The sequence below is a fragment of the Streptopelia decaocto genome (genome assembly GCF_964273445.1).
Source record: "Streptopelia decaocto genome assembly, chromosome: 13".
NCBI classification, from domain to species: Eukaryota; Metazoa; Chordata; class Aves; order Columbiformes; family Columbidae; genus Streptopelia; species Streptopelia decaocto.
Window position 1 is genome coordinate 2,700,927 of NC_138668.1, and position 143,787 is coordinate 2,844,713.

Genomic DNA, 143,787 nt, shown 5'->3' on the forward strand with positions numbered 1-143,787 from the left:
TGCGTGAGGGGCTGCTCTGCTCCCCCCGTCCTGGGGGCTGAGTTTAGGCAGCAGGAGATGCTGTTCGGCTTTAGTGCAGTTCGGTGGTGAGGAGTTTCCCCAAGACCCACAATTGGTAAGGGATAGGCTGAGACTGGGGTAAGAACAGCGCAGGATGGAGCCAGGAGCCCAATCCCTCGATTTGGCTGATAGGATCAGGCATAAAACAGATCGAGAGAATTACAAGAAGGTAAAGGTTTCAGTTCACTACTTGATAGGGATGCAGGAGAACGGGCCTGCGATCAGAGAACAGTACAAATGAAGAACTACAGAGAAACCCAAACAGCCTGGGGCAGGGCAGAGAAAGACGAGCCCACGCTGAGCTGCTCCAGCTCCTCATGCGATGCTACCGAAGGCACGTAGGTACGTGCATCTCCCGCAGAGGGATGCCATTGCAGCGGCTGAGCTGTTGGTGTCCACCCTCGTCCCTCCATACCATATTTCCACACTACTTGCACTTCTGCTGGTGAACACGAACTGCTTGCATTCACTGCTGCTCCCATGCAGCATAAGCAAAGCAGCAGAGGGGGCTGGGGGTGTCCCCTGCGAAGGGCGAACATCTCCAAAGCCCAATGGCCACGTCCCCCAGCTGCTCCAGCATCTTCTGCAGCAGCTCCTGTAGCCCCAGAGGCACCAGTACAAGGACGGTCCCACCGCGGCACCCACCCGGGCTCCCCCCCAAACCTCCTCGAGGTACAAGCCGCCTCGTTGTAAAGCAGGATTAGTGCAGCTTCCCCTGGAGGAAACGTCCATATCGATCATTTTTTCTTCAGAGGCTTTTCTGAAGCTGTCCAATTCAATTGTAACAGTCGAGTTTTCAGATTGAATTTGAAATCCCAAAGCCTACAGTTTCTAACAGCAAGCAGATCAGGTTGAGACCCAGAAGCAAAGGAAGAAAGCAGCCCTGCTCATACATGTGCACACACTTCATCTCACATATTAGCACATGTGACACTAATAATTGGGCACTCACATTCCTATTCCTTCCATCCTCTACCAGCTATTAGACTTCAATGCTCTACTGCCCATCCCCACCTCACGGATCTACCACAGAGTATCAAAGGTAATGAAAACTGAGGTAGGCTTGTGGACCAAAAAAGAAAAGAGAAAAGAAGAAACAATGAAGAGGAGCAGTGGTTTTAAATTGTTTATTTTTAAAACATGAAACCCAAGCTGAATAGAAACCACAGAAATTACATTTAGGTTTTTTTGTTTAGTATTTGCAAACCAAAAAGTTACAGTAAAAAATAGCTACATTACAATCAATAGAACTACAGAATTAAAAGTAAAGATACAAAAATGGGCTCAATCCTCTTTAACCCTCACAATTTAAAAACATTTTGGGTAAGTGCAGGAACACTTGAAAGAAACTAGCAGGTCCAAAGTTTTTAAAAAAATTATATATATTTATATATTATATATGTATATAAAGTGGTATGATATACAACCATTATGGTTAAGAAGAAAAAACAGAAAAGTTACAAAAAGGCCAGGTACATGTTCACCATTAGGTTTCTGTGCACAGTGTCCAAGAAAGAAAACTTCCCTCTGAATGATGTGAATAAAACTCATGGGGCCTCCCGTTAGCAAGGGACCTGAGGCACGCGACGCAACGGCTGGGCACCTGGACCCAGTGCAGAGGACGAGCAAAGAAATGGAGCTTTTCTGGGACTTCAGCGGCCTCCTGGGCAGCAGCCGCTGGAGGAGTCTTGGTGTGAGATCAGAGGAGGAAGAGGAAGGAAGGAGGTGGGAATTGCATAGTGAGGAGCAATGTGGTATCAAATATGCAGAGCACCTAAGAGCTTCATGCTACAGTTATCCCTCTTGAGGAAAGGAATTTTTTGAACTTTCTGGTTGTACATCAGTTTATGTTCCACTTTGTTCATACACGCAGCCACAGGGGCTGGGTGGGCACCCAGGAGCTCCAGGCCACCAGTGACCTGTCCCTTCTCTCCCCCAGCTGGGCAACACATTCACCATCCCAGCTCAGCGGGAGAGCCGAAAGCACAGATCACAGGCTATTCCTCTAGGAACTGCTACCAAAACACCCCACGCTTCTGCTGGGCCTCCTGGAATGACTGGGGAGGCCATCTATAGCATGCACACAAACCATTTATAGAAAATGAGAGTAGGCTGTGATGAAAGAAGCCACCCAGTTAAATGTACAGATTAAGTCTTGTTGGGTCTCTTCTCTCAAGGTATTAGGTCTAAACTCCTTAATATCTGCCTGGAGGGCTTTTCTTCTCCCACCCAAGAGATGTTGAGTCGGAGAAGGCTTCGGCTTCTCCTTGGTCCCCAGGTAGGCAGTACTTCAAAGACACCTCCCCTCCCTAGCTAAAGGAAAACCCACCCACCTCATCTACTGGATCAGGTGGGGTGGCTGGAATCAACAAGCCAAGACACCTCTCTTTTCTTCAAAGGGCTCAGCAGGGTACTCCAGTTGCTGCTAGAAAGAAGGTGGGACCAGAAGCGATGGGTTTATCCACACAGGTACCTGTACCTTGCTCTCACGGGTATCCACCCACTCCTGTCTGCTGCCACCCTGCAGCACTCAAAGCTCTCATGAGCGATGGCTAAGCAGCCCCCCTGAGAAATGGTTTACTCTCAGAAAGGCCAAACTTTTCATGTATTTTCAGGGAACTGCTATGGAAATCCTAACTTAGGATCACTTAAAACCCCATGCACTGTGTCCCCCTCAAAGCACTCAAATGAGCATCCTTGCATCTTGGCTGAGATGACTGTACACGGAAAATTAACACCTATCAAATGGAGAAAACTTAAAAAGGACAGGAGGGAAAGGGAGCACTCCATCCTTCACATTTGGATACATGGATGCACGCTAAAAATCTTAGCTTGAACCCTTTTATCAGCACATAAAATGAAATCAGTTTAATAATACATACAGGATACAAACACTACAGTTATAATTCCCAAGACAGCACAAGAAATTCACAGCCAAGTCTCAATTCGATTTCCTTTACAATTACAATGCAGTCTTGAACACTGGACACGAGAGTCCAACATGCTATTTACATTTCACATTGTGGAGATGTTTGTGTGCTTGGAAGAGTTCTCAGTTCCAAAAGAAAGTGTCATTCACACATGATGATGCAGTGGAAATAAACCAAGCCAACCAGACAAGCCAATGACCACATTTGTGCTTCTGAAAAAGTAACATGAAGCGTCTTCACCGATGCAGTCACCTTCAACCAGACAAGCTGCCTTTCATCTGGAGGTGTCCAGAGGCCAACGCATCTCCCCTGAATTCTGGACCCTTTTGCTAGCAACCAGTAAGATGAGGAACGTTCCAATAAGGTCAGCTGGGACACACCAAGTGATATGGCCTTGGCATTTTGTCACATTGAAAACAGAGACACACAGTGGAAGAGAGAGAAGTCTCTACAGCTTTACCTCCTACAGCTTGAAGAGTTTGGACTCCCTCAACCATGAATGTCATCTAGAACAGATGAGTCTTCGCCAGATAGCACCTGCTGTTCACCCGAGAGGGAGGCACGGAGTCTGGGAGATCTTGGCTTTGCAAAGTCCGCTCCTCAGACAAAATGTGACCATATGGATGAGACTGATTATGTCGCAGCCATAAGAATAGGCAAAGGCCATCTGTTCTTCAGCAGATCCATTCAGACCAGCCTGCAGAAATGCCACACTGTTGCTCAAGCTTCCAGTAAAATAAAATTAAAAAAAACCCAAAAGTAATAATAAACCAAAAGAAACCCATTTGTCTGTGTTTCCTATCCAGCGCTCTGCACAGCATGCAGTGGGGCAGCAGAGTTCCAGGATGCTTTACAAAAGTGCAATATCCATGTCAAGTAAAGGAAGTGCTGGCTGGACAAAGGTACACAGCTCACACTGCAGTCACGTTATGCTGGCCTCCAGAGAGCAAAATGTTATCTCCGTAACGTTCTTTCCAGTTATAGTTTGAAGTCACAGACCACATATCTCCACATCTGTGCCTTGCTGCAAGCCCCAAATATTCCCAGAAGTTGTTCTGGGTGTTATGAGTGGCTACGTCAAACCTTGGAAGGAAGCCGGTCAAAGCGGCCACTCCACCAGATGCTGCAAACAAAAAGGCAAAGACTCGCTCCCTCGTTATCCCCGCTGGCACAGACAACACCGCCGCGACAACGCAGATCTGACCCAAAGTGCAGTCACACACACGCTCAGGATGCATTCTGTATACAGAACAGTCAATATACAGAAGAACTTGTTTCCACACACCCTTCAGCCTTCAAAACACTTGCCTTCATTGAGTAGGACCCGGCCACAGATTTTAGGGCAGCTCCCCTGAAATTGGTAGTCTACGTAGCATTCTAAGCACATCCTTGCAAGGAGAGATGGCGACAGAACAACTCAGTCTTAATAAGGATTATATGGCTCTTGCTTCTTCAAAGCGAGGGGGGGAAGGTTCAGTTGCCCCCAGATATCTGTTGCATGCCCTGCAAGCTGATCATGCCCCATGCTTGCACACCCGGGTCTCCTGATAGACTTTAAGACAGGGTGGAAAACCTGGTGCCCTTGAGCCACAATGTCCCTCCATACCACCTGTGACTACGATTCCCTGCCCTTGTTATTTGATAATGCAGAGGTATGTTTTAGTGTGAAGCCCAGACATGTTTGAAAGGGCGTACTCAGACCTGAGCAAGAAAATCCTGCTTCCAGAGATTTACGGTGAAGTTGTGAAGTGTGAAGTTGTCTCCAAAACCTTCTCTTCCCGTTTGCATGGTGGCGCCTCCTCCCTGTCTCCCTCACTCCTTTGAATGGAAAGAGCTGGCCTACAGGTTTCACAGTCCATTAGTGGTTTGTATCTTAAGAGGAGTCTCAGAGCTTGCTCTTCCACAGAGCTGGTACGATTTTTACAGCACATACCATCATCCTAGTTAGCTACCTGCTAGGAGCAATTCCAACCTCACTGCAAGAAGGCAACTGACTTGAGTAAAGGCAGATTGGTAGATTCTGTGCCCCGTACAGCAAACGCGGTTAAACAGACACCAAGTCTGAACATCACTGAGGTGAAGACTAACTGCCTCTGCCAATGGCTCAACTCCACTTTGAGAGACGTTTCCCACTTTTGTTTCTTCTGCCGGTTATTTAATATAATGCTCAGCAGCTACACTAAGATGCCCCTGCTCAGAGGTAAAAAAGACAAAAAGGAATATCATAGTTACCCTATTGAAAGGGCAGTACTGGACAGCACCTCGCAGGAGACAGTCTCCTCTTCCAGTGGGAAGCCATCAGTGCCCCCAGAGCACGGCTCTTCAGTGAAAGTACAGCACCAATGGAGGATGTTGCCTTCTGCAGGCACCCAGCTGCCCCTTCGCAAGCCTTGTTCTGCCTCACCTCTAGAAAAATGCCTTACGTGTGCCTTAATATGGTCAGATAGTGGTTAGCAATGTGCCTTGAGGAACAAAATAGAATAAAATTAAAACCGTGTTCTGACAGTCACAATATTATCCAGATGTCATTTGGGTATCTGACTCCGGAACACAGGAAAAGATACACTGACGATCTTGTGAGCTATAGGACTGAGGCTCCAAAGAACTCCATTAATGTTAGTTCAGCAACCCTGTGCTGTAAATTATGATTTAAAAAAGTCCAGCAGGTCACTCCTGCAGGGAGAGCCTGTATATGCTATAAATCCATTGGTGCTTCCAGTCTCTCTCGCTTTCGCAAGCTGACTGTCCCATAAGATCTAGCATCAGAGAGCTGAAACTAGTGCAAAAATACCCCACATAAAGTCTTACAAGTCTTTTTCTGGAAAAATTTGGCACCAAGTGGGTTGCTGGCTCCTGTTTGATCTGCGTGTCGGCCTCGTAGAGGCAGCACCCAGAACGCCATCTGCAAGTACCAGGGCTTCCCTGGGGGAGCAGAGGTCAGTTCAGAGCCATGGACAGTGTACCTGACTGGTGCTGGGACCCCCTGCTCCTCCTCAAGGATTCACATGCTGGATAGAGTGGGAAACAAAAAGGCATTTTCTTAATGGATTTTTTTTTTTAAAGTTAACCAGGATAGTGGAATGGTTTGCTCTAGAAGAGCCTCAGGCTCCCAAATTACAGTGGATATGCAGTGACACCATGAGGAAGGAGTTTCCCTCCTCCCTCACACGGGGCACCAGACCAGAGGACTCCCCCCCCAAAATGCTGCATCGTGCACTGACTCAGCATTGTACACTAGTCACAGGCACCGAACCTCTGCTGCTTCAGCATTTGACACACCGCTGATCCCACTGCAGATGATCTATCACCACCTTTCACCGAGTCCCTCTGGGGAACAGAAAGGGAAAAAAAGGGGCAGAAGAGATTCACCAACTTTTTCTGATAGGATACTCTAATAAGTCGACCCCCAGGCAGGTGGACCCAGTTTCTTGCCTGGGTGCTCTCGGTTGCTTGCCCACACATGCTTGCGCTCTCTCGCACATCAGGTACAACAAGCTGAAGGCTTAAATTCAAAAGGGGCTTCCACTCCAGTGGGCAGGTACCAGGTTGGAGGGCGGTCTGGACTGGAGAAACAGAAGGAGCCGCACTGGATTTTGGGCAGAACTGCAGGATTGTTCTACGAGGACAGCACAGGGGCACAGCAGTTGGCACATTGTTTAGTCTGACTGCACGTGTGGGTTTTGTGTTTTGTTTGTTTGTTTGTTTTTTGCTTTTGCTTTTTCATTTTAATGCACACTGCCAGCATCTGGACGAGGTTGGTTGGTGGCGAGGTATTTGGCTCTCATGCTGGAGGTGTACTGGAGGAAGACAAGACAAAAGAAAACAAAACAAACAGAAAAGTAAGTCAGAATGACTAATGCAAACACCGAACCACAGATTACGACCACCTCCCAGCATAAAATGGTCTGTATTTACAGCACGTGTATCAAAGAGCTGCTGGCTCTGACAAGGAAAGCTTCACAAGTCACTGCACAGTCCAGTCGGAGTGACACACTGCCAGCCCGCTGCAAGGACGCTGGCCAGGTCACTGCAGATGGGCTAATGGCTTATCCAAGCCCTCTACACAGAAGTCATTGAGTCAAAACATGCCGTACTTCCCTTGGGAGAAGAGAGGGAAATCAAAATGCTTCAGATATAAAAACCCACCTCACATCTTCATCCTCTCTTAGTCATGTTGTTGCTTTCAACCATGCCAGAAAAGGAGGTTGAAAAGAAAATGGGTGTCCACTGCATTTTCACATTGCATTTTACAGCAATGAGGGCATCAGAAGACAGCATGCATCACAGATGGGCCGTTTGAAAGAAACATGTGGAAGAATGGATCTCTGAACAATCCACGCCCAAGAAAGAACAGACTCTGTCAGGTTGGAAACAGGCTGCCATTAAAACAGATGATATTAGCTATAGTTATCAGATGGGCAATAATCTACTGTGGGTTGGGATCCAACCTGGGTACCATGCAGCAGTAGACAGGACTCCAGCTTGGGGGTGAGAAGAGAAAGTCAGAAAGATGAGAGGTTGCTTTGGTTCGAGGGGGTTGGTTTTTCATATCTTCTTTTTTATTCTAAGCAAGGTAATCCAAAACAGCTCCCAGAAGCTACTGAGGTAACACACGCCATTCAGCTTCGAATAACAAGCTGAAAAGCATGTAAATAATAGTCGGCAGTAAGAACAAAAGACTTTGCGTCTTTATGCCTATGTGTTCAATGCCTTCATCATGACCACATTACTGCTTCTGGAATTCTGCTACTATGATACTAACAACCAACCAACAAGAACAGACATTTTTTCCCTCTTTTTATACACCAGCTGGAGCTTGAATAATTCTGTAATACCCACATCTTAATTCCCAAGAGTGCTCTTCAGCATACTGACTTTTTATCACCTCTAAAACTGAACCACATAAAGCAGCCAGTTAAACTGGCAAAGAGATGACCAAAAGGCAGTTCCACACCAGGAGGTATGATTTATCTTGCCCACTGGGAAAGAACATTATGAGGCATCTTGAGGCTCTCAAAAGCTCAGCTATCCAAAGAGGTTTTCAGAGAATTAATAGTATTTTATCAGTTTCCCCTTCAAAGACTGACCCAGGCTGAACCTCTGCACAATAGAAGAGAGAAGCTGCTCCTTTGGCAGAGCTGACCCCATCAGCACAAGATGAAGACACCTGGGGCTTATTTGCACACTCATCTTTTAGTGTCTTCCATAATTGGAAAATTTTCTGCAGAACATGGATCTTAATATAAAACTCTGGCCCAGAAATGGCATTTATATTTAGAAGACAAAAGGTACATCTGTTCTTTCTCTTTTTAAAATGTATTTTTTTGCCAGTGAGAAGGAAAGAGGCAGAAAAATACCAAGCTGGGCCAGTTTAAGGATTATATTCTATACAGTTTATTAAATGGGAATACTGCTTCAGAAATAAACTTTAGGGCATTATTAAAGCATATAGGACTAACCCAATGGGCTCAGAGAGGCTTAGAAGTCAAAGAACTTTCTCATAGAGTAAGTAGGGCACATTTCAGGTAGTGCAATGCTGAAACTACCCACCAAGCAACGTGCCAAGAAGAGGGTCTTAGAAGGAAAAATGCATTTGATTGCTCGTTTTCCGTTTGTATTCTGTATGTAACACGTAATAGGAAATGAGTATGAACAGAGAATGTCCAGGTACTAAGGTTTGGTAAGAAGTATATAGAAAAAAATCTCTGATCATGGAAGGTTATCATGCGTCTTCCTGGACAAGTCATATAGGTTCAGCACACAACATGCAACATCAACATTCTTTAGAGCATTAAAATCCAGAAAGGCCACTTGATGAACGGCATTTCGAGGATGTACAAAGTACGCCCATCACGGAGGGAGAAGTCAAAAAGAATTTACTTCTTCCTCCACCAAGAAAACACTCCACAGTTGATTAAATGTCATTAAAACAAAGTAATCAGGAACATGAGACTTGGACAGTCAAGCAGAGGGCATTTTACATTCAAACCTACCTGCAATCCAACATAAGGAACAAATCAAGACTCAGAGTAGTCAGAGTTAGGGCTGATGTTCTCTCCTTAACTCAGAATTTTTGCGCCTTTGTACCTTTTCCCATTACAGCTTGAACCAGCTACTCCTGTTAAAGCATGTTGTTAATGACCATGATAACTACGATTGAAACCTGAAGTAGAGGGCTAACACTTCACTGTGCACCTCTCATAACCAGCACAGCTCTATCAGCGTGAGCTGGGTCTTCAGTCACTGCAGTAGCCTCCATGTACGACCACTTTGCTCCACATGCTGTTGATCATAGGCCCTCATCCAAATCCTCTGCTGGGAAGCAGGGGAAAGATGCTGTGGAATACACAGATCCAATATCTGGACAGGCGAGCAGATGTAGATGTATCAGCAGACACTTGCCAGCCACATGGATATGAAACCAAACTATATTTTCCATAGTTAAATTAACTAAGTCTTTACCTCCCTTAAAAAGTATTTCTAAAGGCTTAAAGCCTGAGCACAATTCGGAGCTGAGGAGGTCTTGGACTCTACTTGGAGGTAGCTGGGATAGAGCGCCTGACGCAGCTATGAGGTATACAGTTGCATTTAGTTTCCTTAAAAGAGGAGCTTTCATAGAAGGTTAAAGAACACGCACAATGCAGTCATTCTTCCCGTACTCTCACTGGAAGTACCCACGAGCCCATACACCCTTCATCTACCCTTTCAAAACCAGCATAGAGGACAAGTTTCAACCCATACCTCCACCACACCATCAGCTACCCTAAAAAGAGTACCTAAGAGATCTCTTGTGGTCCTTTCTCCTGGCGGCTTGTGCTGTTCACCACAGCACACCTCTCAGCCACTTATTGGTCAGCTGGGACAAACACAGCAGATTGCACACAAGTTGATTTTTTATTCCTCCAAAGGAAAAAAAAGCCCCTTTCCTCACATTCAGCGTTGTTGAGGGTATAAATTTCCATAGGTATGATTTGCCAGCACATACTACTTAGGTGCTTAACATGTATAGCCTGAGTACAAAGGAATCGTTACTTGCAAAAAAAACCCAACAAAATAAAACCCACCCAACTAATGGGAATAATCAGTTAATTCTAGAGATGATAAATTCTACCAAGCCCTGTGCAGATCATGAGTACTTCACAGCTAACTGAGCTATGCTGTAAGATCACTTTCTATATGAAAACATGACTCCAAGTATAAACTATTTACTATTTGTGGTTAGAAAACCCACATGTATCTCTGTTCAGCTACCCTGACTTTGATTTCCTGCCAGAGCTATTCAGGTAATCAAATAGAGACCAAAGCTTCTGGATTGAAGCTCTTAAAGGTTGATCCTCCTCTCAAATAGCTGAGCTGGAGCACAGTAAACACCCAAGGTTTGGTATCGTTATGTACGGGAGGTGCAAGATACAGGGAAACAGCCAGTTCCAGCCAGTGGGTTATGAATTCAAAGGGACTTAAGTTTTCAAAGTCAAAAGAACAGAGCTTCTGTTTGTTTTGAAAGTCTTGGAAAGAATGCAATGCCTTTTTCCTAGCCCTGCAGACAGCCACATTAAGCTCTGGGTGTGAGCTTAGGTAAACAGAAGACAGTGCAGACTGAGATCAGCTCGTGTTTCAGCCCAGGGGAGGTTTCAAGTCCAGAGAAGACACTAGAATTCCGCCCCCCGCTACAAGCAGTATTTTATTTCATGGAACAGACCATTTTATTTCATGGAACGGACCCATCTAACATCACTACAATGCTACCTGCAGGAACCAAAAAGCAGAAAACCAATGATAAGCTGACACCCGGGAGCAGTCTTTGCAAGATTTCAGAAAGCTGTGACCCTCTCAGGGGTGTTAGCACCATGCTTCAAGACAAGTTTGCGTTCATGCACCACAGCAGAGGGCACCGAGACACCCGATGCAGACGGCGCCTTCCCAGCACGTCACAAGGCAGGCAGACAAACGGCAAGAGGCAGCAAGAGTGCAGACCAAGCAGCAACATGACAGAAAGGAATCCAGTGCGAGGCTGACAAGAGTCCCAACAGGAATGGCAGGAAAGAAGGAACAGCAGCTTTATGGGAACAGAATGTCAGGTACGGGTCATTGATTGCATGAGCCAAAAGCAACGGACCCTCTGTTCCAACTGGACCCAACGCCTTCCAGTCACTGAGCGACTGCAGTTCCCTTGAGGGAGCAATGTCCTTCACACCAGGCAGCTCTAAGTATACCCTATATTCAACCAAGCTAAAAACTACAAGGCCTAATGCAGACAACCTACTCTTTCTGTAGGTACGTGGCTTTGTCATGGACCACTGCAAAAGAAACACTGGAAATGGTACTAGGAAGGCCCCGTTCACAGAGCCGGTGGGACATGGATGGGATGATTTGGACACACACAGAACAAACAAAACAGTAAAAAGTTTGGAAACAGAATGAAATAGATCTTAGTGCTCATGTCTGTACCTTTAGGGAAGTATTCTTTAAACTTTCTCCCTTCTGACTTTAAATGTAAGGATAGAAGGAGAAGCTGCACACAGATCTAACAGGCAATGAAGTGACTTTTCAGGACAGGCCACCATTACCAGTCAGGATCTTTCAACAAATGAAGAATCGTGCTGAGGAGCTTAATGCATGTGGCAGGGAAGTAGTTTTGGGCACATGCTGTTATGACCAATCGAGATAAACACAACAGCAGCAAGTCTCAAGGGAAGCCAAAAAGCTGAATTAAGACAAGCAGTCCCGACTGAAAAGCTGCTAGATTAGTTCTCTCTACTTCTAGAAAAGGGCTTCTTGTGATGGGAGAACTTCCATTCTGCATTTGAAGCTCAAGGTTAGTTCTACACCCAAGCATCACTCAGTACTAAGCGTTTGAGCTGTTCTCAAGGGTGGACTCTGAGTTGAAGCTGCTGGGACTTTGCTTTTGTGAGGCATGAGAGCCTAAAACCCTCGCAACGTGCACCAGAAGCCTTTACAAGGTTGATACTGCTCCTTGAGTCTGCACCAGAGCAAAACCTGATTTTAATTTAAACCCTTGGCAGGAGGGAATGGGGTGGGAGGTGCCGAGGGAAGGAATGCGAAGAAATAAAAGGCATTGGCCTGGGATAAACAGTGCAGGGATGAAGGGAGTGGTTGGGAGTGGAGAAGGGGTTGAGCAAGAAGGACCTTTTTTCCAGTACCTGTTCCATTTGCGGGCGCTGTTACCAGTATGTCCGTGCACTGTCCGAGGGCTTAAGCTGCCAGCTCATATGGCTGCTACTGTCCATGGCAGCCAAATACAACTGTGATGACGCAAGAAAGAGAGAGAAAAAGAGAGTGCAGCCTCAACGTGCATGAAAAACACAGTGCAAGCAAGTGAAACGCTGTGGTGTGTGTCAGTGACAAGGTGGGCTCTACAACCCTATGGGAATAGTCCTGTGGCAAGAAGGAGAAAACAGAAGGAATGAGAGAAGGGAAAAAACAAACAAACAAACAAACAAAAAGCCAGGAAAAGTAACGGACAAACAATGCAGCAGGATCATCACATCTTAGTTTACACCATCTGTTCACAGAAAGCTAAATGGAATAGATCAGCTCTGTCCACCCACTGGACGTAACCTACTTGGTTTCACCCTTTCCTCCCTCCCCAAAAAGAGGCAGGGACATGTGCATTGGTATTGCCATTTCATCTTTTTCCTCCCACAGATTATATGCTATGGAGTTACAATTTCTTTCGCCTCAGTATAGTCTCAGTCACCTGCTATGGAGAGCTGCAATTGCAAAAATCCCAGAAAAGCCTCCTTCCCCTCTGCCTGCCAATTGGAGAGTAGACAGTATTTATCTTCTCTCCACTGCCCATCTACTGTGTCCCTCCAGAAAACACATTTGTGCTATAGCCTGGTCCTTGCCTCATCTAGGGAGAAGCTCCCCATGTCTATAGGTGCAGCGCCACACTCTCCTCCTTCCCCAGATCCTGCACTTCCCTATAGGCCATCCTGATGGCTGCCAAGTCAAGTTACTCTGAAAACAAAACAAAACAAAATCCCTCATCTTTATCTACACTCAGAAACCAGCCTAAGGCACCAGGACTCAGATGACCCCTCAGGGTATTAACGCGGACAGCCACTGAAGAACCCAGGAACTTCTTGCATAACTAGAGCCCCTGCAGAAAGGAATGTGCTTTCTCTGAAGCAGAAGAGCTGGAGGGGAAGGGGAAGCAGGACCTTGGCCTCCAGACACTGAAGGAACATGTGCCCTGGCAGCAGCAGAGGGACAGCGTCCTTCCTACAACAGGGAACACCAGTGGGAAAGCATCTGCTGCACTGTTGTGTGCGCAGCACATCAGCTCTTCTTCTGAGGACCATCTCCTTGCTGAGAGCAGATAACGCTACCAGAGCTTGCAAGAGTGCCACCAGGAATCACGAAAACACCCTTTGTGAAGCCTGAAAGACGTCTGGCCAAGTAAACTTGCCGCTTTCTCTACAGCAAGATGAACTGGTCCTTTTGATGTGAAAACACAGAATCATAGAACACCATAGAATCACTTTGGTTGGAAGAGACCAGCCACCACCTAACTAAACCATGTCCCTAAATGGTTTGTGGCAGTAAATGGGTTTTGTACACCTTTAACCTTGGTCCCAGCAAGGCAGCGCTTCCCCTCAGAAGGAATGAGGGGTGAAGCGCCTCACATCTCCCGTTCCCTTTAGAAAGGAGTCTCCTGCAACTTTTGTTTTGTTTTTGCTTTGATTCCTTTCTTTTCTTGCTTTGTAGGAACTGTTTCTGATGGAGGATACACAGTGATCGAGTCACCTCTTACCACCTCCATGTTGTAGTTTGGTTCCGCTGGTCGGTAGGTTCAGTCCAATCCATTTCCAACCAGGAACGGACCAGGCTGGGCAGCAAGGTGCTGGCATTGGCCCCTATTCCTCAAGTCACTGCCTTCCCCATGCAGGGCCTCACAACTATTGAACAAAGGCACCTGCTGGAAGGGTGGTGAACCTATGATCCCCAGCTCAGGAGCCCAGTGCCTTATCCATTAGGCCACTGGGGCTCCAGTGACTGTGCTGTCCTCTCTTCCACCACAACTCCTAATCCTTCATCCTCCCCTTCCCGTGAATTTGAACCACACGTCAGAGTGTATTTTCTTTATACTTATTCCTAAAGACTGGTTGATTATGAAGCATGCTACTACTCATCCTCTGCAATCACACCACCAAGTCAGTGAGCACTGCGATGTCACGTTCTCCAAGTTCTGGTGTAAGTCAGGCTTACAGGATCCAGTGAAGGAGGGCAAGATTCATCTAGTCCTTACACAGACATGAAGGCAAGTCCGTGTTTTGTCCAGCATACAGAAATGGCTATCAGGCCACTCCAAATAACAAAACCTTCCATGAAAGTTTTTTTTCTTCCTCCATAGGAAATTAAATACAAAAATAGATTCTAAAGAAAGTAAAACAGTTGTGAAAGAAAGATTAAACAAAAAAATCTCAACAAAAAAAAGATACAGGTTTCATCCTACCATCTCTTTAGGGCAAATTAAGGAGAGAGGTTCAGCAATAACTCTGAAATTACTGTTTTAACAAGTTTCTTTTTAAACTTGAAGAACCAATGCCACAGATAGCAAGAACACTGCATGCAAGTGAATCATCCTGCTGAAGTCACCCACCAAGATACTCATGCACTTCAGTGGTGGCAGGACTGGGCCCATAGCATTGCAAGTGTTAATAGATGGAGTTTTATTCTTTTTATGTGCAACGTCCAAAGTAGAATAGCAAGGTTTCATCCTCCATGGGAGGTGAGACAGTTTGTCTATTCAAATTGCTGCCATTTATGGGCCAGATCCTGCACTTGGTTGCACAATCAGCTCTCTTGAGAATATACAGGAGTGGTAAACGTGTATTCCCCAAAGTTGCTGAAGCAGAGAGGAGCAGTAAAGAGAGACTTACTGAGGGAGGTGGGGACTCCCGGCCAATGAGCGGGGTATTCTCGCAACGGGGGTTCTGGAAATTTGCATTCTGGCTCCTAGGAAAGGAAGACACACATGATAACAGGGGGTACGTGCCATGCTTCTCTCAGGAAGGTCTCCGATGGTGACATGGGATGGAGCATACGCACCCCCAGAACTACTGTGTCAGGTCAGTCTCCCTCAAAACTTTTCTTACAGGCCAGGTGGATCCCTTTTTTTCAGACAGGGGCACAAAACTAGCATTATTTTCCTCAGATTAAGCTCTATCTTTACACTCAGAAGGGCCCACACTGAATCACGTCAAGTGATTTAAAAATAGGTCCATGCGAAAATCTGCCTCCCTACAGCATCAGAACTGCCAAGCTGCAGAAATAGAGATAAAATGAGGACAAAGTCTAAGGGGAAGAACAAAATTATGTGCCAGCCTAAAAAAGATGGGCCCTGAAGGCAGCACAAGTGTGCTCAGGTTTAGGCACTTCTGGACAAAGCTCTGAAGATCCCACCTGGTAGCTCTGGACTGCAATGGATGTCGGAGCTGACTGCAATTTTGTAGAAGGACGGAGTCTGCAGGCCTTGTCTTGGCTCTCGCTCTCTCAGGAGGCTTAAAAGCTTCTGGCAAGACTGCTCTGTCTGAAGAATTAAGTCTTCTGGTGATCAGAATCAACGTGTAATAAGGAGTCCAGACAATACTTTCCTACTTCTTTTCTCTAGACAGTTTTCTAAATCCTGCAGGGCAAAGCTGTTCACATTTTGGATTGTCCTAATACAACTCCTTCTACTGCAGCACTTTCAAGCTATTCCCTTCTCCCAGTAGATGCCAATCAGAACACCTGCCTTTTGACGCTTTGGACAAAATCTTTCATTGCTTCCTACTGCTCGGTTGAAAGTGCCAGCCTCGCAGCACTTGGTGACAACAGAAATCAGAGTGAAGCAACCTGGACAAGCCACAATACAGCCCTCTTGTCGGGATACTCACATGTACTCTGTGACAGGAGCATTGCTGACAGTGTGTGCTGCTGCTGGAATGCTGGTCTCACTGCCATAACTACTCCCACAGCTATAGAGGCTGGGCATGTGCACTCTGTAAAGATTATCGTGTGTTTGTCTGCTCCCTTGAGCAGCTGATTCTTCTTCCCCATCATCATCTGAGCTTCTGCAAGAAGGAGAAAAAGTTCCTCCTAGAACCCCTACAATTACCCCACATGTGGGGTTTGCAGGAAACCATGGTGATCCTAGGAACCTCCCAACCATCTTCCGCACCTCCACATTGATACCCGTTTGGGATGCCTCGGGTGGCAGTGTCAAACACAGCCTACGCCACAGTGACTCAGACCTCCCACAGACGCCATCTGGACTTTTACACTGCGTGGTGCCCTACAGTCTCCCTGCGGGCTTCTTTCAGGGCTTGGCAGGCAGCACAGCTCTGCAACTGCCCAGTCATACCACCTAAGGATGGACACGCATCCTGAAACACAGAGCACTTAAACAAATTAAAAATAAATAAAAGAAATATTTAAAAAAGAAAGAGGCAGTGGGGACGTAGTGCCATGCACCCCACAGAAAGCATCCTTCAAAACTGTAATCTGTGTCCTTCCATTTCTTGTAGCCACGACCAAAGAGCTTTTAAGGACAAGTCTCCATGGACTTCTCTAGACTCCTGTTCTGGTTACATAGGGTCTGCTTCAGCTTCTAACAACATTTCAGAAGTCTTTGCAGAGACTAAGTTGCAACGTTCATGTCTGAAGGTTTTATTTTCTTAAAAATGCCAGAACTTTAAATCAATTTAATGCAGAGCAGAGCCAATTTGCCAGATGGTTCCTTCCCCCCTTCCCATAGTATTCTCTTGTCTCTACACTACTATTTTCTCTCTCTAATTACGGGATGAAGCAGCAAGATTTGAAATCTATTTTAGCGACACTTGACAAAGCTAGCAAAGCGTTCTCCAGGAAACACTTTGTTGCTGGGGGAGACAGCATGGCTACCGCTGGGACATCCCCAACATCACCCACAGCTTCTGAACCACAAGGTGGCACTGAAGATTTATTCAGGGAATTGCAGCCTGCAGGGCCCCTTCCAAGCAATGAAGTATGGCATGTTCCACCTCCGGTGGAAGGCAGAGGGAAAAACGGTGCTCCAGGGAATGCAAGCGGGAATCCCGCAGTTCACAGCCGCAGCCTGAGCCTGGCTAGGCTGGGCAGGACAGGCGGCAGCCCACAGGAACAGCAGCACAAGACATACCCCTGTGCCAACCTTTTTCCTGCACGCAGGCAGACTGCCGTTCTCCTCTTGGTAGCACCTCTGCATGTGGAAAAGGTAGGGAAATGAGCCATTTTTTTAAAGTGCTATTCTGACGCATTTCCCAAGGTTTCTTCTGTGGGCACTGCAGGCCTAGAGGGCTCTGGCTTCCTGCTATTGTTTAGGATGTTCCATTTTACTTTGAACCTTGAGCCTGGGCTTACACCACAAAAATCATGTTTCGGAACCACAGAAGAGAATTCGTTGCACAGTCTACTGCTCTTCTGCAAGAACGGAAAATTCAAAGCTATTTTAATAGCTGCATGTGGTGCAGCAGTCAGCCAGTGAAGCCCTGCCAAGGTTTGCTCAAGACTTATTGATCAACATGGTTATTACCATCGTTAATACTAGTTCCAGATAACTCTGCTGACAGATGATCGCCACCACCTTGCAAGTATCTCATCTGCTGATGTTATTGCTGGCAAGACAGCTCCAGTTTGTAGCAGCTATGCTAGCCAGTCGCCCCAGTGTGAGCAAAGCCAAGAAAGGCAAGTGTGAACTGCTTCTTGTTCCAGTTCTGTTCCCCATACTAGAACAAATGCCTCAAAGCGATGCAAGAGAATAGGTACTTTACAGAGATGGCACGGAGTTCAAGCGTTACTCCCCTCTACAGCTGTAATCATTCATCTCTGACTTGACCCATAATCCTACAGCGTACCGAATACTCTGCACACACAGTATCCCAGTGCAATAAGGTTCAGATGTAAATATTAACTACAGCCAGAGTAAAAGCCAATTGTTTTTTTTTTTCTGTTGGACCTGCACTTATAAAGCCCCATCCCTCACACTCCTGGGATTATATGGGAAAGAGATCCATATGCTCATGGGCACAAATCCAATAGCCAGTCTTCCTTAGGAAAGAACTCTATAATGCTGCAGGATCTAAAACCTCTCTGTACCTCTTTTGCTGCCAAGTGTGTGGAACGCTGCACACAATGGAACTGAACATGAGGGCTGTGACAAAGGAGAAGAGAACCAGGTAGATGAGGCCTTCCACTCCATCGTAGCAAAAGCCCGTCAAAGCCTGGACGTAATCCTGGAGAGAGAAATGAGCAGAGGTTCCCAATCACTAGGGAGTTAACAAAGAGCTTCGATTCAAAAGCCTTTCCCTGGGATTACATGCTCTGAAACAACTTAAGGGATCGTAGTTTTTTTTTCCAGAGCATATTTCCATTTTAATTTCAGGGACCTCAAGTGTTTTTCATAACTGATCTAACCTTTCTTCCTCCTCACAAAGCCCAGCTTGGATTTAGACGTGGAAAGATTTTCAACCCCACACAATAAGAGTTTAAGAGGGGGGGAAAAAGCCAAAGCAATCTTATCCACCCAACTTAAGATACCACATTTTTCATTAAGCCTCTCAGCTCCTTCACTACGACCCACTGCACAAGCACACAAGCACGGATAATCTGTTTCTCTACCTTTGGACACGCAGCTAGTGCAACCGTTAGGCCAGACTATACTGCAGCTCTTAGGCATTCCATGAGAGAGGCAACATGCTATGAACTACAGAACAAACCCAGAAGGTCCCTGAAACCCTAGGGCTGCAGTTTGCAGATGTATAAAAGCATATTATCTAGTTTCCTATGCCGATCTTTAAACAGAAGGCTAACTTGATCCAAATTCCCATTCTCCTTTCTGCTGAAGTCAATCAGTAAAAGCTGTTAAAACTGTTATGGCACAGCGGAGATTTAAGACTCCAAAATAATCAGTACACTACAGGCTCTACACTCCCTTTGTTCTCTCTTAGCTCAAGCCCAGTTACTGAGTACTCACCAAATGCAGGCTCCGACAGTCTACTAAAGCTGTCAGTTGCTGCAAGTTGATCTCTGTTGAATTTAAAACCTCCTGGATCCGAGTAAGATACTCCTGTAAGCAACAAGCTGGTGATTAGGGCAAGGAAATGGCTCAACAGGAGCTGATCCTGGGCTTTGTGCAAGGGATGTCAGAAGGCACAGAGAGAGCAAACTCGAGGAGAGTTACCTTGGAAGTGGGGTGCTCTCTGCTTGCTGACCTCATGAGTTCCGTAACATCATCCTGCATTTCCACCAAAGCCTTGTGACTTCCTGACAGCTTCTGCTCAACACAAAACATGTGGTGTTTCAGCAGTTCAGGTTATACACACCAACAGAACTCCTGGGAAATAAGACTTAAATCCTGTTCCCAAATATTGAAGCATTATCTTTATGAATGGTACAAGTTAAGGATGTCTAAACTGACATGGGGGCAGCTGTGATAGGGTTAAGTTTGACTTTTACCAACCTGGAAGAAGAACAGACAGAAAGAAGAAGGGAAGGGAAGAATCAAAAGAAAGAAAGAAAAAAAGAAATTAAAGAAAAAGAACCACAAGACATATACAAACACACAAAAACCATACGCACAGCTGGGGCCGGCTCCAGGACAGAGGGGAAGGAGAAAGAAAAGACACAAAGCACTCATGATCTCACCGCAGAGCACAGCTGGATTTTGCTACTAAATCAGATGGCTGAGAAAGACAATGTTAACACTAGAAGTTGTTTGTGTTAGGGTGCAGTCTTCACATCCCATCAGAGCATCCCCGGGAATTTCACATGCAATAGCTTGTTGGAGAGTAGACTGAGCAACCAGAAATGCAACAGATGGCAATGGTGCATCATACCACAGCCTGAAGGGTTCTTACCACACCCTTTAGAACAGAGGAAGACAAGACCAAAAAATCCTAAATATAAATGGTGAAGCAGCTGGTGTCTGCCAAATGGTAGGTGGTGTGGGTTCATTCTGGCCTCTGATACATAAGACACAGTTTGGGATGGGCCCAGGTGCTGTTCCTCAGCCCCCACACAGAAGAATAATGAGTCACATTTATACTTCAGGATACAAACCCTTCAACATCCAAGGGATTTGGGAGGCATATGTGAGAATAACTCCCTCACCCACAGAAGTGGCTGCATTTTGGGAGGATGGTGTTGCCACTGCTTAACCTAAAGAACCTGCGAGAAGAGATTTAAAGCAGGACATAAGTAGTTTCTCACCCTGGCATTAATTGTGGGTGCTCCGTCTCCAAGTTGCTGCTCTTAGGAGAGTGCCACATAAACAGAGGTACCGCAAACAAAGCCATGGTCCCAACCACATCACACACGGGCTGCTCTCAGAGGGCATCCTGGACCTGAAGCTATCCAGGTTGCGATGAAGTTGGAAAAAGCTGCTCACTAATCACAGTGCCACCTCTTGGCACAGCTGGAAAGTAGCTACCAAAGCTTTACCAACAGGTGGAGTGCTCCCTATGACTAAACACCTTGCAATGTGCTGCATGCTGGCATCAAAAGGCTTTCAACATACCCTGCAGGATGCTGGAAAGGGGTGAAGGGAGCCAGGAGGATGCTTGCACTCACCTGCTGGAAAGGGTTGGGGTACCCAGCACTACAGGTCATGTAATAGCGGAGAGTATCTACAAAGGCAAAAGACAAGAAAGTCAGGCTAGACACATTGTTCCAGCTTTGCAGTATTTTAGGACTGCCACAAGGGAGGTGTTAAGTTCAGAAAGCAATACACAAAATGAAAATGCAATATAAATGGAATCACTTCCCTCTCTCCGGGTAGGATTACAGTGCAGGGATGGCAGTAGAGAAAGGGATGTAATCTGCCTTTGGGGAGAAAAGAAAGATTTGGTTGTTTTGGTGGAGTTCTTTTCTGGCCGTTTGTTTTGTTGAACAGTGAAAGGCATGGAGCTGCCTCACTTTATTATATACTTAGGTGAACTATCAAAAAAGTTTTATTCAGAAGTCAAGCACTACCCAGGGTTTAACCATAAGGCAAGACCTTAGCCTACAGGTCATCCAACTGCATGTTACATTTCTGCAGCTTCCAAGTGTCAGAATACCCTTCTACGGTCACTGGAAGCAACCCGAGGTGGAGACTGCTGCCCAGGGCACACAGCAAGAGACAGCTCAGCTTTCAGCCAATTCAGCTCACCAGCCACAAAACATTAGCACAGGAGAGGTGATACAAATAGTGGTGATATAAATACAAGCTGCTATCAAAAATACCTGTGCAAGCACACCATTGGGTCAAAGACACAGCAAATAAATAGCCCTATGCTACTGCGATGTATGGCTAAGTGTACGAGTTCACGTGTTTAATTAAAAAGACCTCTTCTTCTATCACATTCAGGGAGAGACTGGTTTTAGGCAGTGTTCTGTAGCAGAACATAAGAAAGGCCTCTTCCTTCAGGAAAATCATAACTTTCAGTAATATTCTATAAAAACAGTATCACTTTGAAAGCAAGTGAGGAAATAGATGGAAAACAAGTTCTTCTGACATGTATTAGGTATGAACAAGTAAATAGTCTGTTTTCTGATGGATGTCACTTGCACACAATTAGATTTTAATTAGATGCTTTAATTAGACTTTAACTAAAAGAGTGTATGCCATTTGTTTTACATCCTTCTTTTGACTTATGCAAAAAACCATGTTCTTTTTGGTATTAAGCCAATACTGCAGACTTCATCACGAAAGAAAGCTCTTACCATGCATGAGGATACCAGCAACACATTATCTGCTAAATGGATCTCAGATCATTCCTTGGTAACTTCCCAAAAGTTAGTCTTAATACTGAGTAGCCATATGAGTAATCACAGTACAGTGAAGATATAAACTTCTAGATAAGACTACTAAAGTGTTCTGCTCACATCAGCAACATTTCCAGACTTGAAGACACAAGTTCTCCTTATTCCAATGTGTATGAAACCAGCCTGGTGGCCTCATGAGCCCACTATAATACTGCACTAACTGCCACCATGCATAAGTTGTTATACAAATATCAGGTTTTCCCCTGCCATTCTCAATAATGTTATTGAGCGAGGAAGCTCTGAAAGACTTGATCATCCCAATACCTTTGGATTCTTTCTCAAACATTTACTGTTCTTCTTCAGATGAACGGGAGCACATCAGCTCAGCAAAATCAAGGGTGAAGCTGGGTTGCTAAAGATGACAAAAGCCCCAAAACACACATACACTCTGCATTTCCCTCCCCACCGGCATCCTTTTCATCTTCCGTCTGTAACACATATTCCAGCCCGCCAAGCCGTTCTAATCGCTCCCAGCTCCAAAAGCACTAAAACGCAGAGCCACAAGTGAGCAGAGCTGTGAAGGAAGCAGACCTGACTGTATCCTGACTCTGCCGCGATACCCATAAATATTGGATGCACCTTTCGGCAAAGGCAACACGCTGGAGACCAAGTGGTACAACACAGACTGTCAGCTCCTGCACAACGGCAATGCAGCCTGACAGCTGTTATTTATAATTCATTAGCCTACTTTGGGGTGGCTTCCGCCAGCTGCTCCATCTCCCCCCCACCAACTCTTTCTTTGGGATGTCTTACACCCCCCCAGATGAGCCTCTAAACAGCAGTTAGCAAAATCTGAGCCGAAAGGAGGGCAGCAAGAACGGCTTTCTGTGCCTTGCTTTGGGCAGAGCACACAAACGACTGTCCCCAGCTACTGAGCCAAGGAAAGAACTCATAGATCACACTCAATGGCTACAGAAAAATGGATTAAAATCCACCTGTGCTGTGAGAACAGCATCGCAACAGCAATCCACGGCATCACACATGGTGACCTAAAGGAGCTGTGACCTTGTCACCTATTTATTTCAAACCAACAAACCACTAAAGGTTTCTTTTAGGCTTCCACACTGCTACGAAGTTTACATCACCTTTGCAGGTGCATTAAGTTGCATGACCTATTGCTAATACACAGCTCCCCAAACATTTCTTCAGGGCCTTCTGGATCAATCCTGGTGGGCAGATTACAGGTGGGAACTCCTGGTATCATCATAGTTTGCAGCCTGTAAGCCCAGGCTAAAGATTGCTGGTTACAAGTGAAGCGAAAAGCAGTACAGTGCAATAAGTGCTTCCCTTGCCTCACCCTGGAAGGCAGGATCAACAAGGCTTCGCTGCCATAGCACCAGCTTTGCCTGCTGGAGGCTGTCCTGTACACCACCAAATCTCCCATTTCTGTCCAGAAAACAGCTATACTAACCCACCGTTTGCACTCTGCTAACAGCTCCGGGCAACTTCTTTCTGTAATTATTTTTATGATGCATTTTTCTCTCAAGGAAAATTCCTGAAGGTTAGATCTGATATTTGAAGCCAGCCTTTAGGCGCTGTAGTTTATAGGAGAAGGGTTAGGCAGGGTCACATCTGCAGCTGCAGCCATCCTCCTCTTGGTGCACACGCAGTATGGGAACAGAAGGCAAGGAAGGAAACTACCCAAAATGCTTTATTTTTGCAAAGCCTGTTTTTCCTAGAAAGGAAAGCAGAACTGCCTACTAAAGGCAGCTTCAGCTGCTAGAACTCCTTATCACTTCTGCAACCATGGAGACTTACTATTCTCTTCAAAGCTCAGCTGACGTGTGAAAACGGCATTATGCACCTGCCAAAAGGCCGTGAGAAGGTCTGTAGGGTAAAGAGCAACCAGAAAAAAGATCCTCGTTTAAAAAAAATTATCCCCACGCTTAGAACAGATTTTCCCGGCCCTTCTTAATCACTACTTGAGCATTCCCTAAGCAGCTTGCATTTTACATATCCATCCAGACGAGCCTGTCTCTGTGGGTTCAGTCAGAGAAAGCTGAAGTATATTGCCTGTGATGGCAAAGGAAGATGACTCTTTCGGCCAGGTTTTCTTGCCCAGGTAACATGTTTTCCACCAGGAGTTTCATTTCCCTAAGGCAACAGTCTGACAGCAAAGGGAGGTATCTGCATAACATTTATATTTCTCTCATATATGCCACTCTTTACCACTGAAATCAGTCACAGTGAGCCTTCAGCAAAGAGCTCATAGCCTTCCCAAGTGCCCTCCACACAAAGCTTTCTGCTAATCAGGAGTCCATGCAAAACACACAGCAAAACAGCTTTTCAACGCCAACATCAGTTCTTTGGACAAACTCTTTTCTGCGGTGCCCACTGAGCCCAAGCAGTTCCTGTGCAACCACCCCATGCCCTGTGTGAAGTTTTGTCCTGTCCTTACTTCTAGAGAGGAAAGGGAGGTGCTGGGGTGTCAGTCCTCTGGTTCATTCAGCTCTGGGCTTCTAAGATGGGAGTGAATCAGTGAGAGGCCAATTAGGAGGCTGTTCTGCTTCCATCCGAGCAGCCAAGTCTCAGCATCCAGCCCAACCAACCCAGCTGAAACGGAGGTAAAAGGCTCCCTGATCCATCCCCTGAGGTTTGCAGTTCCTTCGGATGAAGCGAATGTCTGTTCACCACTTCTAGTAAGAGAATCTGCAGAAAGCTCTTCCTGTTGTGTAGACAGATTGTGCCTTTTTATTTAATTTTATGCCACTAGTCATCTGATAATAACATAATATCCATGAAAAAGGATGAGACTAGAAGATGGCCTCCTGCTTTGAAAATAAACATCTTGACGGCACCAAGTATTTTTACTAGCAGCAGGAGCCGATTATACAGCCACTGTTCAACTCCATTGGCTTTGTCTCAATTAATGAATACTGGGTGAGTTAGGCACATATATCAGCCTCTTCTGCAAAATGATTTAAGTCTCTCCTTCTCCAGGAAACCTGCATTAAGGCTCTTTGCCCCACATTCCCCCTCCTTTTTTTTTAATGCAGCACATTTTATCTACAAAACAAGGACATCTCCTCTCCAGCTAAAAACATGACAACAATAATAATACACTTAATCAGATTATTCTCAGCTCCATTAATCCTATTTAGATTTGCAAACAGCAATTAATACACAAACAGAAACATTAACACACTAGTTGCCCAGTATCCACAGTTATTTTTCTGTGACAACTACTATCACCACCACCACAGCATTACAAATATGCAAATCTAAATGACTCAGTCCTAGTCTTAAATGCCAGAGCATAGGACTGGGAATATTACAACATATTATATTTAAAAATAACAACTAAAAGCAGTGATTAAAGGCAAAAATTGACTCAACACTGCAAAGCTTCTGAAGATTACTTGTTGGTTCCTACATAATTAAAAAGAAATGGCAGCATCTAGCCCAGCATGGCGCACCCCAGCGCTGGCCACACGCAGACACCCAGGCAAGACTGAAAACACCAGTGGCTTCTTAGCCCAACTTCAGCTCAAGCAACTCCCAAAGTTAACGTGATTACTGCATACATGGTAACTCCCAATGGGTTCTCCTTCCATGGACTCACACCGTCTCAGTCATCTCTTTCCTGAGCTGAAAAATCCCTGGTTGGATACACTATGGTGAAACTAGTTGGACCAGCCTTAAAATGCTTGTGCCTCATCTGTCTGTGCTGCTGTTTATGTTGGAGAGCATCACCCCCAGAGCAGAGGCAGCAAACCGGAGCGTGAAACCTTGTGCTAGAACTGGAAGCCTTCAAACAGGACATCTTCCACCATGGGGACAGCGTGGATGCTGCCCTCCAGCTGTCTGCCACGTCTCCTCGAGCTCATTGCTCTCGTATAAATGGCTCAACCGATCACGAAGCAGCTGCCACAATCTACAGCCAGGGTATTAAGGGATACTGATGCTTATTTCAGATTTTTCAAGATACTTCTGAAGAGCTACTATTGGGATTAAAGTGTGATTGAACAGTTCCACGCTGCAGTCCTCGCATCGTGATTTTCCTTCCTGCTCAGCTGCACGAGACGGTCCCAACATTGGGGACCAAGAGCTATTTCTGTAGCTTCCTGATCATAAACTATGACAGAGCAGTGACAAATCCACATGGGAAGGCAGATCACCTCCCAACCAGCTGCCTCGTGCGACGGCAGGCACAGAAGTTAGACTGATTTCCTTCTGAAAAAAGGAAAAGGCACTCACGAACGCTCCACGGCTGCCTAACAGCAGGGAGCTGACACACCAGCAACCCACGGAAGGGGCCACCCTTCCAACTCAAGCCTGTGATAACACCTGCTCTTCCTCCTCTTCAGAGCTCCGCTTAGACCCATTCACTGTTATTTATGGAGCCTTAACAACTGTTAGAGCTGGCGGTGCTGCTGAACAGAGCCTGATTTCACCCGGGGGAGCCGACTGTCCCTGCCGGGGGAAGCAGGAGGAGGGACAGGAATGTCAGCCCTGCGCTCGCCCTCTGCCTCTAAATGAATGAAGCTGATTAACGAAAAACTGCAGGAGCCAAGCGGGCAAGCACAATTGTAGTGGAGAAGTAGCACAAAGGGGCACTTCTTCAGCTTCCCAGGGTCAATCTAATTGTTCCTAAGCATGCTCCAGAGCTGATTTGGGTTACCAAATTATTACAGCACATAGCTGGCGGTAGCATCAGGTATTTCCCCCTGGCCTCACTGGCCCATTTGCCCCCTTCAACAACTAGGAAACCAGCTTGGCACGTGAAGCCACATCTTTATCACCTTCACAGATGAGAATTTTCATCTTGTGCGGTGTTAAACATTCTTTCTCTTCCCTTATTGCATTTATTTGTTACAAAGAGCTGGCGGGCTCTATCCTCTCCTTCCCAGGAAATCAACAAATAAGGCATTCCAAAAATAAGCAGTAGGGTGGTAATATCAACCTGTATATACTCTTTTATACTACATTGTGCCTCCAGACATAAACATTTCTTATTGCATCCCCAGCCATAACTATATAACCTAAATTCCCTATCAGTTTTTTGCACAGTAAGAGGCAGCATTTGGCTAAGCGCACGGCCATACATTAGATCTTCTGTAGACAAGGCCGAGATTCTCTGTTTCCAGCAAGTAAGAACAAAGGAAAACAAGTGGCTCCTTTTGCAAACCAGTGTCATCGCTTATTGGTGTTTTACCACACACAGAACTATAGAGAGGAACTTTCAGGGGGTGAGAGAAAAGAAAAATTAACTTTGTTAATCAGTACTGAGCCCTGAAAAATATCTTTCCATTTTAACACTTACAGTATCTCTGCCAGCAGGTGCCCAAACACGTTTTTGTTAAGCCACAGTTCTGAAAGCCACTTTTGTCCCCCTAAGATCCAAATTGGAGGCATCTCTCATCTCACCAACCCAGAATCCAACAGTGCTTCAGCTGGATGCCACTGTGATACAGGCACATTGCTTTAAATGGAACAGGGTAACAAAGCAAAATACCGCATTTATAATGGAAAGGGAAATTCATACTTCTCTTTGTAGCTGCTTCCATTTATTTGACCCTTTTAATTAGCTATAAAGAGACTCCTATTTATAGCCAACATTAAGAGAAAAATATATGTATATATTTTGTTGATAACAAATATAAAAATAAGCATTCTAGACAGAGGAATACAGACCCAAGTGTAAGTTTTTAAAATGACAATTCAAACTGCACACTGTTACTGCCACAGTTCTGCCACTTAGAGAGGAGAACAAGACTCAAGACTGCTACATTTAAAGCAAAATAACCCAAGGTCTTCTTGTCTTATCAGTTATTTCCACCTAAGGGTCAACACAGAAATAAGGTTCTCAAGGCTCTTCTGACCAAAAAAAAAGCAAACAAGTGCACTTCTGGTGTATAAATGCTTCTTTGGGAAGGACATTGGTTTTCCAGAGCTCCACACATATGTGCTTTTCCCACTGTATGCAAGCTCCTCTGTTCCCAACGCAGCCTTAAATTCTGAGCCGCTGCCACGCTCCTGTGTGACAGCTGGAGCCGCGGTGCCCCGTGCCAAAGCCATCCCAGCACTTACCAGCACTAAGTACCGCGTTCTCTTCAACCACTTTGGAGACATAAGCATCGGGGTTAATGCAGAAGTCACTGGAGCCCTAGACAGAAGAAAGACAAAAGGGAAAAAAGGAATCTCAAGGAACATCAATAGCAAAGAGCAGTTGAGCCAGGTTAGCATCAGGGAAGCCTCGACTATAGGGGTGTTTCAGATGCTGAAGTCTCATCGTCATGCTCACTAGCGCTGCCTTACACACCCGCTGGAGCGCCAGCACCGAGGAAGCCGGAGCTCCGTACCTTTCATAAATGAAAACTGCTAAGACAGCTACTTAAAACAAGACGCACTATAAAACAAGCAGAATGCAACATTAATCCCCTCTCCAATAAACCTGCAGCAAAGAGTGAAGGGGACTTGGATCAGAGCCACTTACCACAGCGACAGCCAACTCCAGACCCAAGGATCCCCAGCTGACAATCAGGGCAAACACCCCAAGCAAGCAGACCCTGTGGGAGACAGACAGATGGCAGATGTAGAAGCTCTGATTTCAAGCAGATCCTGCCACAAGATGTGTTATTTGGAGTCCAAAGAAATTACCAAAACCAATAAGTTATCAACCACTGTTATCTTCAGATAAACCATCCTATTTTACATGTTGTGGACAGTAGCAACCAGAGAAGTTTATGTCCAGTTTTTGGTTCCCCTGGGTCTGCAGGGGAAGGAAGGAGAAGATGGAAGCAAAGTCTTAACCAGCTTCTAGCAGGGAAACCAAAGGCACAAAGACACAGGGATGGCTGTAGGGGAGGCAGATTAAGAAATAGATAACTACAATCTCATCACTTCCACTATTCCCATTCTGGAGTTTACTTTCCTAGTCCAGAGATATTCAAAGAAAAATTTGCCATATCAAAATAAACACCACAAAAACATACTGATCCAAACAAAATTCAACAAATCCCTCCTGTTTCTACAATAAATGAGGCTGTCAGGTATAAGCACTGCCTGGCTACAGACAGTGGGAGGGAACACTGAGTAGGACACCATCCAAGCTGCATCCAAGCTGCTCTGCCCCAGGAGACGGACAGTCACCTGCAGTCAAACAGCTCGGAGCAACAGTTTAGGCACCTACCACTGCCCTGTGAGTCCATCTCTGCACGGCTTTACAAGTTCTGTTCTGACAGCTGGACCTCATTACCGACAGAAATAGTGGGAAGCGTCTGTTCTCAAGCAGACAGAAGGCGGAGGGGTGACAGAGTGGTGGCCTCGGTGACACTCAGCCAGCACACACCAGCGGAAAAGGCTTTTGCGCTTCTCCAACCAGCACATTAGCTCTTCACCTTTGCTGTCAGTATGAGTGCTAGAGATAAAAAGGCAAAAGTGCTCCTCGGCTCCCTCAGGTATGGGGATGCAGACTAATAAGCTGTTTTATGTATCCGTATCTTCAAAGTAAAGAGATACGGGCTTGCTCTCTCAGGGATGCTTTTTCCTTCAGGCTTTGAAACACAAGTAGGTTCCTCTCAACCACCCCCTGAATAAAACAAAAATCTGTTCATAACCAAGGTATTCTTTATTCAAACTTAGTGCAAAAGCATCTATGTGAGGAAGGGACATATTTTTTTCTGCTACATTTATCTTACTGAAGACTAGAGCTTAAAAACAAAATAAATCCCTCCGTTTACAAATTTATTTTAATTCTGAGTAAAGCCTATGCTGTGAATAGACCTGTGGGTCACCTTGCAGAAGTAATGGAGCTTCAGACTGACCTCTGTGCAGCACTCTGCACTAAGACAGCTAAATACTTTACTATGCTTTTTCCAACTGGATGCAAAAATGATCAGTCATGGATCAGCAAGGTTCTGTGGTTTTATGACATAAGGGCAACACGGCTTGGTGCCTCCAGCTGAGCCTGGTAATCAATTCAATAAGACACGTGTTGTTTTACTTTAAATGAAGATGGCTGGGTCAGTAACTGCTTGCTTGGCTAAAAGATCTAAAGCTGGCATTTCACCATCCTGCTTGGCTGTGGTACACTTGCTTCTTTATGCCACGTGCCCTTTGGGGAATGCCTTAATGCGAACTTCTGGCCAACAGGGAATGAGATTCTAATTTAAACCCTGGGTTTACCATCTGTACAAACACTTGGACTTTTGTCTGTATAACCTGCCAGGTATGGAGTCATCTGGCAAACAATAAATTTGAATACACATTTCAGTTATTAATGGCATCACCATGTACCAGGATAAACTCTTGGCAATGTCAGTTGTCAAACTGTCGCTGTGTTTATGATACCAGTGTCTTTGCCAAATACACCAATCTAAACCAAGCCATAAGATAGGGAAAATAATTATTTTTTGTTTCTTGTAATGGGCATGAGCATGGCAGCATTTGCAGTGCCTTTTAGAAACAGACACATTAATACTGCAGTACCGTGGCAACAAGACTCCTCCTCATAACTGTACAAACCATTGCTTGTTCTCGGTTTAACATCTCTTCAGGTGTGACAGCCAAAGGTAAACAGGAGCAGATCGTGACACAAGATGCACGTTACCAGGTTGTGTAGACACATGCAATGCTTATCACCCGTTAACAAATGCCTTTGCAAATGGGAAGATTATTTTCGAGAGATCTTTTTAAAGCCTGCAGATTTAAGGGAGGGTGCTCACATTGCTCTCTCCCAGCAAACAGAGGCTGCCAGAAGGCAGGTGAGCTCCTTGTCTTTGATGTGAAAGGAATGGACACCATGGACACCAGTACCATCACATTTTATAGTTCAAGAGCCTTCCTGTGAACATCTGGCAACTGACAACAGTCTCGAGGTTTAAAGCAGCAGGCACTTGCCTTCAGCTGACTTCCCTTGTGCATCACCCCTGGGTCAGGACTTACCCCATAAGAATGGCCCTGGAGTTCCTAATGAGCCCAAAGAGCACCAGCAAACAAATCAGGACATTGAACAGGAGCAGGCCCAGGTATCCCAGCCACCTGCAGCAAAGAAAAACACAGTCTGCAAAGGAAAACTGGTGTATAGAAGTCACAGATCAAGAAGGTGATGTGACTTGCAGGAAAAACGTAGCCCTTCTTTTCTTCAAGTAAAAGCCACCACTAATTAATATTCTCCAGAGAGCTCTGGATATTTGCTGTGTCTGGAATCGAGGCAAGTAAAAGCATTTGCACAACATGCCTAGCATACACAGTTGTTGAGAAATGAAATGGCTAATCTAGTTCTAGTGTAAAGTTATATGAAACTGGACAGCACCAGGTGAAGAAGAGGCATTGCAGCTTCTTGAAATTCCTAGGCGTTTGTTAGAAAATGCTTTGGTTGTTTATTTTGTGTGTGTGGATAAAGGCTTTCTTTGTGGAATACAGTTGATGTAATCTTTTATTAAATACGTTTAATACAAAGGAATGTTAGGGTGTGATGTTAAGTTATGGAACTAGTACTGTTTTCTATTCTGTTTAGTTAATGTGTCACACAACTACAATGCACTTATCGGGACAGGAGAGCAGCTATCACTGTGGCTGGTTTTTTCCTCCCCAGAGTGTTAGATTACAAGCTACAGATTTTGTACGATGAGAATAAGTTTCCCTTCAGCTGGCAGTAAACACAGTTAAGAAAAAAAAAGTTGTTGTCATGCATTTTGATTTAAACCGAATGTAACTTTGCTGTAAGAAACAAATCAGCTGGGTGGGCCAACAGCCATCTGCAGTAATATATACAGCCTTTGGCTCAGCCACCCAGAACATGAACATCGTTGTTGTGAAACAGGCCAAAGCAGATGCTACAACCACTACGCCACAGGATGCTACACACCTGTACCAGTCATAGAGGTCAATCTGAATGGCCAGCTCCTCCAGAGACACCTCTTCATTCTTCCAAAAGGGGATCTCAGTTGTTTGCCTGACCAGATCATCCAAGAGACTTTGCAGTTTCTGGACAACATGCAGGTAGTCTGTCTGCTTTGTGAACATCTCCTCCAGGACCAGCAAGTTTGGTTCCACTGTTTGGTTCAGGGCCACTGCAGTATCTAGTACCTGTAGTATAGGAAAGGAAGGAACAAAATAAAAAGGGAGAAGAAAAAATAATGAAACGACAGGAAATCAAGGAAATAAAAGAGGATGCATTCTTACTAGCAAGTCATGGACAGCTTCCAGATTACCAGCCCTCTACTTGAGGAGGCGCAGACTGCTTACCCTTCAAAAGCAACTTATAAGCATCTATAAAGTAGATTGTTTGCACGTAGTCCAGCGATGGCATCTCAGCTGAGCCTTCAGCCATCGGGGTCGTGGTGTGGTATGGTACCATGAAATTAGAGGTTGCACAGGAACAACTGACTGTACTAAAACGATAGATTTTACTAATAGACTTGTATGCTTTGGCCTGCCTCCGCTTCGGGTGTGGAAGAGAGCTGATCAGAGGCTGTTTCTAAACCTCGCAAAGAGAAGATTTCATTTAACAAGGTATGCTTCCTTTGATATTTTTAGAAGAGCTGAAGAAAGCACCACTTCATTAAACAGAAATTTTAGCACATTTCTATAGTCCAAAGACTAACAAAAAAAGAGGACGAGATACAGGCACAGCCAGACTCAAGAGAAGAGGTGCTGAGCAAGCCTGCCCATTACCGCACTCCCCATTTGCTCGCGTGTCTCCCCAGTGCTCACCCGGTCCTGGACACCGGCCACAGTGCGGTTGGCGTGGCGCAGAGAGTACGTCAGCCGGTGGATGCCGTCACTGGTCTCCCCATTCCCGTAGAAGCCAACAGCTATTCCAGCGCTGCAGAGAAAGCGAGCAAGAAAGGGTACACTCAGAGCTAAAAGGCCAGCTATACATGTCCAGCCTACCTCCACTGCACCCTTCCCAGCCACATCAGCGTTTTCTACAGCCGTGTGCCTCCACAAAGCGTAGCTGGGGTAGTCACGCTCCTCAGCGACCACTAAAAATCTCACCTGGAAACATTCGCCTGTTTTTTTCACACAGCCACCAATTCTCTGTATAGCGTCCACGTGACAAACAGCAGAACACCATTCCCTTCTCAGTATGCATTTATGGTACAGTAATGAAAATCTGTTAGAGAACTGTTAGAGAGTTCATATCTAGCCATGGGCAACCAGAAATCCAGGCAGCCAAGCAGCTCTCCAGTGGCTCCTGCAAGAGCTACCATTGCTACATCAGGAGACATGTGCCTGGACACGAAATACAGATTGGTTTATTGTATTTTTTTTTGACAAGCAGGACACAAAGAGCTTGCATTAACTACATGCCTGTGGTTCCACTAGATGCATTACCCATGCCCTCTTCTCTACACAGTGAAATATCTACGAACATTATCTATCTTGATTTATCTTCCCATTAGAAGCATTTGTGTTGCACTGATTTACAGTACTGGGAAGGAAGGCTTACTAACTCACTGGGACAAAAGGCTTATTTATTTTTAAAGCAAGAGAATTTCAAGCTTGCAGACACAATTCAACTCCAGCTGCTTAGCAAATTACCACCCATCAGCTGATTTGCCATAACTGTCCATACGTATCAGTCTGCCCCAATTATAAAGTAAACCATATTAGCTTAAGCCTCACTTAAAGGAGGAAGATGCTGTAGATGAGTTGCAACCTGGAGATTATCTCAGGCAAGTCAGTGATATCTCCTTCTATTAAGACACTGTTGCGGGAACTCACAGCTCTTCCTACCAAACCTATTTCTTTCCAATAACAGAGGAGGAAAAAACTTGTGAAGGGGTCACACAACTAAACTCAGGGCAAACAAACATTACCAAGATATAGATTTCTTATTCTCAATTCATATTTCGCTTCAGAACACCCAGAATCTTTTCTGCGAAGGTTCTCAAGACATCAAGGTTGTGTTTGTGGTAGTGGAAGGGAAGGGGGTGGTTCTGGTGTAAATCTAAAGTTATTCTGGCTGAAACATTTTGTTTCTTCACAACGGCTCTGCATTTTGGTTATAGCGGGTTGGTTTGGAGGAGGAATAAAAGAGGAAGGAAACAAGGCAAACAACAGCTTTCAGAACAAGTAAGCACAGTGCCTTTGTCTAACTGCAAGGGTCACTAGAGGACATTCACCACCATCACCACCCGGCTAGGAAAGGAACCTGAGCAGGCAGGCCAGAGTGGCTTTGTCTAGATAACCCACCCTTGCACAGATTTGCTCTGGCACATACATCAGCCTGTTTCTGCCCTCACTCCTCTGCTGCAGGAAGGTGGGATCCATCCCTCCTTTCCTGGGCTCATCCCCTCCCGAAAGAGGGAGCAGAACAATAGAGTTCACCTGGTTGCACTTCTGCTTTCTCTTCATACATACAAGAAAAGGAAACAAAGATCACGCACTGGAAGCAGATCCACACTGAAAAAATCTGTGTCAGCCTCATGCTTTTTCCAACAGTTGAATCTCCATAAATTATAGAGAGCTTGGCCCATAAAAGCCGCAGCTGAAGAGTCTTCCAGGGACAGAAGGCAGCCTACGTCATCTACAGAAAGAGAGGCACCAGGTATGTACCTCCTAATATTTAGTGTTAACACAGAAAATCAGCCTCTTTCTTCATTAATACCATTCCTCAAACACTTTCCTAATGCAAACAATGCTAATAATTAGAGAAAAGCCCTCTGCACTCCTCCCTGGTTGCAGCTATTATCAGAGCTTGATAACACACGCCTAGGATGCACGGGGGTGGAAGGGATAAAAAAGGCGCACACATGCCTCCCTCCGAACTAGAGAGATTACAGATCCAGAGCCATGCCCAGGATAAGACAGCTCAGCATCCCATTGCAGCTATTACAGACCTTTGGCTTGAATTTCCCCTTGTCTTATCAGAGCAAAGGATTTTAGACAGACCCTTTCACTCTCCTGAGCAGCAGAAAACTTCAGCAGTTGTTTCTACTGTAGACACCAAATAAATTCCAGAACATTCTTGACACTGAAGTGTGCATCTGCCCCCTTTAATTGGTGAGCAATTTTTATTCAGCCTGTTACAGCTACTAGAAGCCTATTCTTTCAGCAAAGGCTTGGTAAAGTGCCCAAACCCTGCTGCTCGGCTCTCAGGATTCCCAGCACAGTAGTGCTGTTTTGGTGGAAAAGGCTCAGAAACAGCACTCTGAAGTAGCAGCAGTCATCTTGTCCTTAAAGATGCAGCACAGCCAGGTGCATTAGCCAGTTTACTCACAGGTACTCTTTATGAAGTGCTAGCAACTACAGGAAAGTGATTTTAAACTTGTTTCCCCGTTCAAGGCCGTCATGCTCATAGGCTCCCGACCCAGCCCTGCGTGACCCACGGCTTCAGCTGCCCTCAACCCTCCAGGCACAGCCAAAGAAATCACTAGAGCGACAGGAATTGGGATAAAAGCCATTTAATTCAAGTAATTCCTTTAGACATGCGTATCACACATTCAATGAAACTGCACATAAAGCATTAATTATTCCATCGCTGCCCAGCAAAAGCCAGCTCCGCATTCACACCCTGTGCTAGCAAGAGCCACTTACGTAGCTGTTCCTCCTTCTCAGAGCAAGCTGTATGGTTTGGTGGAAGTTCCCCCTCCTATTATGTTGGAGAGGGAAGGAAACCATCCCAAAAGCCAGGCTGGGGGCAGTTGCCCGGACCCGCTGTGCCTGTGGAGCTAAAGTGGGGGAACTGCCATGGGGGAAGAGCAGAGAAGCACGGCTGTTTAGTTTTCTGTTTGCATTTGGCTTCGTCTAAATCCAACTGTTGTTTCAAATCCCTGCCTACACACACTGGTATAAGTTGCTATTGTTTAAAGCAGATTTAAGGATTTGCGCTAGTTTTTAACTTTTATTTGGTTAAAGGGAAACAGAGGGGTTCGTTCTATTTAAGTGCGTTCTTTTAAAGTAAAAATAGATCAACTCATCTTAACCCAACAGTGTAAGGTCCTCGAGGTCAGGGCAGATCATATGGCTCCTCGCACAAACCCCGAGAGGCTCTGGAGCAGATCTGCCCCCAGTACAGGGTGACAAATCAGCCCCAGTGGGGACGTCTGCCTTTCCGTCACGCCGTGTGGACACCAGAACGGCACTCCTGAATGACAGCTTTCTTCCACCCTCTGGAAGATACTCCAACGCATTTTCAGCACTTCCATAGGAAAGTCATCTCCACTGCTGCTATTTTTGCTTCTGTCACACTCCCCTGCACACACACACTTTTCTCCTCCCGAATCCACACCGTCCCATCCCCAGTTCTTTCTCCCAAACCCACCTTTGTCAGTCTCCCGTCCCCTCCACTAACCCCACCTCTCCCCACCTTCCTTCTCACTCACATTTTTTGAATAAAAACCTTAAAGAAATTGATCTTCCGAGCTCTTTGGGCCAGGTTTGGTCCCTGCTTCACAAAAAAGTTGTGGACAGGAAAGGGTCCAGAGCAGGGTCACAAAGGTGATCAAAGGACTGGGAAGCCACCGTGCAAGAAAAGGCTGAGACAAGTGGGCTTTCCTGTCTTCAGAAAAGGATGCTGAAGGTAGACCTCAGCACCATGCTCCAGTATCGGAAGGGTGGCTACAGAGAAGATGGAGACTCCCTTTTTACTTGGAAAAAAACAAGTGGTAACGAGTACAAGTTACTCCTGAGGAGATTCCGATTGCACACAAGAGGGAAATTTTTCATTATGAGAACAATCAGCCGCTGGAATTATCTCCCCTGGGAAGTGGTGGATCCCCCAACATTGGACACTTTGAAGATTCAGCCGGACAGGGTGCTGGGCCAGCTTGTCTAAGCTGTGCTTTTGCCAAGAAAGGATGGATCCTTGAGGTCCCTTCCAAGCCGGTATTCTATGATTCCATGATGATGCTATGATTTTAAAAGCTGTTCCTGCTGTTCAATACTGCATTTAAAAAGCCACTTGGGTACACAGTTTTGGAAACCCACTTAAGTCAAGAAAACACTGCACTCCTGAGATTAACACTATCGTCACTGGTGCACACCCACAGAAACACAGTAGAGACAGTACACTATACCAGCTCTTTGAAGAATTATATGAGACAGAAGAGCAGCATGCCATGATTTCTATGTATTCCTACAGGTACAACAGTAGGATTTAAAATACTGCAGGTTGCGTACATACTCTTCAGTATCATTCTTCATCAAGACTCAAGAAGTTCAAGTCTGGAGCACAGCTTTCCTGGTGTGTCTATGCAAGAGTCATGTGGGCTTAGGACATCCCTTGATTAAACAAAAAATCCTCCAAAAAGCAAACAAACAACAACCAAAAAACCACAACAATGACAACAAAACAAACGAACAAACAACAACAACAAAAAACACACCACAAAAAAACCCACACAGAAAAGAAAAAATCAAGTGTAATTCCAAATTATCTTGCAATGTGACCTGCAAAAGAAATGTTTTCTGGATCATACAAGGTATACATGAATAGCAGAGTGTTAATCTGACACAGAGAGCATATACATGTCTTCTGGTGGAGAGATCCTCCTGTTGTAATACCCACACAGACACAGTGAAAACCCCTCTGGGTATCCAGTCACCAGTCTGAAAAGATGAACACTAGCCATTCCCATCACATCCTTAGAAATGAATAATCTAACTACACCGAGTCATCTTTAATTACAGGAACTTCATAAGGAGAGCCCTTTTTAGACTTCGCGTTCTCAGGAGGAATGTTAATTTGTCTGCCTAATTACCACCTTGCACTTTCGCACTAAGGGAAAGTGCTATTACTGGCACTTAAGAAAGCAAGTTTTCACCATCTATTTGTACCCTTTTTTTGCAGGTACCTTCTTCATGAAGCCTCCTACCCACCTTTGGAGCTGAACTCCCTTCTGGGAGAGTCAGGGTCATCTAACTGGTGGATGAAATGATGAGAAAGGACTAGAAATGAACTAAGTATTCAAGGAATAATCTAGGCAAATCACTCCTGCAGCTTTGTGGCTAGAGAGACTGGGAAGACTCATTAGAGAGACATTTTGCTGGAGAGCTCCTGCTAACCCGTTATGCCTTCTGCTGGCTCAGCAGGAAATATCAAGTCATTAGGAAATGGGGACCCATAGCACTCAGCAGGATTCACAGCACAAACAGCCCTCTGCGATTAAGTCTACCTAGATAACCACCTACTAGACACAGCTGGACTTAACCAGAGTCAACTAGTTCCCAGCGAGGAAGACAACAGTCCACTTCATGGTACTCGGACAGACCAGCTGCTGTTTGGAATCTCGCTGCTCCACCACCCAAGCTTTCCCCTGCAGAGAATGGTGCAAACCAGGTCAGCCTGCTGACAAAGACATTCAGAACAGCCCTGTTCTCCATCACTCTGAAACCTAACAGCATCAGTCTGGCACTTCTGTTATGTGTAATGCACAGCCAGGACAGGATAGATCCAGTGGACTAATCTTTAACTGTGGGTATCTAAGTGGGACCTCCTGCTAGCACTGATTAGCTTCCTTGCATTCCAGAAGCCGTGTCTGCATTCCCAGCCAGGTGCTGAGCACAGAGTGCCATGAGGCACCAGTTCGAGCGCACGTTTGTGTCCATCTGCTCCAAGATGGGCCACAAAACTGACCGTGGCTTTGCAGGAGAGTGGGCAGCACTCATCACAATGGTACCGACCTGCTCAAGCATGCCAACTTCAGAGTGCAAATTTAAAACTTAATTTAAAAGGTCAAGACAAATACTCATCCAATACCACTGCAGATTCAGGCAGAATCTTAGTTTTAAGGATACTCCTGCATTTAATATTTGCAAAAACAAATATTACATTAGGGCTGAAAACCAATGGTTCAGACTTTGAGGAAGCCTAAGCAGTTTTCCAGCTTGCAGACTTGACTGGTAGTCACATCAAGTTTTCTGGAGTTCGTATGCTGACCTTCCATCTTTAAATTATTTCATACATGCTGCGGAATATGTGCAGAATACCTCCTTCTCACCCTTTCTACAATTAAAACCAAACACAAGTACCATGCTCTGCAGCAGCTGCCTTGGACACGTATGCTGTGTAACAACAGCCTGTAGCAGCAGCACAACTATAAATAGCACCAGCTAGAGCTTCTGTAAGAAAGGGTTAGGACCACAGCACCTTCAGTGGATTGGAATGGATGCAGCTGAAGCTCTTGAGATCACTAAAAAGAGAGGTGACTGATGCTGAGATTACTTCTTTGCAAGTTGTTTTCTGGTTTGCCTTTCCATTCCTGGCACCTATTTGCATCCAGAAAAGCACGGACGAGCTTCCTGCAAAGACGGCAGCATTTGCTAGTGCACTAGCTCTCCTCAACACTGAGCCCCTGCCTCTACAAGCAAATCCATCCCCAGCTGCTAAACTCACAACATAATGCCTGCTCTGCAGTGTTTGTTCCAGTACTTCAGGGGGTTTCTATTCTCTGAAGTATACATCTCGAAAGAGCAAATACACAAATGCATTAGAAGCACCGTCTAGCCCTTGAACAGCTAAGCCTGGCCTTCAAGGAACACACTGGCCTCTAGAAAGATCACATACCAGATCCACCACCCATCAGCAGGTCAATGCAGAAAGTGAGCCATGAGACACCGCAAAATACAATTGTCTCATCTCCTTTCTGAACAGGGGACTGCTCCAAGACCTGCTGAGGGGCAACAAAGACCACCTGGAGCCTTGGGGAAGAGCAGATGATGCTTGAAATTGGTAAGAAATGCAGTGCTCAACCTCAGGGCACATATCCATAGAGCTCAGAGTAGTCATTCTGCCCAAATCAAAGCAAACTGAGTACATAGTTCCTTCCAGAGGTTGGCAAATATGCCTCCGCTTTCAGATGCCCCGTCATTAGCTTCCTAGGAAACGGGATCCTCATCTGAGTTGATGGGGGGTGGGGAAGAAAATAGAAAACAAAATGTAAATTCTTTCCTTTTAACTTCTTCTGCCCATGTTCCACAAATTACTTATTACTTTTTTCTTTTCACCTCACCTCCAAAAGCTTTCTGTTGCTCAGTCATAACACAACATGTTGCTGACACCAGCAGCATTACTAGCAACCCTTGGAGATGGCACATTAGCAGATAATGAAATGCAGCACTGTCTTACACAGGCTGCAAAATCTGAACATCCACTCCAGTCAAATACCAACACCTCCAAACCCAAAAGAACAATCTGTGCCTCTTTCTTCCTAATCTACTCGCCCACGTAGTCATTCTTCTTGGACACCAGATTCTAAGAAATCTCCATCTAGACCCGACAAATATTTCAACTGTATCCATCCTATTTAAGCGATAAGCTTCCGAGGACGCAGTGTCCTTGATTTACCACTTGCAAAGTATCAAAGAGCAGGACATTAGCTATTCCTTTTTCCATTGCTCAAACCATTAGGCAGTCCAGCAAGTGGTAGAAAGAAAATACATTACTGATATCCAAAACATACATATACCAAGTGGAAAGAGGGATTACTACCAACATCGACCACCCACAGACACAGTGCGAAAACGCACGCACAGGATACACCTCCCCAAGCGTTAATAACAGCGAGGATCCCTTTGAGGCATTGGCCGTACCTGCACACCAGGGTGGCGATGATGACGCACCATGCCGTACAGCAGCAGTCGGCATTGAGATGTTCTTCGCTCTTCCGATGGCGGCAACACAGCCAGAACGAGTAGAAGAGGAGGAAGAGCAGGTCCAGAGCGAGGCAGGAGAGCGCGATGCCGCCCAACAGCAACAGGGCCTGTGGGAAACACAGACGGCGTCACGTCCGACCAGGGCACGGCCATAGCGCGGGACGTGAATCGGGCCCGGGTGTCTGAGGGCTCTGCACTAAGACAGACCTTGAAAACAAGATGGTTTGTGGGTTTTTTATACATGTTTTTTCAATAGAAACAGGAGATTTTTAGCCCGCTTTCTCCCCTCCCTGCATCCAACTCAATGAAACCATGTTCTGTACCTAAGCTGAGCCATTTTGGCTGTTTCCTCTTTACTCCTGATCAGGGGTCAGCAGATTTAAAGAAAAATAAAATTTAATTAAAAAAATAGTTCAGCCAGCTGCCTCTACCCGTGCAGTTCTTTAATCTTCATGAATAAATATGCAGGCTTATTCATTAGAAATCCAAGTGCATGAGTGGGTTTGAAAGGGGGTGGAATTTATTATACATGCATGAGATTGACTTTTAAAAAATGAATCCCCATGTAATGCTTCTGTTCAAGGTAGACCTAGAATAACTGTTAAACCCCTTCATATACTATCCACGTATATAGGTACAACAAGAGCGGATGGTACAGACACACTGGCTTGGAGCCGTCACATGCTGAATTCTTGTGTTATACCTGTTTCTAGTCAGATGTTCCTGGGAGAAGGGGGAAGCAATGTTTAACTCCATTCTAATTTACTTTTATTCAGAAAATCCTGGCCAGGACCCAAAAATGCAAATCAATTTTGTGAAATAAAATAAAAAATAATTAAAAACTCCATTCTAGCACCAAACTCAGCCACACTTTCCCACATGAATGAATGAAGTATTTTATCCAGAAACTGGCTTGTATAAACCCTTGGTAGTGGTGACAAATGCAAACTTATTAGAAATTACTTCAATATCTGGAAAGGGCCTAAGTCACCTACCGCTGCTCCAATATTGAGACGGCAGACATAGATCTGTATCAGCAAACCTGAAACAAGGGTTTGGGGCTTGGTTTTTTTAAAATCAGTAACTTTTCCTCCCCGTGTAGAAACCCCTTAAAGAACATTTATACGCTTCCTTCTAATCGAAACAATAATTTCCTCCTGAACAAAAAAAACCAACCAAAACAAAGAATGCTGTGATTAAAGTACAACTCCCAACAAAACTGGCGACTGTTTCTAACAGGATCTGGTAGTAACTTGCTCTTTGTAGACTTTTCTTCCCCATCTTTCCCCACATCTGCTCCCCAGGTACTCCCAGCTGAGGAGTTATCCTGGCAAACTATACGAACCACACAATGTACTTTCCAGCCAAGCAAACGTCAGCGTGTATGGGCTATAGGGCCCATACATATCAAGATTCACGCCAGTTAAACCAAACAGCAGCATCGCAGAGACTCCACGTCGCCGTGGAGCTGCTTTCCCAGCCTTCGGAAACCCACCCAGCGCACCGCGATGGGGGGACATGGCAGGCGCTGCCTTCCCAAAATAAACAGCCAAAACCCAGGCCTGTTGTAGAAAGCGAATTTTGGGATCTTTCACAGAGCAGAGTGGGGGTGGAAGGGAAAAAGCCCTCTCCCCCTTTCCCAGGATTGCACCAGATGGTGTGCGCGCCGTTTGAGCTCCTGAGCAGAAAGGGGCCTTCGAGAGGGAAGCTGCGCTCGGAGCCCCACGTTCTCCCACTTCTGACGGCTTGCCATCCACCAACACTCAATACTAATTTAACTAACACACTCGGCGTACTAAAGCTCCTTGGGGATACTCTTTATTTTTTAAACACGTCAGGCTGCTGTAATGCAAAGCTTTCCTGCGCCACTCGCCTGCACTTCTTTCTTCACACCTTCAGCCTTCCTGCGTTACCACTGGGAAGACGAACCCAGCTGAAAACATCCTCCCAGCGATGCTTTTTTACCAAAAAAATTCACATTGCAGCTCCAGATGTAAGGAAAACACCCTCCATTAAAAGGAAAAAAAAAAAGCAAATACTAAAATGATTAAAAAAATAAAGACTGCCATGCAGCAAGCAACCTGAAGTTCAACACTGAATATATGCTTTAATTTATGCATCTGGCCAAAAGGACTTGGCTGGCCACTACACCACAATCTGCGTTTCATTTTTCCAGAGAATATTTGTTTTCCATTAATGGATATGTGCCATGACAACAAGTGAAATCATCCAGCAGAGCAGTTATTAATCTTTCTGACTGATGAGTCAGTTTAGGACCCAGAAACTGGCAGGCAGCGAAAGCCTGGTCACAACCAAAGATATGCCTGTGCCTGCTCATCAGGATTAAAGGACTGTATTTAAAATAAGAGGGGGGGTTGAGGCTAGATAAACCCTCAGACACTCTATGCTGCAACATTAAATCTGGGACTCGGTTATCCAAGGCCACGTTATCCCGAGTAAATGTAAAATTATGCACTGGGCCTTTTGCCATAAAAGAGCATCAATTCGTCTTTGAACATTTGCTGAGCTATCAGAACCTTTACAGCAAATGATGCATGAACTGCCCGTACGGGAAAATGGAGACAACTTCGAGGAGCAACATTTTACCACTGTGCTGACACTAATGGCAGAAATGGAGACAGAGCAGTCCCTGAAAATGAGTGTAAATCCAAGCGGTACCAGACAGGCTGGCAGGAGACGAAGCTACAGCGGTAAGATGCACTTTCAAAATAAAAGTTAATAGCAGCACACAGGGAAGCAACCACGAGCAGCATCACTAGCTTGGAAAGGCACCATGAAGCCTGAATACGCTCAGTCTCGTACAGCCTGTTGCAGTGTTAACAGCCTTTCTGAAACCCAGCATCATTGCTGGCATTCATGGTATTTACTCTCTCAATAGGATTAAAGAGCCAAAAAATGGGCAGGAAATATCTAAGTTCCCATACACACAGAGGAGCACCATCACAATAAGAAACACAGGGCACAGCAAAAACATTGCCTGCAAAAACACTGGGGGCTGGTTAGCTCCGTATAAGGGTACCCATAGGTGCTGACGTTACACCTAAGGACATATGTGTAGATCAGCCTTCAGTTAGCACAACCCTTGGTCTCCAAGCCCATGGCTTTTGTTACTGTGGATGGATTCAACCAATACTTGGTCTACTGCATGAAAAACTTCCATACGACAGCTGGTTTCAGCTCTCAGACTGCAAGTTCCAAACTGTGATCCACAGCATTAGTTCCCTGAACGCATCTCTGATCACTGTGCTCCTGGAAGGCTAATCTTACCTGCTGAAACTACATTTAAGGGATTGTATATTCCACCTCATCTTACATACAAACTCACAAAGAGGTGTGATCTACGTAACATAAGAAAAGGATACAGAAGATACGTTTGAGCATGTTGCCTTGGAAAGGAAAGCCTACATCAAGTCACCAAGCTTTGTAACACAGGAGGTAAATGTCAGGTTGCATTCACTGAAGTGTCAAGGTTTAGCGCTGCCTTAAGTGCTGTTTGTTCACCACTAGACCGTAGAGAAGAGTGTTGGCTTAGGGATACACAGCTCCTCACATCACCACCCCCCTAAGCCACAGAGGATACTTGGCACAAGAATTCCTGGCAGCAGAACAGGTTTAGAAAGTTAATTCTGAATATACCCAGGCTCGAAATAATTCCTGTGTTTATTAAGTACAAGTTTTACCAACCTCAACCTATCCAATTTGTAATTACCACATTCTTCAGACCTCAGCTGTACTAGCAGCAGCATGGCGTAGTGAGCGGCTCTTCACATGGAACAGATGATGGATATTTCTGAATAGCACTACTAGTTAGAAAGTCCAGTAAAGCCTCATTAAGGAAATTGAGAGCAAAGCTGAAGCCTTCAGATGGTTCCTGAAAAGCATGCAGTTCTCCTTTTAACTTCAAAACTATTGATGGAAGATTATTTCATCATAAAACTTCATCATTTCAACTCACAGGACAAAATAGCTACAGCTTTTGAGCATCTCAACAACGCAGCTGCCTTAATCATTGCCAGATTGAGCACTGTTTGTAGTTTTACCTTAAAGTTAGCCTTTGCCAAAAGAAAGCTTTCCACTGAATCTGCAACTAATATTCCTTCTGGATTTCCATGAAGTGCCTTGAGATTGTGATACTAAAACGGAAAGAAGAGGTTAAAGGAGTGTGGGAAGAGTAAAACGTTCACCCAGAAGAACAAATGAAGCAAACTGGGCTGCTGCCAATGAAGCACTCATGTCTATTTATTCCATGAAGGACGGAAGTCGTCTTAGCAAGAAAAGAAACTGCTGTGGGATAGTGTCATGCCTACACCACTTCCTACACCATTTTTTTGCAGATTTCAAGACATCTCTAAGAAGCTTATGTACTAATAGATGATAAGTAACTATGTCCTACTAAACTGTTTTTTTTTATAATGCTGGCAACACGAGGAACACACTCTGACCCCCTCATCGACTTGTTCTGAACACGCTGTGTGCTCAGAGACTTGATTTTCATTTCTGAAAAACGCTGTATGTGGTGTTTGTTGAGATACTTAAAGTGTCTCGGGATGTCATTCATCCCGCAGCCCCTACAGAAGGATGCAGCCTTTGGTAGGGAACGCAGCCAACGGCATATTGGCAAACGCAACGTGGGGGGAGGATGTGGAAACCACTGCTGATCTCAGCACTAAACCATCCCTATCTCCTCTGCCCGCAGGGACAGGCCTTCCCAAGCCAATTCCTGTGCTCAGCGCAGCAGAGGAGCGAGGCCGGGCAGGAAACGTGCTCGGGAAGAGGCTTTCCCACGGTCCCAAGATGTGTTCTCCTTGTGAGGGATCCCTCGGCAGCGGGAAGAGCACCATGGAAACACAGGACAGGTTCCACCGTCTCATCTCCCTACACAGACACCTCCCAGACAAAGCACCCTGTTAAGGGAGTGCAGTAGATTATATATAGATAGGGCAAGTCCACACTGGAGCAAACAATACAAGGCCAACACTTTGCCTTGAGCTTTTTTGGCTATTGGCTTTCCTTTCTGGAAAACACCGAGGATTATGTCACTTCTTTCTTTTACTTTTTTTTTCCTTTTTTTTTAAAAAAAATCACCTTAAGACAATAAAACAGATATGCAGTTGAAACAGCTCCTAGAATGACTAGATAGCTCAAGTCTACTTAATCAAGTTGGTTAAACAAACAGGCTCGCTTCCTCAAAGCTGAGAAGCTATCTACACAGGCAATGCCATTCCACAGTTAATTGGTATTATTAGAGCTGTGAACTAAAGCCACTTTAATTACAAATGAGAGTTCACACAGGGTTTTAATGTAGTTTAACTAGAATGGCCTTAATTCAGTGTAGTTTAATTCACTTTAGTGTATTTGAAGTGGTTTGACTAATCTGCTTTGAATTTATTCCTCCAGTTAATTCAGATTAATTTCTCAAGTGCCCTTGTGCAGGCAATGACTGAGAACAAGGCAAGGTTGATTAAAGATTCATCATCGCTTCCTCCATACTAACATTCTGACCCCTTATTTCATAATTAAAGACTTTCAACGCTGCCTTTATATTTGGTCCGATTCACAGAAGTCACCAGTGCAGAGGCTGAAAAGACACAACCTTGCTGATACTCAGTTCAGTGCAGTAACCACCACGCAATACAATCCTCACCAGAGCTTTGAGTTTTATTTTTGGCTAAACAATAGATAGCGCAGATAGGTGTGCACACCTCAGCTTCCACAAGTCACACTGGGGCAGGTGTTGGAATTCATCAGAGCATCTCACATCACAAACCAAAGAGAGAAGGAAAGTCCTGAGTAGAAAGGATTTGCTTAACAATTGGGCTGGATTTTTTCTTCCTGCCCACAAATGCAGATCTAAGCCGTGCTAATCAGCAGTGAACACTGGAGTCCTATTGGGGTGACGCCAAATAACAATCCATTTATTCCTTAGCTGTTACCAACTCAGCAATCTCCATCTTACACAGCAAGAAAATGTTCCCAGAGGTAAAGGGGTCCTCTAAACTGGATGTTCTTATCCCTAGTTTCTCCATAATGCTGGCTGAAAGCCTCTATGCACTACAGCGATGAAAAGAATGAGACACTCTCACCAAATTCAGTTTCCACTGACAGGTCCCCACAGACTAAATCTTTATTAAATGAGGCTTAGCTCAGAACTGGCAGCTTGTCAAATGAGCATTCTCGCTGAAAAGGCGGATTTCCTTTCTGGGGATTCTGCAAATTCCCTTGCCGGACTCTACAAAAATATAAAACCACCATAGATGCATCAGTGTTCGTGCAGGTCTCCGCCTGAAATCCCAGACCAGCAAAATGTGTAAGGAATCCTCTTGGGAACACACCTTCGGCTTTAGAAGTTTATTCTTTCCTAATATTCCCAATTGGACAACGTTAAAACCTTGTTTAAAGGCAAGAATCAGAGAAATATTTGGAATATTGAGGCAAAGGGCACAAACAGGATAGCTGGAAGAATTTGGTGGGTCACTGGCACCGCTCAGCTTGCCCAGCTCACCCATAGCAGATCTGCACAATTTCACCAGACATTCCTTTCCCACAATTCATAAGCTCACACATTCCCACCCAACAGTGATTCTGCTACTCAAGGTCTTTTAGAACCAGCCTCATTTCCTTGGTTAGAAAGCTGTATCATGCGTTGAAGTCTTAAAACAGTCTCCTCACAGGGTAATTTTCCAGCAAACTGGATAATGGAAAGAAACCCCGTGCTGTAAAGAAAGTATGAATTTAATGCTCCTACAGCTCCGGGATAAGCAAGCGCTGCCTGCGTTACCCAACTCCAGCCTAAGTACTGTATAAATTCTCATGCCAAGACAAGTCCCCAGTCCCAGCCCTGCAGCGGGAGCTCAGCTTTGCTCCTGCAGGCACGACGGGGGTTGCACACAGGCAGGACCAGGGCACACTTGCACAGCCCGGCACGTGAGTAAGGCAGGACTCGTGTATTAAAAAATAATTTTAAAAAAAGGCAGGAAATGCTTAGGCTTGAAGCCCAGTGACTTAATCCAATTTCCATCCTTTTTCCCTTCCCCCTCTCCTGCAATATGGGCTCTTGCAGACAATGCACTTCATTTAGAGGCAGAAAAAAACCAAACCCTATGTGCCTATGCTTGCACGCTATCAAGCAAAGCACTGGGACACCACATTTTTGTATCTCTTAGTGCTGACCATGCATGCTCCAGAGTGGATGCCAACCTTGAGAATCCTCTTCCAAGGCTGCAGCTGCAAGGAGCCCGTGTTTTACTGCAGGCTACCAGCTCTATTTAGCTGCTGCTGTTTCTTATTAGATACGGTTTGAAACCCGAGTATTCGTACTGCTCCTGTGAATTTCAGAGTTCTCCGCAAAGATAGGATCTTTCAGTAGAGATGATTACACACATCGTTTACAAGCCTCGTGTTCCTCTGTAGGACCTAAACCCTGTCCTTCCCAGGACTGGATAGGTTAAGATTAAATGCTGTGTTTAGGCTTGAGGCATTCTTGATCTTTTCTTGATTATCTCCCCTTAAACCACCCACCCAAACTACAGAGTTTGAAGACGCCACCTTAGCAGGCAGCCGTGGGTCTGCTCTGAGAGAGGCTTTCACACACCATTTCTGTTTGGAAGAGGATGCACAAGGCACTGGGGAGGAAGAGGAAGAGCAGAAATGAGCGGAGCCACCCGCAAGTGGAACAGAAAACAAAAACTCATCCCAGTTGTGGAAACTTTGCCCAAAAGAACATCAACCCATCAACAGGGTTAGCCCGTCTCATCATCAGGGACCGTAGTGTTTCCATAAGCATGATCGCTCTAGATAATGTGGTTCTTCTCACTTCTGCCATTATTTTTAACTTGCTGTGTTAGTTAAGAAGTTTTGCTGGGCAAAGATTTGCTCAAATTTCTTGGCAGTGTCTGCGTTCGGTTGCATAGGATGCAAGCACAGACATCCAGCACAAGCGTTCTTCCTCTCACTGTACTTTCCTGGCATCTCCTCCATGCAGCTTGTGACTTGCAGGCATATCAAAGCAGCTGAGAGGAAAGCAGTTCAAGCATGGCCACTTCCCGTCTGCCCCGAGCGATAAAAACCCACACTGAGCTTCCACATTTGTCTCCAAAATTTCCATATGAAAGAAGCTCATTTTAAGAAAAGATATTTTTAACCACCACACTTGGACCGAAGCGATTCTGGAAAGCCAGCGCAGGCTGACTTTGTGGGTTTCCACTATGGGATCTTGCACGGCGCCTCATTCCCTTTTCAACATCACTGCAACCTTCACCTCCGAGTAACTTTGGTGGGATTGTAACCAGAATTTAGAAGGGTCACTGATCGGGCCCAAAGCAGAACAAGATGACTAACAGAGAAGCAGCCACTGTGTGCAAATAACGTTATTTCCAACGTCTACTCAGACCTACCAAGCTCATTTTTACGAGACTATTCGGAGTAGAGCAATGATTTATGGCAAGACCCATAACTGATCTGCAAAGAACATTAAACCTTTTTTTAAAATCAGTTATACCCCAAAACACGGAATTATTACTCCTTGCAATCAGAAATATTATTAAAGTGTATTGGCTGTACCACAGAAAGTATGAAGAAATCCAAGAGAGATTAAAAAATACAAGACAAATGTAGAAAACCTGAACATTGCGGGGCCAACAGGGTTGTGTTCGTGAACCGCTTGCAGAACGATGTCTTGCCCCGAAAATTCTCAATGGCGGCGTCTCTGCAGACACCATTTCAATCCTATTTATGTCTTAGGAGTTTTTGTGCCATGCATCTATTGCTGCACACTATAAACTCAAGCACAACATTTTCTGCACTGAAGCACAAAAGTGATGCAGAATAATTTGAGAGAGAGACTCCAAATTGGAATGGAAACTCCAACATCAAATCGTTACTAATGTTAGACTTGAAATGCAAATTAAGGTGCCTGCTAACGTTTACACAACTTGCTTCATATCATTAGCACCATGAAGAGGTTTTTTTCTAAACAGCAGCTATTAGGAAAATGTTTAAGCCACAGTAAGAAGCTCTAGCATACACCTTGGCATTTGGAAGCACCTGAGTTTATTAATAAATAAATAAATATGTATAATTAGGAAAAAAATAGGTATTTTCTGGCCAAGATAACAAACCCACCAAAAATGGCTTCATAAACTGCTTCTATCAGCACTGATAAAGGTAAATTGCTGTAATTTGGCTTCTGCATTTATACATCAGTGATGGGAACGGGCTATAGTGGTTTTAACTCAGGAGACTAACGTGGAGATCCACGTCCAGTTTGTGCTCAGTTTGCAACCTGAAGTCAATCTTCAGAATCAAAAGTGAGAAGTTTGGAACAACGTTAAAAAAAAACCAAACCAGAACCAGAACAAGAAAGGGACACCGCATTTCCATTTATATTTTTGCCCCGTTCAGCTTCACTGGCATTTGTCTACACAACTGAGGCAGCAAAAACTTAATGGAGTTCATCATCCACAAATACACATTAAGTCTACGACGAGGTGAGAAATGGCACACTCGATTGCATTAGCAGATGACACTGGTCTCGCTGACCTCTGGGAGGAGATAAAAAGCAAAATCAAAGGCAAACCGCCCCCCATCTTTAAAAAGTCACAGCCCATTGTTCTACAGCTAGCAGTCCATATGACATCTTCCTTAAAATAATTCGTATTTGAAGTCAGTTTCAATGCAGTGTGTCAATCATGCGGAGAGGCCGGGAAGAACCAGGAAGGGGCAATGTCCCACGGGGATGTGTCTTGTGAGCTGGGGAAGCACGAACACAGACCTCTGACCCACCTATTGACTGTGGGGCTGAACTGACCCCCCTGCACAAACACCACCACTTAACTGCCAGAGACAACAAGGGCCATACTTCTCACCATATATTCACTCCAAACTTGCTCGTTGAAGACTACAGTTGCGGTTAAAAAAGAGAAAAAGGGGGGAAATAAAAAAAAGGAGAGAATCTCTTCCTTCAACTTAAAGCTGTATTTTACCCTCCCCCCAAAATATGCTCATTCATGTGCAGGAAACGTTTCTACGTCAAGTCTTCCTTGGTTTTCTTTTGAGGTTTACTGAGTTGTGGGTTGTTTTTTTTTTCTTGTTTCTTTAAAGAATAAAAAACAAAGCCCTCAAAAAAATCCTCAGGGACAAAGACAACCAATATTCACTATTGAGAACCTTCAAAAAAAAAAAATACCATAGAGAGACTAACAGAGGAAGCAGATCACAAAACTACCCAAGCCAGCCAAGACCCACCACAGTGGCAGCTGGAGCCCGTGTTTCTGCCCCGCTGACACGACCGGAGCGTCATTAACCGCTCTGCTGGGCGCTGCAACGCGCGGGGGACGCTCCCGCGCTGAGAACGGCCCCGCGCGGGCTCCTCGCCGAGCGCCGCCAAGGGACGGGGGCCCCCAGCAGCTCGTCCTGGTTTTGTCAAAAACAAGTTTCTCTTTTAGTGAATTTGCCTGTCAGTTAAAGCTTTATATTAGCTGCATTTTCCTGAAAAGCCAGATGCATGTTTTGGTAGACGTAGCAATGACCTTGCATACCATTGCTAAGAATGGATGCACGTCTAGTGAGGGGGACAACGAGAAACAGGTGACCAAAAACTGACCGACTGAAGTATCCCATCCCATTCACATAATACTTCATATAAAAGTGGGAGATCATGAGGATCTCGTCCCTTTTTCCTCATGGCCGACATTAGGAGAGGACATTGCGAGTTGCACCTGCAAACTGAATCCAGTTCCAGTTGGCTGCAGAGTCCAGTCCAGGGCTCTGGGTACTGGCCCTGAGTTGCCGGGACTTTCAAGATTGGTTTTGTGTATTTTGTATTATTTTCTCTATTTTTATTGGTAGCATCAGTAAAGCATTTTCAATTTTTCCAACTCTCTTCTCCCTGTCCTTTCCCTCCCTGTCCCTGTCCCTCCCAGTCACCTGTCCTTAGTGGGAAGTGGGGAGAGGGATGGATTGAAGGGGAAAAAGTGGGGAGAGGGGGTTAACAATACATCTGCCATGGTTTTATTATCACCCCGCAATCAAAACCTCGACGCAGCTCTACCGAAGGGAAATGCAATTTGAATAGAGATGGTTTCTTTACAGCTTCCCCATTAAGCGATGCAGAGCTGTAGATGGCCCTCTCAGCAACCGGGGTAAAGGCAGATGCTGTCCCCTCCGGAGCAGCATTGGGCAAGGGCTCACAGCCCCGCTCCTCCAATTCTGCTGCCCAGGCGTCGTGCTGATAAAAAGGGGAGCACGTGCTTTTTAAATTGACCTCCTGAACGCCATTCATGAGAGCTAACAGTAGATGGGCATACAGGTTAAAAAACAGCAAAAAAAAAAAAAACCCAACCAACACCACCACCACACACACAAAACAAACCCAAACAAACAAAAACACAAACCAAACCAAACCAAACAAAACCCCACACAAAACAAAACACAACACATTGTGGTTACAAGTCACATAGGGTGCCACAGTATGTATTTTCAGAGGGCACCCCACTTTGTGGCTTTGGGTCTGAGCATCGCTCCTCACAGTTTCTCCATTTCCCCATGGGGCCAGTGGAAGAGGGGAAACTTTCTCCTTTCAACTAAGCAAAGCTGTTCGATTCTCTTAGGGTTTGTCTATCTGCAAAGCTGAAAGTTGTTATGGACCACTGGCCTAGAAAAAATTGAAGTACTGGGTTCATATCAGCTATTTAGGGACAAATATACCTCACTTTTAGCTTTCTTTACCACCAGATTTTGGGACTACATAGGACATGGGACTCTTGCTGTAATAGCAGTTTTGTCAGTAAAAGAAGCGGGTGCTTACCCCACTGTGTCCCAACAGGATTTTTTGTTAGCTGCTCTGCTTTCCCAAGACAGATGCATCGTTTCCACTAGAAATCGATGCACTTTATAGGTAAACTAATATGCACACAGCCCTCCTTCAGGAATTCTTGTATCCTGCTCACAAGATCAGTGCTGGCAGGACTTCTCCAGCTCCTGAGCAGGCATCCACTCATTCATTCATCAGTTCTTCTGAACTGCATCTCAAGATTGATTTTACAGCAAAGTTCCCAGAGCTCTCTTAGAGGTTCTTCCTACACTGATGCCACGGCTATATTTAAAGAAGGAATCCCACTAAAGTGGTTTATAACATGCTCTGGCAGGACAGTATAGACGGAGTTAAATCCTATTAAGCTACTTAAGTTGCTTTCCCCCTCTAAAGTCACCTGTCAAATGCTGGCCCTGCACATCACAGCCAACCATCAAAACAGCTTTATCAAGAGTCACGCTTGAAACACCAAACAAAACAAAGAAATTCAATCATCACACACATGAGAAAGAGAAACTGGGGCACTGTGCTGCTCCATTAACCTCCTGGGATCCCGGGGGCTGGAGAAGGCTGGTGATTAGCTTTTCATTACAGTTAGATTGTAACCCACTTGCACACCGCTTGACTTTATTAGGTAAAGATAAAATAAGAATGACTGTTTCTTTACATGCTACTCTTGACATAGAGTCAATATATTATGAAAAGTCTATATGGAGAATATGCGAAAATAAGGTTTACCTTTTAAATAGAGATCACACTAATTGGAGGGGATGGGGGCAACTGGGAAAACACAGTTCAGCCTTAAGTCAGCATCCCATGGAGAAGAGGGAAAGCACCATTCATAGTTATTCTCATCTCCTTTCCCAGTAACTTGAAAATAGGCACCACAGAGTCTTGAAAGATTCATTCCCATAAATGTTAAACTGGCACCTTTAAAGCTCCAATTTTATGTAGCATTCAATTCACCAAGTCAATGTGTTACTGTTATGAGTCCTCAGACAAACCTTGATTCCACAGATCCCATAAAATAATAGAAGACAATAGGCTGGAAAAGACCTCTGGAGGTCACTGTAATCCAGCCTGCTGCTAAAAGTAGGGCTAATTTAATAGATGAGGATGCTAAGAGCCTTTCCCGGGCAAGTTTCAAGTGTCTCTAAGGGTAGGGTTTCCAAAACTTCCCTCAGCCCCGCTCCAGCACTACAAAGAAAAATGTTCATAAATGATTGCACTCAAGTGTCATTCCCCATTGCACTTGTGGTTGTTGTTGCTTATTCTTTTGCTGGGCACCTCTGAGAAGACCCTGGTGCTGTTTTCTCTGAGTCCACCCTTGAGGTAGGCGAAGGCTGCTCACGGATCCGTCCTCTCACTGTCTCGTCTCCAGGCTGAAGGGTCCCAAGCCCCCCAGCCTCTCTTCACAGGTCAGGCTCTGACCATCTCAGTGACCGTCCCCAGGCACGCTCCAGTTCTCTCTCCTGCACCAGGGGACCCAAATCATTACGCAGTTAAACAGCATTTGTGCTGGCACATAGAACTGGAGGAAAACCCATGCACACGAAATGGCTGATGACCCCATTTTAGGGCTATTTTTGGCTTGCGTAGAGGGCTAGGCAAAGCGCAAGCCTTCGGAACTTGGGTTTGCCTCCAGCTGCATGACCTACCCCACCTGATATGGTCACGAAGCACCGAAAGGTGACAGATCTCCCCCCACGCTGAACAGCACAGACCGTTGCTCTGTGGGCGTGAGAAATGCAGCAAGTACCATTTGAGATCGAGCGAGAGACGCAACAGCACGGCTGTTATTCCTCAAAACAACAAAACAAGACAACCAAGGAAGGAGAAAAGCAGAGGTAGGTAAGGAAGGAAAAAAAGCAAAGCAGCAATCTCAAAGTTACACATTTCAGACTGAAAACAAGGCACCTCGGGAGTTATTTGGTGAGCCCAACTGTGTGGATGCTCATGCAGCCCATTGGCTGCTGCCTTCCAGCGCTGCACAGCAACCAGCCGGGAGGTGGGATGCTGCGGGGAGGCGGATGGAGGCCGCGGGGATGGAGGCTGCGGGGAGGCGGATGGAGGCCGCGGGGATGGAGGCTGCGGGGAGGCGGGACGGAGGCCGCGGGGATGGAGGCCACGGGGACAGAGGCTGCTGGCACAGCACGAATGGGAGCTCCCAGCTCAACCCCTCCTCTGCATCCCCACAGCCCAGCCTGACACGCACCGCGACTGCTCCAGCTCTCCGGCTGACCGCGGTATCGATCGCGCTCCCCTCAGCAGAGGTCGGTCAGGAGAGACAGCCAAAGGAGGCAGCACCACGGTTAAATGAATGACGGGGTCAATGCAGAGCAGCCGCACCAGGTTATTTCAACAGAAGCAGAATAGGACAATCCCGCGTTCTGCCTCAGTCCACAGCTCAGGTTTTCCTTGGTGGTTTTAAGACGGTACTGCAGAAATAGGATGGGGTGGACGGGAAGGGGAAATATGTGCAGTTGTGCTTTCATCTGATACAGGTCAGAGAAGTGCTGACACCCAAGAGGTATTAATGCTCCTCAAAGGCAGTGCTGCACAGCACGAGTGCTGCTCTTGTAGGTGTTTCACTCCATTAATTTGGGAAAGCGAGGGAAGAAACGGTCACAAGAGAGAAAGTTACCCATCCCCAGCTTCCTTACAAAAGGGGCTCCAATCCCAGGCTCTTAGACCACGCAGATATTTACAAAAGAAGATCCAAGCTTCTTGCAGAAGGACGAACAGGAAAGCACATAGGAACTGGCATAATGTGGAAAACTGATCCAGCTATTGGGCTTACCCCCACAGCCACAATATAGACCTTGAACTGTGGATGTGGAGGAGGAAAGCTTGTTCTAGTGCCTGAGCAAGACAGCTCACAGCAGGAGAGCTGGCTACAGCTTCCCTCCAGCACAACCACCTAAACCAAATCACTGTTAGATGCCAGCAAAAACTAAGACAAAGAACTCAGATTTACAAACTCTAGCACAAGAAAGGTCTGGAATTCTTTCTATCCAGACCCAAAATCCATATCTCCCAGAAGCACTCAGAGTTAGAACGAGCAAAGGATACCCTGAGCCCCCCACCCCACTTCCCAGTATGTGCAGAAGTTCATCTTCTGAGCACTGATTACTGATCAGGGCATCTTCACACACAGCGCTGACTCTCAGCTTGGAGAAACAGAGCTAACAGGAGGAAGAATGCTCAAAACTGAGCAGCAAAACAAACAGTCCAACTTCTACCATTTTTAAAATAAAGCAAATCAAAGTTCTCGGTTGTTACACTGCCGAGCTGGCCACTGAAAACAAAACCAAAAGGCCAGACAACAGCATTTTGGGACAGAGAGAAGGTATTTTAGAACATAGGCACATACAACTCCTCCAGCTTTTTTCAAACCTCAGGAGTCCCATCACAAACACTGTCACCTTCACCTTTTCCACCGGCAAGGAAAAGTGTGTCAGAGGGTGGAGAAGCATTAGCATCTCTCCCTTTGGCCATCATACAACTGTAATTACAGCAGCAGTTTTTGCAGCCTATAACAGTTACCTGCTTCCCACTGTTTATAAACCAAAAGTCAAACCACTGCAGGAAGAACCGTGGTTTATGTCACTGCATCCCCCAAGCCGCCTGCCCCTCAGCTGATCAAACCGCACTGGAGCAGATGAGAAGCGCTAGCATGGAGTCAAACAGATAAGCTTGGCTCCTGACAACCGATCTCCGCACTGAAACGGGAGGCCCTGAAGCAATCTGCACTGCCAGCTCTGTTGGGGATGCAGCATAGAGCGGATTTAATATCTTAAAACACAAAATCCACAGATTCCCTGCACGCACGCATACACAAGCCCATTTCTGCCATGGTCGTCTCAAATGGAGAAAAATCTCCAAGAAATACACCACCTTCTCTCTTAGAAGAAAGTATATGGGGAAGTGGTAGATCCTGCCAACATACCCAGTACAAGAACATTTTAAAAGTTTTTAGAGACTAAGAGTACAAATTCATTTGAAAACCTGTCACATCTTTTGTTAGTTGTAAAGACATTTGATAGGTAGACAGCTAAGGATTACATTTCTCCATTATTTGGCAGTAGCCAAAAAGGTTCATAATCATTATATGAGCATAGTTCTTAAGCTTATAAATTACTGTTATTTCTGCATCAATTTGCTTTTACTGCAACAAAAAAATAAAGAAATAAAAGGCATAGTTTAAACAGGTGAGATCTCCCCAGTACTGACAAAGCATTACTTTCCCCATTAACAGCTGCCGCTATATATGGAGGCGTCAGAGATTATTTCCTTTCTCTTCTCCAGCATCACCACTGAACATTTAGCAACAGGAGAACAACAAGAACACCAACATGAGAAGGTTGTGACAATTCAGCACGGAGACGGGTAGGCTGGCTCTCACCGGGCTCCAGCAATCACTCAACGTGCCACCAGTGCGGTCTCTGAGCTGTAGACAATACCAACATCCCACGAAAACAGAGCCAGGAAAAGAAGGAAACAGTTGGTAGCACGGCTGCTTCTAGAACTTGCCATTTACCCCGTCCACAGGGCGAAGATATCAATGTTTTCCTCCATTTTCCTTCCATCTTATAACAATGCTCTAAATCCCTATGTCCACAAATGAGAGTCTGACTTTGATATCCACTACACAAATATTACGATGTGTTGTTGAAGTTAGAGGTCATCATCCATCCCATCTGACCTGCTAGAGCAATGAACCGCAGCGGACACAACTCCACCCTAACGAGCAAGGCTATTTTTGCTGCTGCGCTTGAGGATCAAAGCTTGTCCCTAAAAAGCTCTGATCCCAGGGGCTAAGACCACTTTGGTAACAGCTAAGACAGGGAGAAAAACCTCCACTTTCAGAATACGCAAACACCAAGTTCAGGGGAAGAAGCACCACACAATCTAGGTGCTAAACTATTATCATTGATGGCACAGCAGCAAGAATGCCCTATTAAAACCTGTAACTAAATCAAGGAATTCTACTATTCATAACTGAACTAAAAAGCACTGTCCTCTGGGATACGAGAGAATTTCTCCTCAGACTGCTCACCTCATTGACAGTCATGTTGCTTTTCATAATCTTGTCCACAAATTCAATCAAGCTCCAGATAAAATCTAATCAAGTTGGACAAGCTGAATTGCAAGGACTGTCTTGTCAAGTCCTTTAACGAGAGGTCAGTGCAAAACAAGCCTCTGGTGTCCCAGGACTCGCGCAGGCTTATTTCACATAGTGCATTGCTGTAGGCACCAAAGACTACCTTAGCTCCCCAAATTATTTTTAATACTCCAGTGCAGCATTTGATCTCTAGACAAAATAGGTTTATTCTTCTGTCTTTTTTGTTCATATCCTTAGTGGTTTCTCCAGGCACAAAAATGGCTCTCCTAGGTATAGGGAAGACCTGCTACTCACAGAACTCCATAACTATAATCATTCCTCAACTTAAGTTTGTCATTCAGAGACACCCTTTGTCTTCTCCCCCCAACTGAAAAGACAAACTTTAAGCCACAGGCAATATCTGGGTACTCCCAAGCAAACAGGCATTAGGAAAAATTTACTCCTACAACAATTAAATAAGAAAAGAAGCCTTATTATATTTACCACTTCAGACTAAGGCATTCAAAAGTATCAACTTATGATCTAAAGTTAACTTAAAAATTAATTCATGGAGCCTGGGAAAAACAGCATAACATTTAAATACCATATGTGACCAATGTGACATTGCAAACCTACGTGACGGGGGTTAAAGCCTGTCCAGCCATGTGTGGCTACTATCTGCCTGTTCTATTCACCAAGCATGTAGAAACCTTTATTCACACTTACAGTTCTGATGCAGATTCAAGGAAACTCTACAAAAGTGGCCTTAGGGTGGGAAAAAAGTTTTGTTACCATATTAGTCGCAAATTTTACTGATACTAAAATCTTACAAGGAGAAAACCACTTCTTCCTGGCATCATATTTCCATAGCTAACAAGACAGTGAACGCTCCCACTAGCCAAATTCCTAACATTTCAAAAGTAATCATTTCTAAGCTACCCAACAGATAAACAGAACTAACAAGCTTTTAGCCAACAAGCCACTCCCATCTTCCTCTTGTTCAGCATGTGCAGCTCAGGTCATTTCCGATTTCGACTCCAGCAGGAAGAGCTATTTCAACCAGAACACAGAAATAAGGTGCCCAGCAGCCCAGACTCACTGACTCTGCACTGTGTTAAAAAAGCACTTGGAAAAAAGGCTACTGATTAAAGGAAGGGTGCTGTTATCTCCAACACACCAAACATCTGAAAGGATGTTCCCTCCCAGACACTTCAATCTATGAAGTTCAGTTCCCTTCCTTTTTGTTTTTTGTTTTTTGTTTTTTGTTTTTTTTTTTTTTGTTAAATAAAGTCTTTATAAAACAAAAGAAAGTGTTTGTTCATTTGACTGTTTATCCAACCAGCTTCAAAATTAAAATATTCCTGCCCTGTCTCCACTCCAGGTTGGTCCCTGGTGAGTATCTCCAATATTTTACATATCAATATTTCTCTCTAGAAACCCAGCTCTAGGGAGAATGAGGAAGTGAAGAAGCTCGAGCATATTTATCAGACTTGACACTTCCTATCAGTATGCAGCACTAGAAAACAATTTCCCTGATAAATGGATGGGCTTGAACTACTCACACAGCCCTGTACCCTGCTTTCAACCTCATTACTCTTTTAAAGAGGTATTACTCTTTTAAAGAGGTACAACTCTGCAAAGGGCTTCAAAATGCAGACGGACTTGCAGCAGAGGAACCTGCAGGGAAGATGGGGACTGTGGGTATATTACAGACACACAGCTGGACCCCAGAGGTCTGGGGAAGAAACATTTGTGTTACTGCTCGTCCCTCTGTAAAAGGCCTCACACCCCACCTTAGACCCCACACATCAACACAACGAGGCTGCGTGTGATTTCACAGGGCACGTCCAAAGCTCTAGTGCACTTTGGTGAGGAGATGCACGCACACGACCCAATGAGAGCATCAAATCACACCATCCACTGCTGCAGAAGTGCCCAATTGATCCACTGCTCGTGCGGCAACAAGAGCAGCTCAAGACTGTTAAAGTGATGGACAGTGTGGTCTTCGGGGCAGAGAGAAACAAAGCTCTGAAGGATGGATTCATGGTAGCACTTCAACAGGAACATTCCCTGCTCAGCTACAATTCTGCAGGTCACAAAGTAACCAGAAATGCAATGCTATTTCAGACCCCTTTCACTAGTGGCACAGTGGTTTGTTCTATCAGTTTTCAGCATCATTTCCAACTACAAACCAGAAAGAAGCCATAAAGAGCAGGAAACAGCTAATCTATAAGCCAAACCCAGAAGCATGTTTTTTCCATGATGATGAAATTAAAAGAACAAAAATCAAACAAACTATGGTTTAAAAAACCCTATGAAGACAGAAGTCAGCCAGATTTTTTATTTGGGTCCTGAATTTTGCTTATTGATTCAACACCTCAAAACATTCCAAAAGGGAGATTCAACACCCAACCTTGTGCATTCCACACTTTCCTACCCAACTTTCTTAGCGCAGAAGCACAACTACTTTGTTTCTGCCCCAGGTTTATACCAGACCAAGGTTACAACAACTCATCCAACAAGAACAGTGTTTTACATCTGGAGGATCAGGTGCTCAACCTGGTTCACCGGGCAGCCGTTCAAATACCTTGATCTCCGGTTAGCAAGATTGCTTTATTTTGCACCAGGGCTAGTTACACTATAACTTGAATCGGTGATACCTCTGTGCTGGGGTTCAAACCTGTTTTCAGCCAGGGCAGTTCCCTGATTTAATCACCGAGCTGCTCCCAAGTGTTCCAGCTGCCTTCCTGGACCACAAACTTCCACTTCAGACAGGTATGATCACAGGGTCTGAAGCTGCAAGCTTTATTAAGGATGGAAGAGTCACATCAATTTAGGATTCCCCATGCAGGCACTCAGGTTTAAGTCCCATTTACAGAAAGGCACAACCCTGAAACCACAGTTTTGCGCTATTTCTCCACTGAGGTCTTGCCTGAAGAGCCCTGGCACATACAAACACACATGTTCAGAGCCCAAATCTAATTTTAAATCATGCTCAATGTTAAAATATAGCACTATCATTTTTTTTCCTCATTGTACAGAAACAGTATCCAACAAGGAATATACACGAGAGATATTTCTGCCACGTATTTATTCCAAACAGGTGCTGGCAGCAGTTTTGCCGGCGCACACAGGTCTCAGCACTGCAGTGATACAGCAGCGCCGTTCCACCTGAGTTCAGGAGCTAAAATAGTCTTTGATGCCATTAAAAAATAATCCAGCCTTTCAAGGCTGCAGCTCAATGCTAAATTTGTGCAAAAGACTTTCTACAGAGAAATCTAATGAGGACACTTTAAGCACACAGGTAATGCCAGAAAGTGCTAGTTAGAACCTCGCTCCCCCAAATCACACCTCCCCATAAACACAGCTCAGCATCCCCAAATCACACCTCCCCATAAACACAGCTCAGCATCCCCAAATCACACCTCCCCATAAACACAGCTCAGCATCCCCAAATCACACCTCCCCATAAACACAGCTCAGCATCCCCAAATCACACCTCCCCATAAACACAGCTCAGCATCCCCAAATCACAACTCCCCATAAACACAGCTCAGCACAGCATCCACCTCAACCTTCTTTGGAGATCTGTACTAACTTATTTACTTTTTTTTTCTTATAATTACACTGACAAGTAATTCAGTGCATATTACCTTAGACTTCTGGGTGGTTTAGGAATTGACAGCAACAGTAAGTGCCATTTCCAGCATGTGTTTCAAAAATCAGTCAAGGCCTGCCTAGCAGAACCCATTTATTGATGTTTAAATAACTATCTGCCACTCTGTAGACAAATAGACTCATTCTTCAAACATTCTGATAGCAAATACAAAACAATGCAGCAAAGTTTGGATCGCATGTAGCTGCTTTTTTAGTGTATTCAAGTGCAAACCTGAAGTCGATTTGTTTGCATGGACTTCTACAATTTAATGGTGTGTGGGGGTTGTTGTTTTTAAACAACTTCAAAACTTCTGTGCAACTTGTAAGGAAAGTGACAACAGCAAGTTTTCTCTTGGACCCTTTGAGCATATTCAAGCACCTGCATGTTGCAAGAAAATATTAAAAAAACCCAACAAACCACACAGGACTTGAGAACAGCCTGTTTTTTCTGGGCTATTAGAATAGTATTTCCGAACACAGCACAAGGGAGGAAACATTTTGTAATGCTTCACAGTTCCCAGAACAAAGAGTGACCTCTTCTAGCACTAACCCCGTCTGCAGGGCGCAGGCTCCGGCACCATCAAATCCCTCTGCAATCCACAGATGCACAAGAGGAAATGGTGACACTTCAGGCAGCCAAAGCTTCCCTGTTAAGTCCGGGATTGAAAAGTGTGCAAGACAGCAGAATTAGAAGTCACTCGGTCATAATTTTAGCAGGAAATGCTTTGCTCTTATCAGCATTACTTCAAGCCACCCCTATTATGCTAATCAAGTAACTTGCGAACACTGAAGCGCCCTTGATAGGGAGGGCCATTGTCAAGAAATAATAAGTCCTTCAACATTTGTTTTCGTAGCAGCTACATCTGGGGAAGACATTACTGCAAAGCATCTACCTCTCAGCAGAGCCCGACTTGGATCAGTTTGAGAGGCAGAAATGCAAACACCATATGCTTTGCTGAAGCTTTAGCTGCTCAGAGCTTCACAGACCCATGTTTCGTCAATATGTGCCACCCCAACCCTCTGTGCCAACCGAACCGTGTGTGTCACTTGGACAATGCTTCATTACCTGGGACTGCTGCTCCAAAGCTGGGCCTGGGGTACCGGTGTTAGCACCGAGATAACAGCAAACAGCTCCCCTGTTGTTATTGTCACACCTGATAAGCGCAGAGAGGCGAGCCATCATCCCGACAGGCCTTCGGCTGGCACCGCTGTGCTTTTAGGACCATTCAATGCATGATTTACATACTGCTACTAATGCAGAGGCGCACTAAATGCCAGCTTTTGTGTAGGAAAAAAGGCGATCCCCACAAGCTAAAAGCATAAAGGCGCTGACTGCAAATTGGTTGCCCCACTTGTGATCAACATACCCTCTGCAATCTTTCACCGTGTATTTCATTGAGAAATTTAAGCTACTTTCAACACTCGCTGTTGATACAGGGACTTTCCCCATTTCTCCACCCACTAAAAGTGCATTCATCTCACCGCTGCGCTTCTGCATTTTGAAAGCATCACATCCACCAAAGGACAGTCTCACCAGCCAGCAGCCCTGTGCCCTTGACCTTGAAAACCCTGAACACCAAGGGCTTCCTTCAGATAGCAGCAGCAACCCTATTCACTGAGGACAAAATTATAAAGAACTGGAAGAAGGAAGTACTTTCTCTTTGACATCCTAAATTGGCTGATGGTTCCCCCCTCACAGTGTAATCCTGAGCTATGCTTCCCACCGACCACTTTTTCTTTTGTCTCTAGCTAGGCATACTGTAATTACTGTATATACTGCATATTGGTGTGTCTTCTCAATGCTACCTTTACATTAATAACCAGTACTGGAGATGAATCCTTTCTATCCATGGAGAATTACACCAAGCCAGAAGCACTACAGCTGAAGAGCTTAACAGGTCAAGTCCAAGGTGTTGCACAGCCACTCGATAAACCTCAAGGGAAAGGCTCCTTCGCTCAGAGCAGCTGCTGTGAACACAGCACCGTCACGACACCCGCATCTGGCACACGAGCGGCGCCGGAGCACGACCAACAAGCAGCAGAACCAGCTGGACACCCAGGCTGCAGCGCCCCTGCTCCCCAGGTCCTCACGCGCTGTGCGAGGGGCTTTAACTTCTAACCACAAACCAGGCTCTTTTCCTCCAACATCTTCACAAGTGCTGACTGGCAGAAGAGCAGCAGACTTCGGGTTACAGCGTGTTTCAGAAAGAAAGCACAGACTCTTCACTCTGCTGCTTATTTTTTAATCTCACACCTGGGAAAGGAAACACAGCCCCCTGACAGTCAAAATATGAGGAGGGATCCAGCAAAAATGAAGAAATCCAATGGACGACAAGCAGCTGCCTCGTCCGCTATTACGCACACACGTACTGCGGCACTTTGAGGTGACACAGTCAGGACAGATTCCTGGCCTGTCAGCTCTTGGGAAGGACTATTTAATCCAGGCCGCAGCAGAGCAGTGGGCAACTCCTGCTATGAACCATCCTTGTGGTTGCTCTGACCTTTGGCTCGGCAAGCCACCCAACACACACCTCATGGTGCTTCCTAATGGCTTCAGTGCACTTCAGGCTCCATCATCGAGAAGAGCAACACGACTGGTGAAGGGACTTGAACATAAGACCTATGGGGAGAGGCTGAGGGAGCTGGGCTTGTTTAGTCTGGAGAAGAGGAGGCTTAGAGGTGAGCTCAGCACTCTCTAGAACTACCTGAAGGGCAGTTCTAGCCAGGTGGGGATTGGGCTCTTCTCCCAGCCATCAGCAATAGGACAAGGGGGCATGGGCTTCAACTCTGCCAGGGGAAATTTAGGCTGGATATTAGAAATAAATTCTTTACAGAGAGAGTGGTCAGGCATTGGAATGGCTGCCCAGGGAGGGGGTGGACTCGCCATCCCTGAAGGTTTTTAAACTCAGATTGGACACGGCACTTAGTGCCATGATCTAGTCAATGGGCTGGAGCTGGACCAAGGGTTGGACTCGATGATCTCTGAGGTCTTTTCCAACCCAGTCGATTCTGTGATTCTGTGTGATCTCCTTTGTATCACCACTAGTGAGCACGGTCCCTTCCTACAAACTCAGCTCACTATAAACACCATCAACAAGAAATGTAGTTTGGGCAGAGTTAGATCCGCTCCAACCAACCGCATTAGATTAGTGGGGAACATTATCTGACTCCCAACCTATACACAAAACTGGATCCTTGACAAGAGACTTTTCACAGCACTTAGGGGCTGGCAGCAGTTGCCTGGAATTCTTCACCCTTTTAGCAGGTGTTAAAGCTCCTGGGAAAAAGCCAAGCAGTACTTTTGACTCACTGAAGCAATCGAACCGTTTGTTACATCACCCAAACACTGTAAAAAAGTGAGAGCGATTCACTAGAAAGAAGTTTTGAGCAGCCCCAAGATAAGATACCCTGAAGCCACAAAGCAAATATCTGCAACAACTCTCGTGTCTTCATGTTGCTTTTTATTGAATGAAAGCAAGTGGTGCATAAACTGCGGAACAAAGTAGAGCAGGGCATCTGCTCAAACACTCTTATAAAGCATTCAGTAACTGTTCTCACTTAACTCTATGCAGCATAAAACCCACCACAATACCTCTGGCAGTAACTGCATGCAAGTAAAGTAGCTCTCTTTCCTTTATGGGTCTGCAGAAGAATGCCACAAGACACCGTTAGTCTTCATTGCAGAAGGAGCTAAAGAGAGAAGCTTTTGATTTTGCTGGTTCTTCCCATCGTCTTTAACAATAAAACAGACAGCTCAAGTTTTTACTAAAAAGAGAAAGCAAGCTTGAATGCGTATTGAGAAAGCATTTTAATTTAACTCTATAGACAGTACTAGTGGGGAAAAAATGCAGTAGTTTGTAGCAGAAAAACCTTACTCTCTGCAGACTCTGGGTAAGGGTGCTCTTCATGGAGGAGTGGAAAGAAGGAAGGTGAGAAGAGAGATGGCTACAATACATCCCTGGTGCCCTCAGGGTTTAATTGTACCACCCAAGACATAGCAGCCAGCCGCACTTGCGCCTTGGGATCAGCAACAGGCTGTCTGAAAGGCTTACTAACAACACAGATTCACCTTCTTAAGGCCTCATTGCATTAGTTTAAGGACACAAGTCATGCTACACACACGTGCCTGTGTGCCCTTGCTCCTCCTGCCCTCCTGGTGACACAGCCCCGGGGTGCCACGCAGCAGCCAAGCAGGACGCTGCTCTCCGCACAGACGTCACTGAGTTTACCCTTCTTTGCCCCACGTTAATGAGGGTATTTATGTGAGGGGATACTTCCTAAATTCTTTGTGCCCTCCATCCTTATTAGGCACCATAATCCCATGTATGACATGCTGGTTGCTATGGAAGTGATTATACTGTCACTGCATTGTACCTACAGGTGGAAAATGTGAAAGTGAAGGAACAGGAGCAGGTTTTTGCATGCGTTTGAAGACACGATAGTGCAATCCCCAGGTAATGACTAGGAGCTTTAACAGTGGCTTCTGGAGGCAGACTCTGACCACAAGGAATAGCATGGCATCAAGTTTTCACTTGGTTTTCTCCTGAAAAATCAGGTGTTCCATTTTCCTGTCACTGGCTCCCACTATTTAATTCTAGACAGTGCCTACGGCTGAACAGTACAGTCCCAGCCACTTTCCCAGGACCCTGACATTTTTCTGCACTCAAAACACTATCTCCTTAGTCCAAAGATCACAGCGAAAGAAGTGACAAGATCATATAACCAAGCTCCACAACTCTAACCGCCCTTTAGTTGATTACTGTCTCTTACAGAGCAAGGACTCGGAGAGCAGAAGCAAGAGAGACAGAGCGTCTCAGATCTGCCACGCTCAGTGAGACGCATGACTAACCCAGCTCGGGCTGGCCGAGCAGGACGGCGGACGTGCCTGGAATGCGTAACCCCACTTGGAAGCCTGTTTACCAGGGGCACAAGGATGGGGAGTTATCTGGGTGCTGCCTGCAAGTTAAATACAGGACAGCTAAGAGCGCAGCATAAATAGCCTAAAAACCCTGTTCCTTGCAAGCAGCTGGGAATCAAACAAGACGCTTTACTACCTACCAAGACCCCGCTCAGCGGCACTGGAAGAGGTTTAGATCTTCAGAGCCAGGGTTGTATGGGGCGCCAGCAACCCGAGTACAGCACCGATGCTCACATGCAGTGGTTAGCACCGCCACAGCTGATGGATGGATGGATGGATGGATGGATGGATGGATGGATGGATGGATCCCTCTGAACTCCTGCTGACCTATAGCACAGCTTCATCTATCAGGACACTCATCTAGATCAGGCAATACAGGAAAATTGCAGGAGAACCCAGAGAGCCATTGCACAATCCAAACCACAGCTGCACCAAGAACAAGATTCCTATCTCAGCATAGCTAATGCCGTGACTACAAGAAGAATATATAGCTTGCAGTTAACATCAAACTTTGTGCCGTATAACACTTCCTTACTGCAGCATGTGAACAAAAACTCTCAATGAGAATAAATCTGAGGACTAGACTGTAGTTTCCAGAAGCTCTCAGCCCTGTTTACAGTTAATCTGTGCTCATAGCATATGGGAAAAACCACACACTGACCAACATCCAAGTGCAGCTCAGGATCTCTGTTTTCCCAAGGGAAGTGACCAGTGACTTGTCACAAGGCAACAGCACGTCAAAGGCTAGTCGAATAAATCCCCAAAGACAAAAGTCTTGTAGGACTAGTTTTAGTATCAAAGAAGTGGTGACATATCTGTTTGTGAGAAGGAAGTAAAGAACCAAATTGCTGGTGGATCCCATCTGAAGGCAGAGGTGTTGGAAAGGAAGCTCAGCGTTCACCCCGTCAGACATCAAGCAGCAAATTTCACTTCATCAGGCAAAAGAAATACAGACACTCAAACCTTGATAAGCATTCAAATACTGTCCTTGAAACTGGTTCTTTCTTAGGAACCTTATATTTCATTTGCTGTGTCAAGTAATCGAGATCATTCTTACTGAAGCCAGCACAAGAATTACATCAGTGCTGAAAGTCCTGCCCATAGGTTATACCTGCAGAACTACATTTCACCTGTTGGATATGCCACTGGTGTGGTGTGAGAGGTACATCTCCTCCCAGTCCCAACCGCAGCTGACCTCAGCAGAAGATGATTCAGATGTACCCACCAAACAGTGATCTGCAGCACTTGTCAGCCCTGGGAACACGTTAACAGGTGGGTCAATCACAGGCAGAAGACGCAAAAGTCGGTAAACAGTTATTAAATGTATTTAGGTGCAGTAATAAGACAAGCAGCAGTCTCACAGAGCAACATTTTATTGAGAACAAAATTAACAGCAACGAAATACTATAGCAGACAACGGAATTTTAACAGCTGCAAAAATGTCCACACAAACAGAAAGGGCACTGAAGTGAGACACATGTGACCCAGAAAGCAGCTGGCTCAGTATTTCAGACTTAAGATACAAGTACACAGACAAGAAGAATTAACACACCAAGGGAGGATTAGGGTAACAAGATCCCCATACCTTCTCGCCATCATCTGCTGGCAGAGGAGGAGAGTTCACAGCTTGTCCCTTCCTCCTTCTCCCACAACCTCCACATCACCTGAGGCGAAAGCTAAGCTGCGCTAATAAAAACAGCAGAGCTAGCGTAAACTGTCCAACCTTGTTATTTACACCTCAGCAGAACGCTCCCAGCATCTACTATCACTCACACGGCTTCTCCGAGAGCCGCCTGCTAACACACAGGCATTGGAAGCGCGTCCCAGCGTACTGCTCATCCACATGGAGAATCCTGTCAACAAGACCGGACATATTCTTTATACATTGCCTTTAGTTCATCCTTTAGTATGAAAGCATTTTAAATGCTTTTGAGGAGCTTGTGTTTGAAGAGATTTTAACTTGCAGCAGGTCAAGCTGAAAGAGCTGGAAAAAAAACATGTAGTGATCAAGAGGCTCCCTGGTCAGCCTGTTAGAGCCTCAACCTGCCCCAGAACACGCTCTCCAAGACCAACCAAGAACTTTACCAAGATCTTTACTTGGCTGTACTTATCAGAATTAAAGGCTGTTTTGTCTACTCAGGTTGATTCAACATCTGTTGTCTAACCTATAAGAATTTATATACATATATAAGGAACGACCAGTGATGCAACATGACCTCACTGACCAGGGATGAAACCCTGTCCTACTGAAGCTCTATGCATTACTCCATTTTGTAAATCAACTATAACCCAGACTGTGTGGGGGTAGGACAAGAAGGACAAACAAAAAACATTGGTTACATTTTGGAATACTAAAAGGCACATAGGAAGCATTGTACAGTGTTTTTAAAATAGCGCTCTCATCCAAAGTAAAGACTTCTGTTTAGCTACAGCAGAAGTGTCAAGCAAATCATGCCATCATCACTGGATGCGCTATCTGTGCTTTCCACTAAATCCAGACAGAAAAAGACCCAAAATACAGCTGGTCCATTTTTTCCTGCCACCTACTACAAGTGAAATGGTTTCCCTCTTAAGGAAGCATGAACATTAATACTTGCCACTGACTAGAACTACCTCTAATCTAGTCTTGTGCAATAGCTCCCATTTGCTCAAGTCCAAGGTGTTCAGTCTAACTTTAAGTTCAAATCCTAAGACAAAAAAAACAACTGTCTTTTTAATCATAGCTGGCTGTCACTGGGCTGGGACAGATATCTCCATCCCCAGTCTTTCCCTAGGTCTGTGCCTTTCAGTATTGCTTGCGCTTGACAGCCTGTCAGTCCAAAGTTAAATGGAGACCATGTTTTCAGGGTCTACCATTGCATTCACAGCAACTGTAACTACAAGTAGAGTTGTAATGGGGTAGAAATAACAAGTCCTTCCCTACCATCCTCTCAGCCTTCCCTATAGTACTCTTTCTGAAAATAAAAGAGAAGAAAAAGCACAAGTATTTCAAAGATACCAGAAGTAACACAAACTTCTCCTAAGACCTCAGTCATCTGTTGCCGGAGGTCAGCCACACAAATCAGTTCTGTAACTTACCCTCTTTCTCGTTTAAGAAACATGAAGAGATTACAAAATAGTGGAAGTTTACTATTTATTTTCTTCCCCAGAAGACTCAAAAGTACCTGGTACTTTTTGTTGTAAAACACTCGGCCATGCCCAAATGCCTAAACAAGCAGAATGGGCACCGTTTGCAAAGCCTTCAGCTGCTCCTCTTACACTCTTATTTCAAAATTCCCCCAGGTACTAAAGTTTTAAGAAGAGAAGTTTGCATAAGCTTTCATCAGATTCTACTTCCTCCTGTGTCTCCTTGAAAGTTACATTATTACACCTCCCAAAGAAAAAAAACAAACACATTTTTAAGCAGGACAACTCCACCCTTCCTCTTAGTTCAACACCGGTAGGCAAGATTAGCCAAAGATCAGCCCCTACACACCCGCAGCTCCTTCCTTCATTTCTCTGCCCTTACACGTTCCTCGCCAAGAAAACAAACCAAATCAGAGCTCACCACATCTGCATTTGCCAAAAATCCATCATTTCTGCAATTGATGCAGCACAGCTTATTACAGCTGCAAACGTTCCTAGGCTCCGATAATTATAAGCCCATGGCTGGGTGTCTAATTAAAGGAGGAATGAATTAATGAGTTTTATCAAAGGCTTTTGAGTCACCATTATAATTCTCACTCTTAATGGGCAGCAGGACATTCAAAGGACAGCGTGAGCGGGATCAGGAGCAGAGAGGGGGAATAAACCACCCCCAGCCGGCGCTTCCCCCATCACGTCACTGTCATTCAGACCCCAACAGGCAGATCGAACCCAGCAGGAAAACGCCTTTTGGACGGCTGAATACAAAAAACGCTTCCTGCAGTGGCCACAAAGCGCACACACCGGCCTTTGAATGGCGGGAAGCGGCGAGATGCGGGCGAGGGGCTGCGCGGAGCCTGACTGCGCCGCTCTCATTCATCCCCGGCCCCAGCCCCCACCCAGCGCCAACAATTACAGTTCAGTCTCAGGCTCCCGAGGAGGCAGAAATTGAAAACACGTTTTCATTGAAGCACAGCTTGAATTTCATGAATTCCATTACTCTCGACTTTCTCAGCATTTCCTGGAGTGAACACTGTAAAACGAGGGAGAAAGGGGATGGGGGGGGGGCCATATACAAGGCAACAATTGCATGCCACCCCTCCGATCATGACTGTCCGAGAAGATACCACAGAGGCACCTGCAGCAAGGAAGCAACATGAGGAAGGACTATTCCTGAAGTGAAGAAAATAAATATATGCTAAACATATTTTTATGGAGGAAGGAAAGTAACCGCCAGAGGCCTCAGAACCGTAACATCATGCGTTACGACTAGCACTTAAATAGCAAGGCTACAGGCACAGCCCATATGCGAAGCATCGCAATTTCAGCAATGCAACAGAAAGAGTCTCTCCAGCAGACTGAAGAAATCTTACCTGCTATAACAAGTATCAAAATTACCCGTTTATCAGCTACAGGAACCTGAGCACAGTGTTAAACTGCAAGGAAGCTTATCCAAAGGAAAGAGCACGAAGTATCATGGGGTCATTCTCTGCCCACTGCGTTATTCAGAAATCTACTACTCAACGCCACAGCGATTAGAACTATCAGAGAAAACACACAGCACCAAGCAGTGCTTCATTTTTTGCCACATGTACAGTCGTAACTCAACCAACATTGGGATTATTCAGGTTTGCTAATTAAGACCCTATGGACAGTTTTGCTGCCATTACCAATCCTCTTAATGGTTCCTTCCCTGACATTCTCTTTCCTCTCTCTTCTCCCCCAGCCTGGGCCTTATCTGAAGGAGCATTACATCATCTGCCGCACTGAATCCTCCTTGTAACAGACACTATTATGCATCTGAAGTGCCTCCATTTGGATTTTGGTGTTATTTTGAATCTCAGTGTTGAATAGAAGGCTTGTTTAAATTCTCTGCATGAGCAGCAGCATTTTATGGAGTGAAAAGGGTGTCCATGCACAGACACCAACACTGGCATAACAACGTGGCTGGATGTGTTATACATTTGTGAAACAGCCATTCCCCACATTCCCATTTCCCCTTGTCCAGGAATAAGTCCAGCATTGTTAGGACTGATTAGCAATATCTTTCATCCCTAATTTCACACTACAAAAGACTTTCATGCATATGCACGTGTGGCACCATTCTGAGATATATCAGCCAGAAAAAGCACTTAGCGGTGACTGCAGAAATCACCATCTGAGGGGGCAACTCCAGTTTGAGTGAGGGCGAAGGGGGCGTCAGCCCTTTCCCCAGCTGCTTTCAATGCTGCTCTATTGACCAAAAAATGCTCATTTGTTAAAATAATAACTTAAAAGAAGTTTGGCACATTACATCTGCTGTAGCAAGCAACCTGATAACCATGTGAAAGCGCAATTATAAATGTTACCCTCACATCCAAGCGCTTAGAGACGGGAATTGGTACGAGTATCGTGACTGAGTCACACCAACTGCTGTGACCATGTATTGCAGGCTAACCTACTTCTTTTCCTTTTTGGCAAGAGAAAAGCCTTGCAGCCTGAAGCACACAAATGACTCCTTTGCAAGAACACGCACATTTGTGGCTCACCAAACCTTAACGCTCACAATTATAAGATCGGACTCAAAAACCACAAGTGGTTCATTACCCAGAAATCTTTTAAAAAAAAGGACAAGTTTGAGATGAAAGCCTTAGCAAGCAGCATGAAAGGACATTGTAGGATGACATACCCAGAAAGCACAGACAGCCTTGCTGAGAGAGGAGCAGGGTCACTGGGTGTTGATTCGGGTTTTTTATTATTATTATTAGAGAGAACTCTCCAGCATACATCAATACGTTCCCAAGAATTTGGAGTCTTATCCATGTCTCAAAAGTGAGAATTAAAGTTTAGTACAGAAGGTAATCCTGAGTTACTCAAGTCTAGTCTGAATCTCAGAGCAAATAAATTCCCAGACATCATGTCCCTCCTCCCAGCTATGGGAATTACAGTCGGTTGAACCCAAGCCAAGTTCTCCTGCCCACTCAAGGGGAATGGGAAATCTCAACATGAGTGGTGGAAAGTTTACTACTAAAAGATAAAACAGAACCAAAGGGAGAACTGCCCGTCACCAAGAGCGCAGCTGCAAACAAGATGCTGACTCTCCTCCACCTCAAGGAAATTAAGAGTGAGCACCATCTTACTCAGTGCTTGCTTGCAGCCACCCAAGCATATTCACTTCACATCAAAGAACATAAAAGAATGACTTCAGAAGAAACATTCACCGTTGCTTAGTCTGCAGTATACTGATGCTTATGGGTACAGAAGAGTCCCCAGAAAGGAGTCAGAGAGCTGAGCAGGCAAAGCTCTGTCGCAATAGTGTCTTACACCATGAGTACAAACAGCACAAACCATTGATTCTGGACTTCAGTAAGCGTGCTGGTGGGGGAATGGGTGGTGGAGAAGAGATGTAAAATTACTCTTGTCCTAGAAGGGGAAAAATAAAACATACATATGCCAAGGGATTGGAGGGTGCTTGTCCCTCCAGCTGTCTGTTCTAAACACCTTTTGTCAAGAAACCTGATGTGACAAAGACCCATACATTTTGTCTCTCTCATTCCCAATAGACAGATTTTTGTTTACAGGTTCAAAAATAAATCTAATCCCAAAAATAAAAGTAAGAGATCAAGAAGACTTGTGGCACAGCTCCTTAATCCACATTCAAAGCCTTGGGATTAAGTCAGAGGAAAGCACCTGACTTCCCACCCTTAATCTCCAGAGTCATCCCTAATGCTTCTGCGTGAGAATTTCTCACTTTCCCTAATAATGAAAAATAGGAGCACTAAAAATCCACACCAACATCTGCTTGAAGCAACGCTTGTTTTATTGCATCAACATTTAAACAAAGGCTTTTTGTTAACCTGAAGAGTATGGCTTTTCTTCTGTTCAAAAGGGTATTAAGAATTGAGGAAAAAAAAAAGGAAGAGATGGTAAAACTGAACCGATTTCGATTAGTCCTTTCTCCAGAACACTAGTGATCAGCTTTGCAGCTGGACACCGAGATAAGCCTCCTCAGTAGCTACAGCCTTTTGGTGGCAAACTGAAGGTTACAGACCCTCATCTGCATTTGCAGTTCCTGCTTAAACTCCCTTTTTCTAAAGCAAACCCAAAATACAAGATTCTTGGATGTCTGGCAGCTCCTCCCAACCGATAAATACTTGTGTGCATGCAGGCAAGTGCAATATGTACGCAGCGCTCGGAGGAAGTGGATGCATTACTCAAGATTTACTTCATAAGTACTTAAATCCAGACCAAGAGACATAAGCTGTTACACTCACGTAGAAAAAGAAAAAAATATAAAGGATTTTTTAAGAGGACAAACGTTGTCCTGGTGCAGAAGCACCGAGGCGCCAGCAGCTGGTCACCACCTGCCCAGACTAACGCTTTTAAGCCTGGTTCTACTCTTCCAGCTACAACAAGCATGATACCTTCAGAGCACCATGTGCTGCACAGAGGTCTCCTAAGACTGGGAAGCTCACCGAGCCTGACGAAGGATTCATACTTAGGATTCTGCCTAGAAGGAGCAAGCCTGGTTTACATGTTTGCACACTCGCCACCTCCTTCCCCCCACACGTGTTTCACGTTTCTCCAAGTCACCACAAGTGTGTACTTAGGTCTGCTAAAACCATACACTCACAACAGTTACTTCTTTTGACTACAGTAATCTACAGTCAGGGCTTCCAGAAACTGTCCGTTCTCAGGAGACCATCTGAAAACGCAGCAGCACAGCACGGGTCAGCAAAAAAGTAAGGCTGCAGATGGGAAGCTGGCTAAGGTTGACTCTTTTTCTTGTCTGTATACCATAGCTGCTGCACGATTGGATGTTTTATCAGCAGAAATCGCTGCATGTCTACCTTTGGTAAAAATCAGCCATCAAAAACTGTCTTGATTCTGTGTTTTTCATTATGCTGCAGTTCCCTAGTAAGGGCTCTTCCAGATCAAGGAGGAGTCAGACTATAGCAACGATTCGCTGGTAAGAGATATTACTGCATGGTTACTCATGCAACTGAGACTGATGAGTAAAGGGAAGAGGGAATTTACCATCAATTGTTAAACACCTAAATGCAACTCTAATTTAATTAGAAAACATTGGATTCTACTAACCAGGGTCAACCAACCTTTCTGGAAATACAAGCAAACCAGCGCTACAGCAGGAGAGCCGATCAGATCTTGGAAGTGGTCCATCTATTCTTGAAAGAAACCTTCAGTCTAGCCCCTTAAAGAAAGGCACATTGCCTTCTGACTTCAAGCCAAGTAGACAAAAAACACGTCATCCAACTTTACTAATACACATGTTTCCAATTTATGAAAAGGCTCTTGCTTTCAGAATTGAAATAAGACGCCAGTACAGTAGAGGAAGTTCTAAAACAATCTCTCTAATCCAAGTTTTTTGGCAGTTTAGGCTCCAGCCAAGAAATACTTCCAAAGATGACATTAGCTGTTATGTGTAGGGAAACAGCCTCACGGAGCCAGAAAGTACCTGACTGAATTAATTCCCTGCTGAACCTTTGCCTACAGGTTCAAGCACACATGCCTGGAGTTTGCAAGCCAAGAAAAGGGAAACATGGTTGGGCTTACAGAGCACCTTTCACTGCTGATTCCCCCTCAGTACCCTTACGTTAGCAGAAAAAGAATATTACAACACAAAACCACTGACAGATGTACTCCTGGGTGACAACAGTAAAGAGACCATCTCAAAACCAAGGACTAGAGCGTACCCCTCTTCTTATCAATGTGTCCTTTAGCATGGTTCTGCATCTTAACCGGTGTGAATCAATCATCCAGCCTTTTTCCAAAGCACGTACAGCCACCATTGCACCTCCTATCTGTGCGTTTGCAGTTCTGACTCTTGCGGAAACAGCACAAGAGCGGCACAAGGAACGAGTTCCAAAGACACTGGAGAATTTTGGTTCATTCCGGCCTGATTCACACATAACGCATGCATTTACACAGATTCAGCTCAACGTTGCCATTTCCAGCAATTAAGAAAGAGCAGAAATTCAAGTCAAAGTAGACAAATTCAAAGTCAAGTCTGTAGCTTGGCTTTTATAGCCTCTTTTCTTCTTCACTGTTTATAGTACACGTCTCAGCACACAGGGAGTCTCAAGAGCTGCAATAAAGTGGAGTAGGCTCCTTTTCCGTCAGTGCCAAAGACACACTGTCTCAGTCATATATCCCATCACCTGTTGTTGTACTGAATTAACAAGCTATTCAGCTTTTCTACTTCTTTCCAGTATGTCACCTCAAGGCTCTTAACCAAATCTACCCTGAGAAACAAAGCAAATTCAATGCCATGCAACTAACTAAATCACAAATAGAAGTACTTACATCACTAAACAGATTAAACTAGCGACAACATCAGTCTCAGGACCCTTTTACAGGCTGATTAACTGAATCAGAAAGTAAGTGGACAGTACTAGCAAGACCATCATCACTTGTTCAGCAGCAAACCATGCAGTGACCAGAACTGGAATCAGTGTGATGCTCTCAGAAGGAACACGAGCTTTGCTCCATTTTTACATTCCCTTCACTCTGGAGTTTGTGACTCACTACACAATGAAAAGGCTTTGCAGAGCACTGCAGTATGACTCAGAAGAGAATACAGCCAGAACAAAACTGATCATATCAAGATATCTTCAAACCCCAATGATTCATGGGAGGATTAGGGAAAGAATGGGTCTGATAAGATCCTCTATAGGGATGACTTTATGGAGCAAGTCCTGCAAGCAGCACACGAAGGCAGCTCTGGCAGGACTCACCAGCACACCAAACCCCTGCAAAAAAGGGATCCCAAGCCCAGCTTGTTCTACATTGAAGCTCACCTACATTCCCCCAGAAAAAGGAAACAGCCAGTTGTACTGCGGTCCACAGCTTGTCATGGCAGAAGCGGAGCATCTGAAGGACACACGTACATTTTTAAACAAGGAGAGAGAAAGGACCTGTTCCGCTCTTTCACATTCACAGACACTGTTCTAACCTCGTGAAACAAGGTACACTGTGGGAGAAGACAAATCATAAGTAATACAGAGAGAGAGCATTTTAGAGACCGACTCAGGTGAAGAAGGTACGCAGCCAAAATGCAGCTGCATTGATCTCAGCCCTCGGCAACAACATTGCCGTGTTTCTCATGCTCTCAGACAAAGGGAGGAAGCCCCTGTAAGGTGGTACACAATGGGAATGGTCGCCTTGAGACAGCCCAGTGCGCAGCAGGTGTCCCTCCGGCTCCATAAAAAGGGACTGCATGGGACAGAACAGCATAACTAGCATTAGATCAACGTCCTTCTAGATATTCCCCATCAACCAGCATCCCAGAAGACACGACAAAGACCTAGACTTTAAAGACTAGCAGTATTTGCTAATCTACGAGCTACACGTGCTTCAGAAAGGTTTTGGGGGACAACAGCTTGTCTGCTGCTTCAGTGGAATAGTGGCTTGTGCATCACAGTAATCCGCGCTGGGCAGAGCTGGGCAGCCCGTTAGATCAGCAGCCTCCGCGCCTGCAAGAGCACGTGGCCCTGCGACCAGTGACACGGCCACACTCGAACCCAAGCCACTGCGTTTCACTTTTGGTTCAAGCGCGACGTTCACTTGACACGCAGGTTCAAAGCCGATCATCAAAACACAGGTAGCTCTTCACTAAGAGGTTACCAAAGAAAAGAGTTTTATAAGGAAAGCACCGTTTTCCCTTGGGCATGCGTTGGGAAATCTTTTCTAGAGCAGCAGTGAAGCATCAGGAAGGACATGTTGCTTCCTTCTTCATAACAAATCAGAATGAGAACGGACACTGAGCCCTGTTGTATGTCTGTTGATGACAGTCTGGCTACCTGATGAATTGAAGTCATGCAAACTTAAAGGTATTTTCAGTTTAGTAGAGCTAATCCTTCCTTACTCCAGCTAGCAACACTCTGTCCTTTCCCATCCCATAAAGCCCCAGCCAGCATCCCCCACCAACCCCTCTCCAGCCACTGGAGAACTCAAATGCAACATGCACTTTAACAGTTTATACTTAGGAATCAGGATATCAACCACTAATGGAACAGAAAACAAAAATACATACAATTTGTGCCAATGAGACCTACAAAGAAAATAAAAATATGTGGAATTTAATTTAAAAAAAAATGGACTTTCCTATTTTCAGGATGTGTATGATTTCAAGCTAAATGCAAATGTACTTAAAGAAAAGGGAGGGCTATGCCAGCACAGGCTGCAAACAGAGCAAGGGATGCAAATTCATAACAAACCTACCAGAAAAAGCTAGAATTCAAACCAAAAAAAAACCTTCAGAACAATTTAAAGCATGGGAGAGCATTTAGCACTACAGTTCCCACTCCTGGATTAAGTTTCCTTGTTTCATTGCATTAGAATTAATCGGCATGGCTGCGAACTCCACAGTCAACTTGCAGAGCCACAGCAGCTTCATTATATAACCGGCGACACCAATAACAGAGGCTGCGGTACCGGAGCCCGTTTGCTGCCCCTCACCAGCGCCAAAACCAGCAAAGCTGCTGCTACTCCAATCATTCCCTCAACAACAGATGCTTAAGTAATCCAGACACTCAGTTTTTGGATTTGATAAAACGTTTTCTTGCAAGCCAATGTTAAAAGGCTATCTACTACTGTGTAAGAAATCCTTAATATCACCAAGGGAGGGGAGGCAGCTACACAGGAGAACAGCAGAAGGCTTTAAATCAGAATGTGATTACCATAGAGAAATTAAGTGACAAATGAACACAACCCCAGATTGTTGCAAGGAATGCTTTTAAGCAATTTGAGTGAAAAACGGTACATCTGCTGCCTATTCAAAGGTCAATGAGTGCTCGTTTCATGATAACGCAGTCCGAAGAACATCCTTCCGTGAACTCTTAACTTCTGATCTTCAGCATCTCATATCCCTTGTCTCAAAGGCAGCTGCCCTCTGAGGTCATGGAAATGCAGTTAAGCTGCTGTGCAGCGTTACATCTGTGTGTGGCCATCTTGAACTCTGCTAAGCCAAGGGAACTAAAACAAATTAACAAATTGAAGCCCTGAATACCAAAGTTAGGTCAAAAGTCTGGTTTGTTTACTGATTTAAAGATGTTTCTTTGTATCTACCCATTGCTCTGAAATTACATTTCTCACGTTTTGCTCTAGTTTCAGCCCACAGATCTGTTCATCTGTTTAAAACAAAAACACAAAACATACTGCTTTCTGAAGTATTTGTAATACCTTTTATTTCTAGGGCAAACAAGAATCATTTAGATGCCCTGGCCTTTCTGCCTGTGTGCATGATAGGATGCTGCATATATAGGACACTGCAAGTATGTTCAGAAAAGCAAAATGGTGTTTTCAAAACCAGAGACCGTGGCAAAACAAGGCAGCAGAGTCACTGCAGCTCTGTTCCAAGATGACAACAGAGAACACAGATGTTAGAGCACACAGATCCACTCCACAATCATTTTAATTACCTGCCTAGCCAACCGAGCCCAGGATACAGGCTAAGCAGCATTTAAAAAACAAAAAGTGACACACAAGCATCCTGCGAGCATCTTCCCGTGCACTTGATGCCAAGGCTGCTCTCATGCGTTAAGTCATCTGCTCTGCAGCAGGCAGCTGGTCGGTTTCGGGAAGGCAGCGCTGGGCGCCCTGCGGGTCAGGGCGATGCGGGGCTGGCGGGGTGGACGCGCAGGTCCCGGGCAGCGCAGTCACCCTGCGATGAGCGGCCAGGAGGACCAGGCTGGGACAGCGCAGGGAGCCGCCGAGGGCATTGGCCGGGGCTGCCTCCTGCCTCCCCTCCCAGGGGATCATTTTACCCTCTCCCAAGAACTTGGGCTTTCCCCCGGCTTCCCGCTCACCCTCCCGGGGGGTGATGACCTCCTGGCCCAAGCCAGCAAGACCGGTGTCCCGCTCTGCCCCTCGTGGGGTGGACACGCAGCACAGGGAAGGCATATCCCCCACAGACACCCACCGAGGAGCCCCAGCCGGCTGGGTCCCCCCCCGCTCTTCCCCTCACCCCCGGGCGGGCTGAGCCCCCAGCCCCGCACAACCTGCGGGGGCACAAGCACCCCCCGCCCACCCGCGCGTCCCCACGCAGGACACGGCCCCCCCCGCCTCCACACACACACAGACCCCCCGCGGGGACCCACCTGCTGGTACTCGGCGTCGTGCGGTCGGAAGTCGGCGGCGGTGAGCTCCCAGCGCAGGCTGACGTGCGGCAGCCGGTGCAGCAGGCTCACCCACCAGGGCGGCGAGTAGCTCACCCCCGCCATGGCCGCGCCGCCTCGCTCACCCCGACCCGCCGGCCATGGAGCGCCGCTCGCCCCGCTGCCTGCCTCCTCCTCACCCGCTCCCCGGCTGGCGGCCCCGCATGGCCGGCACCCCGCGCCTCCTCCCGCCGCGCTCGCTCCCTCTTTGTTCGCCGAGAGGCTCCGCCGCCCCCGCGCCCGGCACCGCCCGCCCGCTCCCATTGGCGCCGCCGCGCTCCGCCCCGGCCCCTCCGGGCGGCCCCGGCCCCGCCGCTCAGGTGGCTCCGGGGCGGGACGGCGGCGACCCCGCCACGCCGGGCTGTTCTCGGTGCCCCGCGCTGTCCCAGCGCCCGGGGGTCCCCTGTGCTTCCCCACCAGCACCACTCGTGCTGTGACATGGCGCCTGGGCACATGGTGGGTGTTGCAGAGGGTGGGCGTCCTACACCCAGCATCAAAAGACGGCGTCTGCTCTCATACCAGCACCTTTCCGTCCAAAATAACCCCAAAACACACCCAGTGCTTCCCTTTCCTGGGTGCCGCTGAGGAAAGCACGGTTCCCAGGTCTTCAAACATCGACACACCAACCACCCCAGCCAAGAAACACACCCTGTGCAACACACCTGTTCCCACAGCACTGGCTCCCAGTTCCTTTCCCCAGCCTATCTTGGCATTTCCAAAAGCCAAGAGGAAAGTTCTAGAAGCACTGGAGTGCCTAAAGATGCAGCTGGGACCCTTGTGTGATTTTTCAGGTGTGCCCAGTCTTCACCAGTTTCATGGAGACATGAAATGCTCTGGTTGAGCTTCCACCATTCTCTCTGCAGCCAAAGGTTTGGCCTCTTACCCTGACCCAAAACCAATTACATTGGTTCATTAACTTCAGTGGACTTGGAAGTGTCAGTTTGTTTTGATGACTGTGAATCAGAGCTGAGAGTTCAACACCTCAGCATTTAGGCAATAACAGCCTCTCACTGCATAACAAAACCCAGGTGGACATCACATTAACAGATCGTGTGCTGAGCCCCTCAGACACGACTTTCCCCAGGATTAGAGCCTGACTCAGTGGGAAAGGCTTTTCATTGCTTTTTAAACAGAACAAAACAATTTTTAGTCTTAAAGGTAAAAAATATGACCATACCCTCTTGGGATGACATCTCAGAAACCAGTAAGTACATAAATACTCTGGGTAGCAGGTTACTAGATATTATACAGACAAAGGACTTTACACTGTCCTCACTAATGCATTTTATAAATAAAGAGAGAAAAAAATGATAAAATTGACTATTTAACGCATCAGGACCAAATAAACATATTTCTGCTGATGTTCTGAAATATAACATCAACCTTAATAGCTTTTGACTAGGACAGGATTTTCATTTCAGTATTATCAACATAGCTAAAAGGAAATCTTATCGTTCACAAATAGCATTAAGACACACGTCAGAGGGTTCACAGCCACAGAGTATGTGAACAAGTACAAGATGTACAAGCGTACAAGATATAAGACCTCAACTCCCTCCAGCCTTCTGCAAGAAAAGTTGCTATTTTTCTGCAGGAGAACAGCAGAACAGCAGCCAATTTTGTTTTCTTTTGAAGCCCAATGATCCAACATACTTCACCTCCAGTTCAAACAACCCAAAGACGAGGAGCTGAGAGACCTCGCTGGGGGCAAGAGATCGCTCTGCACAAGCCGCTTATACCACAGAGTTTATGCAATTCGGCACTAAAACGCTCAGGGCTGGAATCTGCCCTGCAGATGTTCCTGCTGCCACGGGCCTCTGCGGAGACAGAAAAACCCCACCAGGCTGCAAGTCCAAGTACCTTCGTCAGCAAAATGATGGACACAGAATAGAAGCAGATGCAGCGAGCACTCCACAACGAGATCTTGTTTGACAGCGTTGATGTAAATCAAACCGAACAAAACGTTTTGGAACGAATGACAGAAATATCTGGATGCTATTAAATGGGGGTGTAAGCACCGGAGCGGCGGTTTGAGGCACCGTGATGGGGGTAAGGGGGAGAGGAGCAGGCTCAGCACTGGGGTGCATGGTCCTCTCAGAGCCAAGTGCTGCAGAGACAAATGGATTAAATTACAGCAGAATGAGGATTTGGGATTACAGACAAACAGAGGCATCAACAGTTTTAATTTCCCCCCTGCATTTATTCATAATGATGTGGGAAAATACGAAAATGAAGAGTAAAATTAATACAGCAAACTAGGAATAAGAGACAAACCGCAGGATGTAGCACTAGCCGTATTTTCCGTGGTAGGGCACTTCAGCCTGTTGTACCACATCAGGAAGCAGTGTTTGCATTTCTCAGATGTCTAGCACCTCTCATTTGATCCTATTCAGGTAATTCTTGATTACATGACAACAAGACAGTTCTCAAGGCTCTCATGTTTAGATTACAGCAGCTTCTTTCCCTCCACACACAAATAGGTACTCTCTGTTTTGCCAAAGCAAAATGAACAAACACACCACTGCTGTGACATCCCAGGAATAAAAACTAACAGTAAATCACCCTTGCATGGAAAGCAGTTCTACGATAACCAAAGCGAACTGCGAATGTCAGCCTGTTAGCTGGTAATCCTGCTAAAAAGTAACCCTGAGAGCCATATTAGTGTTCACTAACTTGCTTTGACTTTGCTAAAGAATCACTGGACAAAACAGGCAAACGAGAGATGCTTCAAATTAAAGACAGCAAAGATAAGACTAGTTTAAACCTCCAAAATAAAGCAGCCAGTGCTGTCTTCTCTCCCCTTGAGACCACCGGACAGTCTGCAAAAGCACTTGTAGAAATGCACCCTTTTTCACTCTTTGCAAGCTTCTCTCTGTCTCCAGACATCCCTACTGCTGACATGGTTTCTGCAATGCGAACACCTTTTAGAGCAGCAATCCCATACCCCTGGCTGGTTTTTATTCACTATGAAATGAAATAACCCAGCTTTTAATATACTGTGAAGCGATGAGTCTTCTTCCCCCGACTGTCAGACCTAATATGCGTTATGAAAAGTTTCAGCCAACAATACAGATTAAAAAAAAGAAGAAAAAAAAAAGAAGAGTTTTAAGTTAAAGTGCCAGCAGATGGATGAGTTACCCTCTTGAGACAAAGGAGTAAATTACAGGTGGTCAAAGGGAGGTCGCCCCGCCGCTCCATCAGCTCTGCTCTTGGGCCGTGCTGCCTTCCCGCTCTCAGGCTGGGCCTCTGTGAACATTCCCCTTCCTCTCCTCCCAGGGCTGCCTCTGTGATTTTCAGCTGAACGTCAATGGGAATAACAAAGCCAGGGCTACTCTCCAGCCCCCCCAGATTCCACTGCCCGCTCCTTGAATAGCCACAACTAGGGCCAGCATAAAAAAGTTTAAGCAAAGTCAAAGAAATCATAAGAAAAGGTTAATTCTGGCATTTTCGATCCTGAGGCAATACTCTCTCATGTTCTACTGGTCTTGTCATACTTGGTGAGTTCCAGGGAAATGGGTGGAAGAGGTGGAAATCCTATTGCAAAAGCACCTGCCCGCTCCTTTCCTTTCCCCAGAGAGCAACACGCAGAACATTCTATTATTTAGTTAATTGCAAAGAAACAATTACAAAGGAACTCGGCAAAAACTCTCTAATCACAGCAAGAGCCATTGCAGTTCAGTGAGTTCAGCAAATTAGCAAATAAGTGAATACAAAAAGGAAAGAATAACACAGCTCAAATTGCACTTTGTTCGTTTGTTTTGTTACTCATAGTTACTGTTTAATTATTTAAGATACCTCTTCATAACATTCTGGTACATTTTGTATAATAATGAAGGTTTACTAGCATAGAAATGCAATATGTGGCTATTAAATATCTGCTGAGAGACGGAAGAAGACTGCCAATTCTGCGTGCAAATTATAGAGGGCCTGTTCAGAAAAAAAGTCCAGGTTAGATAAATAGAAGGTTCTGCCACAATTTGTGTAAGATACAAATAAGGATTATTGCTGGATAATGACAATGCTAAGTAATGTTTGTGCAGAACATTATAACTGGTACTACAGGCATTCATGGTCCATCCCCTGTTTATTAAAAGCTATTCTTATTTTCTGTGCAAATAACTAGAGGCCATTTAAACATAGCCTTTTTTTTCACAGCAGCACTGTAATCAAATGATGGATTTGACAGTATTTCCATTCTAAATTCGTGTTACAGGAAAGACTCTCAAGCTCTGCTACGTTACCAAAGAAGAGCCTCATCTCTGCAGAGCCGATGGACCGAGGAAGGAGATCCAGGCGTGACGTTACCTGGCTGACAGCACAGCGAGGTCAGACAGCCCTTTACAAACAGGCACCTTGTCCCTCCTGGTTCTTCCCAGACCATTTTGAGCACCAAGATTTAAGGACACATCTGTTCGTACTACCAAGAAGAGAAGCCCTAAAAAGGCTTATGCGATACCCGACGCAAAGCGTCTTTGAGGCATGCTGGTAAAAATCCTGCCAAACAGAATGGGAGCTGCTATAGTCTGAGCAACATCTTGAGAGGGGAGTGTCGTTTATACCCAGCTCCAGTGAGGGGAACAACAAGAACACTTTCCTGCAGACCAGAAAAGAACGTATACACTCTCAGATCTGAAAAAGGTAATGAGGGCAGCCAGGCAGGGGCAAGAGGAGCAGAGTACAACTTAATCAGTAGACTACAATAGGGTATAGTTAATAAGAACATCGCAACACTCGCTGGTCAAGGATGTTCCTTTGAGCACAGCGAGGACAGAATCAGTGCTAAAGGCCACGTATAGGCAGGAGCTGATCTGCCTTACACACATCTGAAAACAGGGCAAACATTCAGAAACTGATGTCAGTGCTGTCTCTACCAGGCAAAGAACCACATCAGCAGATGTTTGAAGGAAATGCCGCAGGAACTGATGCAGCACCAGCCTGCCCGCCACGCCTGAAAATCCTCCCTCAGTAACCTAGAGTCCAACACAGATATTTTGCTCTTTGCAGGTCTTAATGATGCCCATAGAATGAATAAAACTTCTTTTTCCCTTAGAAGTTCAAGTGGGGAAGGCAATTAGTTACCTGACAAACCTGCCGTAAACAGACGCTGCAAATCTTGCGAGAGTCAAGGGCGCTCTGACTTCAGATGAAGCCAAAGTATGGCTGAATACAACTAGTGTGACTGCTTAATTGCTTTCAACTGAATTCAAGACCAGTCTGCTCCAAGAAATCACATAAAACTTTTCCGTTGGAGCTGCATGGCTTACCTCCAGTGGAAGATTTCAAACTGAAGTTTCTGCAGGGAAATTCAGAGCATATGTCAATGGAGCAGAGAAGAACAAAAAAGTGAAATTTAGATAATATATTCACCAAACACAGATTGTTTCACCTTGTACTCCTATAGTTGTTTTAGTCCTACAACAAGGACTCTGCTTGATAGAAAGATGGCTACGGGATTCCAACGTCTTCACAGCAGTTTGCGGGATCTTCTGTGCACATAAAGCAGCACAAGGCTTGTTCTTCCTGGGAGTCCCTAAAGGGTTTTTCAGTGGACCTGGAAAGCAATGCATACATACATCCAGTTCCTTCCATCAGAGCTTCATCAACAGCAACAATAACCCAGGTAAGAGGTTACACTTTAACTGTAAGCAAACTGTAGACTCCCATTCTCCCCACAGGTGACAGCAGAGCAGTGTCACCCCATCCTTTACACATCTACAGCGCCACCAAACCCCAGACAGAGAGCTCTGTGGCCTTAGCAAGTTCAAACACGGGTTATCTGTTCTGCAGCCTTCCTGCAACACGTTTCTGAGAAGCACCCATCGATAACATATTTAGGCAATGACTTCTTTTGAATCTTTTCTCTGAATTTCACCGGTTTGGTGATGGATCAGCACGACTGTTGCCACCAGCAAGCAAGAAGCACAACAATAGATGAAAAGGCATAAATGAAACTTGCTGTACTCAGCACAAAGCCAGATATGTCTGAAGCAGTGGCATGGCTTTTAGTTACAGAACCACTTGACAGGATTTCTCTTTTGAATAAAACGAAGAAACGAAGAGTGAAAGCTAAAGCCCATCACCTCTGTCAGTTCCACTAGGCTTGGCTCAAGAACGCTGCAATCCTGATAGGACAATCTGGAATGTGTGCAGAAGAAGAAATTTCACACCCTACATGTTTAAGAGTTATCTCCTCACTCTCGGCTCTGCAAAAGAGCCAGAGGTAAAAGGTCAGTCTTGGTGCAAAGTAAAAACAGGACACGCAGCAGAGGCCAGAGCACCAATGCGGATACAGCAACAGCAGCAGAGATGCACAAACAATTAATTTACAACCTTGAACTTTATTCAAAAGTTCAACAATTAAGAGAAAACACATTGCAATTGTTTTAGCTTTTAGAAGACCCCAAAATAAATTACATAAAAGACATGCACAGTTCTAAATACTAAAAAGATCATAGAAATTAATGGCTCTCATATGCCAAGATTAATGCTTTTCCATTTAGACTATATTTAAAGTTGCCTGTGCAGGGATTATTTTTACAACTATGCAGAAAAAAATACAGTATTCAGGTCCTGATGCCTCAGTGAAGGTGTACAGGCATAGGCACTTATGGGCAAAAAGAGATCAAGAGAGATAACACCCCATGAAAGTCAGATCTCTGTGGTCACACACAATCTCTAACACTACTGTAAATTGCAAAAGGTTTTAAGTAGGCAACATTATCCCGTATCAGTAGAATGGAAAGTGTGCTGCTAGATTACACAGGTTACACTGGAGTTTAATTTTCATTCAAGACCTTGATGCCCCCACAAGGTTATCAGTGCTTTCTACAGAAGACGTATTTTTCAGAAACTGACTATGTTTGTATTGGGCCACACCAATTTTTACAGTCCTCAGATCCCTGTGAAGGAAAAATATCATTTATTGGAAAAATTAACTTTTTCTTCCTTCATTGTTCCCCACTTCTTCCCAGATTTACAGGTGCTGGCATTCAGAGAGATAACCACAGTATGAAACCTAATGTCAATTACTACTCCTTTCAACACATTCCATTACAGTATATAACAAAACAACATTAAAGGCTACTAATACAGTGGAGGTTTCTCTTTCTACTCTACCAGGTCAAACTTTTGATGTGCAGTGACCACATAGTTATCTGCCAAACTAAGACAGGAGTTTGAAGGCCGACTCCAGTTCTCAGATTTTTGATGGCTATGAGACAGCAGACTCAAATTTAGGAAGCTCTAGACACATTTTCATTCATCCCAGAAAACATCTGCTCTTTTTCACCCTGATTTCTGTCTGTGCCTTTGGGTCACACCAAGATACCATCTCTGCTCTATCCCAGAACTTGTCTGCTCACAGCACTACTGCTCAGTTTAAATGCAAGTCTTTCTACTCTCTATCTATTTCCTAATAATTTAATATTGGTTATTATAGCACAGTAAAGTAAAAGAATGTAATCTTCATTATATTTGCTACCCACATATTTCCCTATAGGGTAACAGCTAGGTAGGTATTTTCTATCAGCTCAAGTTACCTCTCTGGAGGTATCGGTGACAGAGGCAAAGTTACAGACCTGAAACGTTATACATAAGCAACTCAATATAGTCCCGCTCCTATTTAGCAAAATGGCTCTTTTTAATAACATGACTTCCAGAAAAAGAGGGCAACAGGTTGCAGCTTCTGCCAAGAGGATTCTATCCCTTTTATTCATTTATATATATATATATATATATTTAAATATTTTCTGCAGATGACAGTCATGTGACTGAAGTAGAAGCAGGAAAAAATTGCCCAACAGGAGAATGCCATTCTTCAGACTGCTTTGGGTATGGAGAGCTCCCAAAACCGCCCTTGGAAATAGCACAGGCAGCATTTCCACTGATGGGATTAAATGAAATCAGCTGCATTGTGCTGCGCCCATCCAGTTTCCTCTTTGGCTGCAAGTACTGGCATGAACTGTGATAAGCCTCAGATAGCGTTTCATTGAAATCAAAGAACTGAGACAGCTCTGACTTATTAGTATTCTGCAAAACAGCAGCGACTGATTTTTAATTTAAAAAAGAAGAGGGAAAAGGAGATAAAAATCTTAACATTTAAAAGCGTGCTTTCTGTTTACAGGAGGCTTTATTACTCCTTGATGACAAAGACACCATTCGGGTCTCCACAAAAATTCCACTGTGTGTTGTAAAATTAAATTCTCCTTCTAGTAAATCTCATATAATTTATCTAGTTCACCTTAAAAAAAACCCAACCTACATGCACATTTTAATGCCTATGAAAGATGTTGGCATGATAGTAGGAACTATAAGGTCCTGCTTTCAGTCAAGAAGTACAGTCTGCACAAAGGATCTGGAAAGTCCTACCTGACCGTATTCTCTGCAGCCCATAATGTCTTTGGTCCTTCCATGGACAATGATATTATCAAATAGTGTTATTTCTAGACGCAGTCTTAATTTCTGTCATAATCCAGCTGACCACTTCTGTTCCTAAACCAAACTGCATGGGTTTTGCATATTATGCTCATCCTAATGCGCCCCCCTCAGAACAGAGCGTTTTCAGCAGCCAGCCTCGCAGCTTTACCCGATGGCAGAAGGTGATCCTCCTCCCAGCCTGTGACTGGACTCACTGAGCACTTGCAGTACAAACATACGTACATATATATACATATATTTATAATGCACACGTGCAAAGTAGTACCGAGAAGACAGATCAACAACAGCAAAGCAACATTGGACTCAAAACCCCTTAGTGCTCAGAGTATGAGCAACCTAGTTAGGTGAAAGTGTCAGTCAGTCAAGTGACGTAAGCGAAAAACAGGACATAAACCAACTCATCTCCTACGTCAAATGTTTTCATGATTAGAGATGTCCCTGCATAATCCACTCAGTTGTGATAGGGAAGCAGAAAAAGGAGTCACAAGGGCATCCTTCACAGAACGCTCCTGCTATTACACACCTTCGCTGACAAATACAAAAATTTATGATACGATTGGACATTTCCAATACAAAATGGTACTACACAGATCATAGCAAGCACACTTGGAAAAAGCAATAAATAAGAAAACCCTGCTGATATAGTAGCCCTAGAATAGCCCTATGACAAGGAAATGGCTTTCTAAAAGCCTTTACAAGGTCTGCGCAGACTGTAAGTGTTCAGTATAAAAATAAACAAAGATATTAAAATATGATACAATAAAATTTTTAAATAGAGAGGACCTGGTAAGAAACACAAGCTGTTCCCCTTCATGTGGACAGGCTGAAAATTGAAGCCATGTCATTAACAACTTTCCAATTAAATGAATTATTTTAGTCAACCTGAACCAAAACTTTGTTTGACAGGAAATAGCTTAAGGCTTTATTGCTTTCATTTAAATTTGGCAGTTGAATTTATAATCCTCATTGTGAGACAAAACACTCAAGTGTTCTGTTTTAGTTTTTAAATCCAAACTCTCTGCATACCAGGTTAACAGTCAGTCAGTGGCTTTTAGCCATGAAGTCCGATATATAGCTGAAATAATGACAACTGTCATTAAAAAGGGGCTTATATTCCTTCCCCCTTTGTTCATCTTTGATATGCTTTATCTTGCTACAAATAATTTTGTGAATCAAATAACTCAAGATCACCAGAGTCTGTTACCAAAACTTAAAAGTGGGCGTAGTTTTTCTTCATCTGCAACAACGGCGAGACAATAACAATATCATCTGAATCGTCTGAGTGAGCTTCGTCCGCAGACAGAGGAGGGGGCTGCGACCGCTGCTCAGAGGACCTGGCTGAAATAATTACAAAGGAAACAAGGTCATCAATAAACAACATTGACAAAACAACAAGCCCTTGTGGGAAGTTTAATATTCTCTGAGCCATTAAGTTTCCAGAATTACCTAGAGTTATGAATAACTCTGCTCTATCTTTTTCTGCATATGACTATTCCCATCCCTCTTTAATGAAAAAGCACACATGGCAAGCGTTGACATACTGACCACGCATGATTTGTCTTATTGTCTTTAAATCTTTGCCAGTGGTTACACACCGCAACGTAAAGCAATTCGATACTGAAGCCATCTCAGGTCATAAAAAGAAATATTTATTAGATGGCCAGAAAAGGAAAAATTGACTCAAGCAAGCTTAAGCTAAGCAGAAAGGTCATAATGAGAACTTCAGTCAGATATAAATAGAGAAAACGAAAATCAGTGAGGAAAGAAAAGGATAGACGCTCTCAGTGATTGTATTTCATCCTTTTATCTGTATAATACTAAAAATATTATTCACATGCTGGACTACCTTATTTTATGACAAGAAAAATGATTCTGGTTTGTTGCAGTTGTTGTGTGGGGGGTTTTTTTTGTGTCATGTTTTGTTTGTTTGTTGGGTTTTTTTGTTTTGTTTTGTTTTCTTTTGCTTCTTGCCTGTTTTTCTGGATGCATCATTCCATGCAGCTCATTGATTCCACCATTTGAAGAAATGTTCAGGGCACAAATGTATAGAACCCTAACAATTTCAGTAAATACTGGAAAATCAGAAAGCTAAAACCATTACATACAAGGCCCCTAACACCTGATGAGCAGAAGCACCCCCTTCTCTGCAAGAGATCTATGAACAAAATGATGACAGCTATTAATACCTCCTAGCCCAATACCCTCCCCCCAGCTCCACTTATTTTTCAGTTTAAAATATCAATTCTCTGAAAACACTGTCTACCAGAGAAGAAAACAAATCAAGAAGACCCAGGGCAGAAAGAGGAAACAGACAAGTAAGAAGCCGTAGACTGAGATTGACACTGAAATGGAAAGGAAAACAGAGAGCACGATGAGAATATTACCTGGGGAGAAGAACATCCATGCCACTGGTCTCACAGGGAAATAAGAGGGTCCTGACTCAGGAAAAAAAACCTTGTGGTATGGAAGAGGAGGCACAGACAGCAGCTGGAACATGGAATAAAGAAAGGGGGCCGTAGCCAGCCCAGAAATAGAAAAAGATTGACAGCCAGCCAGCCTGTGAATGGTAAAGAGGAATGCAGGGAGGCCATGACATTGACCTCGATCTACAGAGGCAAAGAAACATGACTTTCTAGTTAAGTGAAATTCTTCTCTGCATCAGTCACCAAATAACGTAAAGAGTTTTTCAGGAAGATTTATGAGCCAGTAATACTGGTGATAAGGATGAGCAAAGAGAACTTCCAGAGGCAGGCATGACAACTAGAAGATGCAACTCCAACTATAAACAGATATTGTATATGAAATAGCTTAATACTGTCTAAGTCACTCTTGATTATATCCTGCTCTTGATGTTGGAGATTTTCTTGTCCTCATTTTCAGTTTAATATACTTCAATTTGTTCTTGTGAAGGGGCAAACACTGATTAGAGTAATGGGTTGTATGTAAATTCATTATGATTTCAAAAAAGCCTCACATGAAGTTAAGAGTTGTATCCAGAGTGGCTAGTGATATGCAGAGAGAAATGCTGCCCTTATTCAAGATTGCTTTGCATGTACAGAACATATTCTTCCTTCCTGCCACTCACCCGGCAGAAAGAAACAAAATCCCAAGTTTCACAGACTGAATTGTTATTATCTGTTCAATTTCATGGGAAGCAGCAGGAATGGCTTTACAAATCTCTGAGTACTGTCCACATTCTGAAGACAAGCAAAGCAGCATTGAATGCTGCACCACTTTAAAAAAAAACCACAAACCACCACCACAACAAATAATAACAACAAAAACCAACCAACCAAACAACCCAAAACAAAACAACAACGAGACATCCAACCTGATGCAAAGAATGAATTAAAAGGCTGCAATGCTAGGCCAGGATGACATAAATTTACTCTGGCAGATATATAAGGTTCTTTGAAAAACATTTTAATCTTTCCCATTACTCTCAAAATAATGCTGAAAGGCTAGGGAAATTAAATGACTTACTGCAATATATACTTTCAGTGAAAGTTTAAGATCACTGCAAGATGTAAAGGTCATGAAATGCAAGTTTGGACTTGGGAGAAATGAAGCAAGAGCCTGTTCAACAGCTGGATGATTTAAAGCTAAAGGAATTTGATTGCTTTAAATCACTCAGCTGTTAAACAAGCTCCTTGTCTTGCCTTTCCTACTCGGTACTTGTTTCATGTACTTTCCAAGCTGCAGGATGACCAGTGAAATACATTACATCAAAAACCAATTTTGGTACTGGATTTTTACATCAGCAAATCCAGTTTGTCTCTTCACAAGCTACTGAGGTACATTCTACCCTCATCCCAGATTTTGAAGACGTCTCCCATAATCTTAAAATCAGCAGCAAATATAACCTGGTTGTAACCTCTTTTTTGATATTCACCAGAAGAGGACTGCAAGGAAGAAAGTTTGAATACTTATCGTGTCCTCTCTATCCTTTCCAATATAAATTCTTCCCAGAACTTCTTCACTCATCACTTTGTCATCATAATCTGCAACAAAATTTAGCTTTGGAGATTTCATAGCTAGACAGTGAATGTGCTCTATTAGTATTCATACTATTGTGTTTACCAGACCAGATTCATATTACATCCTTCTTTGGGTCTTAGAAGCACTTCAGAAGCACAAAGCATTATCTTTAAGTGATTCTTTCTCTTTGGGTGGAATTTCACAATAGATTTTCTCTGGGTTTAGATTGACCATACCAACAATGACCACTGCAGCTGAGCCCAGGCAAAACAGGATGCTGCAGCACTTATTTTCCCCCGGATACCGTCACTAGACATAACTAAAAATCACTCAAAACAGTAACATCTTCAGGAGTGAGTGTCACCTACTTGTTCACAAAGTAGAATACGCTCCTGAATATGGAATACAGCAAAGTTTCTTAAACACATTTTCCTTCCCTGAAGGGTAATTCTGTATTCACAACCCTTGCAAATCTGGCTTATTCCCCATCTTGTATCTTAGCGGAACAGCCTCAGCTGCTTACAGTGTTCTGTTTCTGAGTGACAAGTCAATGTTTCTCAGGTCACCCTCAAAGTTGCTCTTTTTTTCTCCAGCTGGTCCATAAAAGCCTAAAAATCCCACTCTGGTTAGAATCAACCTTTTCCAGTTTGTTTTTTAACTCCTTTTAGGCTGCATGTCTAAGGCTGTCTCATTTGCATCCTTGTTTTGCCTTTCCTACTCGGTACTTCTAACATCCTCTTAAAAGCCTCTTTGGCTTTCACTCCTCACAAGCAGCGATGAAGAATTCAAGGAGGAAACCAAACAGCCTAAGAGCCATAAAAAAAGAAAGACCTTTTCCCAGTTTGTATTATAGTAGCACTAGTTGGCAAGGTTATCTGGGACTTCATTTTTCCTCTTACTGCAGCAACTGAAGACTTCAGTAAAAAAGGGACTAAATGCATGTGGCTGACTAGGATGGTTCTTTTTATCAGATGTCTGTCCCTCTCAGGAACTGAGTCAGGATGGTGAAAACGCTCTTGGCTTGTCTATGGCTTTGGGCCCAAAACATAGTGGAAAGTACCATACTACAGCTACAGGGCCGGGGGATTGAAAAAGAGTAGAGAGGCAATACAGGGGAACACCGTGTCCCTTAAATAATTACCACTCGCACCAGAGAGAGACCTTCCAATACCACAGTTGTGACAGACAGGCAAAGCACTGTGGGGAGGCTGGTACTCATACTGACAAAGCTTTTACTTTATATTTAAGGGACTGCATTTGCCAGCATAAGCAACACAACATCAAATTAAAAGAACACACACAGAGTACTAGTATACATTTGCATGTGTGTGTGCATGTGCAGATGTTCTCTATAAAACTGTATGTGTACCCACACAAAACTGAACACAGAGGGAAATGAGATTACCAGGAAGAGATGACGTGAAGATTGAAGGAGGTCTCTGGAGTGCTGCTGAGACTGGTTTCTTCTCAGTAATGTAAACTGCAGAATCTGCTTTCTCACGTGGTGCACTGGACACAGAAGGCCTGCAAAAAGACACACTGCAGAGCGTGAGGCACAGAACAGGAACTGCAGTCTGTCTTCAGAGGGCATGCAGAAAAGTTTCTTGTGTTGCTAGCCTCCACGAGGTAAAAGCTTATCACTGCAGAAGTGAGCTGGAACGCTAAAGTGAGGTGACAACTATGTAGGTCTCCTTGTAACTATGCCAGCCAATATTACAGACTTTGGAGCAGTAAACCCTGGAGAGAAAGGAAGTATTTTTCAAGACACAGCCACCAAAATCACTGCATTCCTCCTGAGCTAAGTCACTTACTGTATACAGGACAGTATTCTACCCCTTCTCTGTTCTTCCTCCACGTGACCCTTCTCTTTTCCGTGTCAGGGCTTCAGATTCATTCATATTAAGTGAGTGTACTAGCAATCATTCCGATAGCAACATTTTTTTTGGCAAATAGTAACTATTTTACTTTACTTTTGCCTCATTGCTACAGAAGAGAACATGCAGCAGGATATGGGAAGACTACTGCTGCAACAAGAAACCCTTTTAGTTGCGTACCCTTTGCATTTTCTCAAGAGCAAGCTCTCCCTTGTCTTTGCTGGAACAACGGCCTTGTTCTCCTTCTCTGCCAAGGAACCCACACTAAAATTCTATAAAATATGACCCCTCTCCTGAATAAAAACGAATTTGCTACTGCATATTGTAGAAATATCTATTTTTCACTTACCTCCCCTCAAGCAGCACTGTTCGTGCTAAGTGAGCCCTGAAAATGGACTGGATGAATGTCACAATCTCATCTTTCTCTTCACAATCAGAAGACAAGCTCAAGGAGCTCGACACAGGAGACATGGAGGAGACCTGCAAAGCAATCAGATTAAAAAAAACCTGACCTTTTATAGATTGTACAGAAGCTTTCACAACTTTGTTCCTGATCACGGAAGTGGGAGTAGAGCAAATATTCCCATCTTTTGGTCTGCCATCTTTAACGTTCTATAAGACTAAATCAGCAGGAAATGCAAATCTGATCATCATACAAGGTCTGAAGGATCTGTACTCAATTAATGAAAGAGCAGACACCTGCAAGGAAAGTTCATTTATTTTCCAGGAAGGAAACCTTTTGAAGTCGAAGGAGGTAAGGCAGCCTTCATGAAGGGTGTATCTTCTGCTTGTATCAAGCAGAAGTATTCAGTCCTACTACAGTGGGCCAATTTACTGAAAGAGAAGTGCACGTAAAGGACAACCTGGGTGGAGAATTACAAATTAACTCCAGCTTGCTAAAGGTCCAAAGGATGTTCATATAAGTTGGCAAATGATTTACAGAAACTAAATGTATGTTTGGTAAGCGATTTTTTTCATATTCAGAACTGAGTAATTTGGAGTGAGTTTGACATGACAGGACACTAAGTCTTTGGTTGAGCATGTCACACGCAAGACTCCTTCACTTTTCAATCCAATCGAAGCTGCCTTCCAAATGTTTATTTCTGAACTTCAGTGACAAAGGTTTGTCTATTACTACAGTGATTCAGTGAACACTTGAGAGCAAGTGGTTTTCAATAGCATTCTGAATTAAAGAGTTAAAAGCTACATTATTAGCTGATGAGAGAACCAGAAAAAACGAGGAGACCTAGTTACAGACCATAATGTAGAGAAGTTACAGCTTTACTTCTGAGAAAAGCTGTAAGCTAAAGATGGAAAGGGAGACCAGAGCACGAGTTCAGTATCTTTCTGCAATTACAGTGGTGCTGCCAACCAGTGCATTATAACAACATCACTGGGTGATTCAGAGAATTAAATCTGGAATTACAGTACTTTACACAGTAAGCATCATGGCATTCCTGGATACCCATTTGCCCCAACAATTACCTTGTTGTGAGATTCTGCATCATGCATCCTGTTATTCAGTAGCAGTTTCTGTCGAGCTAAATGTCCTCTGAAAGCTGCCTGAAGCGTAACAACTGCCTAGCAGGGAAAGAAAGATGTTAGCTCCTTTGAAAGATGGCCGTTCTAAATTAAAACAGGACTCTAGAGGGAAAAGCCACATGGGGAAAAAGAACTTTTCTCTGTGCAGTGGAAACCCTTTGATGTCTTGCCATTTTGTTATGTTTAAAGGATACACACACATCCCCGTTACTTCACCGGAACTCTGCTGCAATCCAGAGAATGCCCAGTCCGTAACAACCAATAGACATACACCTCTCCATGGTTTAAATTCAATTTGGGAGGTGTTCATGATGGATCCTATCAAATGCAGTTAAGTTCTAGCTGCCAACACTAGCCTGTATTTCACAAATAGAGCAACATGGTCCCATTCCCATATTAGATTCTGGCTATCCAGCAGACTCTGTGATGCTCTGGTACAATCAGAAATCAAGCCAAGTCCGGCAGATCATTGTGATTACACGGAACATAAGCCTTTCCTCTCTACTTGGAGATTTTCCTGGATCCTTCTCAACAAAAAGCACCTAGATGTAAAACACCATGTTTGCATTATAGAGTTTGAATTTGTTCTAATTTCTGAAAGTAGGATTGTTGATGTTCTGGAAGAAACAAATGGAAGATGCTACATTATGCTATTTGAAAAACAGTTTAATAATCTTTTGTGCAAAACATTTATTGAAAAGTGGTAAGTTTGTCAAAGTCAATTTCTTGATAATACTCAGAGATGTTTTTCCCTAGCAAAAGCTTTGAATTCCTACTTTGAATCTTTCTGAACCCTCATCATAGTGAAAATGAAAGCATTATCAGAATTATCCAATATAGAAAAACCTTCCTGTCTGTTTGTAACAAATTTTATTCAAAATTTTCAAAAGGATTCATCTTGCAGAAGGTACCAAGTACAGAAAATCTGAGACCGAAAGAGGAACACTTGGACAAGACATATCCAACAAAACCAGGATGTCAGAAGGAAGATCATGAGCCAGCCTGGAGAACAAACACGATCTTGGTACAACAGCTCATATTACAATATAACCTCTTGAAAAATACAAAGTTATTTGTTTGTGCTTTCATACAAAGTAAACGTTTTACTATTTTATTGGGTGTCATAAAACATGCTCACCTCATCCAGAGCAATTTCTTCTTTCTGAAATGAAAAATGCCTAAGTTAATGCCACAAATATATACAAGTTTTATCTAATAAAGGTTTTCCAAATTTTTCCCACCAATTAAAACACACAGAAAATACCTGTCTCGCCTCCCCCTGAAAACTCAAACAACAAACTTAAGGAAAAAAAAAGCTTTTCATCTTTGAAAGATGTGTGGATAGTTCTTTTTGTCTTTAGTTTTCCAAGAAGCAATTCCAAGGCCCACCTCATACTATATGTCCTATACATGGAAAAATGAGCTTTATGCTGTTGCATATAGAACAAAATTTAAGGTTAACAGATTTTTTCTAGATCATTTTATCCTAGCTGAGTGTAACTCAATACACGAAACTTCCTGCATTGTTTGAAGGATTTCTGCAAGAGGAATTTAATTTCTTGGTCATACTCCAAGGGGAAAAAGCAGCTGCTTCAAGCACCACAATGCTTCCTTGGTTTCTCTGCTCACCCAGACTCCCTCATTCAGAAACTGGCTTTCCTGCAGCAGAAACAGCATGGTACTAAGCAGCAAAGGCCAAAAAAGCAGCAGGGAGAACTTCAACACAAACAGTGGAAGAGAAGATGGTGGTAAGGAATCATACTGGGAAGCGCTGCTGCAGTTCCTGGAGCCCAGCGGCAGGTTACTGAGATGCTAGAACAGGAGCAGGATTCAGAGGAGGATTCCTCACTGCTCCCTGACAGGAGAATCTCACCTTGTTTCGATACATCTTCCACTGTCTCTGGATGATTTTGGCTGCTTGTTCCTTCCTGTGATCATCTTTGCCTTTAACCGTGCAGACTGGTAAAGACTGCAAAGGAAAAGCTTTAACTTAGCACACTAAAGACGCAAGTTGGAATTCTATGAGGGAAACAGGTTACAAATGACTCAGAAAAATCAACACCAGAGTTGTTAAACGTTCATCCTGCCTGCAGAGTGGAAGTTAAAGAGGAAACTTGGTTCTGAATATTGCTCATGGCTAAATTCATCATCTAGATGAGCATTAAAGTGAAACACATTCCTGTTCCCATTTTAGCTGCTAGCTCAGCATGGGAATGGAAAGGTTTTCATTTACACATAATCCTCTTTTTCTATGCACTGCAAGAGCAATAAGAGCTCCAAGAGAGGAACCCACTGATCACAAATGTTGATCACAAATGTTTTGTGTGTTATTGACAGACTGAGTACAAATGTCAGCATAACTCATTCTGCAACTCTTCTCCAGGAAAGACTGGGGAGCTCTCTCACGTCTTATCCTGGCAAATGTAGCCCCATAATCATCTGTTGCAGCTTACTGATGAGTTGGCCATCATATGACAACAAGACAGACAGCTTGTGTAAATTGGCACGACTCTACTCTTCCATCTTGAAGAAATTAATTAGAAGAAAAAGAAAGAAACCAAGAACAAAACAAGATTTTGTTCGAGTTATTTCTTCTGAGGTATGGTTGCATATTCCACCCCTCACCATCTGATCCTTTTGATCTCTAATTATCCCTTACTAATTGTCATACCTCACTTGCCAAACAAAAGTTAACTGCAATTTTAAAAGACTAATTTAATTTGTTGGTGTAAAATTCTAAGTAGAGGAACAAGAGATTTGATAGACTCAGAAAAAAACCTCTTGATTCTGTGAAAAGGATTTATTTATAACCTAAAAACACTGAGTTACAGGCTTAAGTCTAGCAAATGGATCATGTTATGGTAAAAATGAAAACCTACTATTAAAATGAAAAATTGGTAGGAACGTAGTGATAATTAGAAAGAATTGGAACATTTCAATAAGTGGGTGGTTACTGGCCAAGAATATATATAGCCTGCAGAGAAAAAAAGGAGCAGTTTGCTGGCTGGTTTTAAAGACTTGAGTTATTTGGTATTTGAAACATCATCTAGCATCCATCAGCCTATAAGACACAATAAAGAATCTACAGAATCACACAGTGTATTAAAAAACAGCACCCTCTTAAGCTAGTGGACATTTTTATACATATATTTTACTACCTGTATTTTTTGGTCTATGACCAAAATCCCCAGTAATAATTTTCAACTATTTTTTAGTGAAATGAGATTAACACAACCACAGTGCATGTGAAAGCACGTCTGCCAGTGCCCATTCATCTCTACTGGGCAGTTACAACATTTGGCAGAGGGATGGAAGATGGCAAAGATATCAAATTCAGTCATATTTCATGAAAAACTGATTACAGAGCCCATTTAAGACTGGCCAGGATTAACAGATGCACAAATATATTTATTGGCTATCGCAAAATCCAGAAAGAAGTAGTTATGAACACCTCAACTCTAGAAAAGCTTCAGTTCAAATGGGATAAAGGTTTATTTTATTGTATTGACACATTAGATAATTCTTTACTCAGATATTGTGTCCCATCAGCTGTGGAATAGTGCTCTACATCCTGTAAACCTTCCCATGAAAAAGCACCCAGCTTCCATCCTCCAAACAGAAAGGCTAAGGAATATTTTCAGACCAGACAGCACATGTTCTCTGATTACCTGACCAGCACAAAAACCATTGAGAAAGGCTTTTTGCCAGTGAGCACACTTACCTGTGTCTCTACCCCTTATTTAACTGTCAACTCCTGCAACACCTCCCTAGCTGTGCAAAATTGGATTGAAATTAGCTAGTGGGTTCAGATGTTATAAGAAGGTATCTTTTTTTTTTGCCTCTTAAAAAGGCAAAAAGCTCTAAACGCTTAAAAGTGTAAGCTTTCTGTAATGTTCCACTTCATAAGAAAAGAAACAATGGTGGGGCAGATAATCACTAAGAGAACAGCTCCAAAAAATAACCCCGCGTTGCAGTGGTAATTATTGAAACAATTTAACAAAAAACGCTGGGAACTAACTGTCACTCAAAATCTCTATGACAAGATTTAACACCTCCCTGAAAACACAGAGCTAGGAGCTATTTAGACTATTAGCTCAATTTGCAATATATTAGTTAGATTCAAGGGGAAACAAAACAAAACACACCACAAGTTACCAACCAAACACAAACATACGTCTGTACCTTATTAAGGTTTTCCATTGCATCTTTGGCCATTTGTCTCTTCTCTTCCTCCAATTTTGACTCCAACTTCTCTACTTTTAGTGTCAGGTTCTGGATTTCTTCACTATGTCTGGAAAAGCAAACATGATTATAACTAGAAATTTTCTGTTGCTCCTGCTTTGGATGTACCAGAACTATGTGCTTTGGTTTTTTAAAGGCCAAAGTGGGAAGCTTCTCAGGATAACACATTACATGTTCTCATAAGAACTGATGTTCCATGTCTGTTACCAAGGTGTGATAGCACAGTTGTGTGTTACCATTTGGAGGGGGAAAGAAACAAAAAGCACCCAAGGTTACAATGGCACCCTTGATACTATTAAAAATGCATCTAGATCTGATGACTGACAAATATGAAACTGTAGCAGAGTCCTTTCTGTCAAAGCAATAATGAAATCATTATATCACTTTTTTTCTTTTTGCCACCCTTGCACGGGATTATTATCAATCCTACAGAATACGTGAAGTAAATAGACTGATATATTGGCAGTGGTCTAGAAGCGCAGGCTAAGGTAAGGTAAAGATACTACAGTTTTTTCTTAGATGAAAAAAATGTCTCTGAGCGCAACATGGTAACTTTCTTTTTCCATTTATCTTATTAATTTTTATTATAATCTATACCACTTAGTCTTCCACTTCCTCTAAAACCAGTCTATAGAATTCTTCTCTTAGTAACTTACTCCATCCCTCCAAAACAGTTCTGCTTAAATGAATTTCCAGTTACCTGCTGCTCAGATGGGTTCCTATGGATTTTGAGCCACTTAAAAGAGAATTATACTTCAACAGGTTTTGGTTTTTTTTTTGGTTCTGAAAGGATCTTCTAATACAAAATCCGATACCTTAAAGTCTGCTCTTTTGTAGTCTTTTCTTCCCTCTTATTCTGCCACTTCTGCAGCTCCAGCTCCAGTTCAGCCTTAGCCTGCAGTAACTGCTTGATATCTAATCTATATAAGGAAATTAAGCAATACTTAAGACATGCATACTTCAAAGTTATTTTTTGTTTAAACTTCTACACAAAATAGGTTCTCAAATTTGTAAAGTAACCGAATGTTTACTTTTGCCTTTTAAACAAAGCAAAATGCAAGCAGACGTCGTTCAGAAGGAAAAGGCCTCTTCCTGTGCTCTCGCTATGCATTTGTGTTCAGAGGTGAGTTGACGCAGGAGGCAGAGCGTCTTCCCAACAGCACATAGTGGTGTGTGCATCTCTGCTCATCATCAGGTTAACCTGCTGGCCCTCGTGCACTGACACACCAAACAAGTCCAGGCAACACAAATTGCAGATCAATTGCTTACTGGGGAGAAAAGAAGTCACAGTGCGTCACAGGGCAGAAGGCAGGCTTAGATGGAGGAAGGGGTAGATCAGGACAAAATACTTGCAAGAAGTGCTGTGTAAAGTGACATATAACCCTCCAAAGGCTGTTCAGTGTGGTTGGCAAAAAATTACGCCTTGAAAAATGTGTTAAAAACGAGCAGAAATTCTCATTTTCCATCCTCTCACCAGCTTTTTTTCCTGCAATGTAGTTTTACAACACTAGGAGGACTAGAAGAAGCTTTTGAACTGAAAGCTGAAAGGACCCTCAAAACTCATTTTCTTGCTGAAAGCGTGAAGGACTTATTACGTTGTTTCATAGTGTGACAGGAAACAATTAAATAATTCACCCCTGCAAAAGAACATCACCTTGGACAAAAGTCGCACTTACTCTTTACTGAGCAGGAGATTTTGAAGCGTCTCCCTATCACTCTTCAGTTTCTTCACCAGCCCTCGGAGGCGACGACATTCCTTGGTGTGGTCTACCTGTTGAGGGGCTGGATGATCCAGGTCTACAGAAGGCGAAGATGACGCAGCAAGCGACTGTGACGACTCACTATCTGCTGACGACACCCTGGTGTTCTCCAAGGCACAGACTTTCTAAACAGGATAAATTTGCACCAAAAAAAAAAAGAAGAAAATTAAATTTAGCATAAAATTATTTTATTTAGGCCACAAGAAAAGATCAAACGGAAGTTAATTCTAAAATGTGCATCTATATGTAACGAGTATGAGAAAATAAAAAAGGGAGGAAGGGCACACAGTACAGACATCAGTTTACATGTATGAGCCAGAATGCACAGGGCTGGTACATTGAAGGACTACATGTCATGAGCACAAGCCAGTAGTTCTGCATTTGCTGCTCAAAGACAGCTAAGATGGCCACATAATTATAAATACTTACTTTTTCTAGTTCCGAGATCCGCCTCACCAGCCTCTGTTTGCTCCACTCGCTATAATCTAAATACAATAACAAAGCTTTAAACATGAAACTATATCAGTTGTTGCTTTTTCAAACTTCTGTTCATATAGAAAGACCATCTAAAGACCTCTGAACCCCAACTTTAAATATGCAGAATGAGAATGGTTTTAAAATATCTAACTTCTACAGCAATTAGCACAGAAATCAATACAAACCATTCACATTCATCAGTTTAAAACAACTGAAAACCAGTTTTCTTGTTTAATGTTAAATCTTCAAGCGATTCCAGCGCAGAATTCTCAGGGATGATAATAATAAAGGAAACCCAGGTCTGACTGGAGCAGCATACCCCAAAGTCAGAGAGAGATGCCTGTAAGACACTTCCCGTTCCAAACTTTTACCCTCCTGAATCTTCACCTTTTGCAATAACTCAGTTATTTCTACCATTGTAGGGCCCTCCTCTCAACCACATCTTTCAAATGTACTTAAATCCCTTGCCTCACATTCACCAACTTTTCAGCACATACTTTTTGTTTTACTGGAAGGAGGAGAACTGCTCAGTACATGATCTAGATCTTCTTTCAGTCTCCGATTCTCATTCTGCAACTCCGTGATGTTCCTGGATAACCTCAGGACAGCAGCATTCAGTGTCTTGAGTCGTTTTTGGGTATCTCTGCCCTCTGTACTTGGAAACAGGGTCAAAAACAGAAAGTTAACTTAAAAGCAGAGAACAAAGAAGCAACATTAAAAAGAGTGGAACAGCCTCCCTATTCAAGTCAGCTGGCTAATTAACTGTCTCAGCTCACCACAGTAGCATTTCTCAACATTTTTTACTTGAGGAGTTACCTATTCTTTTAGGAAAAAAAACATGCAAAGAGCATCTTGCTCTACACTTTGACTATTTTTTTAATTTGCACCAGAGAAAGAAGATACTTAGAAACATTGAAAGTTCACTTATTACTTCTAATTCCTCCCCCGCTCTGTTGCATTAACACATAAACAAGGGTGCTTCTAAGAGTTTTACTTATTTGGTTTTCTACTTGTTTTGTTAACCAGCCTTATAATACTTTACCAGCGCTCTATGGACCGCTGATTTAAAAACACTTATCTTCAGTCAATTGGGAGACTCCTCCAAAAAACTGTTTGGCACGGAAAGCTAACCTGCGTGTTCTGAATTGCTTTCTTTCACTTAACAAATAGATTGAAACTGAGAGGGAGAGGGGGCTATACATAGATGGAATAACTCTCAAACAAATCTAACACACAAGTGTCTTTTCAGATAACTGTGAGTGCTGCTCTAATGTAAAAGAAACTATTCCTGCAAAAGTAAACCCCAGAGGAATTTCCTTCTTCATTTAAGATACATTTCAATCGATGGAGATTTAAAACAGATTTGAACAATACAGTTAATGTTGATGTGATGGGAATAAAAGGCATCGGAAAAGGGAAAGCCTGCTATGTGTTAAAACTGTTTTAAGTATATTACAGTGATTCAGCCTTTTTAATTTTTCTAATAAAAGGGGGAAGAAAACTCAGCTTCTAGACACAGAAAGTTGTAAAGCCTGTTCACGAAATGGATTTCTAGTGAGATGAAATACTTGTTCTTTATTGCTGTGAGAAAATTCTTTAAAAGTTATTTTGGAAACAAAGGTCTGAAATAAGTGATGGAACGACTTTTGGACAAATGCCACTGCCAATGACAATCACAGAAGAGTCTGTGAAGGAATCTTACATCTCATCCACTGGAATAATTCCAAGGTACAGGGGAAGACAGTCTACAATTAGCCTATCAGAGCAAAAAATGAATCTAATCTACCTTTTGGAAACTAAAAGGAAATGAGGCCATAAAAAAATACAAATAAGACTGTCCGTATGGCATGGATAACTATTCATACAGCTGGCCCAGGCAGGAGGGGGAAAAAAATAGTAAAAACAAAACCCAAAACACATCACCAAAACCAGGAAGTGACAGAAATGACAGGAATCATAACTTTATCACTGAGTGTCATTACTTTGGGCAGAAAGAATTGCAGACCATTTTGAGGACCTGAAACGCTGCCTAGTTTCACGTAAATAATCATATTTCAGCTTTAACACTGAAAAAGAGGAGCTAAATGCCATTCATTTCAGCCAGAAATAATGGAAACAAGCATCATGAAAGAAACAGTCTCCTACAACTCTTTCTATGTGCCAGAGTCGTGACCTTCAATATCATTTATTATTTCAGTGTTTGGCCTCTCAAGAAGAGACTGACAGTCACATAATGGAGAGAGACTGCTCTGACCACTCTTTTTTGAAGCTATGAATAAATGAGGACAAGGAAGAGACCTGAAGGCTCGTTTTCACCTGTAAATAAATTGGGTGTGATGGCTTCCAGCCTCAAGAGGCTAGTTGCTGCCTGCATGAGCCAAAAGAGACTTTTGTTTTTAAACACTGACAAAACAAATTGCAGTTTTCAGTCCACAAGAGACAGTGAATTAGAGAAACACAAGTAGTACACATAACGACCCATAAAGAGTTCTCATGTGTTTCTATCAATCTAAATAATTACATCCAAAATTAAGATTTAACACTCGGAGGGTGAGCATATTTTAGAAGTGGTGCAGTAACAAATTTTCCTGTCCCACAAGACTATTATCCTCTTCTCAGCGCAACTAACACTCACTTGCAGAGATGCTTTTGCTTTGCTCTCTTACTGGAGCTTTATCTTTTGCCTTTGATTTTTATTTCCTCTATAGACCTTTTACCACCATCACCGGACATACACCCACACACTGGTGACAAGCACTGGTATGAGCTTCTCTGACAGTGTCTGACTAGTGCCGCTCACTGATAGTTCACAAAAGCTACCCTGAGCTGTGGATCTGTCTCTCTGTACCACAGGAAAATAATGTTTACTCCAAAATACCTTATTTTCTAGCATAAACCCTAGAGCAAAGTGCAGAACTGACTTAAGAGTAATATGCCAAACATCTAGTGAGTTTATTTCAATCACCACTGATGTCAGAATAGGTGTGATTGATTATGGGGGAAGATGGGATTTTATTTAACAGAGAGAAGTTTTCAGAGCTTTCCTGTACTTTTCAAATACCTCTAGCACTCTTCCACATCCACAAAATGATCTATCTACAAGAAAAATAGACATGACTAAAACATATGCCAAGGCTGTGAAGCCAACCAAAGCAGTACCAAAAAAGCAAATCCAGCAATCCAAATGACAAAATAAACTGTTCCCATGTAGCTGGTTTACATCCATTACAGTATATGAGTGATATATCTAGCACATATATGCAAACATTTGCCTCAAAATAATTAAACATACTTTTTCCTCATAGTCTCAGATTTTGCCAGCACGAGTTGGAGACGATGAACCTGTGAAATATGAAATATAGATTCCATTAAGGAGCTAGCTGTGGAAGCTGGCACTGCTAACGCAACACATTCATCCATTAGAACGAGACTCTCCGGGTAGTAGCAGAGGCAATGATGCCATCACTGAAAATCAGGCTACTGTTGTACTGGCTTCATCTAGATACTACACTTACAGATGTACATTAGTTTCTTTATTTCCTCTTTTTGGTTAACACACTCAACTTATTGAAGAAAAAGCATTTTTCAGTGTATATATAGTTGAAGCTATGAGAATATCTATGAAAATCTGATTGCAATGAGAGGTGCAGCTGAGCTGTAAGAAACCTATCCAAAACATTCAATTTACACTTTGACTCAACAACTAAACAACTTCCTCTCCTGTATGCACACCGAAGGACCTGTCAGACGTACCTCTTCATAGTAGGTTTCCATAGCTATCCTCACTTCTTCCAAATTAGTGGTCTTCATGTCTGCCTGGAATTTGCTGAAAATAGAATAATACAAAAAAATAAACCAGTCAGACCAGCAAAGACACTGCAATACCTGTTGGTTTATAGTTCCTGGGTGGTGGGGTTCTAATTGCTAACATGTTCTCAGAGTTCATTAAAACACCTTAAGGAACAGAAGAATACGGATGAAAAATAACATAGATTTCACATTCCCTTTATTATCTCATCCAATACAAGCTGCTACCCCTCCCAAAGTCATACTTAATAGTGTTGTCTTTCTCCTTGCACTGTTGTTCTAGCTTGAGAATCTTCTGTTTTAATCCATTAACCACCTACAGAAAGGATAAAGAACTCATGAGCACTAGAATAACCCATCTCTTCACAGAAGTTCTCTTTCTCCATCATCTTGCCCGGTCACTATAAATTGCACCTAATCAGATATACTTACTTCTACTTACTTTGGTACTCAGTAAAGGGTCTGCTACCCTGTGACAAAGAGAACACTCACAAACCCAGATCCCTAACTTATGTCTGTAATAACTTAACTAGCTTAAGAATATTTATACACAATCATTAAATAAAAACAACTCTGTCCATTACCCTGCTAAATTCAAAGCAGCAAGTAACAGGGAGAATACTCCACGAACATGTTTGAGACAGTGACAAAGACAGTTAGCTTAAAATAATGCTCATTCCAGATCTTTGTTACTGGTTTCTTATCTGACTATAGAAATAACGGTTACATGATTCCCTAATTGCCTATTCTTTCTTACTTCATTTTATTTATATTACTCAGTAGTGTTTCAGCTCAGTAAGAGGAAAAAAAAAAAGGATAGCAAAAGGTAATGAAGAAACTATTACCCATCCGTTATCAGTCCTCTTTTCTGAAAAAGCCCGTGCCAGCTCAGAGCCCTGCAAGATAAAACAAAACAAGTGACCAATCTTGCCACTTTATTCTACTGCTGGCTCTTTCCACAGAATTTTCTAATCTACTAATTCCACAATCATGTCACAGTCCAACAGCCTAAGTTCTGAAGTCCCTACATTCATTGTTTTATATTAGCACACTTCTCCCAAGATGTACATCCACACAGAGAAAATGACAGCCACCAGAAATCCAGTGAAATTCAGGTCTTCTAACTACAACCCTAAATGCTTCTCAGCCTTGTGGGTTTGACAATAAGGCTCATCTTTTGCTTCCTAGTTCAGGACCACATGCATCAGGCACCATGCAAGAGGTTAACTCCCTTCTGCTCTCAGGCAGCATATTCAGCAGGTGCACCGCTGAAGAGACAACAGTTTCATTTTGCCTTCAGAAATGAAAAGTATCTTTGCTAAATAAACTTATTTGTACAGCATGGCATGATCTTCCCTTGAACTCAGCTGGAATGTTGAGCTGAGATACGTAAAACAGAAATCCCTTCACACCAACAACCACTTCTCGTATTCAAGCTCATCATTCCTAGTAGCCAACACGCTACAGTCCTGAAATCTAGAGAGACAAGGAGAAAAGGATCACACTGCTCAGCACCCTCACCCTATTTTTATCCCCCCCAAGAAACAGTCACCTTGGAAGGATCCAACAGTTGTTCAATCTGTTTATTCTTTCTATTATTCTCTTCTTCTAGTCGACGGAGCTTCGTTTTCATTCGATCTCCCTCGTTTTTCTGAGCTTGTATTGTCTAAAAGAGGGGAGAAAAATCATATGCACATTTCAGAAACAGAAACACACTGAGTTTTCACAGGGAAACATGTTTTGATGTCAATAACAATCCAATTACAATGGTCAGGATGAAGCAAAAGAAATAAAATTTAAAAAAAGAGACCATCACTCTGGACCAGGGCTGACAGATACTGACAGATAAGGGAGGTGACAGCGCAAAGATAAAACAAAGAGGTTTAACAGAAAGGCAACCTTGCACAAATGATCTACAACAGCCAAGATATCTGTCTGCAGGTATCCCTTACGTTCAACAATCCCCAGTCCTCATCTTTCATCCACTGCACTGTTAAATTGTTAAAATGTGATGGGTAACGACCAGGAAAGGAAAATAAAAATTAAAAAATAAAAAAAGGAGGTGGAAGGACAAAGAATCCAAACACAATGAACCTTTTCAGTGTCCAGCTAGGGCCATGGCTGGGGTTCAGGACTGGGTATACTTCAAGGCTTCCACATCCAGTACTCAGAAGTATCTATCACACCGTAAGAACAATGAAATTGCCTTTAACAGACACAAGTTTAGTTTAGCCTTATGTTACAAATTCAAAAAAAAGGTGGATGTTGCAGTTGTAGAAACCAAAGTATTCTGAACCAATAAGGCCTGGACATCTACAGGTGGATGGAGCGACACTATGACTTTCTATGTGATTGTCAGAGAGACTGTACCTTCTTCAGTTCTATAATTTCATCATACATATCTTCTTTTTCTTTGTAGTCAGGAGTTCCAGGAACATAGCCTAAAAAAAATTGTATGTAAAACAAGCAGATCTGAAGGAGGTATTTTTAATTAACCAGAAAACTTACAGTTAAAAGAACATATCTAGAACAGCACCAAACTGGAAAGTAGGCTTTCTCTTTTTCTTTTTAGAAGAAGAAAAAATCAGCAAGGAAATTAATTTTAGAAATGGAGGTGAAATGGAAATGTCACTGTATGAAACTTCTGCCAGACTTCACAGCAAATTTCTCCTAATTACTTCTCTGGTGCTAGATTAAAATAACAGTCTCAAAAAATACACACTTCACAGAAGACTGTAATCTTCTCATCCCAACAAATCAATTATTTACAAAATATTTCTAAAAAAAATGTCCACAATACATTTTTCTGTTTACACCTAATGTGTAAAAATCCATCATCTTTTAAAGTTGCCAGAACCTGCATATTACCAGCAATAGGTGGAATTTGAAACGGAAGTGGAATTTTTAAGTTTACAGTTCTGCTTTAACAAAAGCAGAATAAAAGTTTTAAATTTTGCTCTTCTCATGAAACTCAATTGATTTTAGTCTCACAACCACATGAAAAAACACATTCTAGAGAAGTAAAAGGAATCAATTACACAGAATTTCAGGCAAGCAGATGGTTTCTATCAATGGTTCCTAAACTATGTTTTGCAAAGTCACAATAAATTGTCTACAGCTGGCCCATTGAACTGTATTATATCTGCAACGTTTTCAGCTGCAAATGCATGTCAATTTGCAAGAAGTTCTGAAAGCTAATAGTGATTCATTGCTCAAAAAAAATTGGAAACCCCTGTCTTATCCAATTTAGAAATCTCAAAATGTAGCTGAGATCGTATTCTGACACATGTATTTTAATACAAGCTAAGCTGAAATGGTTCTCGCTTTACTAAAGCTAAGCTCTTAAACAATGTGTGTTTTTACACAGAAAAAAAATATCATTAACTTTGATCTGCCACACCATTACATAGTTTACCATTACTAGAAGAACGGGAATGTTTTGGCTTCTTCATTCCCAGAGCTTCCTTCAAATATTCCGGGGTGCTACTAGAAACGTTAGTTCGCATGTCAACATCTGATTTTAGAGGATGGCTCATTCCTGCCAAAAAAATGGAACAAAAATGCAGAAATCAGGGATGATTGTGAATTAAATTTGTGGATTTATTCTGAGCAAATGCAACAAAGAAAGCTCCAGCTGCTGTTAATTACTTCCCTCTATAAATTCCAGTGCTCAAGATCAGATGATTCCAACCACCCAAATAAGAGTGAAATGACTTCCTATGTTGCCTATAATCAAATACAAATCTATTTTTTATGATTTTATATGTTAAGCTGTCCACAGCACTGAACTTTATCCATATATGCAGATGAAGTTTCCATACTAATACCTTGTTTCAGTGATCCCAGCCACATCTGCCTTGGGTTTTTTACAGCTGCACTCTCGAGACGTGCGCTGCCTGTTCCCTGCAGAGATCGCCAAAGTGCAGCTTTTTTAGGGTACAGTTGTGTGCTAGAGCTGTATGGGGACTCTGTAACAAAAGAAAATATCTCAGTGTTGCCTTAGCAAGCTCAAGGTCACAAAAATTCACAAAAAACTCTTTTGGTCTCTTATCCAGGTTTTGTGCCCCACAAATCTATCTTGTTCTGCAATAACAGAAGCAGAAGAAAAAACTTTGGAATACTTACTTGGTGATTTTGGAGGCTTGTGAAAAATTTTCTTCTTCAATTTCTGGAAGAAAAAAAAAGAATTGTTTTATGTATTTACAATATTCCACTCTTCAAAGATTTCAGCATATAATCTTAAATTGGCTTCAAGCTACATTTTGTATGAGGATCATGTCTTCTAATAACACAAAATCGTCTGTGTAGGAAATAAAAATAATAGCATTACGTATATGCAGATTTGGCCAGAGCAGTTGTCACGAGAATTAAGTTGGTACCTATCAAAGCTTTACACTACAGACAAAAAGTAGTCTATTCATGCTCTGAACACCAAGATCTTCCTCATCAGGATTAAATATGAGTAGCAGCAAATTCAAGATCATCAGAGAGTAGAGGCTGATCTGTGGAACCATTTAGCTAAAGGAAAGACTTACTCAATTGCATTAAAACTCTCTAAAATGATTACTTAGGTCAGTAACTTGATAGAAAAGCAAAATGAAGCCAAACATAATTTGCACCTCCCAGTGCTGAGAACTTGGAAGCCAGAATTACATCTGGAATTAGAGGAGGTTTTTAAATCAAACCATGTTCAAATAACATTGTCAGTTCTCTGAACGGTGTCTTGTTGATCAGGCAGCATCATGTGGATGTGCAAGAACACGGTGAGGGCCCTTTTATGGTATTCACCAGCACCGTGCCATTAATCATTAATAAAACTCACCCTTTCTGTATCCGATTCACAGGTTATCACAGACAGGCTGTCATCTCCCTGGGAAATAGAGACATAAACTGTGACATTTGGTGTTAAGTAATTGGTTATAATACATGTCCAGAAAACTTCATATCCTGTTACTATCATAATAAAGTTTGAGCACAATGTATTCAAGTGGTAAATGTGTCACCACTGTTGCAAAAACCACTATCATTTGCTCTAACACAAATGTTCTGTGTGACAGAGTGCAAGCCACAGAGACTTATATACTTTAGTGCTTAACATGACAACAGCTGAACCTTCAGGTGCCCCATGTGCCATGGTGCTGGTTCTGCATGAATTCCTCCACCAGTAGGAGTCAGGCAGCAACTCATCTATCTGTCCCCTTCCTCACTCACTTGCTCCTACCCTTGCAATGCTATGGGAATGTTCAGTAAAATCGACTGGATAAGTAATCAAGCTGAGGAAAAAACCCCAAACCAAGGAATCCAAAGTGGTTAATTTTTTCCTCAGAATGAGTTGACAAGTTTCCCTGCTTCTCAAATGTGAGCATATCTACAGCAGAAGGAAAACTTCCATTCTCCTTTCAAATTATCTGAATGTATGCAGCTCTCTCAGGAAGAACATTTTCACTTGTTGCTGACTCCATGGTGCTAACAGCCACAGCACCACTCTTTGGAGAGATGCACCCACCAGACAGGGTGGGGTGAAGCATTTTGAGGAGCCTGGCTGACGGGAGCTGGAACTGACAACAACAGAGCAAGTTAAACAGCTTTTTGCACTGGCTGAGAGCAAGAAGGTTTACACCTCACACACCATGCAATATCGTTTTTAATTTCCTGAGGTAACGTCCCTCGCAGCACACAGATTATTTTTGTTTTGTTATTTAAGGCATTTTTATCACTCTGGGAGATCTCTGTACCTAACTGCAGCTATCGCACAGTAATCGGAGCACGGGGAAGGCGCCCAGCCCTGATCGGATATGGGAACGACAAAACATTCACCAGGATATAAACATGTAACAAAAACACCCCAGTCCTGAGAAACCTTCAGAGTACCTTCGCTCCTGCAAAACAGGCCCAACAAGAGCCACCTACAACAGACACGAGAACATGGTGGCTCCCAGCAAAGGGCCTCAAAACTTTTATCTGGCTGCCCAGGGGAGGGAAGCGACTGCTCCCCCCGCCCCCGAGACACTCCGGTGCTACCGGCCAGGCACGACACGGGCAGAACCCAGCGAGCTGGAGACAGACCGAAGCCGTCCTCCTCCCCTTCTTAGCCACGGCCTCGCCGGCCTGGCGAGCCGGAGGGGGTCCAGGCTTTGCCCCGGCCCCGCGGGAGCGTTTCCCAGGCAGGCCCCGGGCCTCCTCCTCCTTCTCCTCCCCACCGCCCGCTCCTTACCAGATCCCCCTCCGCGGCCGCCTCGCCGGCCCCCCGGGCCATGGCGGGAGGGCGGCGGGGAGGCCGCAGGGAGCAGCGGGGCTGGGGGCGGCCGCGGCGGCCTGGGCTGAGCACCGGCCTCCCCCCCGCGGCACTTCCGGGTTGCGGAAGCCATGGCAACCAGGCGCGCGGCGGCGCGGGGCCCCGACCCTGCTGCGGGGCGCGAGCGCCACCAAGCGGCCCCGAGGGGCAGGAGATCCCGGTGGGCTGCGGACCCGCCCTTGGCAGGAGCCGCCCGGGAGCGCGGGGACAACCTCGGGCAGAGCACGGCCCGAAGAGCAGCCGCCGCAGACACCACAACCCAGGACACCGCGGCAGCGCCCTGCGGGTTCAATATCCTCCCGCCACACCGCCCGCCTGCCCTCTAAGCCACGCCCCCCGCCTTTTGACCACGCCCCCACCTTCGCGACAGTCGCTTTGCGGCCGCGGCCGGTGACAGGCCGGTCCCCGGCGGCCATGGCGCTCTCCAAGCAGTGGTTCATCGAGCGGTCGCGCCGCCGCTTCGCCATGACCCGCGAGTGCCGGCTCCTGCTGCCGGGCGTCTGCGCCGCCCTGGCCGACCCACGGCGGCCCGGCTTCGACGACACCTGCCTGGAGAAGCTGCTCGACTGGTTCGGGCGCCTGACGGCGTTCGGTGAGTGCCCGCCGGCCACGGGCCAACCCCCCGCCCCGGGGCTTCCGAGGGGAGGGCGGCCTGCAGGGCCTCGGAGGTGCTGTTCCCCCGGTGAGACGCTGGTTTTAGGGTTTGAGGCCTGTAGAATCAGAATCGTTTCGGTTGAAAAAGACCCTTAAGATCATCGCGTCCAACCGTCATCCCAACCCCCGGCACTGCCGCATGTCCCTGAGAACCTCATCTCTGCGTCTGTCCAACCCTCCAGGGCTGGTGACTCCACCACTGCCCTGGGCAGCCTGTTCCAATGCCCCACAGCCCTTTGGGGAAGAAGTTGTTCCCAAGATCCAATCTGAACCTTCGCAGAATAACAGAGTGGTTGTGGTTGGATCGGGTCTTGAGAGATCATCCAGTCCAATCCACCTGCTGAAGCAGGGTCACCAGAGCAGATCACACAGGGTCATGTCCAGGTGGGCTTGAATATCTCCAGAGAAGGAGACTCCACAGCCTCTCTGGACAGCCTGTTCCGGGCTCTGGTACCTCAAAGAAGTTCCTCCTCATTCTCAGATGGAACCTCCTGTGCTTCAGCCTGTGCCTGTTGCCCCTCATCCTGTCGCTGGGCACCACTGAAAAGAGTCTAGTGCCATTCCTTGGCTTAATGTGGACACAGATTTGTCTGTAATGGTTGTGAGGGTTTACACTCAGCTCAGGCGAGCACCTTTTAGAGTTACAAGACAAGACAGAAATCCTGGCAGTGACCCTCTGTTTTCTGGCCTCTTTTTGGCTCACACCCGGTCGCTAGATCCTTCAGTGGAGCTGCTGGAGAACAACCCCTGTCTGACAGAATTCATCACCTCCGTGCTGGCAATGCCAGAGCCCAATCCGAGCATCCTCTCCTTTACCCTGCGCTTAGCTGGGATACTTGCGTCTTCCGAAAGCCGCTTCCAACACTTGCAGGTGAGTTGGCTGCCCAGGTACCTGCTGCCACGTGTCTGTTTCCTCCTTCTATACAGACAACAGCTGAAAGTGTATGTATTCTACTTAAAAAATTTCTGGCATACATCAAACAACTCAGCAAACAGCGATATGGTAATTACGGCTTACAATCGTACCATTCCTTTTCAGTTCTCATCTAAAGCTGCTGTCTTCTTACTTCTGTCTTGCCACAGTAGTACTATGAAGGCTAACACGTAATTGTCCCTAGCATCCTAAACCCAAGCAAATTTGGTTTTGAACGCCTCTATTGCTTAGTCTGGGAAAGAGACAGAGTTAAAGCATAGAATTCTTAAAATTTGGATGACAGAGCAGCCTCTCCACTCCCACCCAGCCCCCCTGCTTACCGTTTACTGTGTTCTCCTCTGGCCGCAGCAGGAGAAGCTGCTGGCCAGGCTCTTTGGCACGGACGGGTCTCTCAACAGCACACTGTGGGAAGATGCATCTGTGCGAAGCGGCTGGGTGAAGGGTGTGCACAGGATGGCGCAGCACCAGCCTGCCCTCCACTTCCTCTGCAATGGGGGTGAGTACCTCTAGTACTGGGAGCTCCCCAAGTCCTCTATGTCTCTTCCATCCCAGGCTGTTGCTCAGATGTCAAATGAGAAGGAGTTTTCATTTATTTAAGATAAAAATAATCAGTTTGTCAAAAACACAGAAGTCTTTGAAAGATGGTGGGGGTTTTGTTAATTAGTTAGACATTTATTTTTTTTTAATTGTTCTTTTCCCCAAACGCTAAAGATGGTGCCCTTTTTAGAGAGAAAAGAGGCACATCTTATGAAACACATAATAAAACCAGCTTATTAAAAGCCTTCTGTATTCTTATTTGTAACTCTTACTAAAAGGTACATTTCAGTATGATTTTAGAACGGAAAAACTAAGGAGGAGCTCATTTATCTCTTAATACTTGCACATTTGCAGCCCCATTGTTGTTATGCAGGTATATAAATTCTACTGTTAACACTGACTTTAGATCCTGTGTACAGAGGGGCCTAAAAGACCGGTTGTTATTAACATGCAGCATGCGCTGCTGTCCTCATAATGGAAACATAGTAATGTTGCTGTCGCTCGTGTTTTACCTACTGTTTGTGTCCAGAGATGATACAGGCTTCCCCCGTAAACACACAGTGGGTGTGCTGTCAACTCTTCTAATTTTACTAATGTTATATTGAAATCCTCTTCTGTTCCTCAGTTATTAAAACACCTGAGGATCTGAAAACAATTTTACTTTCTTCTTTTGTTTGCTTGTTGTGAAGGACTGGCTGACTTTGAAAGGCTGTAGAGACTACAGAATAAAGTATAAAAACCCCACCGACGCCATTTAAAGCTGTGTGGTACTTTAATGAGAATGATACGTGGTTGAAGTGCAACAAGGCTCCACCTCACAATAGGAAGGCTGTTGTTTTTCCCTCCAGTGACTTGTTTTGTTTTCACACAGGAGGCATAGATGTTGTCTTCAGTCTGCAAGGGGATCCCAGCCTGTTCGTGGCTTCAGCTGCCAGTAAACTTCTGGTGCACGTGCTCACCTTCTCTGTGGAGTCTGAAACGACTAAATCTCTCACTACAAAGGACTGTGACTGGCCAGCTTGTGCCCAAATGATTATAAAGCATATAGAAGATTCCCTTCGGTCCCGCTCTGCCTCTCACATTGAGCAGTCATTAAAACTGTTAACTAGTGTGTTTGGCAGTTGTCGTGCTATGTGGACTGCAGTACTTTGGTCAGGTGTAGCAAAGCAAGTTGAATCCTTTTTGACAGAAGAGACCGTTCAAGTACAGCACATGCTGGCGAGTCTTTTGCTTAACGTGGCAAGGTAAAGACCTTCTGGGACCTTGGATCCAGTGATGAAATATATCCTTTTTCCACCATCTGATATGACAAATTACTTATGCTTCTTTTCTTCTCAGGTCTCCCGTGTTTCGTGACACTGAAGGTAGCATTTGGCCATTAGTGACTTCTGCTCTGAAACACTTAACCCTAGTACAAGCGGGTCCTTTGGCAGTGGGACTTCTGAGGTTCTACAAATGGTAGGACTTACTGCAATGGAATTTTTGCAGTGTTTCTGTACTAATATCTCTGGTATCTTTCCAAGAACCGCTTTTTTCCTCACTGCATTTTCCACTATATTCCTTAATATGTAAGACTGTTTGGCAAGAGCTGTACCAGTAGCTGACAAACTTGAGGCACTGATAGTAAGAATAATACAGTTTCAAAGAGAGAGATATGAAGGGAGCCAGTATCTCATTTGTATATGTATACTTGCATCTTGCCTATAGCCAGCCTATTTCAGGAAGAAATAGCAAACTCCTTTAACTTTATACTGCCAAGGTTGATTAAGATGGACACAATTTGACTACCTGTCCAATCCAGTAGCCTCTGTTCAGTTTTCACTTCTACAAAACCACTGGCTAGTGTAAGAGCATCCACTGCTGTCCAGCAGAACTGTGCATCTGGAGACTCTGTCAACATTTGGAGAGTAACTTTGGTTAGAAGGAACCTGTAGAACTGATTGAATTCAGTCTCTTGCTCAGTGCAGGGCTGACTTCAAAGACAGGTCAGGTTGCTCAGGGCCTTCGCCATTCAAGTTTTAAATATCCCCGGGGATGAGGATTCCACAGCTTCTCGGGGCAACCTGTTCCAGTGCTTAATTATTTTCTTTTCACTATAAAAAGTATTTTCTGTATATCAAGTTAGAATCTGCCCTGTTGCAATTTAAGATTCTTGTCTTGTGCACCTCTGAGAAATCTGCCCGTATCTTCTCTGTAGCTTCCCATTAGGTAGTAAAAAGCATCAAGAAATCATCAGATGTTAAATTAATACAGCTCATATGGATACTGATTTACAGGCTAAGTAACACTTGTGTCTTAAGATACAAGGACACCATTTGAACCAGAAATACCTCTCTCTAAACCCCATTCTTACACAAAATCCCACTATTTGCATAGCTTGTTAGGGCTGCTTATAAATTCCAGAGCCATTTCTCCTCTACTTTCAGTTAGCCAGGGAAGCCTGGAAGAAGGCTTGAATTGTGATACTGCTTTGTCATTGCTGGCTTGTTTAAAAGCCTGTATGAAAAACATACAGGGGCAGATGTTTGGGAAGGAATTGAAGTGTTCTCGTTTTGGTAACTGCTGTTTCCTCCTTGAAGCCCACAAGATGTGAGGATTCAGGCACTGACTGTTCTACTTCAGCCAATGGACTGTATTTTGAGAGCAGCCTCCCAGCCTCTGGAACATGCAGGTACAGTTGTGATAGAAAAGTTAGAGGGCAGTCAGCTTGCCAGCATTTTAGGTATCTGGTGCAGACAAAAATGCAGGATGAAGAGTAGAAGAAGTCAAGGACAGCGACAGTGTTTGTGGTGAAGTGCAGCATCCTACTGACAATTGCATTTGAAGGAATATTCAAGCTACATCACCTGCATATCTTGATTAACTTTAGAAATCGCAGTCCTTTGTATCCACTAACAACATGAGCTCTTCCCTTCTCTGGTCCTCTAGGTTTGCTGGATGAGTCTGTTAGTGATCCCACCACTCTTGAAAGTCTTCTGTCCTCCAAGTCATCTTGTGTTAGTCTCCTGTGTCAGACCCTCGCTCGTCTGGAGGAGCTGCTTACTCTGGTAACACTCAGAGGGAAAAAAGCCTGGGGGTCAAATTGGGCCTTGAAAGACGGTGTTAAGATTGGTTGCAAACTTTTGCAGTAGAGCTTAACAGAACGTGGAGAGGAGTCGAGAGTGAGGGCTTCCGTATGTTAAAGAAATCTAGCACAGTAGACTCCAAATAGGAAAATGGAGGAATACTGAGGCTTGTGAAGGGGAGCTGCGTTAGTTTTACATGTCCTCACAAGTTTTGTTACCAAATCTTACTTCTACTGCAATTATTGATCCAGTGAAAAAAACATAAATTAAACTGCTTTCCCAAGCAGTGAGAAGATTCTTCTTCCATCTGTGTAATAATTCTTGAGAAAGAGGAAGATCATTTGTTGTGGTACCTTGAGAACACACTAGAAATTGCAATGTTTGCTGCCTCCTGAGCAAAAACTCCTGTTCTGTATGCATGCTTGAGATTTTTGCTGGAAATTGTTTTTCCTTTTTTCTTTCGCCCCTCCCGTTAGGCTCGTTCGCGAGTGGATTTACCCCACGCATCTTTGCTACGCTCTCTCATGACACTATTACAATTCTGTAATGGCTTCCTGAGTCCAGCTTCTCCTCTGGGCAGCACAATAAGCCGAATCTTGATCAATTGCTTCAGAGTACAGAGATCAGCTCTTGGTGTCCTAGCAGCACTCTCGGAGCGAAAGGGTGAGTTAATCTTTGGTTTTTTTTTAATTTTGGAAATACTTAACTCTTCTGTAGTTGCAGAATTTTTCATTCCCCTTCACTGATCTTTATGAATGAAGACTACCACTTCAGTTTCTGAAACTTGCTCTTTTTTTCCAATTCTTCCTACTGTCTTGGCTAACCTTACTTTCTATTGATGAGCCAGGGCAGGTAATGTTGTAATTAAAAAGTTTTTAGTGGTTGTGAGATATTGGATGTTTCTCCTTTACTCTGAGGACTGTACTTGCTTTTTTTTCTGAAACAGTTTTATGATCCTGTGCCTTTCTGTATTTCAGCAGTTGAATTTTGGTTCACCTGCTCCTTTTCTCAATACTGGTCCTTTAGTTTTGTTTTCTGTGCTTCAGGCTGTGACACCCTCATAGAAAGTCTCTTTGAGGTCCTTCTGGCATACCTGGAGAGTCCGAACACCAGCCCTACTGTGAGTGCAGAGACACGCGTGTCTATTAGCTTGTCTCACTGGGACGTGATTCTGAGAAACTGGCTGACAGTAGTTTTTCTTAGCACAGTTTATATTAGAATATGTAGGAGACTTGTCTTGGTTCTGAGTGGCGTGCAGGAAATAGCTCAAATTCTAATGAGTGAGTAAGCCACCAATACATTGAGTGTTCTTGAAAAGACAAGAGCCATCACATCTAAGAGTAGCGCAAACATACTCAACTTGACATGCCCCTTAAGTACTGAATTCTTTGCATTAAGGGATTTTGTTTTCTTGCTTTGTTTTGTTTGAATGAGACTGATGACAACTGCAAATTAAAAGCTGGAAGTACTAGAACTTTACAATACTAAGCTGAGAACTGGCATCTTCTAAGTGTTTGTTAGAAATGTTGTATAAGCACTATTTACATATGACTTCTTAGTAAAGCAGCGCATGTACTTGTTTACTCCGAGAATTTCTCTGTAAGTTTGAGGCTAAAACAAGTTTTATCTAGCATAAAGACAACACTGTCTCCTCCTGTAGTAAAGTCTCCCCTGCTTTATATTTCTTTAGGTTCTGAAGAAAACGTTTCAAGCTACATCCAAGTGGTTGGTGCATTTGCCGGAGCCGTCCTGCTCCAACAGTCAGCAGCAACACACGGAGAAGATTTTGAAAGGTAATGAAGCTGTCCAGGTTGGGACGAACAGCAGCTAGTGGCATATATGAAATCTGCTCTTGCCTGCCTTTCCAGCTCAAAGCGCTTAGGATTCCTTTGTTCACAATTACGCTGAATTTATGTTTAGCTGCCCAAATAGTGCTTTGAAGAACTCTGGGAGAAGCACACAGCAGCGGCAGAAGGGATTGTATCAGATAAAATGCTACAGAGGTTGTACAACAATTGCTTCAGTAAGACTCGTTGCGTTTCACATCCATTCAAGCTTGTCACTTGGCTTTTCCAGATGTGTTTCTGGTGCTGCAGAAGCATTTGTGCAGTCCTTGCTGGGAAGTAAGAGATTCTTCTCTCGAGTTCCTTGCTGTCGTGATTAATCGCTTGAAAGGTAGGTGCAGAGGTTGAACAGTTCAGGTTGGAGGAGTATTTCTTTTCATGTTATGAAAGTCAGTCAGGCTTGTGAAGCATCCTCTGACCTGTAACTGAAGGGGTAAGAAAAGAAAGAAGTGTCAAGATTTTTACTCTTAGATCATAATCAAAATCTGACAACTCAGATTTGAGTTGAACTCAGATTGCTGCGCCCTCCTTAGTGGCATTTTTGGTGCGTTAAACTGGAGGGTGCTGAGAGAGTCAGAGATGTTGAGACATATGTCAAGGCAGGTGACATTGCTTAATGGCAAATAATACTTGTCCTTTTTTCAGTTTGCAGTGGAGTCTGTTTGGTTTCACTCAGCAGGCTGGGGGCTGGGATTTAGCAGGCTGAAAGCCTATATCTCTTTACATGCTTTGGATTAATTACTGATTTTCCACGTTATTGGTAGCTCAGGCTTTGCAGCAGGTAGCACTAAGGCAAGGTTAATTCTCCAGCAGTAGTTCTGTCGTGTTGGAAGAGAGGGGGATGTTGTTGACTACTGTTGTCCCCAGCTCACAAAGGAAGTATCCAGCACACTCAGCTACATTAGCAGTTTCCCCCGCAGCCCCTCTCAGTGCTGCGGTTGCATTCTTTTTCTTTGCCATATGCCTTGACAACAAGAAAGGAAGATTATTTCTATTAAGCAAAGGCATAAGTTTGATGAGGCTGAAACCATGTCCCTGCTTGCCCGCAGAAGGCTTTTTCTTGCCTTTAGAACAACTGTAAATGGATTTTTCCAAGTGTCGTGCAGGGCTTGACTGAGAGTCACCAAGCTGCTGGAAAAGGGGGAGCCTGACACAGAACGTCTGTGCTCTTGTGAGCACCTGCCTGGGCTCTGTGGTGGCTCAGCTCACTGGCAGCTGTCCCTGAAGTCAGTGGGCATCCTTGTATGACGCAAAGAACTGTTTGCATTGGAAACAGCTTCATGCTCCGAGAGAATAAAGCCACACTTCTTTGGATTGCTGTCTTGTTTACAGACCGGGATGAGTTCAGGCAGTCTCTCCTGTCTTCAGCGGTGCCAAGGCTTACAGAAAATCTTCTCGAGGATCCAGAAAGCTACGTGCGAGCGAGTGCTGTGACTGCTGTGGGACACTTGGCCTTCATTACTCACTTTGCTCCGGAGTCACCTGTCGTAGGCAATCAATATAATAAAGAGGTATGATGACTTTGTGTAGCCCACTGCAGAATCAAGCAGAACTCCACATCAGTTTACTGCTGTACTACTACTAACTTTATTCACAAGTTATCTGCAGTCTCACGCAGGCAGGTTTCACAACCAGTAGTTAAGAGACTAGATTTTTTACTTCCACAGTTCTTGTTTCTTTGCATATTCCTCCCCTCATCGTGCTTTCTCTTTGTCTTTTTATGTTTAGAACACTGTAGCAAAGCTTCAAGAAATCTTGTCAACTGACACCGAGGGCTTTCCTAGGAGGGCAGTGATCAGCGTCTTCACCGAATGGCTGACACAAGGCTGCACAGCTCAGCTGGAAGACGCGGAGCAGTTTGTCTCTAGAGTGATCCAAACTGTGGAGCATGACTTAGACTGGGAAGTCAGACTTCGTGGTTTGGAGCTGGTTAGCACTTTCTATAATCAGACAATTTCCCGGCTTGGCCGTCCTGAATGCCCATATGCTCCTGTCCCATCTAAAGTCGCTAAATCCATTCATCCGATTGAGTTGCTGCAGATATTTTGCCGAGCAAAACTGTTTGGCTTTTTGTTTAGGTCTTTGTGTGACTGTGATAGAGCAGTAGCTCAGAGAGCCTGTGATATACTGATTATCTTAGAAGGTCATTTCTATCCAATTAGGCACCTGAAGGAGTCACAAATGACTGTGGATCCAGCTGGAGGACAAGGCATTGCCTGGTTACAAAGGACACTAAGGCAGGGTTCTCTCGCCCAGAACTTCCCCACAGATGGTGATAACGGGGTGGATTTTCAAGATGCAGAGAGCATGATGCTAGCTTTGGGTACAATAGATTTCATAGAGATACATGATGAGGTAAATAAAAGCAGTGCCCATGTGGAGGAAAGCCCTCAGTCTCTCTTAGAGGACATCCTTGCTACTATGGGGACCGTAGAGGACAATGAAGTTGACTGTTACTGAAGACGTTGTTTGCTGAGGGAGCAGTTCGTAAGCAGTTTTCTTCTGGAGGAGATATTTTGCTACCAGTCAGGAAGTCTTTCTTGAGAGAGGATAAAAAGAAGTGTTATGCTGAATGGAGAAGGGATAGTTTCATTAGCTGTTATGGGTTAGAAAATCTTTGCTTTAATACTGATTTTTTTTTTGTTAAAAAGTGTAGTCTCCAATAAAATGATTTATTTTTCAAAGCAAACACATTAAGAAGTGCATTTGTTCTTTTTTAAGTCCTGTGTCTGTTAAGAAAGCACCAGACCATGCCTACATAAGGAAACATTTTTAAAAAACAGTGACTGAAACAAGAAGTTGTTGCGTGCTCCTTTTAGAGCCGAAGTAGATAAAAGTGGCGAAGACTGGTTTTAAGGGACACATGTTTTGACCTTGTCTGTATCCACAGAGTTCTCAAGTTCCCTGTTGCATTTTGAAGTCTAGAGCACAAGATGGAATTTAAGGAGTCAAAAGCTGATCATCCTTAACATCACCTTTCTTCCGTAGGTAATATACTTGTTTGATCTCAGCAGTGACACTAAAAAGCTGACTTTGTTTTTAATTGAAGAATTCTTGTGATTTTAGGACTGTGCCATTTAGGAGACTCCAAGGAATTATTCAAATATCAGCAAATAGAAAAATGACTAGTTACAGAAGGGAGACTTCACTGCTTATTATGAAGGTCTCTTGACTCCCAGACCTATTAATTTTTAATGGAGCTTTTTTTCTTTTTTATATCAGTTGGGGTGATGGTGACTTTGTTAAGTTTAAACCATTTGCCTAATTGCAGCCAAAAGTCTTTTTTATACACAGGATATGGTGTAACACTCCAATGTACAACAAACTGGAAGGGCTCCCTATCTTTAGAAGAGGAATTAAGGACTCCTTTCATCTTTCATTAAAAACAAGCCTCCACTTCCAGCAATTAGGTGACTCAGGGCTGATTTTGTACTTCTCTCTCTTCTGAGCTCACTACATTGCCTTTGTTTTCTCTGCCGCTCTAGTTACTGTAGAGTCTTATTAACATTGCGATTCTTGAACTGACATCCTGCACCTGATAATTGGGAGAAACATGAAGGGTCATGAACGTCTGAGCAGTGCAAGGAACAAATGCCAAGAAATAGAGAGTTCAAGAGAGATGAAAGCAAAATAAAACCCTCATGATTCTTTTTACGGAAGATGATGGCAATGGGATTTGCAAGCTGAAAATTTGGCTACCAAATTTGTAAACATGCACCGACAGCTACTAAAGTAAATCATTTACTAAAGTAAATACCCTCTAGGATGCCCATCTTTGCACACTGTTAAGAACTCATGCAAACCCTGCCCCACTTATTACTCATTTTCAACCCGCTCCTTACCTACCAAAGCTGCGTTTGTACCTCCACAAGGCCCTGATCCCAGCCGCACAGCTTTGTACCAGATTTACACCATGTGGTGGTACGTCTTGCCAAGGAGCTGTGGTCATGGTGCCCCTAGGGATTTAATTCTTAAGAAGCCAGTCCTGAGAAGGAGAGTTGTTACCCTCACATGCATATTGAGCATTCACTTCAAGTGCTATTGCTGCTTACCACTTCACAACATGCCAACAGCTGTCCCTCTGTAAGCTCTGCACACCCAGCTTGCTCCTGTCACACCCTGAGGACTCCAGTGACACAGAGATGGAGGTGGCTGCCCGGCCTGCTGTTATAGACACAGGAGAAAGTTCAAAGCGGGCTTTTTGGGGTGAGTTTCAGTGAAAACCGCTGTTCTCACACCATCAGCACATGTAGCTGCGTACAGTTCCTGCAGGAGGCAGGCACCACCGAGGGAGTTTTTCACACCCCCACAAATGCTACAGCTGATTTCAGCAAACGCTGTGGCCAGACAGACAGACATTGGCCTCGTTCAGCGCAAGAGGCTCCGAGGCTGAGAACTCATTTGCCCTGACACAGGCTGTGGGTAGCAGGCAACAGCAGTACAAGTGGCATCAACGCAGAACATCACAGACCAGAAAAATTTATGTCTCCGATGGCTGACACTATGAAAGAAGAAGATTACAAAGCTCATTTCAGCTCTTCATCCACACAGGCAAAATGTAAGTTCTGTTGCTTGGTCTATACAGAGTTATGAAATTCCTAGACTCGCTTGTAACACATTTCAACAAAGTTCTGAAGAAAGAATTTATCCTTTAACTGCTCAGACTCAGACACAGTACAGAATAAGCATCTTTTGCTCAGCCCTACACTAGTAACGACTTTATAAAAGCTGCCAAAAGAATGGCTGTTAATTTTCTGGTTTAATACACTGGACATTCAAAATTCAAATAATATTCTTTGAGTAATTCTACTAATTGCACAACTTAGTAAAAAGTGGGCCATAAATATCTAAGGCTGTCGCTTTAGCTTAGATATATGTGATGTGTGACTACAGATCGCATATATGCATATTTTTGCAATTTCTTTTGTCCATATCTCATAAAATTTGCTCTACCTTTCAATGCATATTCATCAAGGCTCCTCAAAAACCACCATGTGTTATAGAGGAAACTCATCAGCGCGCTTCTCTGCTGAAGTTCTCAGCTTACAGTCGAAAAATGTATCAGTAGCAACACCTCTGTAGTCTGCATCATTTCCATTTGGTGCAGTGGGTTTTGTCCTCTGTGGGGAAATAAAGCATCACCTCGCACGGCCAGACCTCAGCCTGCGTCGGTCGCTCTTCCACGGACAGGACAGAGCTCGTCTATAACCTCACAAGCTGGCACACAGAGAAAGGGAAGGACTTTCAAAGGAGCCGCGCGTCTGTGCGAACAAGGTGGAACAGAGCTGGTGCAGCTGTAACGAAAGCGTTCAGGGCTCTGCGAACACACCGTTTATAACTCAGCCCCATATGCAAGGGAAAATGAGCAGTCCCTGCAATACTACAGGTGCAATTACACAACCATTTCAGTTAAAGCAAATGAAACTAAAGAAAACAGTATTTTTACCTGTAATATCAATAGCAAGTCTCTGCTTAGCGCACAACAGCTTAAAGGACTGTATTATACCACAAACACAGAACAGTGCTGGGAAGGTGCCATTCACATGGCTGCCCCCAGAACAAACTCTTCCAAACCAAGTTACTCCCCAGTTCGTTCTGCAGTTGCCCAGTTGTTAAACTCTGTGCAAGGGCAGGAACATGATGTCTGGGACACAGGGTGCACCCATTACCCCATTAGACCAGATCAGGTGTAAAGTAAAACCATGACCGTAAACAGCTCCTGTAGAGTGTTAGCGATTGAACCATGGTAGGTCTGCTCTGTTTCACTCCTTTTGAGTGCAAGACAGGTGGGAATTACCCTTAAGAGACAGATAGTAAAATGTGAGAATCAAAGACCTGAAAGTCTATCTCTTGGTCCTCAAATTTCCAGTCTCTGTTGATCCCATATTCCCCGAGCTTTCCGCTGGGTCAGTAGGAGGGAGCAGGGAGCTTGAGCTGCTCTGCGTTGGGCATCAAGGCTTTGACTCAGCTGGTCCCCAGCACCCCCTGCACAGGGAGGTGACGGTTCAGTCACACTCGGAGCTTTGGCCTCTAACCAGCACGAAGGAGCTGCACAGCCTGCTCTAGCAGATGGCAAACCCAGGCTGTACATCTTGAAATGCAACTGGGCCCAGCCAAGCCAGCTCGAAAATAAACCCTTATTAAGTTGTGTTATCCATCACACATGCAATTCCTCTGATTTAGGCCTTATATAGGCTGGGCAGGGGCACAGGTGAACCCTGGAGCTCATTGCTCACAAAAACAAACACCCTCCATGGGACTGGTCTCACCACTACAACTCTCATTACATGCCAACAACAAAAAGCTGCAGTTAAAACACAAATGGCCCCGGTTGCTAAGTGACAGCATCCATACAGGCTTGTCACAGCCGTGAGACAAACAGCTGTGGCTGCACAGCGATCCCATCTTGTGCATGTAATTGAGGATAAAAGTGCTGTTTCCATTACCGTCTAGTAACCTTAACTTTGACCTGTCAGAATCTTTTATGCTTTAGGTTTTGACAAAGAGCCCCATGAAAAACAGGCTGAAGCCTACACTGAAAACAGTGGAAGTGAGTTTCATTCAAAATACCTCTAATATTGCATGCTTTTTCAACATTTTTTTTTCCAGTGAGCTTGTACACAAGACACCACCACAGCTTTCTTGGCTAAATGGTCCATTTCTGAAAAACAGAGAGCTACATGACAGTATTTTCAATGAGGGTCATTTGAAAAAACAACAAACGACTCAACACCCACCTGTCAGCTTCTGAAGGAAACCTGTGGGCTCTGTTCAACTCTGATGGTTTCTGCAGTATCTGGAAAAGATGGCAGCTTTTCCAGAGCTGAAAACAACGTATGTCCTTATGAATAAAGTATCTAAACTGAAACTTTAAAAATTACATAAAGTGATGGTTGAGTTGTTAAGGAATCTGGGGTTCAGCAGGGTATGAAGGGGTCACTTGCTCCAGTGCAACAGGGGTGGGAAGAAGCTGCAATAGGTACTTAAGCACCATTTTGCCAGCATGGAGTGTTGTAAATCCCTAAAGTAGAGACCCTATTTAGCACAACTGGAAGCTCAATGCATTAAAGGAAGATGCATTTTTTAAAAAGGAGAAAAAATACAGTGTTGCACAAGGCTGTGTACAACAGCTTGCTCTACCCTACGTACTCTTATAGACTGCAGAAAAACCTGTCTGAAGCAACGCTGGCAGCTCAGACAGAGGATCTGTCAACGTCCTGTGAGCAGATCAGAAGTGACCAGGAAAAGCCACCACCCGGCTGCTAAACGGAGCGAGAAACGCACAAGCAGGCGTGCACAGCTCAGCACGCCGGGCGGGACACAAACACATGAGCTGCAAGGCACTGGGACACGAGGGATCATCTTCAGCTCCCGGTGCCGCGCGTCTTGGTGTGAAACATCCTACCAGAGCGCGTGTGACCACTGACTCCAAGCAGCAGTTCTCAGCAAACACTGGAGCCAGTTATCCCCTCTCCTAGCGAATTCTCTTCTGGCTCCATCCACAGAAGCCTCAATTTCCAGTGCCAGGAGCAACAGCCCTGATCCTGCCGACAGCTCTAACAACACATGAGTCACCGGTGCAGCCAAAGCTCATCCACGTGGATAAAGCCAACTTGACTGTTGCCTTTGGTCACTATCTCTACGTCAGCATATTGAACGCTTCTATTTTGCACATTGTGCCGGAGTAAAATATGTTTTGGGTTTTTTTCCTCTATATTTTATCCCTAAATGCAGTCGTTTTCCTATTTGTTCTTATTCCTCAGATTGCTTCACCACAATCAAGAAAACGAGCGTGCATCATGCTGGTGTTAAAACCCTGTGTCTCTGCTCTCTAAACCCCGCAGCGCAGGGTGAATATCGCTGTGCAGACAAAGGTCTGACTTTTCAGTAGCATTAAATTAGGCAGCTCAAAGGTGCAGCGCGCCGGCCGGCCGGGTGAAAGGCAAAAGGCACGTCCTGCGCGTACGCAGCGCTGGCAGCAGACGGCTCGGCCTCCGCCGCTGCAGACACGGCAGCACGGAGGAAAAAGAGAGGCCTCCCGTCTCCCTAATTCCTGTTGAGGACTTCTGCCCCGTAGGGATCAGCCTTGCCATCTCCCTAGTTTGGGAGCATCTTCTCCGCCCTTAATGTATTACGACGAGATCAAAGACTCATCTCCATGGAAACGTCTGAGCTCAAAGAGTTTCTGCGCTACGGCTTTACATCTCGCACGTAGGGTTTGGCACTGTTTTCTGAAACAGAAGCTTTGAGACGATCAGCATTCAGGTCTCCACAGAAATAGCTTGATTAGTAATAATCAATAACCTGAGCGGCATGCGTATAGATAACGCGCACACCGCTGAGCAGAGCTGAGGTTGCATTACAGCATCTGCAGTCCATGAAGCTGGACACAGAGACATCCCATGCCCTGGCTCCTATGACTTCCAAGCTGTTTCCATCCTGTCCAGAGTAGATGATGGGCACTGCCACACTTGTTCTTCAGTAGCTGGCACCCCAGCACTTTGTCCCCAGATCTAGAGACGGGAGCCACGTAGGCAGAGCTGCTGGAGCCCATCACCACCCAATCTGTGCTGCAGCTCCAGCCTCAGAGGATGCAGCTGTGGAGCTGCTTGGACTTACCCGACACAGACAGCAAGTGACCCAACACCCAGCCCAGCAAAGACTTCATTAATCCTGCTTTCAAACCGTCACCTGGCTGGGACACTGATGCTGGGTCATTCCCTTCCAGTACCGCTGAGCTCCAGTTCATTCAGAACAGTGACTCCTACAACTGATTCCCAGGAGAGCGAAAATAAAGCAAAACAGAGGTGGTTTGTGATCTTTTTGTTCCCTGCTCAGCTCACCGCATGGCCACACAAACTGCTGAACTGTCGTACCGGGGGCAGGAGCGACCAACTGGGAGAAAAGCCATTCAAACAGCCATTGCTGCTGCTGCCAACAGAAAGTGGAGCTGCGGCCTCACAAGAAACCCAGGATTCAGCTTAAACCTCTTATGAAGAAAAGCCAGGACAAAAAGGAGTGAAAAAACTCATATGCAAGACCCATTTTTTCATGGACGGGTCCCAGGAAGGGTGAGCAGGGAGTGGAGAGCACACTGGGCTGTGTCAGCACCAAAGCACCAACCTGGAGAGCACCTGGGGCAGGAGGAAACCTCATCTCACAGCACCGCTGGGGGAAAATCCCGCTCCCAAGGAATTCAGACCATGTGTCACTGCTGCTTGTGGCAGTGGCGAGCCCCTAGTTGCCTGTATGCACACAGAATGTGATTTTTATAATCATATTAAAAATCAGAATAGCAACTGTGCAGAGAACAATCCAGCTGCCAGCATTTAGCCTTATCCTAGGGCATGGGCAGAAATTGCCAGGCATGAATTAATACTGCATAAGATGCACCATGCTGAGTTTTATAGCTTAATTATAAAAGAGAAAGCAATAATCAAGGGATCTGTGAGGCTAATAAGGGTTCTGAGAACACCGAATGTGACACAAGAGCCACAGCTAGCGTGACAGGACATGAATGCATTTAAAAAGCACATTAATCACACACCCCCTATTGATTCGCAGCTGGTTTCCAATGACAGCACTTGGCTTTTAGCCACCTTCGTAGCATCACTGGGCACAAGCGGATCACCACCTAGCCCAGAGCAAAGTGGGCTGTAGTCTACCCACAAGGAAAAGTCATCACAGCCATACATCAGCCCAATGAGACACAGACATTAGGTCTGGCTTAAAGCTCGGCAGCTCTGTGACTGCTTTATGCCTAAGCTCAGTTTAGAGCTCGCACCTGTGTCAGCATTTGGAGGTTTCTGGGTCAGTGGTGGTGTCCATCAGTGCGATTCACCTGGCGAAGGGCAGCGCAAGGAGCAAATCAGACCCCTGGCAAATTCTCCCATCATCTCTGCAGTAAAATACTGGAAAGCGCTTCTTTTTCTCAGCACCTCCAAATATCTCTCTTGTCCATCTCATATTTCATCTCCCCACAGCTTTTTAGTTAAGCAGACGGCTCATTGCAGGGCTTTGCTTCTCATTCCAGACTTCCACTCTTCTGTATGGAGCACGTGTTTCTACAGAGGGTGCTGTCTCCAATTAGGTTATTGCCCGTGTGAAGCTCAATGTCTATATGTCCCTGTCTTAGGGAAAACTCTGATAAAACTTAAAATGGAAACACCATCAAAAAGAACCCCCCACATGAGCTGTCACACCGTGATCCCTGAATTTCTCTAGACCAAGAACATGACCCAGCTCTTTAGCAGTTGCTGATATCAGTGAGATACTTCCCGGGTTGAAATGCTGCAGGACTGGGTGTCAGTGAGGGCTGCACATATAGAAACTTGAAACACTCCCAAACATTCACTTCTGCCCAATAATTTACTGTATCAGAGACAGTTTCCTTACTATAAATGCCTCATCCTCTGGCACTCTGCAAAGGGCAGCTCTTTGCAGTTCTCTGCCCAAAGAAAGTTCTATTATCAAACCAAAGCATAAAAAAAAACCCAAAACACACAAAAAACCAGCCTTAACTTTCTTCCTTTACTAATAATCCCAAATTTAACTGTGTCCTACTTAACACCTCCTCTGAAACGAGGAAGCAGATGCTATTTCTGTTGGCCTCAATAAGTGGACTCTGCTGAACTCCAGAGAACGTGCAGACCAGGTACCAGACTGAGTTTACAGCCTGGGGTGGATTGTTCAGGCAGCAGCCTCCTTCATCGTTCCTAAATCTTAGTCAAGGGCCAAGAGGTAGAAACCATTAAAATTTTCAATAGGAAAATAAAAACAAAATTGAGAATCACTCTCTACCATCCCCAGATCTTCTATGCCAGGCCAAATCTGTACACTGAAGCTCATTCTCCTTGCTGTGGAAACATCTCTCTGCCCCCTCCTCTGCCTCTGCAGCCATATGGGGACCTGAAATCACATTTCCTCATGGGAATGAATCATGGAGCTTCCACACTGACTTCCCACAGGGAAACTTCAGACACAGTGTCAGTGGTAAAAAGGGAAGATGACTCTGCATATAGGCATAACTTGGGACAAAATAAATCTTGGACCAGCTATTGCCTAGATCTGTGGGGCGACAGCCTCTTGTCATCAGTAAGAAGTCTAAACTCTGAATAAAGCCATAGTATTAGAGGTTTGATCTAGCAACTTATTTGCAAATAAATGGTTTCCTTTCCCTCCCCCGCAGAACTTCCGCCCAGTGTTTTCATCTTCACTCTATAGCTGCTCTCTTTTTCTCTCTCTTTTCTTCCAGCATCAGCTTGTAACAGCAGATTGCACCCACTAATCGAGGAGAAGCTGGGATCTTTTTGTTTGTTTCTTAACAAATTCATGCTCATTAATGTTCCCCCCTAATGCTGCCAATAGAGCCGGGACTGTGCCAGGACGCAGCAGAGAGAGACAAGTTTGCTGGTCTGGTGTGTTTCCAGACCGAGGACAAGCATCGCCTTGGGGACACCAATGTCATCACTCCATTACCTACCAGAAGGCGCCTGGTGCTTTCTTCTCTTCTACCACCTCCTGCTCAGGGAACCTGTCCTTCGCTGCTGCTGGTCCAAGCTGTTTTGCTTGGATTTCTCAAGGGAATCACAGGAAAACCCGAGTACCACACTCACACACCTCCACAAGGGTCATCCATGGGGCTGTTTTGGGAAGGGTGATGGATGGGGTGCAAGACGGCATCTCAGAGCATGTCCTGGCACACAGGTGGGGACCACTTGGGTAACACCCAGGGCAGCAGTGGGGTCTTTGCACCATTCACTGTATTTTTAAGGGTAGCGTGGGTGAATGGAAGAGATAAGGAAAATTTTATCTCACTTTCACACCCTCTGATGCGTACATAGAGACAAACCAACAGGTTTCAGTGAGGGAGCACAAAGCTCCTGTGGCCTTGTTGGATGTGGTCCCTCGGACTCTCCTGTTCAAGTTGAACATCTGCTTTAATAATTCCATTTCAGACCCTCTGTCTACCATCAGACACACGACCAGATCTTCAGTTTGCGAAGGAAGTGAACCTGTCCCAGGAAGGGCAGTCCATGCCACATCCTACCAGTAACTCCCAGGAAGGTAAATCTCAGTCTCCACCACAAACCAGTAGGTCCTGTTTCTCCTCTTCCTTTCCATCACCATTAATATGTAGCAGATATTGGCTTTTGTGCCGTTCCCTGCTAGCAAATTTCACAGCCATCTCATTCTTTTGTAGAAACAGCAACATGAGACTAGGTTATTTTTGTGTGTGTATTCCCTAATTCTCCTCCTTGTGAGCAGCACAGTCCAAAGGTGAAATTGCTCCTTGCCCAGCTTTGGCTGCAATTGCATTAAGACCAACAGCAAAGTAGTTGCTGATAGTTCTGCAGTGCTGCCCTATTGTAGGTCAGAGCTTTGGGGTTGACCAGCAGAGAGAACAAGAGCTGAACCCACACTGCTTTCTCTAGAATGATATCAGTAACCAAACTTTAAGCTTACGTGTATTTACACTTTGTGATGGCAGCACAGACTGAAATTAAGAGGCATCCCACCCCCTTCAAAACTGCCTCAAGATTAGAAAGATGCAGAATTAACACTCTGCCTTTTGAATAGCCAGAACTCAATCACAAGAGAATAATGCACACCTGCAGCAAGCAGTTTGCTTTCTGAAAAGTAACTGCAGAGATATTCAGAGTGCAATCCCACCAGGAGAGAGCCCCAGCAGAATCGCTGGGTCACACTGGAAGTGCAAGCAAGGCTGGAAAAGAAACCCAAAGCCAGAAAGGAAATTATTTGCCCCAGTCACACTGCAAGTCAGTGGCACAAACAAAAACGTCCCAACCGCCACCACAGAGCTCGCTCTTCATCAACTTGGGGCAGCCAACTGATGCTGCCTGGGGGTCACCGACCTCCAGCTGGGCATCCAGCAGCCTCATGGCAACCAGGGGTGGTAACACAGAGGGACCTGACAAAGGTTCGCATCACCAGTCACGTACGCACCCACACCCAGCTCGGCTGGCAGGACAGGGCACAAAAACCCACCAGGCAGGCTGGGGCTGAGCGATCTCCCGGCTGCCTTTGCCCAGCTGCTTTTCAGAAGGGGACAACCCAGTGCAGCACCATCACAGCTCTCCAGGAGGGACTGAGAAATATGCACCAAGAGTCTTCAATTCACTTCCTAAAAGCCAGGTGGGACCATGAGGTCACCACTTCACATAGACCAGAGGCCACTACATTTCATCCCATCGTTGCTCTGCTGAACCCAGGAACAAGTGCTTGGCTGAAGCCCATATTGTAGAAGGGCATCTTATCTTGATTGGAAAACACTACCACATGGAAAGAGTTTCACTTTCCCCAGTAATTTGTTCCAGCAGCTAATCAACTTCATTCTTAAAAAATTAACGCCTAATTTCTCATTTCAATTTGTCTGGCTTCAGCTTGCAGCTGTGGGTTTGGGTCATGTCTCTTCTCTCTGGCTTTAACAGCTCTTGGGTACCTGCCTTTTCTCCTTGTGCACCTGTTTATGTATCCCTATACAATTTTCTTCAGCTCAGCAACTACAGATGCTTAAGTTGTAGTTGTAGGCATTGGTTTCGGCACTTTTTTCATTCTGTATTCCCCTGAGGATGTGCTGCTCCATGAGTTTCCTACACTTACCTACCCAAGGCACGTGCCTCTTTATTTACATCCTTCTACGTGGAGGCAACGGATCGTGCCCTCTCTAGGAAACACAACTCAGCATAAACAATTGAGTTTAGAAGCAGAATAATGATTGCTGCTGCTCACTGCAGATAAAGGCCACTTGTGGTGAGCATCACATCTCTGCTGTGACCAGCTTTAATCACAGCTGAGCTAATGCTGAGCACAACCATCCCAGCGCTCTTCCACTCCCTCTACAGCCTCAAATCTCCATCCCTCCGATTCACTGCACGTCTGCCCTCTCTAATTCCCGGCTGTCTTCTCCTCTGATTTTTGACCACCTCCTCCTCTCTTTTCCCTTTCTCATTGTACCAATCTTCTCTTAATAAAACCACTCGCCTCCTAAAAAGTCACAGAGTAAACGTGTGGCTGTTTCCCCACCATTCGCTCTGTTCCTGCTCTCCATCTCCACCCCTGTAAGCTTTCTGGGGCACAGACTGCCCGGTTCCTCCCGGGTCTGCCCAGGATAAATGCATCTTTATAAACATTCAATAACACCACCAGTACCATTTACCTGTGCTGATCAGTCAGCGGTCTGACAGCTAAGCCAAGTATTAATTACTACGTTTCAAGGCAATAGGTTTCTCAGAGCACTCTGTATCATGACTGTTTTTGTGTGGTTCAGCTCATGGCTTCCTTGGAGCAGGACCTGGCTCTTTGCGGCCTGTGTTGTTCTAAATACGTTGATGGTGCCCTACAAGCAACTCACAAATAGGTGATTTCAGTTAATTAATACAAATAAACTCTAATTACGAGCAGCAACCAGTTAAAACAGCACAGAGGGCATGTCCCGTGTTTGGGGTAGCAGCCAAAGGGGAAGATGATGCTATTGCAAGGCTTCAGGACTCCCTCCCCGCTCTTTGAATCTCAGGAAGGTTTCCCACAAAGAGGCTTCACGAGCAGCTGTCGCTGCCAGAGGAAGCTGCCGCTTCGTTTCTTGGCCTGATTATGATAGCAGCAAATTAGGGCAATTTTTCACTGGTGATGCTGTCGGTGTCTTAAGAGCAATGCAGCCCCAGGGCCAGCAGGCTGCAGCACACAGTGCTGGTCTTGCTCTGGCACTTGCCAACCCCTCAGGATGGCACATGGTCATTTGTCCACTTCTGTGGCCACCTTGGCTCTGGTGGGGCATTTCTGCTGGCCCTTGGTGTGCAGATGGGGCATTTGAGCAGCCAGGACCACTACAGCTGTAACATTTTTCTTTTATTTTTCCCCTAAATTCAACTTATGTCACATAGGGACACGCCTGGGTCCCAGCCAGGGTATTACTTTTTCCTTCCATCTAGGGATGGCAGAAATGAGGGATCAAAGCACTGGAGGGATCAAAACATGAAAGCCAGAATAAATGAAGCCATGAAGAAATGGGAATGGAGATCTACTCCCCTGACATAATTAACCTTCCTGTTAAAGAAGAACAGATAATATTCCCAAATTAAAGGGCACCCTGGGATGCAGAAATGCATCCAGGTCATGTGGGAGCGACATACTGAGCGAGGCAAATCAAGGCAAATAAATGCAAACAGAGTTCCCATGGAGGAGATGGCATCAGTTGCCAGCATAACCACATAACTACTGCTCTGGTCTCCAGACACCCACTCTTTCATTCATTTCTTATTAAGAGCAGAGATTAAAGGGCTTTCAGTCCTTGTAGCGCTGTCATGTTGCTCAGCCCCAGGCTCTTTTTTGGGAACGCGCTTCCCAAAATCAGCTCTGACTTTGCTCTCGCTCCTCTCTCCCAGGCTCCAGCGAGCCGGGAGGGACCTGCCGCTGCCACCAGCCTGTGGGCACCCGGGACACCTTCACCCCGCGCCCACCCCAGGCTCGTCCTTCTGCCCCCAGAGCACCCCAGTAACCTCCCCCCTCCCCACTCTGCATGGGGAGCCCGGCCAAGCGAGGTGCCGCTGTCCCCCGCCTTGTGCTGCAAACCCGCCCCCCGCGCCGGGACCTGCCCCCCCGGCAGCCCCGCCCCGAGGGCGCCCCCGGCGGTTGCCCCGCGCAGCGGCGGGAGGCGGCTCCGGGCGGCTCGGCGAATCCCGCGGGCTCCCGGCGGAGGGGCCGAGCTCCCCCTTTGCTCCCCCTTTTCTCTTCCTTCTCCTCCTCCTGCTCCTCCTGCCGCCGCCGCCGCTGCCGGGCTCCGCTCCGCCTCGCCAGCCCCGAGCCGGGTGCCCCGGCCCTACCGCACCTCCCGGCCTCTGCAGCCCCGGCCCGGCGGGCGGTGAGTCCTGCCCTCCCGGGCAGCTCGGGTGGGCACGGGGGGAGCGCGGGGGCGCCATCGTGGCGGGGAGGGCACAGCCCGGCGCGGCGGGAGCGGGGTCCGGCTGGTCCCGGGGTGCGGGGGTGGGTCTCACAGGTTTCGGGGCATGTCCCCGGTTGATGGGCATCGCTCCCCGGGTGCTGGTGGCCGCGCTCGGCGCATCCTTCCCCGGTGATGGAGGATCCTGCTAAGGGCATCCCCTCCGCCGGGGTGCAGCGGGCTGTGCTTGGGGCATCTCCTCTCCCGCGCCGGGGTGATGGGGGGTCCTGCTTGGGGCGCCCCCCGCCGGGGGTTGGGGCATCATCCCTCGGGGCGCTGGGGGTCCAGCTCCGGGCACTCTCCTGGAGTGCCGGGACCGTCCTTGGTGCATCCTCCCGGGGGCTTGGGAGCTGAGCTCGGGGCATCGTCCCAGGGTGCTGGGGGACTTGGTCCTTCCCTACCAACCCACCCGTGCGATCCCCATCTCAAGGATCAGCCTCAACTGCCCCGTTGCCAAATCAGCAGGGCCGGGGGATCAGATGTCCCAGGAGTGGGACCTGCTTCTGCAGCGTTTCCAGAACATGTCCCTTACCCAGCAAACCTCTGGGCTGGCAGTTGGGGTAGAGCTGGCCACTAAGAAACCTTGGATTCGGGATCTGTCATTGTGCCCCCTCCTTCTCCTTGGCTGTAAAATGCACATAAACATCCCTTACCCAGCGGCACCACTTAAAAAGCACTTGATTTCCTGGGAGGAGGCACAGCATTACAGTGCATTTATACTGCATGATGAACCACTTTTACAATGCCTGCGCTCAAGGGAATATCTACCCCTAGCCATACCTGTTTGGGCGTTCATCTGTGTGGAAAATGCAGCCTCTTTCCTGGCGAACACTGGGGTTGTCTTGCAGAAACCATTTAGTCTGTCTAGACAAGTATGATGAAGAGCAAAGTGTCTGGAGCTGTGAATTATTAGAGCTCGGGTGTCTCCGCAGTGTTAGGTTTGTTGTACAGCACTGATGGGTGTTGCTCTCTGCTTTTGGGTCTTTGGTTTGCAGATACAGAGGAAACAGGCAGTGGATTGTAGAGGTTGTTTCATGTTAGAGCATGGGAAGAAGAACGCAGCCAGTTCTTCATACATGTGCATGGGAGAAGCATCACAAACCACTTAACCAGACTAGAATGAACAGAGAACTGAAAATGATGAATAAATGGGTGATGAGGGGGAGCAGGGTGAGAGGCATATACTGTCCACATACTTTCTGGAGGGTTGCACAGAGAAGCTCATGAGAAGGCACTTAGAGAGCCTCAAATAACAGGCACCAAAAAATCAGTGTCAATATGCATGAGAATAAAACAAATAAAATCCTTAGGACAGAAGACTGAAACTAGAGATAATGTATGTCCTTAATACATATTCATATGAAGAAAAGTGCATTGAAGAAAGCAGGCTTTATCGTAAAACAAAATCAAGGCAAAAGCGGATCTGCAGGTGTTCTCAAAAATTTAGGACACTTAAACAAGAATACTTCAATAAGGACAGATGGAAGCATCTGTCTCCATCTTAGGTATTTAATGACATTTATAAATCTAGTCTTTAATCCTGCAAACCTTTCTGCATATGAGTTGTCCATCTGACTTGTCCAAGTAAATTAATGAGGAAGATTCATGTGAGGATAAACTTCCAGGACTGAGCCTTGCAGCTGTAATGTATCAATCACAGATCCAATATGACAGGTAGATTCTCCTCCCAGTAAAAGCACATGTGAATCCCTGAAGGTTTCCACAGCACCAGGAATGACTCATTTTCAGAAAGACCACACAGAGCATCATTTTCTGTGTCACAAATGTATTCTAGAGACATTACACATAAATGTAATTGGGATCTGGCATTAGGCCAGAAGGTTTTATCTGACTTTACGATCTGGAACACACACAGGTCTGACTCAGTGTTTTGCTGCCATTTAATGCAAAGTGAACAGAAGATGCTGCGGTTTCATGTGGGTACATGTTTGGGGACCATCAGGTACAGAGGCTATTGTATCCATGAGCAGAGAAGATCAATTCTCATAAGTGCTGAGCATCTTGAAATTCCCCCCCCAGCCCTGGGAGTTGCCCCATTTCAGGCCTGAACCTGGCAAAACAGATCGGGTCTGACCCCAGCAGCTGAGCTTATTGAGCTCGCAAAGCCCGGCTCTGTGCAGGGGGCTGGGTGGAGATCCCCGAGGAAGGAGCTGGACTAGCGAGAACTGTGTTTGGACCAGAGTTAAATGCTCTCACACCTCGGTGTCCTCTCTCTGTCCCGTCACGCTGGACTTTTTTACCCATTGACAGTCCAGCTTCTCAGCCAAGAAAAGTCTCTTTCTATACCTGTCAACAAATAAATTGAGAAAATGGCTTTCAGGCTGATCCTAGAGCAGCAGTAGCAAACACCAACTGCACATCTCAGGAAAAGAGCTATTAAGCAGCTAGGGCATGTGTTGATAATTAGTTAATGCTTGTTATGTTTGCTCTGGGCTTTTCATTTCTGTTGACTGGCTATGAATTTTCCGCGCTATCACTGCTTGTTTACAGTACAGCACCTAATTTAGGCAATTAATCAGTTTTAAGAGACTCTGCTAATGTCCCTCTGACATCTGAAGAGCCCGGTTAAGTGAGTCTCTCTCTAAATACTACAAAAGAGCTGAGAGGGGAAGGAAGCAGAATGAATCTCCTTCTGTGCATCTGCAGCATGTGTGAGGGAGTCAGCGTTACAAATTACAAGCTGATTTATAAAATACACAACCTCAGAATAACCAGCTTAGAAACAAAACCAAAAATATGTATAAATGCAATGCGTAAAATGTTAGGGGCAAGTTCCATAAAACACCAAACAAATCTATTATGTACTGCGTGCTCTTCTCTAGACCCGTACACACAGATTTTCTGCCCACAAGACGATTTCTATCTTGTCAGAATATCCTGAACGAACTCACACCCTGAGATATTGCCTTGGCTTTTGAGAATTACACTGCTACTCTCAGCCCCAGGCATATCCATCCAAGAAAGCAATGTCAATATAATAAAGAATAAATGCCATCTCTGTGACTTTCAAAAAGAATAATTCATAGGTAATCTTCAATTACAGAGCATAATTTATAGGTGCCTGATTTGCAAAGAGAATAATTTATGAGTAACCTGAATTGCATATAAAGCATGTTTACAGGTTACTGTAAGAAAGGAGTATACTGGTTGTCATGTCCTGACACTAGATTTTGGGGGCATTTCTTGTGAAAACACTCACCGTGAAAAACTCTGTCAAATTCTGTAGTAAAAAGATTTGTGTAATATTCCCAAATCTAATCTGAGATCTCTATATGTTACCAAAAGCCAGGTGTATGGCCCACGAGCAGAAGGACCACAACCAGATTCCTACGATGTCAGCGTTGGAAAAGGCTGTTCCCAAAAGCAGACAAGGAGCCACGTGCCAAAACCTTTGGGTTTTGTGTGTCTCCAGGGCCCCGCATGGGTGTGCTGATGAATAATATGAAGTAAATAAATAGGAGAAAAGAGGGGAGGTCTCCATAAACTGGATCGGGGTTCCCAGCACGGGCTGGCTCCTTCCCTGCCCTGTGGGGGACCCTGTGGGTGCCAGGAGGGCACAGGCTCCTTGTTTCCTCCTGCACACATGGGCATCGCTGCTTCCTATGATCCAATACATGTGCTCCTTGTTTTGGAAAAAATACAAATAGCCGTAAGATGACAAAATTCAGGTTGGGAATAGGATGCTTTTCTCTACTGGCAGTAGAGAATGGCACACCAGGGGATGTGCTGAGTGTCTCCACTTGTAGCAGAGCTTTAAATTAATATTTTGCTTATAGCATTTCCTCGAGTGCAACTATAAGTTACTGGCTTTTTAAATAGAGTTGTTCTACTTTCTCCTCCTCGGGACTTGCTAGTCAAGCCCTATGGCTTGTCAGTAAACAAGAGGCCAAATTAGCTGCTTTTTAAAGATATGATGTCTCCTTCCTATAGACCTGAATGGCATTTGGATGCATCAGTGCTTCCACTTCTGCATCACCACCTTGGCATCTTAAAAACTGATGGGAAAAAAAATACCCAAGCTAAAGTGCCAGGACTGCATCAGGAGTTACAGGAGGCACCCTCGACACAAGAACTAAAAATTGCAACGCCATTTTGCACTACTTCAGTTAATGAAACGCTATATTCATATATTAGACCAAGCACAAATGACATCTACAATAGTCAATGTTGTAAAACATTCAGTTTTTTAAACTGCTAAAGTTGTCCATAAACATTTTCTGAAGCTTTAATTCTCTCCAGTGAAGTATTTTAGAAGAGCTTGGTAAAGAGAAGCAATTATGTTGAATTTGGAGAGCGTAATGGGTTGCTGCTATTCTGCTGGAAGCAAAACCAGAGTCTCCAGGAGGAGACACACGTTGCTCCAGACTCTGCATTGTGAGGGAATTCCTGTGCTTGAGCTTTCAAACCACTAAAGCATAATTATGGACATCCTTGGGCATGGTGGGCACCACAAAACATCCATGGTCACAGCTGGGAATGTCTGGAGCTGGGTGAATGTCCCCTTTTACGAAGCCTTGGGAAACAATGTATATCCCGTAGCTTGGGGTACACACTATATTCCATGAGAGAGCCTGGGGGAACACACGCTGAAAGACTGTGCACTCATTGTATCTGCTGTTGCATACATCCACTCTTTGCTGCTTCCCATTAGGAAAAGAAAAATCCATTCATTTGGTAACCAGCTCCTCCTCCTGCAGAGCCGCACTCCGTTTATTGCCAGGAAGCACTAATGAAAGCGGCTCCTGCTTCTCAAAAACCTTCTTGGACCAGAGCATTCTCAACCTGGCCCAAGCGCAAAGTCCGTCCTTGATGTTCCTGGGAGCAACAAGCGGTCACATCCTCAGCAATTTTAACATTGCTAATAGTGTCCAAGTGTAAGTCCTGCATATGACTGGAAAAATGATGCTCGTATTTAAAGTCTGGGCAGAACAAGTGAGATATTGGCACTGGACAAAGGCAAATGTTCTTGTTAGCCCAAGACAAAACTCCTGATGACCTTGGTGGGGTCAGACTTTCACTTTGTCCTCCCAAATCTGGAAGCAAGTCAGATATTTGGGTGACAAAGCACAGAACAATCTCACACGAAGGCTTGTTGCTACCTATAAAAACCAGCAGCAGCAATTTGGGCATCTTTTGGGCAATAAGAAGAGGTGGCTGAGAAAGCATCGCAGATTTGATTTCTAAACTTTGAGCGGATTAGGGCCCCTGTACCACTTCAGATCGCACCGTGCTGTCTGCTGTCGGCCTTTAATACCAGCGAAATACAAAGCTTGCAAAAATAAAAGAACACTGCTTACTCGCTCCCTCTCCCAGGCTATATCCCCTTAGCGCCAACAAAGATCATACAAAACGAGTCTTTTTTAAGGACTGCTTATACATACACATGTGTTCCCAAGGGTTAGATGTAAAGAAATTCCTTGTTCATTGTAATGGGCTGCCACCTTTTTCTGACAGTGCAAACTGCCAGAGCCTTCTCTGCACAACTTTGGCTCGTGTTGATATTATTTTTTAAACATTGAATTTTTTTGGTGTTTTGCTGTCCTCAAGGTCCACTGAATGTCACTTACCTGACAGAGCTAGGCTGCAGACCTACTTAAAATATAGACCTAACTGCTTCCTCCCAAAAATATTACACCTCTTTTTTTTCTGTGTAGTGGCGATGGTACATGTGCTTATCCCCCCCGAAAACACCTGGTTTCTTTTAATTTAGTATTAACTTGCCTAATAGAAGATACTACTTCCTAGAAGCCCTGTGCTTTTGTGTGTATATACCTGTGTGTTTTTCATTCTGTTGTATACAGGTGGATAACTTACCTGCGGCAGGTGGCTTTGCCCAGAGTAATGCTCCAAAATACTCTAGTTCTACTTGGTGTATTCTCCTTACAAAAAATGAAGGTCTTTGGAAAAATCCAGACATAGCGTAGCCATAGGGGTTGTACTTTGTTTCCTCTTTTTCTTCCCTTTTGCCAAGACCTTTACTGGAACCTCCACAGGTGCATAAACTGCAATGGGAAGCAGGTGCCCGACTCCTGCAGCTTTGGAAAACAGTGGCCTTAGGAAGGACGCTGGGGAGGATATTTCTGAGATGCTCAGACTTCATTTCTTTTATTTGCTCTTTGTTTATGACTTTACGTCATTCCCAGTATTCTTGATGATAACGTGGTGTGACACGAAGTTATTCATGAAGTGGCGCGATGGCAACAGGCCCATATGTGTCTTGCTAGAGAGGCAGCACCAGCAAACACGGGTCTCGCACAGCACGTCCCGCCTGTGGATCAGGTTGGGCAAACCTTCCCACGTCTTGCAGCCTGACAACAGCGCTGGGAGCCGGTGGATGCCGCAGGTCAACACCTAAAAGCGAGGTTTTAAAGCTGTTAGAGGAGGTTGTCAACAGCGAACAGGTGTCTGGTAAGTCAGAAGTTTAGGCTTCTGGTGGATAAATAAAGATCTACCTTTTCTATGCTGCCATGGACCTATGCAGCTGAGAGGCTCAAGGAGTCCCTGGAGGTTTTTTCGCCGTCCCTGGAGGTTTTTAAACTGAGATTGGACATGGCACTTAGTGCCATAATCTAGTAAACGGACTGGAGTTGGACCAAGCGTTGGACTCGATGATCTCTGAGGTCTTTTCCAACCCAGTCGATTCTGTGATTCTGTGATTCTGTGAGTGGGGTTTAGGCCAAGCAAAAGGGAACACCACCCTTTGACAGCATGGGCGGGCCAAGGCAGGCAGTTGTACAACACACAGCCGTATTTCCCGTGTTATTGGGACTTTGGGATGGAAGACCCAAACAGACAAACAAAAAATCAAACCGATTTAATCCAGATATCTAGTAGCAATAATAGGGCTATGCATTCTTGAGCACCATCTACTGGTACATTGTCCGTGAACCACTGACATATGCTCAGATGTGGAGCACCCTATAGCAGCTGCTCTCCCGTACATGCATAGGAGACCTGGCCAGCGCTGGCCACAGCGTTTATAAGCTCCCAGTCAAACCTTACAGCAGGGATCTTGGGGCAAACTGCTCTGAGAGCAACGCGTGAGAAGGTTTCCCGGTCCCTGGCGATGCTGACGGTCGTGTCCCCTCCCGCAGGCAGTGCCACGGCCGGTGGGCTCCTCCGCGATGCTGCAGTGCAAACACGCTCAGGAATTCAGCTTCGGGCCCCGGGCTCTGAAGGACGCGCTGATCTCCACCAACCCAGCCCTGCAGGAGCTCTATGCCAAGGCTTTCTCCAGGGCGGAGAAGCTGTTCCTCTCCGAAGCCTACAACCCCCAGAGAACGCTCTTCTGCACGCTGCTCATCCGGACGGCTTTCGACTGGCTCCTCAGCCACCCCGATGCCCCCGAGGACTTTGAGACCTTCTATCACGCCATGCTGAGGAGGAAGCAGAACTTCTACCGAAAGCACATTTACCTGCAACCTATAGGTAATGTGGGCATCTTCACTGAGCCACCTGGAAAGATGCGGGAGGGAGATGGGTGGTGCTGAACACTACTACTGTCTTCTTCTAAGGACTAACCTGCAAAATGCAATTGCTGTAGCAAAAATGAGTCTGTAATACTGAAGGCTCTGACAGTCTGGAGCCACCAGCCATGATGACAACCATCAGCAGATCTCCCCTGTAAATGCCATGTTTGCCCCTGGGTGAGACTTGCTAAGAATATACGTATGCATACATATGTATCCATACGTAAAACAATGCTGGATAGAACAGCATCTCTGGAACTCCACCCCTCACGGTCCATTAAAAGCAGCCGCCCGTTCCCACTTTAATCTTTCTGCACAACTTGAATAGGAGACAACCTTCCTAGCACATCTCTTCCGCTGATGAGAGAGTGTGCTAATTCCTCGAGCCACCTCTCAGAAAGAGCCCCCTCTTCTCCTCCGTATCTGTATGACCATCTAGAGATGTCCGCCACATCCCAGAGTAAGCAATTAACTTCAGAATGAATCAGCCTTCCTCTTCCCCAGCCACTGCGGCCAGCCCCACAAAACCCCTCCAGACCCTGTGGTTCACCCTGGCTTTACGGAACTGATAATAGAGCTTTTCTTCTTAGACTTAACCGAAGGGCCTGCCGGGCTCTCGCTGCTGGATTCCCTCCAGAGCTGTGTCGAGTCTTTCTTCCTGGGTCTCCGTGTGAAGTGCCTTCCCTCCATCCCCATCTCCTCCATTCACTGCTGCTACCGCCACAGCCGGGACTCGGACAGGGTGCAGCTTCACGCAGGTGAGGACCTGGGAGCAGGGACCCTGTAGAGACATCAGTTTGGGACACGAGCATGAGCCCTCCCCTGGGAAACGCCTGAAATAGCCCTTCATTGCCTGAGCAGGGAGGGGACGAGGAAGGGAGTGAAAGAGGGAAATCCTGTTCCCATGGAAAACCCAGAACTTTGGGGCTGGAAACAGGAACGAAAACCAAAGCGACTTTCATCGTATTTTCCTCTGCTGTTTGTATTTTTTTGGTGCTATTACGTTTAAGTCCAGCTCTGCAAAGTGATGGGACCGGCTCTGCGGGAAGGCACTGTAGATTTGGTCCCATCTCTTGTCCAGAGCCAAAGTAAATCAGTGGCCTGGGTGGTGCAGGTGTGGCCTTTCATAATAGGAAATTTGGGTTCAAGTGTCACACAGCTCCACAGGGAAAGGGGTTTGTCACCTGCCGGGCTCGCCCTGCACAACCATCCCTCTGGAACAAGCTGTTTGCAGGTACCGCGGGCAGCACGTGCTCAGCACAGACCCAGCGCTGCAGCGACGCGGCTGCTCCAGCTCAGGTCTGAAATACCTGTAGGGAAAGTCTTCCGCTTCCAGGTGCTTATTTCCATGGGTTAGTACTGAATTTACCTGCAACTCTTCCCTTTGCTTCGTTTTAACTCTGCGCTCAGCACCACTTCAAAAGTCAGCTCTGCTCGTACTCCAATTTCAGGGGATGGTTCTCCACCCGCGGGGCTGAATCTGGCAGCTCTGCCTGTCTGTGCCTTGGATTATATCCTCCTACGCACGAGCAGCAGAAATTCTGTGTCTTGCATGCCTTCCAGGGATGCTCCATTTTAACGAACATCTCCCTTGTATTTGTCCAGATGGGATCCTGAATTTCCTGAAGAACAACAAGCCCATGGATGCCCTGTGTGTCCTTGGGCTCACTCTGCTGGACCTTTACCCATGTGAGACCTGGAGCTTCACATTCAGCAAATTCCTGCCAGGACAAGGTGGGGTTGG

The 143,787-nt window shown here is 44.7% G+C and overlaps 4 protein-coding genes across 10 annotated transcripts in view; 2 read left to right on the forward strand and 2 right to left on the reverse strand.

The window, feature by feature from the left end:
* Positions 1-1,171: 1,171 nt before the first annotated feature.
* TTYH3 (tweety family member 3) lies at positions 1,172-79,319 on the reverse strand. 2 transcript variants are annotated; one of them, XM_082064147.1, is made up of 14 exons: positions 79,094-79,318; positions 40,302-40,471; positions 32,478-32,589; positions 31,630-31,850; positions 30,705-30,800; positions 28,255-28,327; positions 27,849-27,924; positions 20,583-20,638; positions 19,195-19,287; positions 18,988-19,080; positions 18,111-18,247; positions 15,893-16,069; positions 14,897-14,972; positions 1,172-6,787 (listed from the first exon to the last, which is right to left on the reverse strand). In XM_082064147.1, exons 1-14 carry the CDS (start codon positions 79,214-79,216, stop codon positions 6,716-6,718), a joined length of 1,575 nt encoding a protein of 524 aa, XP_081920273.1. In that variant the 5' UTR covers positions 79,217-79,318; the 3' UTR covers positions 1,172-6,715. The 2 variants fall into 2 exon arrangements, with proteins under 2 accessions (XP_081920273.1, XP_081920274.1); XM_082064148.1 differs by lacking the exons at positions 14,897-14,972; positions 15,893-16,069 and having other exon boundaries at positions 79,094-79,319.
* A 1,080-nt stretch (positions 79,320-80,399) lies between these two features.
* IQCE (IQ motif containing E) lies at positions 80,400-111,647 on the reverse strand. 6 transcript variants are annotated; one of them, XR_014185290.1, is made up of 24 exons: positions 111,481-111,647; positions 110,089-110,136; positions 109,392-109,434; positions 109,094-109,234; positions 108,682-108,804; positions 107,637-107,707; positions 106,819-106,932; positions 106,112-106,162; positions 105,512-105,582; positions 105,213-105,285; positions 104,752-104,801; positions 101,957-102,114; positions 101,412-101,467; positions 100,899-101,107; positions 100,038-100,142; positions 99,163-99,271; positions 96,854-96,949; positions 96,119-96,142; positions 94,924-95,019; positions 93,788-93,918; positions 92,970-93,088; positions 88,791-88,924; positions 82,289-84,701; positions 80,400-81,257 (listed from the first exon to the last, which is right to left on the reverse strand). XR_014185290.1 is itself a non-coding variant. In XM_082064274.1 (23 exons), exons 1-22 carry the CDS (start codon positions 111,520-111,522, stop codon positions 88,797-88,799), a joined length of 2,058 nt encoding a protein of 685 aa, XP_081920400.1. In that variant the 5' UTR covers positions 111,523-111,647; the 3' UTR covers positions 81,304-84,701; positions 88,791-88,796. The 6 variants fall into 6 exon arrangements, 2 of the variants coding, with proteins under 2 accessions (XP_081920400.1, XP_081920401.1); XR_014185291.1 differs by lacking the exon at positions 80,400-81,257 and having other exon boundaries at positions 81,304-84,443; positions 84,537-84,701; XR_014185292.1 differs by lacking the exon at positions 80,400-81,257 and having other exon boundaries at positions 81,304-83,744; positions 84,230-84,701.
* Positions 111,648-111,947: 300 nt separating this feature from the next.
* Positions 111,948-121,295, forward strand: BRAT1 (BRCA1 associated ATM activator 1). Its single transcript, XM_082064878.1, has 13 exons — positions 111,948-112,153; positions 112,932-113,086; positions 113,498-113,645; positions 114,558-114,930; positions 115,025-115,144; positions 116,266-116,357; positions 116,615-116,733; positions 117,228-117,414; positions 117,798-117,871; positions 118,442-118,544; positions 118,828-118,926; positions 119,928-120,106; positions 120,324-121,295. The coding sequence occupies exons 1-13, from the start codon at positions 111,976-111,978 to the stop codon at positions 121,053-121,055; spliced, it is 2,559 nt and encodes an 852-aa protein (XP_081921004.1). The 5' UTR covers positions 111,948-111,975; the 3' UTR covers positions 121,056-121,295.
* Positions 121,296-141,698: 20,403 nt separating this feature from the next.
* Positions 141,699-143,787, forward strand: part of AMZ1 (archaelysin family metallopeptidase 1) — a gene marked incomplete at its 5' end in the record, with an annotated part of 8,480 nt that continues 6,391 nt past the window's right edge. Inside the window, 3 exons of the mRNA XM_082064554.1 lie at positions 141,699-142,002; positions 142,634-142,801; positions 143,649-143,777. Of these exons, the coding sequence (XP_081920680.1) occupies positions 141,699-142,002; positions 142,634-142,801; positions 143,649-143,777 (601 nt within the window). The remainder of the gene's footprint in view (positions 142,003-142,633; positions 142,802-143,648; positions 143,778-143,787) is intronic.

Coding starts and splice junctions, on each gene's coding strand:
- TTYH3 (XM_082064147.1), bottom strand. CDS start 79,216: ATGGCGGGGGTGAGCTACTCGCCGCCCTGGTGGGTGAGCCTGCTGCAC. Junction 28,328..30,704: donor TCCAGGGCCATTCTTATGGG/GTAAGTCCTGAC, acceptor TGTCTCCCACAG/GGTCTGCTTGCTTGGGGTGT. Junction 27,925..28,254: donor TGGAGTTGGCTGTCGCTGTG/GTAAGTGGCTCT, acceptor TCTTCTGTCTAG/GGCTCCAGTGACTTCTGCAT.
- IQCE (XM_082064274.1), bottom strand. CDS start 111,522: ATGGCCCGGGGGGCCGGCGAGGCGGCCGCGGAGGGGGATCTG. Junction 104,802..105,212: donor TGGAAACCTACTATGAAGAG/GTACGTCTGACA, acceptor CATATTTCACAG/GTTCATCGTCTCCAACTCGT. Junction 99,272..100,037: donor ACAAAAGAGCAGACTTTAAG/GTATCGGATTTT, acceptor TTGCTTTTCCAG/ACATAGTGAAGAAATCCAGA.
- BRAT1 (XM_082064878.1), top strand. CDS start 111,976: ATGGCGCTCTCCAAGCAGTGGTTCATCGAGCGGTCGCGCCGCCGCTTC. Junction 112,154..112,931: donor CGGGCGCCTGACGGCGTTCG/GTGAGTGCCCGC, acceptor CCCGGTCGCTAG/ATCCTTCAGTGGAGCTGCTG. Junction 113,646..114,557: donor CCACTTCCTCTGCAATGGGG/GTGAGTACCTCT, acceptor GTTTTCACACAG/GAGGCATAGATGTTGTCTTC.